This window comes from Rhodamnia argentea, chromosome 10 (assembly GCF_020921035.1).
Source record: "Rhodamnia argentea isolate NSW1041297 chromosome 10, ASM2092103v1, whole genome shotgun sequence".
Taxonomy (NCBI): domain Eukaryota; kingdom Viridiplantae; phylum Streptophyta; class Magnoliopsida; order Myrtales; family Myrtaceae; genus Rhodamnia; species Rhodamnia argentea.
This window is the reverse complement of record NC_063159.1, coordinates 17388265-17490351: the sequence shown is the minus strand read 5'-3', so window position 1 is coordinate 17490351 and position 102087 is coordinate 17388265. Positions and strand designations below refer to the sequence as shown.

Here is a 102087-nt window from a genome sequence, read left to right as displayed (position 1 = left end):
AGAGAAGCACGGCAGAACTTTTGGCATCGATACGGTGCGAGGGAGCCAATTACATGTCCAACATTTTACACACGTGGTCGCACGGTCGCGTGCTCAATGAAGTGTTGGAGAGCTAATCACGTACGAATGAGCGCCATTCTTGCCTTATTGCTTGTCCAATCTCATCGATTCCTCTTCAGATTTATTGCTCTGTCGCGGGAGTCTACTACGAACGCCAATACTATAAGACATGGATATTTTTGTTTAGGGACTGAACCAATCCCTAGTTTTTTTATGTGATAAATGAATAGGAAAAATCAAGATCGAAATTTAGGTGTCATCGGTCGGGAAAAGATTTAGCCCTAGCCCTGAAGCTTAGTATCTCACTTTGATAAGTGGGAGATATCATCCAACTAAGGCAACAAATGTGCATAAATCACGGTCTTCACGAGGGAGATAACCATTATTCATCAAAATCCACGTGCCTATGGTGTTTGTCCACGAATCGATAGCCATGTTGTTTTGCAAAACCCAAACGGTATTTGGTAAAATTTAGCTTCCCTCGGATAGGATAACAAATACCGGGCTTCGCCAGCCACCGCGCACATCCACGGTAGCCAACTATCATTTCCTCCGACCACTGCCGATCTTATCACCGTCTCCGACTACTGAGGATGTAAAGGAGAAGTTATATGTCACGTGGTCATCACTATCAAAGAGCTCGAATTTCGTCCCTCACGTCATCGTTGCGGCTGCTACCTCCCCCAGTCGCTCGGCCACGCCCTTGAGGACTCGAGGCTCGAGGCTCGTCTTCATTGCTGAGACACCGGTTAGGGAGCTGAAGTGGTGAGCTCTTAATATCGTAGGAGATTGCGCTAGGCAAATAAGATTTTTAAAATATTTTTAAAGATTTTTCTTATCATATCTTGGATTGCACCAAATATTTGATGAGATTTTCTACGATCTCGAGAATATTTAGAGGATTTCTTATTCCACCCTTATGCTGATAAATCTAAATCCAAATTTCGACGAACAAACGCACTAATTTCTTCTGGAGACGATTTTGCTGCTCCCTCTCCGAACAAGGATTACAGAGCGATTCAACCACAAAATTGGTATGTCTTTCCTCACTTTTGAATCTCCGAATTACCTACGTTTCGCAATAAATTTGGCTCTCATCGTCAACCCATTTCGATTCGATTCGCGTCCGGTTGTCTTCTTTCATGGAATGCGAACTCCGTCGCCGAGGTTTAGTCGTGAGTTTCTTTTCTTATGTGCCCGTCCTGTTATTTTGAGTGCTTTCAATCGATCCCCCGTGGCATGTCAGAGGACCTTCCCTGCATCTTTTGTGCTGTAAACCCACCATATTATGCTTCTCCCGAAGCAACGTTGATTGGTTTGTTGGACGATCTTAAGGACTTGTTGGTTTTCGGGATGATCATGCTCTGTGTTTTCAATTCTATGTTGCTTGATTTTCGGACATCCCTTCATGCATGTCGGAAGGGTTGATCACGGATTGAAAATCCGACATGCGTTGATCACGTGCTGGACGCCAGCACGGAGGCTTCCGAAAAGTGTGCATCGGTGCTTTCTAGGATTTTACATCCTTGATCGTTAGAACTTGAAGTTTTGTCCTTGACCAGATAGTATGTGAAAGGGATGATAACTTGTCTGGGTTCGTGTTTTCAATCCAGGATACAAAGTTCTCTCGATGAAACCTGAAAAGCTCACCATCAAGCCTCGCGCAGACCCACAGCCGCTCGGCGACATCATCAAGAAGAAACCAGGCATTAGCAGCGGTGGTGTGCCAACGCGTCCTGGCCTCGATTTTAGAATTTTTATGTGAGTGAAATGCTTGGATTGATCTAATCGATTTTTTTTGTTCTTTTTTATTTCGCTGTTAGTCTTTCACATGTATGGTTTTGTGGATGACAGGAAGGATTTCAGGGAGAGTTACAGAGCGGAGTTCGATTCTGCCGTGAGTCTCCTCCATTTTTTTCTCTCCAATAAGAAGATTCTTGTTGTACGGAAGATTTGGGATTAGCCCAGAAAGCAGTATCCCAGTAATCTGTAGCAATAAAAGTTGTTTTAGTTGGTTGCAAAAGAATTGGATTGCAAATCAATCAGGTGCTTGAAATGCTTGAAATGACTTGAAATGACTTGCAGGTCGCAAAAGCTGGTGCTGAGGCATGGGATTCCATGTCCGAAGCTGTAAGATACCCGCTTCTCAATGCATCGTTAGCAACCAAAACTGCTATGAATGCAATGTGATATTGATTCGGCCTCCTATTTATGCAGGAGAAACATCCATACGCCGAAAAAGCCTTGGAGCTGACGGACTTTTTTGATAAAGCTGTCGATTCATACGTAATGATGAGTGCAACAACAGCAGTTGCTGCTCCTACAGAAGGAAAACTCTCCGAAGCCGCTACAACTAGTGGTCCAACGGAGTGAATGAACTTCTTAGAAGTTCTTTGCTCTGCACATTTTGATAAATATATAGTTTGCCTTTCGAGTGACTGGTCTGGTCTTTATGCGATAAGCAAAGATTTGCCGAGCTTCTTGGGAGAAGGAGAAGAAGAAGAAGAAGAAGAAGAAGAAGAAGAAGAAGAAGAGAGGTTATTTAGATTGGGTAACGATAGGGAATGACCGCGTAGCTAAGGCCGAACTAGCCACTACTCTGACTGAGTTTGCTTTGATTAATAAAATCACAAGTTTGATAGGGAGCTTCGGTCGTTTTAACGTCGCCATTTTTCTTTTCTCCTGCATCCTTTCTCCTGAGGTCACTTTATTGCTCTAGAAGAAATTGCAGTGCTATTTCTAAAAAATCTGTCTTTTAAAAAAATATTTTAATGGATACAACCGTAAATGTTGTTCTACTTTTTCTATTATAGAGATCACAAGATACGACATATTCAGATAGAATCATAGAAATATTTATAAGGGCCAAAAAGGTATAAAAAGATAGATTTTTTTTTTTTTTTGCTTATTCTTTCATTTCAATATTTATCAAAGCAATTGTATCCGATACCCTCTAGTTTAAATGTGCTCTGGAAAATGAGAGTTGCATATTCTATTATCTAATCAATGTTATCTTGATCGTTCGCCCAGCCATCATGTCATCCATTATGAAGGTCAAGGAGGACCTCTGTACGCGAACAGCAAGCCGAAATGCCATGTCTCAATGATACAATGGAGGCGATCGGGCAGAGCAATCGTTTTGTCCTGGCTTCTGTAAACGAAGCTAGGGCATTTGTAACCATGATGTCGTGTTTCCTGTCCGCTCTTGGTTATCTGTCCCGCATGCAGATCGGGGGGAATGCTAGTGCCGAGAACCGGGTGGAAATACGCCGCCATCTGGAAGCTATTGGAACAATTTTGTAGGCAACCGACGCTACTTTCCTCTTGCCACTGTTGTTTGGCTAGAACTTTCACCTAGATGGGATGAATAGGTGATTGTAATTGAACTTGGTAAAATAATACAGAAATGAAACAAAATTAAGTTTGATAGGAGCTAGCGAATAGAACTTGCGCAATGCTTCTGCCATATAGTAATAGTTGCGAGTAGGAAAGTAAAAGACAATGCACAACTGTTTATAATGATTCGGCTTTTGGTAAAGCTTCCATCCACTCTTCCATACTAACAGCCTGCTGGTTAGATTCCACTAAGTAATCAAATGAGAGATTACAAAAAGTTGCGATTGCCACAAGCACTTCTGTAGAAGCGAATATTGCCTCTACCAAAGCTATCTCACTCTACACATTTGACTCTGTATAACACTTCTCACAAGATTTCAAATAAACGCTCAAGTAGACAATTTTGAACAAGTGCAGCTCTCTTGAATAAGATGATGATCTATTGATCTCTCGTTACTTCTCTTCGAACTTTGTCCTCCTTATATGCTCCTTGTCTCCAAGCTTCCCGCTGGATAGAACAACACCAAGAATTAATCTCCAAAATTAGCCATTGGTTGATTGATGAAGAAGGATCACATAGCCGTTGGAGTAGAAAGGATCATAGATTTAGGAGGATCTGCTCGCCCATACAATCAAATTGTAGAATCCTTAAATCAAGCTTTTAACAAAGAAAATTATCCACGAGTGTTTTCCAATCAATCAAGCATCTGTTTGGCAACGATTTTGATTCTCTCATTTTGTTCCTCGGAATAAAAAAAGATGAGAAACATGTTTGATAATGTAAATGATTCTAATTCTGATTTTGTTCTCAAGAGCAGTTTTGGAGCAAAATCAAGAATTAAAAAAGAAGAAGTTGATTCTGAAAAAAAGAATTACTTTTGAGCATCACAGAAAAGAACAAAGTCTTAGTTCTTTAAAAGGATTAAGTCTTGGGCTCCACGTGGACTTCTGAACTTTTAAAAAAAAAATTAAAATTAGGTTTGAAAATTTACTAACAACTAATTTTTTTTAAATACATTTTTTAAAATAAATTTAAAAATAAGCTTTACAATTTAACAAAAAATTTAAAAAGGGGCGATTAAAAAAAATAAAATTTAAAAAAATGCAAAAAATGCAAAAAAAAATGTGGGGAAATTACTTTTTTTTTTTATAAAAAATTTAAAATATAAAAATATATAAAAAGACCTTTTAATTTTTCTTTAAAAAGATGAAAACTTTTTTAAAAAAGAATTCTCACCACCTGATTGTTCTTAGGAATAGAAATTTTGTGCGATTACCAAACCAGTTTCTGACAGAAATTTTGTGCGATTACCAAATGCATTCCGATTCTCTAAAAATCATCCAGGAAACAGAATAAAAAAAAGGTACGATTTTAATCAGAACTACTTGTTTGGATTAGAATAAGAGTCCTCATATGAAAAGTTTATGAGAATATCTCAATTAATATAATTTAGAAATGTGATCCAAACAAGAAAATTGACCGTAAGTGATGAAAATTTAATATGATAAAGAACCGATAATAAGATTCAATACACATTGAGGATTAATTGAAGATTGAAATGTATCTCGCCATATGAATCTCCTATGAATCTGCCTCTGCCCATGCATCCAGCTTTTTATCATAATAAAAGCGTTAAAAACATTGAGTACAAAAAGGCGCAGAGATACATTTGTGAAGTATCCTCAAAGTATGTATCAAAGTCTTTTCAATAAAGTATGGTAGTTTTGTTTTCTTCAAAATCAAATATAATTTCTCAACAGTCACAAGCATGAGCATAGTCTCTATCTTTATGCGTGTTTTTTTTTTTTTGTCATAGTGGCCCAATAATCCAATGTAATATATTTGTTTTCAATGCAAGGACATCTTTCATGCCATTCATTTATCCGAAAAGCGAACAAAGTCCGACGAGTCGAGCAATTTAGTGTGAGACTTTAAGATATGAACTCGACGTAAATTACTTACAAAGCATATGCTAAAACAGGTAATGTGGTGTATTGTATTTGGAAAAAGTTTGCATAGTTGGTTACTAACTCTTAGCTAAATAATTCATATAGGATGCACTTGGTAGTTGGGATAAAATTCAGGATAAAATAAAATTTATCCTATCTTGTATTTGGGGCCTACCCATGATAGGATAAAGTGGGATATAAAAGGAATATAGCCCAAATAAGATTATCCCATGGGGGAGGTGGGATAAAGATGGATAAGATTTCTAATGACCTTTATGCATAAGTTATTTTTTTAGTAACAATTTTCTTAAATTGATAAAATTAAAATAGCATTAGACTATCAATATATTTCATTTTTAATATAAAAATTCAAAATAAAATAATTTCATTATTATTTATTTCCAATTTTATTTATGTACTTGAATTTCTTTTTATCTCATAATATAAGTCCATATATAATTTATGTTTATTACATACTTTAGGTATTTTAGTAATTTAGGAATATTAGTATAGTTTACTATTTAGTAAAATGTTATTAGAGAACGATGGAAGAAGAAAAAAGAAATTAAAATTAAAATAATTCAAAAAAGGAAAAAAAATTAAGCGATAAAAATGAATTAGGCATGAGTGTCATGAGAGATTCCTACCATTTTTGTTTGTACCACTTTTAGGTTTATTTAGACCGATATGTTGTTCATACCAAATAATAGACAAAATATGATGTTTTGTCTAAAAGTTTAATCCGTAGATTAATTAATTGATTTGTTGTGGCATAAAAAAAGAAGGGATTATTTGGCAAGAAATCTTGGTTATCTCTGAAGTTTTGACGGAAATATGTTCTCACCTCCATTGGCTTTTGTATGCAATTTAGTCTCGGCATTAAAGCTCTGTGCTCGTTCTTCTAGAGGATTTTAATACATTTCCACTCATAAATATACTATGGAATTTCTCATGGATAGATCGGAGATGTTACAATTAAGTATGGAGATGTAATACAAGTTTGGCATTTGTTTCTTTCTTGTGCATCATACACCATTGCACCTAATACGGCAATTATTCCTACCTAAGAAAACGCGACCTCCTTTCTTCACCATTGTCGACTTTGAACACTAGACCCTTGATAGCTCGACCGTCGGGTTAATGACTACCTTAACCTCTTTAGGGAGCTCTTAAAATAGTTTTCGCAGCCCCAAGCACGGGGCCCAACCAAAAGTTTAGAACTCCCTTGGAGTGTCCATAAACAGTGAGGAGATGAAGGGGCCATGAGAAAGGCATCACCTAATTTTAGCCATGATTAAATATGCACGGAAGCGATGTTCATAACTTGTAATTTATCTATCAAAGATAAGGTCTAAAGAAATTTCTTCCATCTTGGGATCCAAACGGGGCTGTGCAACTGGATTGATTCTACATGGGAATCGGACCGGACCACCCATAAAAGCAAGAATCGGTCCTCTATTCCCAGTTCCAAATTTTTTAAACTTTTGTGCAAGTAAGTTTCGATTTCTTGGTGTTGAGCCTACCCTTTCACCCACTCACCCACCCACTCGGAAATTGATTGAGGCCTATTTTTTGAAAGTTGGAAGTCCTTAAATGAGCTTAACTTCTCTATTGCTTTATATTTCTATTTGTTTTGTACCGATATTTTGCTTTGAACATTTTTGTTGCTCATGTTATTTTGCTATGATTGCTATTTGTTTTCATTTTATATAATTATAAAAACAAAGCAAAAAAAGAAAGAAAGGAAACCGGTTCCCTCGTAGACCGAGATCAATTCTACGAGAAATTGTCACGCACCGAATATCAAACCGCGGTCAAACATCCCACATGGTCAAGAGAAAACTCGCGAACTCGCCAGGATCGGGAACGGACATAATATGCGCGAGATATAAATGCAAGCAGAAGCAAATAGAACAAACCCAGAAAAAATAAACAGAATGACTCCAGAACATAACACAAGCATACATATAACATAATCGGTAGGTTCATGGTTCATACAAACCACCGGAAATAAAACAACTACGACCCAAGGGTACAACGCGGGGATGCAAAAGAAACCTCCCTAGACAAAATCACTCGTCGACACACGAGGATACAAAAGTGGGGGTAAAGACATCTAAACACCTAAGGGTCGGGCGTCCTCATCAGAAGTATCCTCGGCAGGGGGAGCGTGCTCCGGGGAAAAGCTCGTCTCGATAGCACCATCCAACTCCAACTCTGGCTCCTCCTCCGGGTCCGACTCCTCCCTCGGCTCTAGCTCCTCCTCCGGCTCGGACTCCTCCGTAGGCTCATCCATCTTCCGATTATACACCGGATCCACAAGCAGCACTACGATCGGGTCGGGCTCCAAAATCACCATGGGATCGCCGGTGGCACCATCAGGCTCCACAATCCCTCCGTCCATAGCGGGGTGTCCAAGCACGGGGGACCTCGGCTCCGGGATCGGTCCAACTACGAGTCCAATGTCGGGGAGTCTAGAAGGCGAAACTACTTGATGTCTAGGTCCGGCGGCCTCCAAGACATGCTCCGGAATCACCTCCTCCCTCAGGGGGTCCAGACAAAAAGTCTCCGTCCTTATACGTCCACGAAATAAAGGTATATGGAATCCAGTGGTCACTTGTGTCATCAACCCATAATGTACTGGCCCTCCGATAATATGTTTGGTCCAATCCGACTCGATACTCTGTGATGACCGGTTCAAACTGTATCGGTAGCCCAAAAAGCAATAGCATCCTAGCTGTCGGGGTTGGGGGTCTGAAATGTGGGTCCCACGATGGGGTGAAATCGACATTTCAGTAAGTGAGGCCTAACGTAGCCCAAGGCTCTAGTACTTCCAGACAAACAACGACATAAAAACAACCCGGACCGGTATGCAGACGGTAGCCAATTCAAAGAGCAAAGATAAAGCAATCACATATAAGGCAACCAAGAGCATGTCACAATGCACAAGTCTATCTTTGTACCATAGGACTCGAATATCACTTTTCATAATGCAGAATTATGATTTCACTTAATCGGTACAAAGTCTCGAACTCTTAGGAACACGGCTTGTACATATAGATATAGATATTCATGTGTGCACACTGGGGTCTCAGACACTTAAGAATACGCCCCATCAATTCCACGGTCTCGGACACTTAGAAACACGACCGGAATAAGTCTCGGACAATTGGACGAACAATGCATATTATACGGCCTCGGACGCCTCAATTGAACATGACTTTCATAATCCCATATATAGCTCATATACAAGGGCCTTTATGCCATAATATCACAATATCATGATTCAACAATCAATCGAGCCATATATCACATAAAACCACTCTCGAACTCAACTCGAGCTAGAAAGTTCACATTACATATCATGGCCGAACGTACCATCTCAAGGGATTCCAAGACATTCAAATTCATATTAAATCACTTTCCGGCACATGGCAACCCCACCAAACCGTAATTGCTCATAAAATACCACTCATGGCCATTTAAGCTTTCAAAAGTCGCAATTCGACGAATTGAGTCCGGAAAGTACCCAAGCATGGTCGGTCAAGCATCCACATGAAATATACATCATATAATCACCCACTCCATTCATAAAATCACATCAAACACTCAAGATCAGCTCGGCACCTCACATGATCAGAATTTCCAGATTTGATCCCAAATGCGTCGCACACAAAACCAACTCCCGAAGTTCGTGATTTCTCAATCCAATGGTGTCCAATAGTACCCTAGGTCCTTAAGAGAGGTTAGGGATCACTTACCTAGGCCTTGGAAGCAAGTGGAAGGGCTCAAAGACTCACGAACTCTAACTGGCAGAAACTGGTTGTCTGCGCACCTCACGGTCTCGGACGTCTTTAGGGAGCTATAGAGATCATATGAATGTAAGGTCAGTGCGGTTTGAAAGAGGACTCAAAGAAGAAGAAAATGGCAGTGTTTGAGGTCAAAACGACGTCAGATGAGGGAGATATGCCCGTTCGAACTCGGCGGTACGGCGACCGGCGGGAGCAGTGAGCGACCTAACTTCCTCGGCTTCTACAGAACGTATCCAATTGATTTAGGAGACTATCCAGGTATGCACGGGAAGAGGAGAGAGATACGAAGAGAATGACGGTGGTTTTAGGGTCATACGACACCAGATGAAGGAGATATGCCCGCTCGAAGTCGGCGAGACGGGACGGGCGAGAGAGGGCGAGCAAGAGAGAGACCGAGAGAGTGAGAGAGAGCAAGAGAGAAAATGAGAGAGAGAGGAAGAGGTAGTCAGCCAAATGAGGGGGAAAGAAGAAGAAGAAGAAGAAGAGGGAGAAGAGGGAGAGAGTGAGAGAGTTTCTAAAAAAGATCTAGCACAAACTTTCATGGGTGAATAGTGATGGGGGTTGTCATTTAGGTCCACTATTCAAGGTCATTCCTAGTCATTATTTGGGATTTGAAGATTTGGGCCCACTCATCTCCCTTCTTGTCTCACTCAAATTTCAAGGCCACATGTTGGATAAATGGGGGGAAACTTCTAGAGTGGTCGGCCAAAAGAGGTTTAGGGAAATCTTAATCGCGATTAATCCTAATCTAGATAATTAAGCCTTAAATGGACGAGATTAGGGGTCGGTTTAATTCTAAACCTACTTTCTAGTCTTAAGGGATGATCTAAGGTCTAAATCCTCGATGAGATGACGTCCAAAGTTTATTCGTTGGAAATCTTCAATTTCAATCCCCGAATCCAATTCCAAATTCACTTCTGAATACCGTCGTTTTCGATTCCAATTTATCTCGAACTAACAGGCGGCTTATTTGGTACGTACGCGTATCGACCTTGTGATTCTCATCACATTTTAGAATACTCGAGATTTGGTGACTTGATTGTCCTAGGAATGCGTGGGTTCGTCGCTAGTTCCGACCGTCCCGATCGTCATAGTTCGAATTAAGGAAATTTTGGCAAATCGTATATTGGCAAGCGGAATCAGCCGCGACCCAATCATACAACGCTCGCCAGGTGTCCCTTAATGGTTCATAGATCGGTCTTTAACCGCCCAAAACTTTTCCTCGGCAATTCCTAGGGTCTAAGTGCCATTTCTCATTCGAGTTTCCTAGGTCTACGTCGCACTTTCCTCATTAGCCTTTTCCCTTCGGTCGCTTAACCCATGAGTGATCGGTTTAGGGCGGGATATAACCGGAATACATCGTCGGATATTCATTCATTCATAGGTTCTGAATCGGGTCGAAATTTGGGATGTCACAGAAATAGGTAGGTTAACAAACAGAAAACATAGTGCAACATAAAGAAAGCGCGCATTCTTCCGGGAGAATACGCTACTTCTGATCTAATAGTAAAAAAAAAATGAGAACTACAGCTTAGAAATCCGAGTGGCACTTAAAGAAGTTGCAACATTTTCTGACAATAATTGCGATATGGACTTTCTTATAGGTCATTCCAAAGTTGGAGCGACTAAGATTAGTAAGGAGGATCGATTTCCTAATATCGGGGACCGAGAACGGAATCAAACTTAGAATCGATTGTGCAAGAAGGGAAATGTATCGGCAAGCACAATGCTCGACATCTTCATTATTTACCAGGGGTGGCTCAGAATCGCAATAGCATTTAGGAAAAAGGGCATGAGGGTGCGCAATTATTCTAGCTTCGTATAATAAATCCTGCGGCAAGAAACCCTTGTGCAAGCGGAAAAAAAGAAGAAGAAGAAGTATTCTCCTTGGTAAACCGATTTACTATCTTCTCACATCGAGTTTTTGGCTACTAAAGTACTAAAGTTATTACCCACAAACAGCAACTATTCTAGCCAATGTGTAGGATCATACAAGTTTTCGAGTTTCACTGTCTTGTTAATCACCCCCTACCCATTTAGTTCTGCATAATTTTTTGAAATGAATCTCTTTAAAATAAATAAAAATAAAAAATTAGTAAAAGGCTTTTAAAACTCGCTATCCTATTATTGCTCCATTTGCAAGAAGTATAATTGCCGTCATCCCATCCTAAACTTTGAGTTCAAATCTATTTCATTTGACACTAATTAAATTCCGCTCATTAGAAGTGATTCGAATAGATGCAACTTTTTCTTATAGGATAATGAAAATATTTTTCACTTTTTTCCCCTCACGCATACATGTAGGGCTGTATGTATGCTTTTCAATTTCCCTTCCTTCTTTCTTCTTTGCAACTAATTGGTGGTGTTTTAAGGAAGCTATCCCTCGCAGAGGTTCACCTAGGCAAAGCGGCTGGAGCCGACTACTGATGCCACGTGTCGGGAATCAACCGGAAACTTCCTTTCTATCTGCATTCACGCTAGTGGAGCTAGTGTCCCATGATCAGCAAGTTTTAATTAGGGTTAGACGACGCGCGCCCTCTTCTCTCTTCTCGCGGCCTCTTTATATTTCGGCAAGATGAAGCCACCAACAACCAAGACCTCGGGGTAAGGCTAGACCAATTCCCTTCTCCTTTCCAATATCTTTTTCTATTTCGTTTTGTTTTTCGAGCGTCGTTAGTTTAGCGTAATGGTGACGTTATCACAACGTGTAGATGTTGCATTTTGATGATTTGTATGCTCTGTTGTTATTTGAAAGTTGTGAGTCAATCCATTCTGGTCAAGTTTCTCAATGACTCGTGTCTTGTCTCTGCTCTAATTTGTCAAGGGTGCTCTTGCCCCGCAAGACTATTATGAAGATCTAAGGATGTCACATCCCAATTCTCCAAGAAAAAGGGCATGACATGGCCATCCTTTTTAATCAAAGGACAGCCTCATGCTTAGTTCGAACAAAAACTTGATATCGAAATATATACCTCAATATATATTTGATAAAAAGGTCACAAGTTCACAAAAATCAGAGCTCATCTACCAAAATAAAAAGATATACGTACATATCTTTTCACATCTAGCACGAAACTTGCTAACTATATACAATTTATCCAAAAAAAAAATATATCTCCACTATCCCAAAAAGTCCTACAGCTAACGTACGCTCGATCCTACTTGCGGCTCGCCGATGAATGTGAAAGAGAAATGAAATAAACGAGTGAGCAACCACAGCTTAGTGAGAATACAATCTTTTCTAAGAGGATCGAGAAATCACTATGCATTCATCAAAGTAAATCAAATATCAACTCATAGTAAGAACAAACTATCAATAGTCTAATCCATTAATTAATCTCGTTAAACCAACTTTCGATGGTCCATCCATCGAACAATCTATTACTCATCACCAACTATGCTCACGTTTAACGCCATGACAAGGTAACCAAGTGTATCCCTCTTGGTTATGTCTATCGTCTATATCATCCGGCGGTTCGGCTCAATGACGCTCTGACAGGATGCATACTGCCCCCATCTCAGTGGATTCTAATCATAGGGACATGAGCATTAACCACAAGACCAAATCCAAAAAACCACAACAATTCAGTTTCACAAACCGAATTCATAGCTTTCCTCAAAACATATTTCTCAAATAGCTTTTCGGTCTCAACATAAGACAATCATCAACAAGCCATATCAAATAATCAAAGGGGTAGTCATAGCTTGATCATGTTTATGCAAGAACAATGCTCTAAACATCACCTTTCTTTACTTTGTCAAGAAAATCAAACCATAATACACGTGCTCATCTTTTAGGCATAAGGTTTATAAATTATTAGAAGAGAAAGTACAACTCACCTTTTAAAAAAAGCCGAAATCCAACTTATAGTAATTACTCGAACCGCAAAGCTTGAAATCCTAAAAATTAATTGAAAAACAACATTAAAAATTAGAGAAATACTATACTAGCAAAAAACTTGACTAAACGATGTATAAATGTTGATAGCCCGATACCTACAGGCCGAAAAAACTATTGATCGTGCATTAGATAGCCTGCGCGCTAAAGTTCTTTGAGCTATAACTCCCTCTACCAAACTCCGATTAATGCTATATTATAGTCAAAACGAAGCTTATTTGACATACTACAAAAGTCCCAACATGGCCAACCTCATCCGATAACCGGAAACTAAAGAAATCAGCCCTTGAAGTACACTATTCGTGCAATATAGTCTGCACACCAGATTTGAAATACTCACTCTGAGCCAACCATAATATCAAATTGAGATCCGTCTAATCCTATGGCTTCACAACATCTTAAGGTTTTATTCTCATAAAAAAAACGCAGCCAGACGCCCATACAATCGAATACAACTCAAATTCGACCAAAATCCGAATTTTGCCATAACTGTTGAATACAGCCTCATAAAGATGGAACATAGCGTTAAATGCTTACACGTTGTAGCAATTCGCGTCTAAAGCGGCTTCAGATCGTGCGGCGCAAGGAGCCACGGCCAACTCTGTTCCTCATGTGCTAGAGCGTCCGATAGGGGGTTTGAGCAACTCTATTCCGCAGCGCCGGATCGATTGGATACCCTATGGTCCAGAGCGTCCGAATGGGGCTTATTTTCTATTCACGTGAGTGCACTTGGGTTGATTTGATAGATTAATAGATTTTTCTTTTTAACTATTAGTAATTGTTTGTTCATGTATGGTTTTGGTTTTATGGATGATAAGCTATATTTTAGGAAAACCGACGAATGTGAATCTGCGGTGAGTCACTTTGTTTTAGTTAATTACACATATTTTATATACCAAGATTTTGCTATTACAACTTTTTTCAAAACTTTTGTTTTACTTTAAATTGTAAGCTCCATAGGGTTAGCTGTTAGAGACACTTCTCTTTTCACGGTGATCAATTACTTGCATAATGTGAAAGGAATGATAGCCTTATAGACCAAAATTTAGTTAATAAGAGCTAAATTATATCATATAACAATACAAGATAAGGTTATTGCAACAGTCCTTTTATCGAAGATTTTATGGCTTTACTTATTTACAGGTCAAGAAAGTTGCTGCTGAGAAATGGGCTTCCCTCATTGAAGCCGTGAGATAGTGTATCATTAGCTCTGTCAATACACTAAATGCAATTGCAGTGCAATTCTACTTATTCAGCCTTCTATTTATGCGGGAGAAATAGGCATATGAGGTGAAGATGTTGGAGAGGCGTTCTAGATTTGTGAAATATCTCAATGCATCTAGAGAACTCAAGCGGAAGCGGGTACTTTTCTTTCTTATTGATTCATGCTTTTGAAGGAAACGAACTTGCTGTTAACCCGTGTATACGTACACAGTCCATGTTGCTATTTAGTTGCATAAGTTGGGTAATCTTTTGACTTGTGTGCATGAAATAGTTATGCACACTTGAAAAAAGCACCACTCTCGTGTGGTCACTATTATTGTTTCTTTCAAATGTGTTTATGCAACTTTTAGTTGGTAGAATGATTTGAATTAGGTATAAGTGCTATGAGACCGTAACTCTTTAGCGTTCTTGATCTTGAATATGTTGCATAGTTGGTTTTCGATTCTTATCTTCTACACTTTTGTTCTACTTCATGCTTGAAGTTAAATGATGGTCGGTGTAGCATCCTAGAGACTGCAATATCGGTATACTCTTATGAATTATAAGATGCGCGCCTCCCTCCTCCCTCTTTCCCTCTTCTCTCTCGATCGATTGCTCTTCTCTCTTCTCGCGCCTCTTTCTCTTTCGGCAAGATGAAGCCACCAAGGACCAAGACCGCAGGGTAAGGCTAGACCAATTCCCTTCTTCTTTCCAATATCTCTTTCTATTTCATTTCGATTTTCGAGCGTCGTTAGTTTTGCGTAATGGTGACGTTATCGCAGCGTGTAGATGTTGCGTTTTGGTGATTTGTATGCTCTGTTGTTAATTGGGATTTGTGAGTCAATCCATTCCGGTCATGCTTCTCAATGACTCGTGTCTTGTCTCTGCTCTAATTTGTCAAGGGTGCTCTTGCCCCGCAAGACCATTATGAAGATCCAAAGATGTCACACCCCGATTCTCCAAGAAAAAGGGCATGACATGGCTGTCCTTTTTAATCAAAGGATGCAGCCTCATGCCTACCTCAAACAAAAACCTGATATCGAAATATATACCTCAATATATATTTGATAAAAAGGTCACGCGTTCACAAAAATCAGAGCTCATCTACTAAAACAAAAGGATATACATGCATATCTTTTCACATCTAGCACGAAACTCGCTAAATATATACAATTTATCCAAAAATATATATCTCCACTATCCCAAAAAGTCATGCAGCTAGCGTATGCTTAATCCTACTTGCAACTCGCCGATGAACCCGAAAAACAAATGAGATAAAAGAGTGAACAGCCACAACTCAAAGAGATGTACAATTTTCTTTAAACGGATCGAGAAATCACTATGCATTCATCAAAGTAAATCAAATATCAACTCATAGTAATAACAAACTATCAATGGTCTAATCCATTGATTAATCTCGTTAAACCAACTTTTAATGGTCTATCCATCGAATAATCTAGTACTCATCACCAACTATGGCCACGTTTAATGCCATGATAAGGCGACCAAGTCTACCTCTCTTGATTAGGTCTATCACCTATATCAACCGGCGGTTCGGCTTAATGACGTTCTGATAGTGTGCATACTGTCCCATCTCGGTGGGTTCTAATCATAGGGACATGAGCATTAACCAAATCTAAAAAACCACAACAATTTAGCTTCACAAATCGAATTCATAGCCTTCCTCAAAATAGATTTCTTAAACAGCATTTTGGTTTCAACATAAGACATATCAAATAATCAAAGGGGTAGTAATAGCTCAATCATGTTTATGCAAGAACAATACTCTAAACATCACCTTTCGTTACTTTGTCAAAAAAATCAAATCATAATACACGTGCTCATCTTTTAGGCATAAGGTTTATAAATTCTTAGAAGAGAAAGTACAACTCACCTTTTAAAAAAAGCCGAAATCCAACTTATAGTAATTACTCGAATCGCAAAGCTTGAAATCCTAAAAATTAATTGAAAAACAGCATTAAAAATTGAAGAAATACTATGCTAGTGAAAGACTTGATTAAACGACGTATAAACATCGATAGCCCGATACCTACGGGTAAAAAAAACCTGTTGATCGCGATCTGGACAGCCTACGTGCTAAACTTCTTTGAGTCATAACTCCATCTACTTAACTCCGATTAATGTCATATTATAGTCAAAACAAAGCTTATTCAACGTACTACAAAAATCCTAGTATGGCCAACCTCATCCAATAACCGAAAACTAAAGAAATCATCCCTCGAAGTACACTATTTGCACATTACAATCTGCGCACCAGATTTGAAATACTCGTTCCAAGCCAACCATGACATCAAATTGAGATTCGTCGAATCCTATGACTTCACAACATCCTAAAGTTTCATTCTGATGCAATAACGCAACCAAACGACCGTGCAATCGGACACAGCAACGCAGATTCAACCAAAATTTGAATTTTGCCATAATTGTTGAACATAACCTCAAAAAGATGGAATATAGTGTTAAATGCTTACATGGCATAGCAATTCGCTTCTAAAGCGGCTTCGGATCGTGCGGAGTAAGGATTTTCTTTCCTCTCTCTCTCTCTCTCTCATTTTTCCTTCCTTCTTTGGTGTCGTCGAAGACTTTGCTCTTTAAAAGAAGAAGCCCACCATCATTTTTTTCCTTTTATTGACTTTATGACTCTTTTTTTATAGGTGGATCCCACCACCTTGTTGACTTAGTCAAGAAGCAAATATTACAAAGGAGCCGCGACCTGCTCTGTTCCTCTTGTGCTAGAGCATCCGATAGGGGGTTTGAGCAGTTCTATTCCGGAGCGCCGGATCGGTTGGATATCCTATGGTCTAGAGCATCCGAGCTTGGCTTATTTTCTATTCACGTGAGTGCGCTTGGGTTGATTTAACAGATTAATAGATTTCTCTTTTTAACTATTAGTAATTGTTTATTCATGTATGGTTTTGTTTTATGGATGATAGGCTGGATTTTAGGAAAACTAACGAATGTGAATCTACGGGAGAAAAGTACACTACAAGTGCTATAACTTGTATACGACGTTCACTTGAGTACCATAACTTTCAAAACGTTAACTTAAGTGTCATAACTTTCAAAAATTGTTCACTTGAGTGCTACGTCGGAGCAAAATCGTTTACTTGAGTGCTATAGTAACTTTTTTGGCGTGCCACGTCATCTTTCCGGCTACCATATCAGCTTTTCCAACGTCCACATCAACATGACACTCAAGTGAACGATTTTTGAAAGATATAGCACTTAAGTAAACTTTTTGAAAGTTATGGCATTCAAGTAAACGCCATACAAAAGTTATGACACTTCTAGTGTACTTTCCCCGAATCTATGATGAGTCTCTTTGTTTTAGTTAATTACATAGATTTTATGTATCAAGAAGTTGCTGTTATAGCTTTTTTCAAACTTGTTGTTTTACTTTAAATTGTAAGCTCCATAGGGTTAGCTGTTAGAGACACTTCTCTTTTCACGGTGATCAATTACTTGCATAATGTGAAAGGAATGATAGCCTTATAGACCAAAATTTAGTTAATAAGAGCTAAATTATATCATATAACAATACAAGATATGGTTATTGCAACAATCCTCTTACTCAAGATTTTATGGCTTTACTTATTTACAGGTCAAGAAAGCTGCTGCTGAGAAATGGGCTTCCCTCATTGAAGCCGTGAGATAGTGTATCATTAGCTCAGTCAATACACTAAATGCAATTGCAATGCAATTCTACTTATTCAGCCTTCTATTTATGCAAGAGAAATAGGCATATGAGGTGAAGATGTTGGAGAGGCGTTCTAGATTTGTGAAATATCTCAATGCATCTAGAGAACTCAAGCGGAAGCAGGTACTTTTCTTTCTTATTGATTCATGCTTTTGAAGGAAACGAACTTGCTGTTAACCCGTGTATACGTACACAGTCCATGTTGCTATTTAGTTGCATAAGTTGGGTAATCTTTTGACTTGTGTGCATGAAATAGTTATGCACACTTGAAAAAAGCACCACTCTCGTGTGGTCACTACTATTGTTTCTTTCAAATGTGTTTATGCAACTTTTAGTTGGTAGAATGATTTGAATTAGGTATAAGTGCTATGAGACCGTAACTCTTTAGCGTTCTTGATCTTGAATATGTTGCATAGTTGGTTTCTGATTCTTATCTTCTGCACTTTTGTTCTACTTCATGCTTGAAGTTAAATGATGGTCGGTGTGGCATCCTAGAGACTGCAATATCATTATACTCTCGTGGGTGAAAGCAATTAGCCTGCACTTTAGAGACAAAGCTTATGCTTCGAGTTATAAAATTAGGCATCATTTTGCTGCCTTTTGCTTCTATAATCTGGATAAACAACAATCAAAGTACTTTTTCGGCAGTTTCATGCCTTAGTCGCAAGAGTTCCACTACCCGAGGGAGGAGGAGAAGCTCTACTCAAAAGGATTTCGAAATTTAGGTCAAGAGGATCTGTGGTTTTCTGCGTCTTCCACTTCAGTATTTCCATAGATTAATGCCTTTTCTTATTCTTTCCAAATTACCATGCACAGGCTAAGAATGATGCTGTAGGACAAGAACTTCAGAAGCAACTCAAAGCTGCCCGTAGTTGCCCTACTGATTAGGGTGTAAGGGTGTTTGTCTCGTTCACTTATCTATGTTCTAGTTTCGGGTGAAGCTGGCATCTTTTATGATTTTTGACATTGCCAGAGAAGGAATTAATGCTAGTCCAAGAGCTATTCAGCCAGGTGACGATAACTGCTTTCAATTTGAAGAAACCAGATTCTCCTCTCTTTTTTACGTTTTTGTTAAATTTATGCAATAGAGATGATGACCGAGAGAAATAGGCATTCTAATGTTTGACTGGCATAAAGGGATCCTAAGATGTCGTGACTTTGTATCGGCTTAGTTTTGAAGTCCTTGCCCGAAAAAAGCTTCTTAGTGCGCAAGAAGCATCCATATGGGCCCAATGAAGTTGTTCCGGTGAAGGAAAAAGTCTAGTCGATCTTGCAAATACAAGTTCTTAATGGTGCATTAGCAATGAAAAGTTGTGTGTTTTGTTGTTCATCTTCCTTCCCTCCGAAGGTTTCAAAGATTGCTTTCTTACTTTTCGATCCTTCCGGGGATGGTGTTGGTATCACATGGAGCGTGAGCTTTTTTCCCTTGCGGTGTAAATACACAATCAAGAACAATCATCATCAAGAAAGGAATCTCTATAGATGTGAAGTTCAAAAATCAGAATATCTCATGTTTGGCCAACGAGAGGTGGAGTGGTGATCGGGCAAAGCGAGTTTGTGGGTGACAAAGCTCGAGGTGTTTCTTCACCAATATCGGCTTTGAACACTAGACCCTTGATAGCTCAACTGTTGGGTTAATGACTACCTTAACCTCTTTAGGGTGCTCTTAAAAGAGTTTTCGCAGCCCCAAACACGGGCCCCAACCATAAGTTTAGAACTCTCTTGGAGTGTACATAAATAGTGAGGAGACGAAGGGGCCATGGGAACGGCATCACCCAATCTTAGTCATGAGTAAATATGCACGGAAGCGATGTTCATAACTTGTAATTTATCTATCAAAGATACGTTCTAAAGAAATTTCTTCCATCTTGGCATTCAAACGAACCTACTCTGGCTTGATTATGATTTATGATCATATCAATTATGGCTATGCAACTGGATTGATTCTACATGGAAACCGGATTGGACCTCCCATAAAAGCAAGAATCGGTCCTCTGTTCCTGGTTCCAAATTTTTTTGAACTAATTTTGTTCGAGTAAGCTTCAATTTCTTGGTGTTGAACCTACCGTTTCACCCACTCACCCACCCACTCGGAAATTGATTAGAGCCTATATTTAAAAGTTGGAAGTCCTTAAATGAGCTTAACTTCTCTATTGCTTTATATTTCTATTTGTTTAGTATCGATATTTTGCTTTGAACATTTTTGTTGCTCGTGTTATTTTGCTATGATTGCTGTTTTGATTTTATATAAAAAAAAAAACATAGCAAAAAAGCAAAGAAAAGAAAAGAAACCGGTTCCCTCGTAGACTTAGGTCAATTCCAAGAGAAATAGGTAGGTTAATAAACAGAAAACAGAGTGCAACATAAAGAAAGCGCACATTCTTATGAGAGAATGCGCTACATATGATATAACAAGAAAACAAAAATGAGAACTGCATCTTAGAAATCCGAATGCCACTTAAAGAAGTTGCAACATTTTGTGACAATAGCTACGATATGGACTTTCCTATAGGTCATTCCAAAGTTGAAGTGACTAAGATTAGTAGGGAGGACCGATTTCCCAATATCAACGACCGGGAACGGAATCAAACTTAGAATCGATTGTGCAAGAAGGGAAATGTATCGGCAAGCACAATGCTCGGCATCTTCATTCTTTACCAGGGCGGCTCAGTAATTGCAATAGCATTTAGGAAAAAGGGCATGAGGGTGCGCAATTATTCTAGCTCCGTATAATAAATCCCGTGATAAGAAACCCTTGCGCAAGTGGCGAAAAAAAGGGGGAAAAAAAAGAAGTTGTATTCTCCTTGGCACACCGATTTACTTTCTCCTTACATCGAGTTTTTTGCTACTAAAGTTATTACCCACCCACAGCAACTACTCTAGCCAATGTGCATGATTATTCAAGTTTTTGAGTTTCACTGTCTTGTTAATCACCCTCTCTACCCATTTAGTTCTACATAAATTTTCGAAACGAATCTCTTTAAAAATAAAAATAAAAATGAAAATAAAAAATTAGTAAAAGGCTATTAAAAGGCGTCCCTTGTTATTGCTCCATTTGCAAGAAGTATAATTGCCGTCATCCGATCCAAAAACCAGAGTTTTTGGGTCATAGTGGCCCAATTATCCAATGCAACATGCTTCTTTTCACTGCAAGGACATCTTTCGTGCCATTCATTCATCCGAAAATTGAACAAGTCTAACGAGTCGAGGAATTTAGTATGAGACTTTAAGATATGAACCTGACGTAAACTACTTGTAAGCATATGCTAAAACAGGTCATGTAGCGTATTGTATTTGGAAAAAGTTTGCATAGTCGGCTTCTAACTCTTTGCTAAATAATTGGCATAGATATGTACACTGATAGAGGGAAGATTAGGGGCAGCTCGAGTGAATGCCTCGCCGATCTCTTATTTTAATTTGTTTGCTGTGGTGGATTTGCTTTTTGTGTGTGTGTGTGTGTTTTTTTTCTCTGTCCGACGATGCTTCGCGTGTAGGTTAAAACAACTACGGGCTCATGAAGTTTCAGAGCAACGATTTTGGTCGAAAATGAAAATACGAGTGAATGAGGGAAGAATGTGACAGAATCGGTGATGGAAAATACGATTTTGTAACTTTGTGCAACCTGATGTTAGGCCAGTTAAGTAAATATGATTAGATGTAACTGCAAAACTATATCTTTGACAGACAGGTTATCCCTTCGGTTTTATCATGGGGTCTGATAAGTTTTTAACTCCGTGGTCGTACTTAGTCCTTCATTTATTGGAAAAAATGGTGGAGAGGGGCAAACGGCTTTGACGATCCCGTCTAGGCTTTAGCATATTACCATAGAGAGGCCCACATTTACTGTGGATTGTTCAGTTTGAGTCGCACGCACCATCTCTGACCCGGAACTCGAGGGTGGATCACCGCAATCTCACCAAGATTTTAGCAGTTATTATGTCTCTTCATGGGATGTATGGCGCAAGTCCTTCGGAAAATTCACTCACGACGTGAATCGAAATCGTCATTTCTTTAAAAATATGTGACGCTTCTACCATTAGGCTAACGACTCGAGAGGTCCTTCATTTCTTGGTCTGAATGTGAAAACTAAGTCATTCGGACCAAGAAATGAAGGGTTCCCGTGGAAACCCCACTTTGCTGGTTTGATAACACACTTATTATCCGAGTGACATGGATCTCTAAGCCCTAGATGAATTGAAGCTTTAAGAATGATGATTGATTGATTATTGTGACCAAACTCCAAGAATACGTAAAACTCTCAGCTAGCTAGGTCAACCATTCTTTCCTGATAAAGCAAAGTTCGCGTTATCGCCATCTCCTGCCCATTTCTCGTTGTCTGATTCGAATCACGACGCCAGTGATTGGAACGCCAGCAGGCTGTCGTTCAGATCCTTCTCTGCTTCCTCGGACGGCATGAAGTGCTGATTTAAATAGGACGGATACTTGCTTCCTCGCTCCTCGTCGTGGACACAACCGTCTTGGTCTGCACCGAGCTTGGAGAAATCTGAGTCGAGGATCTGGCAGATGTCGTCCACATTGAAATCGATCATGAAGTCCGGCGATTTCTCCTCTGAGTTGAACGACAACGGACCCGTCACTCATATCCGAGTCACAGAGCATTTGCTTCAGCAAGTCATTGCCGTCCGGGGATGGTCCCGCTTCCACATCAGTAGCATCCTGTTGAGCAACTTGCGGCACTGGTTTGGCGACTCCACGAATGCCGCTTTCCAGCATCCTCTATTGTCGCCGAGCGTCAGGCCTAGCATTGTCATGCTAGAAGATGGCGGAAGCCAACAGAGACCCTTTTTCAATTTAGGAAAAAAACATTATGTGGGGATGTCAGATGGCAATAGATTTATTTCATACTTCAAATTCAACCTACAATGGAAACAGATGGGAATTCAAACTTCAATAGCTAAGGATGATTCCTGGACAGGTATTTGACAAGAGTGAACTGAATGCTGCTTTTGACGGAAAAAAGAAGAAGAAGAGAGAACTGGATGCTGCTTTGTTTTGTGTCCTAGCCAAAAAGTAAACATTATCTCTGTGACGCCAAGGTACTCAAAGTCAAAACTCCCTAAATTCAAGTACTTTACAAACTCTGGAATAAGCTGAAAGAAACAAAAGTAGCACTCGTCTTAGAAAATTGCTGTTGTTGTTGACCAAGGCCGCGGCGATACTGCTCGAAGAAAATCCCACCGCAAGACGTAAAACTTCTCGGCTTAATCCCCGACGAGATTAAAGGACACGCGGACGGTCCACCTCCCGCCAAAATAACGAACTCAGGGGAATTTTCTGCTCCCGAGCGCATCGTAGCTCTTCCACGCGCTCACCCGATATTTTATTTTCATTTAAATTCAAAAAAAAAAAAGTCGAGAATAAGATTGGAGAACACAAATTCGAAGAATTTCTCCATATTTCGACATATATCGAATAATAAGACATGAGCATATTTTAAATTTATGTGATAACTATTTAAGGTGATAAAATAAATATAATATCAAGTGTTATCAATCTTGAGAGATATGCTAATCAATTAAAGATGCTAATATTGTCAACAGAAGAAAAAAAAAAGGACGGTATAAATTCACATAAATATGGAGAAATTCTGTGCAGTTATCAAACGCATTTCTATTCCAGAAATAGAAATTTTGAGCAGTTATCAAACGCGTTCTGATTCTCTAAAAGTCATTCACGAACAAAATCAGAAAAAATCATTTTAATCGGAATCAGTTTTCCGGAACAAAATGGTTACCATATGCAACCTAAATAGATAGATGATATGACTGAACTATGCGCTTCGCATCGACGGTTTGTGTTTTGATCGAATATGCCCATCTTCGTCTGTCCGGGCTCTTCTTCTCGACTCTTGAAGCGTTTTGGTGCTTTTAGATGCCGAATCGTTTCTGCATCTATGAGTCTTAGTGGAAGATCGAACGTATTATCATAAGGCATTTCCAATTCTTTTCTTCACGAATCGAAATTGCGGCCCCCGTTATGTGGCGAATCCATTCTAGTTGGGCTTCTCTTACTCGCGTTGCTCAATCGCAGTGACTCGTGTCTTCGCTTCTAAATTTTTGTCAAGGATTCTTAAGCCACACGAGGACGGAGAGAGCAGTCCGGTGGAGAAAGAAGGCGCGAGCAGTTCTATTTCTGTTCCTGCGATGCTAGAGCATCCTATTGAGGCTTTGAGACTCTCTGGTCCAGAACGTCTGATCGGGGCTTTGAGATTCTCTAGTCCCCAAAATCTGATTGGGGCTTATTTTCTGTTCATGTGTGTACACTTGGGTTGATTTAATATATTAGTAGATTATTATTTTTAACTATTAGTCGTCGTTTGTTCTTACATGTATGGTTTTGGTTTTATGGATGATAAACAGGATTTCAGGAAGAGCAAGACTGCGAATCTGCGGTGAGTCACTGTTGTTTTTGTTAATTATGCAGATCTTTTGTTGCGATTATAGCTATTGTCAAACACCTGGAATAAAATTAGACTGTTGTTTCACATTAAATTGTAAGCTCCATAGCGTATAATTCTTATTCCTTGTGAGTTCACATGGAGCAACGGATAACAATTTCTTCGGGGGTTAGCCTATTAGAGACACTTCTCTTTTCACCTTATGTATGAGAGGCATGGAGCTGTTTTGGCTAAGTTGGTGGTCAATTACTTGCTTGGTCTGAAAGGGATAATAGCCCCTATAGACCAGAATTTATTTGATAATAGGTAAATATGGGACTTATAGCCAGGCAGAGATTGTTGAGGAGCCAGGAGGATGTGCCTTTTCCATTAGCATTTCACATTGTTTCATAGGAATGACAATGAAACATGCATGGAGGGCCTAGTGCAGGGGGCAGTCTTTGTATCAAGTATGGGTATCCTCTAATTAAAGGACCGTCATCATGCTCATAGGCAAGACATTTCGAGAAGCAGGATCTATTTTTGAGGCATTGCTCATAGGCATACAGTATATAAAGAGATACTTCCATACAGTATATAAAGACGAACATTACGTGACCAGCATTTCGAGATTCGGGATCTATTTTTGAGGCATTGCTCATAGGCATTAATTGCCATTGTTATGTTGCCAGCATCTCGATAAATAACCCCTATATGCTGATGATATCAAATAACTCCGTTGTACTAAACAGAGGAGCAATTAAGCTTTTACAAGAACATGCATAATTTTTTTGTTGTTAGTAACAAGACATGGTTATTGCACCAGCCTCTAGGGTTACTGAAGTCTTATGGCTTACTTGCTTGCAGGTCAAGAAAGCTAGTGCGGAGAAATGGGCTTCTCTTACTGAGGCCGTAAGATAGTGGCATCATTAGCTCAACTATCAACACACTAAATGCAAATGCACTGATTCATCCTATTGTTTATGCAGAAGAAAGGTGCATATGAAGTGAAGGTGCTGGAGAGAAGTTCGAGATATGAGAAATATCTTGAAGCATTCAGAAAACTGAATCAAGTATGTTTCTTTCTTATTGCTTGGATGATGCATTTGAAGAAAACCCCCTTGCTGTTAACCCATTTCATGGCCTCATGCTAGGATGTCAATGAAGATGAAGCGGAGGCAGCAGCGTCATCCGAAAAATCTACTCCTGAGGTCGATGATGCAAAGGAATGCAGTTCTTAAATAATTATCAGTAGTTTCCTATCTCTATCTGGGGGCTGTTCGTGTATTAGGTTATTCAAGACTTGGCAGTCACAAACCGAATTGTTTTAGGCTCGTTTCAGGTCTATGCGGAGGTTTTTGGATCCGGAAGTCCTCGGAGGCCGAGGATATATAGACAACTTTTAGCTGCAACATTTGTTTAGATACCCCACGATCATGCTATTTGTTCAGCTCTTCCTGCGGATTCGAATCCCTCTCATTGCGGCTTTGTGCTATTTCCCTGCCGTTGTATTACATTATAGCGCCACCCTTTGCTGATGGCAAGGTATTTGCTAGTGCATGTGAATGAATTCCAACACCGGGATCAATATGGGCATAGAATCTGTTCTCTCGGCATCCGGGGTAAAATGGAACAACTCCGAAACTTTCACAGATGCAAATACTTTTACATCAATTCACATAATTCATTTTGTTGTTTTTTTCTTTACAATTCTTGAAGATTTGTTGCTATTTTGATTTTTGGTGGGAACATAAACACGTGGGAAGTTGTTTTGTGCTTTAGATTGAGTCTAAACAAATGCGGGCCTTTCACCTTTCACATTTTGCTTTTTCTAAAATCTTGTGGCACAGGAACTTTCACCTTTTTAAACAAGCATCCTCAAAGCTTAGATTAAGCACAGCCAAGCATCATTATAGCCAGAGCAATGCCACATTAGCCTCCGTTGGATGCTACCTCTGAATCTTCCGCAAGCAGGAATCTAGTGGATAAATCTGTGAAAGCTCTACGAGCGGACCTTTCACTTTCGAGGACTTGGCCCTCTTAATGTGATTCTCACATCCTCCAGCACCTCGATCGGCTGCTTCCCTATATGAGATTCCTTGCGTTCTATATTCCTCCGCGCGAATCCAACATGAGTTACAGGACCAGAAGAAACGCTTATGCCACTTCGCTTTCAACCAATAATGCTGATCTCAGCTTGCTGTAACATGATAAACAAAGGATGTTCTGACGATTAGTACTTAAGATTCAATAAGTTGCCCCATACTAAAAGGGTCGACGTAAAATTGAACAACCATCTTCTAACTCTCAAACTCTAATCAAGGAGCAAGAGAAAAGGCTAATGCACAAGAACCTCCTACATAGATTTAAGGTTTGATTTTGAGGAGGGGGTGGGGGGTTTGTTGCCGCGGGAAAGAGCAAAAAAGCCTTATCCCCATTGAACTAAAAAGAGCTTTCTGACACTTTTTGGCGTGGTTTGATTGATTCTGTTATACGATAAACTGCGCCTTTTGGCTTCAAATCTGAAATACCGATGATACTTCTCCGGCCAAAAAGGACAATAAATTTTCCCCCCGTCATTTTGCATGATTAATGTGGCCGAGGGAGAGAGCTCTTCCAGCGACATACCCTGGCTATTTTGCCATGGGAATACGCAGTTAACTTCTACCTCCATTTGACTTTTTCCTTTAAGACACAGAAATATAGCCATTGCAAAGCGTTGGAGAGCCCTTGATTTCTTACCAAAAGCACGTAAAATAAGGCCCTTTCATGGTGCTCAATGGACAGGAAATGGTCGGGCGCGGCAAAACATAATCTTTTTCTTACCAAAAGGAGACACCATCTCATTTTTCCTCAGACATGCCGGAGGGGAAGTCGTTGGAAACGGCAAATTTGAAAAAGATATGATGCGTTTTGGATGAACCTAAGCATGTCGACTCAATTACTATTATCGAGTCCTCTCTTCTTCTTCTTTTTTCAACGTTTCAAAAAGAAAATAAAAAAAGTCGACAACAGCAGCACTCTCGTTCCATTGGTTGCTAGAGCAAAATGAGTCATGGAGCAGGCGCCTCCCAAGGAGTAAACCGGTCCACAAGCCTAAAAAGTCCGCACAGAAATTATTTTTCTCGAAAAAGCACCGACCACTAAACTAAGTAAATTTTGTCATGTTTAAAGTATTGAAAGATATTTTGCTGTCCTTCTAAATTTGGGAATAATTTGTTCTTCACAAGTTCAAGGGAAACCCCAATATGTCCGGATTCCACTGGTTAATCATGAATTGATCTTGATTTGCGCCAAAAGATGTAAAAAGAAAAAGAAAAGGAGAGAATACCCATTCATGAGCAAGCAGTTCAGAGGATATCTATGAAGACTAAGCAAGCAAACCATAGATGTAGTAGAACCGCAATACCAACTCCTATCTTCCAGTCAGCCAAAGCACTCACATTATAGCATAGGCCAACCAAACTAACACAAGCCCCTTCATCGAGGCGCCATTTAGGCAAGCTTGAACCAAACCAAGAGGAGGCTGAAAATACGAGTCGCCATAGAAATTTACCTACATATGATCGAAAACTCTTCTGAGAAGTTCATTCCTCCATTTGACCACCAGTTGTAGCTGCTTCTGGGACAGCAGCAGCACCTGGTGTTGCTTCCGGGACACTTTCTTCCATAGAAGCAGCAGCTGCTGGTGTCGCTTCCGGGACACTTTCTTCCATAGAAGCAGCAGCTGCTGGTGTCGCTTCCGCGACATTTTCTTCCATAGAAGCAGCAGCTGCTGGTGTCGCTTCCGCGACATTTTCTTCCATAGGAGCAGCAGCTGCTGGTGTCGATTCCGGGACATTTTCTTCCATAGGAGCAGCAGCTGCTGGTGTCACTTCCGGGACATTTTCTTCCATAGGAGCAGCAGTGGCTGGCGTCGCTTCCGGGACATTTTCTTCCGTTGGAGAAATGGCAATTGTAGCTTCTGAGGCTTTACGCTTTTCCGCCGAATCCTTCAGATGTTTCAATCCCTTCTCAACATCATACAACCTGCTATTGAGTAGATTAATTCCTTCAAGACGTGCTTTGAAGCTGATGGTAAAATCGTTGTCGAATTCCTCGAGCTTTTCCTTCAATGCCAACAGCTTCATCTTCTCCTCTTCTTCCTGTTTTAACCGCTGCTTCTCCAGTTCCCTAATGCTCAAAACAAGACCGCCAGATCCAGGAACATCCTTATAAAGTGGCTCATCAAGCTGAGGACAGCGAGATCTGTATTCTGCGAATTTCCGGTCGGTTTCCTTCAAGGCCTTCTTGTAGCCATCTAGAAGGTTCACCATCATATAGAGCTCACATTCAAGTCGATATATTTCCATCTTCTTTTTCACTATCTCTTCGTTACTTGTCTTCTGCAAATGCTCGATCAAAGCATCCCGTTGTTGCAGCTGGCTGAGGAATATTTGGTGATTCATGCCAGACTCAGCATATGCTTGCTCTTTTGCCTCGTGCGCCATCCTTGCCTTTTCCACCCATTGTTGCACTTGCTCGATGCACATACTGAAGTCCAGCGATTTACTATCCCACGGACCATCAGTCCTCATCCGCTTGTTTCCCCCATTCAGCTGGTGATGCATCCTGTCATTGTCAGGATCGATTTCTCTCTTGTTCACATTGCCAAAGATAGACGAAGAACTGGGACCCATGTGACTGTCAGCTCTTGAGGCTAAGAACTCTCCACATGAATCATCACGAAGTTGCATCCCGGTGTTAAAAGGAATTTGAGCAGATTCCAAAACATGCAGAAGATTTGATGAAGGCAACCTCTCCAAATCACCAAACTTTGGCGACATATTGAATCCTCCAGGCTCTTGTGGCTCCTCCTCATTGGTTTCTTCTTCCTCTTCCTCTTCCTCTTCCTCTAGTTCTTCATCTTCTTGTTCCTCACCTACTGCTCCTCCTTCTCCTTCCACTCCTTTCAGATCCACATCAAACCTCATTTCGCTAGCTTCAGTAACTCTGCACCTCTGCAAAAAGTGCTCACCTGAACTATTTTTCCCATCCAAAAGCCACTGGCCACCTTGTTCTTCTTCCTCCTCTTTACACTCCTGAGAATCCATGACATCATCATATCCATCTTCCTCTTTATTGTCATTTTCCTTTTCGACACCCTTGTCCTCCGCCAGACCAACTTCAGTTTTGTCCTCCATTTCAGCTTCAACTTTCTCTTCAAACCCAAGACTAAGTTGAGCATTCTCCTCATTCTCAACATCAAACTTTTCATTCTGCGAAAGTCCCAATTCAATGCTAGTACCTTCCTTCTCCTCCTCATCAGCTTTGTTATCAGCATTCTCTTGTCCGAGGCTCAACTCCAAGCTCTGCTCTTCCGGTTCAGCCATCTTCACATCACCGCCACCTGCATCCTCCTCCACATCCTGCACTTCAACTTCCTCTGCCGACAACAATTCCTCGCGCTGAGACCTAATCAAACACTGCAAGTGCGACGCATAGTAACAATTCTCCAAACCAGGGGCCTGCATCAACTCCTTCTCCACCATAAACCACATCATGCCCGCCCAATCCACCTTCTCGAAACTCCCCTCTCTAATCAACTTGTCCCAACTCATTATCTCATCGGGCATCATCCATGTATCATCATCATGCAAAAGCATCCAATTTGACACTAAATCCAAAACGAAACCAACAGACTCTTCAGTTTCGGAACCCTCACCTGCTCCCTCTGAACCGGCCACGACCCTCTTAGCCGGCAGCTTCAGCGCTCGCGCCAGGTCGGCCCGGCTGACCCGAATCTTGACCCCATTGACGTAGCTGCACCTCTCGCTCTTGCTGAAACTGGCGACCAGCTGCGCGATCAAGTTGCCGCGCAGGGCCCTATCAAAGTCCAGGTGGACAAACTCCCAAAGCCCGAGCCGGTGCAGGAGATCCTCGCGACGCGAGAAGTCGAGAGCCTTGACGGAGGCGAAAGGGATGGGCTTGAAGGTCTTGACGAGCAATTTGAGCTTCTGCTGCGACTTCCTCTCCATGGCCCGCCGTTTCGATTCGGCTTTCTTGTTTTTGCGGCCGCGGCGAGAGAAGGTGGAGGTGGCGGCAGGGGCGGGGGCGGGGGCCATAAAGCTCAGGTCTTGGGCTCGTGGGGACGGAGCGGGAACTGGGTCGGGGTCGTCTTGGTTAGAGTCGTCGTCCGGGACGAGGATCTGGGAGTCTCCGTCGGACTTGGAAGGGTCCGGCTCGAGGGTTAGGGTTTGAGTCTCGGACGATTCTGGGTGATGGGTTGGGCCAATTGGGGTAGGGTCTTGATCTGGCGGGTGAAGAGGGGACGACGGAGAGCTCATGGTGGTGCTAGGAGATTCAGAGCGTCCACAGAGAGAGAGAGAGAGAGAGAGAGAGAGAAAGCGCTGTACAGTGGTTCACTCGCTGCTGTCGGATGGCCGGACGCGACACGTTCCTCGTTCTGAATCGAAACTGGAAGAGCGGGTACCGGATGATGATCGGGCCATCCACCGAAGACGACCCCGTTTCTAATTTTAATACCTTTCTTTACAATGAAATTCAAAGAAAAATCTTGTAGATGTGGTATTTTGTTAAAGGCAGTGATTAACTGATTATGATTTGAAAAACTGAATATTTCTATTTGGGCATAATTACTCCGAAAAAAGAAAGGTAACATTTCGTATTCGGGGCTACAATAATATGATCGCGGTAAAATAAAAGTTCACAACATTTCGACTATTGGACAAAATTGAAAATCATTGGCGTTCTAAGTCATTTTTATGTTACATATATAATAACTTGACTTTAATTTTCGGTGAAAAAGAACGCTCTTTTTTTACGGACTCAAATTAACTACATATTTTGACTTTTCACTCGTTTTATCCATTTTCTTTTTATATTCTCTTTTGCAACTAATTGATGGTATTTTATGGACGTTTTTATTATTTAATCTCGACTTTTATCTTTATTGGACCATTGGCATATTTTAATATAGGAAACTACCCATGATTTCCATGGATATAAATTAGGAGATATGTTATAGTATCATACCTCGTTTGAGGTGAATTTAAGATGTGAAGTTTGCAGGGAAACGGAAGCCAAAAACCGAATGCAATAAAAGCATACGAGCTCCGAACCATGGAAATGAGAAATTTCGTTGGTTCTATTTCACTGTGATGACATCGTTTCTTCAAAATTTTCAGCTCAAGCTATTCCTTCGTGGCAACTCTGTTTTCGTGTCTGAGACTCTGAGGTCGGACTTCCAGGTTTTCACTCCTTTTGGGCTGCTTCGCTTGCTCTGTGCAACCCCCTTGCGATCAGTGGTTTTGTTGGCTTACACCCGCTGATGTCGGCTTTCTATCCGTGTGGCTGTGGTGCGACAGATTCTTTTGCTGATGCGAAAGCTTGAGGACTCCCGCGCTGGGGTGAGAGACTACGTGCGCATTCGAATCAAAATCCTGACTTGATCCACGCCACGACCATCTCCTTCCGACCCACCGTTGGAATAGCTGAATTCTGCTCCCGAGGCAACGAGTCGGAGGGAGACAACTCGCGCTCGTTTAGCCTGTTAAAACCAAGCACTCCGTCGCTTGTCCACGCGACAACGTAACTGGGGTTTGTCCTACATCATGCAATTCAATCACCTGGCTCCTCGCCCGCCAGGTTGTTGATGAAATTTCTCGCCGATAGGGACCCACGAGTGTTTTCCATTTTGATTACCTGGAGGAGTTGCAATGGTTCCGGGGAGGGAACTATGTCGAGTATTTCTTGAAGGGAGACACCTGTGCAGCATGTATGCTCGATTTTATAGTGCAAAAGTGGACTTGAAAAAGCTCCGGCCTATGATTCTGAAGAGGATTGAAGATAGGGCCAAGCATTATCCAGTCCCGGGAATGGTTCCTGTTGCGCAAGAAGTGTTGAAGGCCAGGACTTTGCTCATCCAGGGCGTATCGACACTTCTCAGGTTCTTCCCAGTTGCAGCTTGCAAGTAAGTTTGACAGATTGAATCTTAATTATTCCATCGAGATAGCATCTCAAGGAGACCGAAAAGTATTTAGCCTTGATTCATGATGTGCATTGGATATTGTTGTCTGACTTGACTGTGTGGAACTGGCTAATTCTCATTGAACCAAAATACACCACTTTTTGAAAGCTTGGTTAATGGTAAAGATTCTATTGAGCTGTTTTGGGTTTATAAATCGTGATCGTGGTATTGGGTGATGGGACCGAGTAGTTGGGATTTGATATGGGATTGACCAACAGACTTAGTGCCAATCAATGGCAAAGTTCATCTGGCTGCAGATGCTTTTGCACTTAAAGTGGTTCTAGTGCCTTTGTATTTGGACATTACATAGCAGGATAAGTCTTGAGGTTGTGGAAAACACTAGCTTTCTCTGGCATTGGTGGGTATGGAAAGAGTTTTGGTAGAGCTATGTGGATCAAGAATGTTTTAGGTTTGAGTATTGTTTAAAGGTTGCCCCTGAGGCATTTGATTAACATGAAAGGATATTTTAGATTTTTAAAGTACGAATTGCCCAATCCGTAGAACTGTTACTGCTTTTAAAATTGTAGTATTTCCTTAGTTAGCAACTTAACCAATGCCCTTGGGGCACTCATTAACAAATTTTCTTGATTTTAAGTTGCATTTGCTGGCCTGTGAAAGAACTTGCGTGCATGGAACTGTGATGATTCGGCAACTCTTGAAAGACTGATTTGGTGGCTTCTTCCTTTTTACCCACATTTTCCCTTGTTTTACTGCTAATTTAAGCATTCTTCTCTTGATAATTACTAATATATGCTAAGTAAAAGAAACATTGGCTATAAGATTCTTTCTATTGAGCCAGATCACCAATTGTCACATCAATACCTAGTCTAATTTAGGGGCCGCAATATGGGGATATATTTGTCTTACATAAATAGGCCAAAATGGTCAGATATTGAGTTATGGGGCCTGAGTGGGATAAAATTACCATTCATGTCGGAATAAATGGAAATGTTACTAAATCAAAGTCTTTTTCCTAATTTTATGTATCAGTTATCTCCTGGATCTTCCTCATCCTCAATCTGACAAAAGTACAGAAAAACGAAAGAATTTCTTCCAAGAAAAATTTGGATTATAATGTTGCTTGAAATCAGGTTTGCTTTTGCTTAATTCTGATAGTATTTGAGATTGTGAGATTAGAATGCTCTACGTTGTCATTCATGTTCAATTGTCTCGGCTGTCCTACCTTCGTGCGCATCCAAGTCACAATGTTTTGTAGCCCATGTTTACTGTTATTGCCATCACCCAAAGACTGTTCATGAGGTATACTTTGGCTTGGCCTTATTATTTTCATGGAGTGTCATCATTAACCACGCTGCAATCTCTCTCTACGCGATGCTTTTACACCGTGGCATTGGGGGCCATGATCTTCACTCTAGATCCTATTGGCAATCGTCCAATCGTAGTGTACTGCATCAATTTGAACATTGGAAGGCTTATGCTTGGGTGTGTTCAAGTGAGAAGAAACCAGCTAGAAGTTTTGATATAGGAGTGTCCTGTCGAGAGAACATGTGAAAAGAAAGAAACCCTTTGATTATTGGCATATATCTTTATTTGTTCTTAGATTGAGGTCTGAGTTTCGAATGGTTGGACTAATTTCTTATGACCTGCAGTTGTATCATATCTGATACAACTTAATGGTTAAAGTAGAAGAATGAAGGGGGTAAGGAAGCTGCTATCTTTTCAAGCTGTCTTTGAGCCACAGAAGGAATGCCCTTACTTTGAATCTGTGATGCTTTTGCAGGTTTTGTTCGGAAGTATATGTAGGTGAAAAGGGACACCTAATTCAAACATGCTGTGGTTATAGGCGTCGTGGCAAAAATCGAGTTCACGAATGGATCAATGGTGGAATAAAAGATATTCTTGTACCAGTTGATGCCTTTCATCTTAAAACAATGTTCCAAGATGTCATAAAGCACCATCAGCGGTTTGATTATGATCGTATACCTGCTGTTGTTGAGCTATGCTATCAGGCTGGAGCTGATTTGTGTGATGAGAATCTGCATTGCATGCCCGAATCTGATGATGCTCAGATTGATAGCAATGAGGCTGAGGTTATCTCGGCTGATGATCTGATGTTGATAGCAAATGGGACTTTGAGGGCATGGGAGACACTTAGGTCTGGCGCGCAGAAATTATTATCAGCTTACCCAGTAAAAGTCTGCAAGTACTGTTCAGATGTCCATGTTGGACCGTCTGGCCACAAGGCTCGGTTATGTGGGGTTTTCAAGTACCAGAGTTGGCGTGGTGGTCACTTCTGGAAGAAGGCTCAGGTAGATGATCTGGTGCCTTTGAATATTGTTTGGTTCCCTCGACCTCAAGATCCTCATGTGCTGGTGGATGAAGGACGGAATTTCTATGGTCATGCACCTGCTGTGGTGAGTTTGTGTGTGCAGGCTGGTGCCGTTACTCCAGTCAAGTACCATTGTATGATGAAAATCCAAGGTCAAACTGCACCTATTTCAACCGAGCCTTGAAGCACAATATGGATTTGATTACAGTTCGGATGCTCTCATCTTGCATAGGTTTATACCTGCAGCTGCAGATGCTCGAGGCAAGCACACTTTTTCTCTTGCTGCTAGTCATAACTGAAAATCTTCCGCGGCATGTACCCCTTCATAGTTTCGCATCATTCCTCTTGGTAAAGGACTGACTATTTAGTTGAATATCCCCCAATGGATTGAGAAATGAAGAACAACCATTTTAGACAATCCAAGTTAATGGCAGAGAAGGGAGAAAATCTCCATTTTACAGGGAAATAACCAATGATTCCATTGCTCCCTGTCTCACTTTTCTGTTGATCTGGCAGCATAATGGTTCACCCCTTACTATATCACAAGTCCATGGATAACAATTGACATGCCATTTTGACTTATTAGTCTGTTGCTTTTCCAGTTTCTCTCATTGATCAGGCAAGCTCAAATGAGGCAATGGGTAAGGAGAGAATTAGAAGAAAGGGGACAAAATTTATTCCTTTTCATATCTGTTTCTGATGTTGGTATAGTATGATTAGACAGAAATGGATGGATATGCTTCTCTGTCATTGTACTGTATGGAGATTGGAAATGGCTTCCTGATTGCCACTCACTAGAATAATAAATGATACGGATGATTTGCATACAATGTGGAGTTAAATGCATAAAATAAAGACAAGGCAAATTGTAAGTGGAACTTTCGATTATCAAGATGGAGTTCCCCAAGCATATCGGATGTAGGATATGTAATTTGGATACCGTAATTTTGATAGTTCATAATCCAACACGTAAATGAGTTTGAAGTACGTTGCACATACTTGGTATTTTTCGTGGTAATCAGAACTTCGATTGCAACATCAATCATTTGGTTGAGTTTGCTCAGCAAATTTGGAAGTGCAGGTTAATTTGATCGAATGATAGTTTGAGACGGATTATGGTGATTTGGCTGTTACAACTGGCGATAGTCGAAGAATGGAGCATCATTAGCTGCCATAGTAGTTTATGAAAGCTCTGTAATACAGCATAATCACCAATTGCATGACCGACATGCATCCTTTCGGCATAATATATAAGTAAAATCATCTTCTAGTCACATGTATATGATCAAAGTCGTTCACTCTCTCTAGCATGAATCTTCCACTTCCATATTTCAGAAATTATTGAAGTAAGTCAGATTGAATTTTTGGAAACTTATCGTTCTAAGTTTGGCAAAGTTGGAGACATACTTGCAAGATGTCTTGCAGATTTGTCTGCACTTTCTCCAATTACAATATTGTTTTCTACTTATTCTGGTCCAGCATAGGAATTGCCGATGTGATTTTCAGGAATGCAATTGCACTGGTCAATTTGGATAACCCAAATTATATCACGACTATCTGGTGGTGTGTAGCTTTCTCAGATTGTTCCTTGCGGGTCAATTTGGATAACCCAGAAAATGAGCTTATTTTCCACACAGAAATTTCTTGTGCTGGACGTCATTTCCATTCACACGCAAAGTGATTTGAAAAAAATCACCTTTGGACTATTCAATATTAATATTTGCAGTTTCAGATTTAAATGCTCGACAGACACGTGACGAACCTGCTGATTTGCAAATGATATTGGACACATACTAACTTCTTGTGGACAAACATCGCTTACTGGCATTAGAGAACCGATAAGAGCTTGCGCTTCAATGCTCAGACCCTGCTGATTCTGCATCTGATGGTTATTCAATGCAATATATGTTTAATGACAACTGGTGGTTTACTTTGCTGTCCAAAACACGTGGTTGCTGAGAATTTTTTTGTACAAGCCAATTTGCTCAAACTCTGAATCCGATCTCTGCATGAATACATTATTTCAAGGATAGTACTTTGTCTAATCCTCACTTGACAAGTATATACCCTTCATTCAAGATGTTATTCTTGCATGTTGACTTCAACCACTCCACATCCTGGTTGCATAATATGAACATTCAAAGTCTTTCTTTAATCGTCTCCGTCTAGAAAAGCCAAGTTGAAGCTTGGAAAAAAGGACAAATTTTTAAGTCCAATATAAGATCCAAATCCTCGTATTAATTAAGCTGTTGGACAAGGCTTCATCCCCGGGAATGGCGAAGACAAGAGTTCTTCAGTTTTTGCTTCCAGTCATCTTGCTTTCGCTCATCAGCCACGTTCAGACGCGTAAGATCGAGGAAAACTCAGCCTCCGATATTATCTTTGAGGCAGTTCAACATATAAAGCAGCCAGTGCTGTTCTTGAGCCGTTTGGTTTCATCGGATGACTGCGATCTGACGTATGGGTTTCTGCCATGCACTACCACCGTATGGGGGAATGTGTTCCTGATTCTGGTGTATGGTTACCTGATGTTCCTAGCGGCGAAGCTGTTGTCCAATGGAAGCGAGATTTTGTTGCAAATTCTTGGTCCTGGCATTATTGGGGGTCTCTTTCTGCCAATACTTAGCTCACTTCCTGATGCCACAATTATCCTGGGTAAGATTGGTTTCTAACTTTGGTAGTCCCTTTTTGTCAGAATTGTAACCTATGTTAAGATTCTCTCTCATCCATGTTTTCGATGCAAAAAGGTCATTCTAGCATCAACATCCTTACTCCGAAACAGTACCAGTCAGGTAAATGTGGGTAAAAGTGAGATCTCTAAATCTTTGAATTGGTAATTGTCACAAGAATGATTTGATCTTCTATTGAGGTTAACAAAGCAATCTTCTTCTGTTAATTACGATGCAATCTAGCAGTTTTGCCATGAAATCGTTTTTGTGAGAATTACTGTTTCTGCCATGAAATGGAAAGTCTTGATGCAATTTAGGAAGGTTCTACTGTTGGCTTGTGGAAAGGAGACAGCAAGGACATACATAGTTGTTCCTTACAAATTCTTAGCGTAATGTCTTGATTTTCTGCTGCATATGCAGACTGTAAAGACATCTTTTTTTTCCACATGAGATTGTTATTGCTATATAAATGAGGCAGCATAATCCCACGAATGACTAATATATGCTCTGGAACATTGGCTTGGTTTAATTGATTACCCTTGACGTCTGTGGTCGTCCAACTTGATTGGCTTCATCAGCTAGTCCTGAAATCATTCCTTTCAGCCTGTTAATTTGTATAATTAACGGCTTATGCCAGTGTAATACCCTTTCATTTGTAGCATCTGGTATCTCTGGGAGCACAGAAGAAGCTCAAAGCCAGGTCTCTGTTGGGATGGGCTTGCTCGCTGGATCGACGGTAATGCTTCTGACTGTTCTGTGGGGCACTTGCATTATCGTTGGAAAATGCGATATCGAGAACTCAACCACCGTGGATAAAAAGGATACCAAATTATTCAGCTTAGCTGGTACCTTCTGAACTCTATTTGAATGCTCCATGATCATACCTATGGGTTATGGATGCCCACTGAATAAAGGATATGAAGGTTGAAAGCTCTGCATCTCTTCCTATTTGCAAAATTCTGCTTCATGGCATAGTTATCAAACCATATGACACTTCAGAGATGAATATGCAGATAATGAGGGCTCATCAAAAGACCTTCTTTCAATGTTTCAATGGAAACAATTGCATGATTTTTATATCTGCATGTCACATCTGAAGCAACAATCTTTCCCCCATCCAAACATCTTCATAGCTTTCCTATTTTGTACTGGGTATTGCACAGAAATTTTGACTGCAACAAGTTGAAAATGACCCTTGTTATAGGTTGTCTATTTAGATGCACCTCGCATTATGTATCAAATAATGGTGACTGTCGCAGGATCTGGGGTGAGCACCGACATCTGGACAAGCTATGCAGCAAGAATCATGATGATCTCTATAATACCATTCATAATAGTCCAACTGCCAGAAATTTTTGGCGCGAGCTCTCTAAGCCGAGCTGCAGTTCTAGTTTCTTTCATTGTTTCCATATGTTTGTTGCTGTCTTACAGCCTCTACCAGGTAATCCCACTTTCATTCAGCAAAACATCAATGCTCACAAGACTAATCTCCCAGTTCAAGCCACAACTATAAATTTCGTACAACATAAGCGGATGTGTCCTGAATCGTGGCCCTTTGGACGACAAAATATAATGTAGATTTTCCAGCCAAGAATACAGAAAAGAAGAATCGCATATGCAATGCATAAGCGCGTAATATCAGGACTCCTGCAGCAATTGAGAGCGCGCACACTTGGAAAGCTAGTTACCGAAGAAGGCAAACCCAATACAGTTGTCCTAGAAAAGTTAGTTGCTTCCTTTTTCCCTCTACTTTCATCATTTCATTCTCACTTTGTGAGCCTCGCGACTCACCTTCAAAGTGGCATGTTCTTCACCAATTACTGGGAGACCTGAAGTTACGACTAGGGAAGCCCGAAAAATCGCATATATGGAGATGGCATTACTAAATTAAACTTTCTTGTACGTAAAAAAGTCGGTAAATGCCGGTGGTTAATGGATAAATAACTATAAGCTGACTTACGGCAAGAAACGAAAAGCTGTGTCAAGTTCAGTGAAACTCAAATAGTCATGAAGAGAACAGATGTGCTTCTACTCTACTTAAAAACAATGTCAAACTTGACCTAACTTTCTACCGATGTGATATTGCAGGTTATTCAAGAAACTTGATGTGGACTCTAATGGATACCTATCCCCAGCAGAGCTACGAGCCCTAATTGTCGGAATCCAGATTGAAGAGGTAGAGATAGACATGGATGACGCGGTTGATAAAGTGATAGAGGATTTCGACAGTTCTCGAGATTCAAAACTTGAGTCTACTGAGTTCATTGAAGGGATCTCTAAATGGCTCAGGAGGGCTAGACGCGCTGCAGCAGGAGCACATGCGGATGACGATATATCCCTGACATCAAGGCTTCTGAGCAATTTTGACGAGGTATTACAATTATTACAGCCAGTGTTTATCTCAAAAATGTTGTAACGAAAATTGACCGTGCAGCGGACGGAGCAACAGCTTGATCAGTTGGTAGACCAGGAAGACGAGCTGGCGGTAGATGATGTGGCAAACGTGAAGTGGAATACTGCCAAAGCGATACTAATGCTGCTTCTTGGAACAGCTATTGCCGCCGTCACTGCAGATCCCCTCGTGGATGCAGTTGACAACTTTTCAACCGCCACAAGTATTCCTTCTTTCTTCGTGTCGTTTGTGATCCTTCCGTTCGCCTGCTCCAGTGAGATCGTCTCGTGCCTCATGTTTTCCAGCCGGAAGAAAAAGAGAACCATGTCTTTAACGTACTCAGAGGTATGTTTTCCGGCATCTATGATTCTCTACTATCCTCAATAGACATTGCCACAAATGAAGAAGGTGACTTCCGCAAATGTAGTACTTACGAGAGATTTATGGTGCAGATATATGGATCAGTGACCATGGGCAATGTCCTGTCCCTGGCGGTTTTCTTGGGCTTGGTTTATGTGCGCCAATTGACATGGGACTTCTTCTCCGAAGTATTGGTGACGGTAATTGTATGCATTTTGATGGGTGCGATCGCTAGTTTCCGCACTACCTTCCCTCTTTGGATGAGTTTCTTGGCCTATGCACTTTACCCCCTCTCGTTGTTACTGGTGTATGTTCTTGACTATGTTCTTGGATTGTCATGAGTATGTTCACCCTGCAATTTACTCTGTAATAAAACTGAGGCTATATAGACCCTCACGGCTTGTTTAGCATTTGTTTTGTAAACACTGAGGCTCGTCATTTAAATCAATTTCCATGTCTTTGGACATTGCTTAACTTTCAGTGTTGAAATAAACCACCATTGCTTTGAAGTAGTTCTCCTGGGGAAGGTTTGTGCCATTTAACTATCCGAAATCAGTGCGCAGTCAATTACGATTCATCCCAATTCATTTCAACGAGGGCTCTCATGCTTCGATCTGATTCGACAGACAAGATCTTTTTCATTGCCTTCAGCTTCAGATGTCCTCTGCTATCTGATTTACTGTAACTTACAGTCATGCTCTAGACAGTTGCTGTCGTCAATCTAACCGAGGTTGATTCGATATACTTCTCCAATAAATTCAATTTCTGAGGTAGTACTTACCACAAGACAATCCGTTAACCTCGTGCTAATGACGATAATGTACCGACAGCTGCGCCAACATGGTAGGAGGAAAAATATTAGCAGTTTGCTTGTACCAAATTTTTCGTATTCTACTGAAGGGTATCATTATTAGTTGTAAAAATTTCCTGCAATTTAGGATCTTGATTTCTGCAGAGGCAATATGTTTCATTCGACGGGTCAATGGTTCATTAGCGTGCCTCACATTGCCACCACCTAATATTCCGTTCATAGTTTCAATTCAAACCTTAGGCTACCAAACACCACATCTTCTCGGATCACATCAGCACTGTCAAGCAATTCAACAGCGACTCTCTCCTATAGGTAGAATATATGGCAACACATAAAAGTAACTAACAAGAACGAAAAGTTCTCGCAAAAATTTTCTATTACCTATAGTTGTTGCATCATTGTCTCTCCATATCTTCAATGTCATCATCTTCTTGGCCGCGAGATTGAACTCTTGGCGACAATCTGTCCCTACTAAGCATCCTTCTGAATGAACTAAATCGCGAGCTTGACGAACTGCTGTCTTTGTTCGCCCCTTGTGCGGCATCCGGCATCCCTTCAATACTTGCAAAAATAGAGCCGATGCTCTCAAGCGATGGGGCCGTCGCTGCAGCTGTCCAAGCAGGAGGCTCGTGATGCTCGGCCTTCATCCATGGCCTGGCCTCAGTGCGGCAAACGGGGCACGTGGACTGCGAGCGCAGCCACTTATCGATGCACTCTGCATGGAAAATGTGCTTGCAATTGGGTAACTCCCTCGCCGTCTCTCCATCCTCCAACATGCTCAAACAAACCACGCACTCGACCAAGGCATCATCCCGGCAGTGGCTTCGCTTGAATATAAAGAAAGGCAGCGAGGAAATGACAGTCAGGTCGAGGCCAGTCTTGGGTGGCTCGCCGCCGGACTGCACATGGGCGACCCTGAGGGCTAGAGCATGCATGGCAGCGCCGCGCCGGGCACGGTTGCGAAGGACGTATCTCGCGTACAAGTGGAGGAGGGTGACTAGCACGACAACAACGGACAAAGACACAATGGCGGCGATCAGGATCTTGCTGTTGAAATCATAGGTCGTTTTGTGAGGAAACAAGGGTGGAAGGTGATCATTGTGATCATCATCCATACTAGTCTGTGGATATATACACGCTTAAAGCAAGATCTAATTGCTTTGGCTATGAGAGACCTCTCTAATGTGATCTGCACTATATGTAATTGTTGAATGGTGGGGAGGTTTTTGAGTAGATTAAGGAACTTGTGTGTGGACACCCGAAACAAGAACCAAAGAAAAGAGGAGTTTAATCTCCATGTAGTTTCAAGGGTTGACTGTTGAATGTTGACTTGCCGCCCACCACTTTCCTTCATTTTCTCCATAATATTTTCATACCTTGGCCAAGTTTGTTTCCGTTACGTTACCACCTGGTTTGTCTGAAGTTAGGATGATGCAGAAAGTCAACTGGCGTTAGCTTGTGAGCTTGATATTTGCGACGAAAGGGTAACTTCGCAAGCGCGTTCAAGTTTCCAAATAGGCTGCAGGATTTTTGCATTCGTGATCTGCATTCAGGGGTTGAAATTTGAGGCTTAAATGGGCGGATCGTTCCTCATTTTAGCACAAGTGCAAGATGTCTGCCTAAGATGTTGAGATTAGAAGTTGACATCCCTTGAAAATGCTTTTGCCACATCTTGTATTAAGATCATAAAACAAATGACGCCATGGGAGTCGGTTTTCTCTTTGTGCATCGCAGAATAAGTAAACAGTACGGATGCCACAGCATTCGACCATAACACCAAATGTAGAGATGAGCTATGATAAGCGAATAAAAGTGAAAAGTGAAGTATGAACTTTGAAACTAGAGGATAACAGAAAGTATAATTAAGGAGGAATTTAAAGAAAAGATAGTTCAATCCAAGCAAATATCTGCCACTAATCCAGCCTTCATATCATATAATAATTCGAGAGTTACATCTTTCAAGTCTAGCAAATTTCAAACAACTTCTGAACAAAATAGAAGCAAGAAAACAAATAACAAACCACAATCTACAGTTATAAGCACACTTTTATCCCTTCAGAACAAGTCTATCATTATAAAATTTCAACAACCGATCACTAGATTCAGTGATGAGCACCCACTCCATTTGCAACCACTTGCGGTGCGCATTTAGGTTCGACGTCCTCATTACCATCGCCGTGTAGATACATCAACATCAATATGTTAAAAGGGAACTTTCAAATCTATATCCGGATCGAACTTGGAAAAGTAAAATATTTAAAACTTGACCTAAATCTAAATCGGGAGAGAAGAGCATTCTAATCACGGAGAAGTTGTGGAGCCACATCACGAACATCCTCAATGACCGTCGACTAGACAGATGACCGATCTAATCTCTACACTCACTCAAGATCAGCTACAAAAATTTATTCGCGTAAACTATATGAAAGCTTCAAAGAGGAAAGAGGAAAACAAACAAGGAAAATGGAGAGGGAGGGAGGGAGTGAGAGAGAAAGATCCCTCTCTCTCCCTCAAGGTTAGATGGGCAGCTGTTTTTCTAAGGGAAGGGGGTGTTGAAGTTTGTTAGTAAAACAAATAAAAGTGCCTTTTCTTATATCCCACGTAGGAGAGATGGGAGAGTGCAACTCACTTTATAAGTTCGAAGGTTATTGTAGTATTCCGAAAAAGAAAAACAAGTAAGTGGGCTAGACTCCATTACACTTGTGTGTGGATGTGCGATTACTAAGCGCATCTCACACGCTTGCATGGTCGCGGATAATTATTGACACTAATTAGCAATCATTTTTATTTTTTATTTTCGAAATATAATAAAAATAAGCTGTTGATTCCTAACTAAACAAGACGAATGTTCGTGTGGGAGTTGCAATTGTTTTTTATTACATTTATCTTTGAATTTTAATTAATTATTTATGTCCAAGAGTTACAATTTTTCAAACAAGATAGTTTTCAGACAATGAAGAATTGTGCCCGAATAAACTGTTTTTTTGTACAACGAAGAGTTATGTCCTAATTAACAGTTCCTTAAACACGAAGAGGCGTGTCCGAAGTTAAGTGTACTTTCAATACGAATAGTTGTGTTCGAATAACAATTTTTGAGACATGAAAAGTTGTCTTTCTTTGACTGTTAAACATTGAGCAATTCTATTCATTTTCTTTTTACTACTTTTCAAATTTTCATTTTCTCATAAAGATACACAACCATCGTTTCAAATTGTTTCCTTGAGATATATTTATCAGAATCGCTATTTGTTATTCTCATCGAGATTTTGTTATATTCTGGAGAATATTTATTGGTAATTATTAACAACGTTGTGGGGCAAATAAATATTTAAAGAGAGTGTTATTATGTCTCAAATTCTAATTCTGTTTTTCATTCCCAATAGATCATAATTTCCAACAAGGGGAAAGGTCGCCTGGTCGTCGGACAAAGGGCGACACTTCTTGGGATTCTCGATCCAGCCTCCCACTTGGAATCGGGTATCTATTGACCGTAAGAGAGTACAGACATCAAGGAGGCCAACATTGTTGGTTTGTTCAGGAAAGGAATCTCATGAACCGTTACGATTGATTTTCGCTTATCCAAGGCCCACGAGGACTACTCAATTATAAGGTGAAGAGTAGAGGTCGCAAATTGGGTTATGTAGCCATATTTCAAATCATATTTGTAAAGTAAAATATGAGCTGCCTAAAATGTGAAATATGGGTTGAAATGAGCCTAATAAAGCAAATGCCAATTAATAATGGGTTTGCAAGGAGCCCAACTTTAACCCATTTAATCAAAAAGCAATACCCCGTGCCAATGCTCGGGTCCCGAGCGACCATACATGAATACCTAACTCCCACGCGAAAGTCACTGAAACTTAGTCCGGATCCATTGAGATTGGGCATATTCCTTTGTGGTTGGGTCTAGCTCTAGAAAGGCTCAGCCCAGGTCCTTAGGACCCGGACCTCGTTATTTTCCGGTTCTAAAGCCCCTTTATTTTTGTCCATCGCTTGCCCACATCTCCATGTTGGTCATGTGCCACGCTAAGCCCTAGCCCGGAACTTGACACAAGCATCGACTCAGCAAGCCAGTCCGTGGAGTCACCCATTATTCAAAGGCAATAATTTAAGAAGAAAAGTTGCTAAGAATTGAAGCTCGGGAGTTGAGCATGAGTCACTAAAATTATGTTGCATGATGAACAAGGACGTTCATCTAATCGATGATGCTTTAGTCTTTTTTAACTTTGTTTCATCAATGAGCTTGCTAAAGGCAATGTGGAACCACAAATTACTCACAAATCGGCTTAACGAGACCATTAAGTTAGGGGTGTTCTTGATTAGCCATTTCAGTCCACTTATTAATCATATTTAATAAAGATATGATTCGGTTGTCAACCACACTTAATAAAGATATGATTCGATTTCTAATACATCAGTTACGTATTGCATGAGAAAAACGGTACATTGAGAAACCGCACAATTTCCATTACTTACCTAACAATTGCCCTAAGGATACCTTTGACAAAATCCTTAAATTAGAGAAATTTTTCCATTAATGTAGCGATGAAGGTTGTAAATAGTGCCCCCTCTTAGATCGGACATATATATAGGGAATTTTTTTGGGGGTAAAAACGAGTAGTAATTTTCTTTTCTTCTTTTTGGGGCCTAAAATAAGGTAAAAATGAGTAAGAGCACGGGCCGTACGGCCTTTGTTTTCTTGCTTTATGTTTGGGCCTCAAGGCCTTTGCTTCTTGAACAGTAAGAGCGGAAAAAGGTGTGAAGCAACTATTACTCATCATTTACGACCGATACTTACTTCATTTGCACAATTATTTCTATTAAGGATATAACTTTTTATTCACTGAAAAAATGAAAACAAAAATGCTAATCTGTTCACCTTCTAATCATAGCCAACACCAACTGATCGAGAAACGTCCAATCACAATAAAGAATGCAACGGAATCAAGAGCACGCATGGCAACACTTCTGCTCTAGAAATCAAATTATGATTAGAAGTTGATTTTTCTATTTCTACTTCTAAAGAGAAGTAATTTTTTTTCTTTTTACTTTTCCAAGTGGCTTCAAGATTACTTCTGGAGTAAAAAAAAGAAAAAACTCAAGAAGTAGAAAAGTTGCGTAGTCGAATGGATTTCTCTTGGCGTTATCAAACCATGCAATGTTTCGATTTTTTTTTATTTTTGGAGAGTGGTTGATGAATACTGGAAATTAAATTCTGGACATACTCCCCTTTCTTCTTCTTCTTCTTCTTCTTTTCGAAAATATGTCTCGAAACTCGCTACTTCACACCATGCCATATGCTAATGCTTCCGAAGTGTGGTTTACATTTCGTCCTCCATCGCCAACTCATCGTTAACATAACCACCAAGCAGCAGCTGCGGCTGTGGCGCGGTCTCGAAGCTGGACTGAAGGGCACCCCTCTGATGCGAGAGCGCCTCCTCCTCGTGGTGCTCTTGGTGTTCTTGCTGCGAGTCCATGAAGAATGTCAACTCGCTCCCTCCTGCTCTGTTCCAACCCATCATTCTTTGATAGTCGGACTCGTCGAATCCCAAGAGATCGGCACGCGCTGCGTGGCTCACCATCGGCATCTCTCCTTGCACTGATGACGCGGAGTGATGATGAGCATGGATCGGACCAGATCCCCGTTCTTGATACGAGTGAAGGGAGAGGCCAAGATCTTCGTCATGGAAGTTGACGGACAACGTTGCGGAGCTCACCGGGAAGAAGGAATCCAAGAAGGAAGAGGAGGAGCCGTTACTGTTATTAGGGATCGTTGTTAGCGTTTCATGGGGGTTCGGGTGGGGCGGGACAGGGTGGAAGGGAGGCAGGCCAGCGAGCCTGTCGATGGCAGGCTTGGCCTTGTGGATGAGCCAGTCGACTGCCTTGCTGGGGCGATCGAAGCCAAGGCGGTCCTGGACGTCATAGAACTGGATGGCGGTGTAGGCCGAGAGGCGGACTCGGCGGTCTCGGGTGCCCTTGGCCGTGTACACCTTGCTGTGGCGGTCCTTCCGCCCCACCCTCGAGCGGAGGACGTGGCCACTGCCCCGGACTTGGACTGGCTCTCCTCTAGCGACGGTCTTCATTGCTTCCATCCGACGCTGCCTAGGGGTTGAAGAGGTTATGTTTGGGCGCTCTGTCCGTTATAAAGTAAGTCATGTCCTGGACAATAAACGATTGAACTAAAAGAAAAGCTAAATATATTGAGATTGATTTATTAAATTACTCTTGCCCACCAAAAAAAAATTATTAAATTAGTTCGGACGTCATATATTGAGTTGAATTCAACAGCATAACAATCGGTCAAATCAAATCCTCGTAATCTCAAATTACACCTAATACGATTAAGATTTAGATGATCGAGATTTAATCGTACCGTAGTCATTGAATTGGTAAATTGTTAAGAGTTCTTTCTCCTTTATTTCTATTCCTTTTCTGAGTTGGAGACTGTGAAACACAACCTGTGGTTCACGGTACGGCGGCTCAAAGTGGTCAACCCTTGGTTTGCCCCTTTTTTTCTGATTTTTCAAATAAACTTTTCCCTACCTATGTTTAGTATTCGGCGTGAATAAAGTTTCGTAACTAACTATATAAATTTCTAGAATTATCTAAAGGGACTCGCGGAATTTCATATAACGTAAGAGCACGATATCGAAAATCTTCCATTTAACCTTGCTTAGTAGTTTCCACCGAACATCCTAATCGATTTTTGGCTAACTAAAGGATTAGAGAACTATATGCCTGCAATTGGCAGCTCTCGCTCGCATTAATTGCTAGTCATACGCTAAGATTAAGCCCAAGGCCAACCCTAGTTCAATGCACTATAACCAGTTTATATTAACATCATGTATTGAATTAGGACTAGATGAATTTGACACGGAAGCATGCCTCCAAAGAGAAAAGTGGACTTCCACTCTCTAAAATCATGACATGCTTTCCCTCAAGGTTAAATATGTTGAAAAGCTCTTCAAAAGCCGCGCCTCTCATTCTCTGTCTCTCACAAATGTTGGAATGGATGATGATCCACTGGCCAAATCCCAGTGACAAAGTCACGTGGGAAAATGTCAAATCTCGAGGGAGAGAATTAGTGGGGATAATAATGATTTTGATGACATTTTTCCATTTCGGGCGGAGTTCCATCTGCAAAGTTGGGAAACCCTAAGCTATACGAGCACTTGAAGGTTTGAGGTCACTTCAGAGGCGGACATGCACCAGGAATCGTTTGGTGCAAATTGGCTAAACACACTTGTGCACGCGAAATGCCAGTTAAATGTGGGTACCAACCAAGTCATGGAAGGCAAGACCCAATAAGGTGTCCAACTTTCCATCATATATATGTTCATTACAAGGAGAAAAAGAGGGGGGGGGTCCCCAGTTAATTTTTCTTATTCTACTCTATGTACAAGGATCCATTATAAAATCTCAAAACGATCGAATGATCCTCATATTTTATGTAAAATTCAAAAGAAAAAAAAAATAACACCCTTTGCCCTCAGTTAGCCCTCGCTCTCTCTCCCCTTGGCCTCCACCACCACCCGTCGCTCCCTCAACCGCCGCCATTGCTGATTGCTCATCTTCTTTCGCGCGCGCGCTCTCTCTCTCCCCCTTCAGCCTCCACTGGCACCACCTCTCTGAGAACTCATGTGATGGCATGCAAACGCAGTGGAGGTTCACGACCTCAAGCTCGTAGGTGATAGCACAATGAGGGAAGCAACACCGTGATGGAAGTGATGTCGGCGAGAAGGAGGAGGTGGCCGTGAAAAAGGGGAAACGAAAAGATATGAAATAATGTGAAAAAGCACATCGTCATTGTTCACTTTAAGTTGACTGATGCGTCATTCATTAAGCAAGCGAATTGACTTAACGATTTATCCACTCGAATTGAGAAGATCCTTAACCTCTTTCTGACGGACACGATGTTTGCAATGTGACCCGAGACGTGTAATGAAACTGCATAAGCTTTTTATCGAGCTCGTGATCGAAGAAACAGAAACAGTAATGCCCACTGACTGAGTTCTCTTCATAAATCTGTGAGCCAGATTGTTTTAAAGCAGAGGTTTTTTTGTTTTTTTCAGCAGGAGACAGATTCAGTAGTTCCCTCCACGTCAAAATTAAGCTGAAATTTTTGTTTTAAGCCTTGCCTCGTTTCACTAAGCGATATTGATATGCGGAAAGGTTGACTTCTGAAGTAGATGTAGATGGAAGACTTTCGGCCCAGGCAATCAATGGGTCTAATTAACTACTAAGTACCTTTTTCGATGGGGTTAGGTTCTGGTTTTCAATGGGTTTTGATTAGATATAGCTTATGCCAAATTAATTGGAAGCGTGAGCTGCAACCTACAACTAGATTGATGGGAATGCCTTATGTTCTTCTCTGCTTTTGGCGACGGGAAGAAAATAAGGGTTCGCAATCACGTTGTTCGCGATGAAAGTTGTGGCCGTGGCGTCGCTTGAAGAGAGGTGACTCGCTACGAATAGGATCGCAATCTCTCGCAACTGGTAAATTTACATCTTTGATTCGTTCATTTTGATGATATTTTCACGTCGCACCGTTAAGGTTTCAACTATCCAACTTTCTCTAACTCGCTAATTACCCCAAAGAAATGCTAAACCCAAATCATCAATCCCTATGGCAAAAAAGCAATCCCAAATAATCGCTTTCTTCCGGCAACCGCATCCATAAGAGGTTAAATGAGTGGTCAAGAGCTTGATTTGGATCGCTGGATTTAACCTTTGAGACATCGCCCGCCACTCTGTTGATGGAGCTTGGGATCATACACGTAAATCGGATGATCTGCATGCATCGATGGAAAGCAGTGGAGCGAAAAAATTTGCATACCCCGTGTAATGAGAAAAAGTAATAATGCCAATACCACACCTATAGCTCCAGATGTTGAGGACCAGCTTCGGTGTCGTATAAGCATTGAACATTTCGCTTAGGGAAATGCTTCATTAACGATACTTGTCGAAATGGTACAATCTCAATTATAAATATACACGTCATCACTACATGTTTTCCATAAAACACTCATTGATTGAGAAATCATGTGGTCAGAAATAACTAACAAGTCTGTCGGATCGTCGTGTCTGCAGCTTCCATTACATCCTCTCAAAGAGTATAATAGAGAATGAGAGTATTAGATTCTCTCTATAATCTTATCTCGCATCTACTTAATGAAAGACCGCCTACATAACCAATGTAGAATCTTGATTGAAGATCTTAATGTACTCCCAAAAATGAAGATAACACAATCATTAGACCAATCAATATTTGGCTGAAGGAAGGAAGAAAAAAAAAATAATTAATTTGAAAAAATAAATTAAAATATCATTTAAAATTGCCATATCAGCGCCATGTCAGCGTTAGCCGGTTAAAGTTGGCCCGATGAACTGAAATTGACACAAATGCAACAGTTTTAAGATTGAATTGGCAAAAAATAATTTAAGACTGAATTGATAAAATTGTAATAAATTTAAAACTTTTTTGGTGATTTTTTTCCGAGTCGCATTGCCACATAATCCATGTGCTGGTCGGGTGATTTTCGGTTGGCGAGACCCATTTTGGATTTGCTCGCTAAAACTCACTCGTTACAATATCAATCATTCAAGCGGATCTGGGATGAATATTAGAAGAATGTGACGAGGAGATGAGCACTAAGAAGAAAAGAAAAGGAGAAAAGACGACCAAAAAAAAAAAATTAGAGAAAAGGTTTAACTTTCTTATTACCCATAGTCCACGCAAGATACCAACCGTACCATGTAGGATGGTCGGTGTTGATTAGACCTTCACATTAGAATTTCCCTATTTAAATTGGCCAGATAAATTGTATTAAAAAATCATGAAAATATTTAAAACTAAATTGACCAAATAAAAAAAATTGGATTGAATCTAATAGTCATGCAACAAGTTTAAAATTTATTGGGTAATTTTCATCTCCGAGACGTAACAAAAGTTGATAAGTTAGTAAAAGATAATTCTAAACTACAAACTGTGAATGCAAATGTAGACTTGACATACCAATTTAATGCTTGCTCGAACGATGTCATGCAACAGAAAATTTATGCATAAAATTCGAAAAGTACATTTTCAAATCCAAAGAGGTGGAAACACTTTTCAAAATTATTCATCTCGAATATTTTAACATTTATTTTTTTATTTTCATTTATGTTTTTATTTTCTTTTCTTTTATTCTTCTTCTATCAGCCGCCAGGCCTCGGCAATTGACCACAAACATGGGCAAGTGAGGCTCGAGCTCACCGATAGCTCGCTAGCCTTGTCGGTGGCCGCCGCTTGCCGGTCGTGGTGAAGGGAGAAAGAAAAAGTAAGTGAGAGAAAAAAAATAAACAAATAAAACGTAATTAAAATTTTCAATTTTTTTTAGCACAACATAAAGTATTGAGATTGAAATCATTTTTCAAATGCACCAAAAAACGTATTCCCCATAGAAATGCACCCTCAAAAGTAAACATGAAAAAGGAAATCCTCTCTTCGCAACTTGCCTAATCGCATGTACCTTAATGCAAATGCTTGTGCAGTTGGAGAGTTACATGAGTAGAGATCAAAGAACTTTGCCTGCTCTTCTTCACCTACATATTTAGGTTTTCGCCTACTTTTTATTGACATCGGACACTAAGGTAGTGAATGAATACATAATTACAAGGTGGTCCTTGGCCTTGACGTTTCGAGCAAAGCTCATATTGCAATTGTAAACTATTGCTGTTCGATGAGGGAACATCAAGAAAGTACATTTCGATTTTTTCAATTAATAGCCTACAAGTATAGAAATGGGTAAATTGTTGGGCCTCCTACATCATCCTTGAGCCTCAAAAGGGATCGAGCAACACGGCCCATCAAGCTATGTAAGGGCTACTACCGTTGGGCCACAATTGTCCTCCACGCTCTCGAACCCTACAAACAAATTTTACCCATTTGTATTTAAGCACATTCAATCGTCATCCATATTTTCAACGGGGAATTCTAAATCGCGTTGCAATGAACCCTACAAAAAAAATGCCGGCGTTACGGACATCTTTCGAATACCGATCCATCCAATCTAACATTTGTCACCTGCGGATTGAGCTCTACATAAGCCTAAAGATGGTTAAGAGAGTAGATTAAATACAAGTCGAGCAAAGAGAGAACGAGTAAATTTAGCGGCGTGACGACTTCAAAGATTGAAAAAAAAAAAGAAAACAAAAGGGAAAGTCAAAACCTAATGTCAAGGTAAGTACCCATTATTTATTGCCAATGTTTATTTACATAAGGAAAGCAGAATCTCATGGTACGTAATAGCTACAGCTTTACAACACATTGTCAAAAGAGAGCAATTTCGATTTCAGAGCTTGGCTCGTATTGCACCGATTCCATTCTTTATTAATAAACGCAATGCGTACGGATGTAAAACAAATTATTAAACGCGATGCTTACGGGCGTAAAACGTATTATAAGGTATTAAATTTAAAGCAAAGGCTAATGGAATCTTCTTCTTCTTTTTCGCGCAATCAAGCTTACTTGATTCTTTTTTTTTAATATTGAATTATATCTACCTAATTAATGACTAGCGATCTTTTGCCCCAAGTATGATTTTGACTCATTGCCAACAAAAAAAGGAAAAAAAATCTATATAAAAAGAAAATGGAATTAGTTAGAAGGAGAAGTAAATGTATGGGAAACAAATGTATGAAATCTATTTGCTTTTGATGAATACAAGAACAATTATTCGCAGTATGATGTAAAGGCGAATGGGCATCATCCAAGTAGTCCTTAGACGACCGCACGACCACGTTTCAGGATCCTTCCGACTATCGAAAGCCCATCCTCAACAATTTGGCGGAGCGGGCAGCGGCGGCGGCTCGCAGCAAATCGACGTCATCCAACGCCCTCCTCTTCTTCGGACACGGGGAGGGCAAACGCAGCATCGATGGGCCACTACTCGCTCTAGCCGAACTCGAGCGAGTCAATGCGGAGCCGCTGACGAAGAGGTGGGTGATGTCGGCGAGCGGCTTCCGTGCCGTCCCCTCACCGCCGCTCTTCTTGAGACGCGGCCCAATGGCGGACGGTTTCAGGTCAATCTGGCTGGCGGAGGAGACCAGAGGGATATTCTCTTTGTTGTCGTGGGCACGAAGAGGAGCGGCCGCCATTTCGGGGACTCCGAAGAATTGGCGCGACAACAACGAAGGTCAGAGAGAGAGAGAGGGGAGAGAGGGGTTGGGTTGAAGTTTGGAAGAGAGGGGAGCGAGGTATTTGTAATTGTTGGGTGTTGGTTTTCAAATTGTGGAGGGCGTTTTCTTTTTGGGTGGAGGTCGAATTTTTGGGTTTTGGAAGAGAGGAGGGAGGGAGGTGAATACTCAGTTGAATTTTCGCAGCTTCATTTTTGGCTTCTTACTGCTTGCGGTTTTGGCTTCTGACGTTTTGATTTGGGCGGGAGTGGAAGGAGCGAAATTGGAATGATTAAAAAGGGAGGTCTCCTGTTTGGCTTTGGCTCCTCCTCTCTCGAGTTAAAATTTTTTGGGCTCCATCCAGTAGCGGGTTGCACATGGACAGTAGCCACGTCAGCAAATCTTTGAATTCCCTATATTGTTTGGACAAAGCCAAAACTGTTTTCTTTGACAAAAAGTCTCCAAGACCTCGTAATTAACCCCCCCAAAAAAAACATAGTGATATACGGGACCTCTCTTAAACTTCCCTAAACTATGTGTTTTTTTTTTTTTTTTATTACAGACAATATATCCCGATTGATTGCTGAGCAGGTTGATCTGGATTAGGAGTGATCGATTCTAGGATGGATGGTTCACACCTTAAAATGGAGAATTGTCCGCTAGGGATCGGTTTCAAAAATGAGAATCGTGAACCGCTCCGCTCATTTTGTGGACCCACCCGAGAACCGAACTATCGGTTCGGTCCGGTTCTCAGATGGTTCGATGGAACCGGTCCTATCGAGCACCGAGCACCAACATCACTTGCTGATTTCGTCACACATAGGATGAACCGGTTCAACAGATTTACAACACCCACCCCTCAACAACAGCCAAAACACTGATATGATCTCATAATCATGTGCAGGATGGAATAATGGGATCGAAGACCCACGAGTGAGTAACAAAGGAAAAGATTATAGAACTGGAGACGACATGTGTCATGAAAGATAGTTTGAAGTCTCCATACACAAATGCAGAATCAAATTTACGTAGTTCTTTTGCCACAGCCATTCTTTCTCCCACCAACAACCCTCATTCAAGAACACGGGAGTAAACATATATCGGGTCCTGGCCTGGATATAATTGGAGAGAAAAACACATTTATATAAAGATATGTATATTACTAATAAGTCTGGTCTGGTTGGTCCGGGTGGGTGGATCCCACCTTGAACCGGGAATCAAACTGGTACTTGCCGGTTCCAGCAAATTGGAACCGCATATTAGACTGGAACTCGGTGGGAACCACCCAAAATGAACTGGTTGGGTACGGTCCAGTCCAATCCAGTTAGGGTGGATCTCGATTTTTTTGCGCACCCCTAGTCTGCGTAACCCGCATAGCAATGACACCAACACACGACACATTGACACGTGATTTCTCAAACAATTGAGAATTCCGACATGTTGGGATAAGTTGTATATTAAATGTATACATTCACATAAACATGAATAATTATAATTTTTTATGATAAAAATATAGAGATGAGAGTGTGAGACCATGAGAGCGACGCCGTCCGCGAGAGAGCCGAGAGGGAGAGACAATGAGAGCGAGCTGTGCGAGCCGAGAGGATGAGGGGATGCAATTATGGTTTGGACAAAGTGGCGATTAGGTGGAGTTTTTTTTTTTTTTTTCAGATTTGTAGGTTTTCATAAATCTACATTTTTATCTCTAAAAAATTAAAAACTTTCAAGATTAATCTAACATGTCGGAAGCCGAATACCAGTGTCCGGCGCGTTGACCATGTGTTGGAATTCCGACACGAGTTGACCTGCGTGTGCGACACGAATAGGGAGACTCTCGGAGAATGTTGGTGCTACATGATGTGTAACACATACAAATTATGTGCTCCTGAAGATTGGCCTATATTTAAAAAAAAAAAAATTGGTGATGAACACGCAAGCAAAATTAGTGTAATCCTACGATGAAAAGGCTCAAATGACATGGTAAATTAAATGCATGTCGCTCAATGAGAAAATCTCTCCAGCCCAATGTGATCGTTTGATCACTACATCCTACGTGTAACACACCCTTTGCGAGGCTGCTGCCGATGAATCATTGAATTGGAATGGATTGCAAAAGGAGCATCACTTTTGAGAAGGATAATTAACATAAATCTATTGCAATTATATCAATTTAGACTTAAATATTTTTTTTAAAAATTCAATTATAAACTTTTTGCGTTTATTCCATTCAATCCACTAGGCCAGCCAACGCTAACGTGCGCCTCGCCTAGTGGCCGGTGAGTTCCGATGGCCCTCGTTGGCCACGAACAAAAAGCAAACAAAGGAAGGAAAAAAATTCGAGAAAAAACCAGAAAATGGAAATATTATTATAAATTGCCATGTTAGGACCGCCAACACCATGTCAACTTCGGCCTCCCAAATGGACTAAACTAGCACAAATACAAAATGTTTAGGATTCGATTGGGCCAAGAAAAAAAAAGTTTATGACTGAACTAGCAAAATTGAAATAATTTTATGATTGTTTTGGCAATTTTCCCCTTCTCAGAATGCCTTGAAAGAAAATTAAATTAAATTAAACATCCCATTTGTCTCAGATAAACATTATTTAAAACGTTGTTTTTCAATACTTGGTTAGGCGTACGGTTCTGTTGACTCATCAACCATTGAGGCAGCATTCGTTGTTTAATTGCTTTGAGTGCGGCGAATATGTGCGTAATTGTTTATTTGAAGGGTGTGTGAGAATCTATTTGAGAGGATTCCTGGCTTATCGAACTCCTACAATGTTGATTGAGTAGCACTTGCGATTATGTGTTCAGCAACTCTTAACTTATCCTTGAATGAACTTAGAATACTCGGATTATAACTACATGGCGTGCCAATAATGAGGTAAATATAATGTATGGAGACGCATATTCTATCGAGCAATTTGGTGTAAAATACCCTTTAGGAATAGGTATTGGTTGCCGAGTGAATTTTACTTGCGAATAACTTTTTCCAGCATAACTCTTTTTTTTTTTTTTCAGAAGGACACGACAAGTGTCAAAGTTTGTGCACGGCGCTTACTTTAATGTCAAATTCTTTTTTTGGATCACTTAAGTGTCCAATCGGAGAAAAAATGATCACTTAAGTGCCAGCGGCGAGAGATTCCGACTAAAAATTATACATCGAAATTTGTTGGAATGGTGATTTTAAAAAAACTCAAAATTTGCTAACTTATTTCACGTGATTTTTTTAAATTTTTTTTAAGTTTAGGACTGATTTTTTTTTTTTTGCAAAAATTGCCATGTGGACTTATTTTTTAATAAAATTTCCACGTGGACTGATTGAAAAAAAAATGCCACGTGGAGTCCATGTGGACTTTTAAATGACGTGTCACTAAAATATTTTAAATGCAACTGCCACGTATAATTTTTAGCTGAATCTCTCGCTGTTTGCATTTAAGTGGTCGTTTTTTCTTCAACTAGGCACTTAAGTGAGCTGGTGAAAATTTTTGGTACCAAAGTGAACGCCGTACACTTGAGGTGTGCTTTTGCCCTTTTTTTTTCTATTAAAAAGTTGAACAACTTCAATGGGAGCATGATGAACGGAGGGATAGAAAGATAAATATATCCACACCATGCAGACGTACCCCAATAACACTTCTTTGATCAGAGAAAGCGTTGAGCCTTAGCGTTGTTGAATGAGATGTATTTTTAGCGAAAAGAGTATTTTTTTTTTCCCCTTTCCATATTTCTCTTTGTTGATAAGGATATGGTAGTATCGGGGCCGAATCATATAGCCGGCATCCTTTGTATTTGAGTTCGATCAAGGGAGACTGGTGAGGAATCGTGTGCCAACTCGTAAGACAGAAATGCATGGAAACTCTATTTGCTTTAGGACAATCGATCATGTCAATCATGTGCGGAATATGTCTAAACTTCTGTTAGAGATGGTTTCCATGGTTACAAGCGCGCTACAAAAACGACATCCAAAGGCAAATATTCCAGCCATCCTTCTGGCGAGAACTCATGCCGACAGAATCTGGATCAATGCATATACTTCGCCAACGTTAGGATTGAGGTGGCAGCACAAGATGAAAAGCATTTGCTCCTGGAGAGTATCCTAACGCAAATCATTGAAGTGGGTCACATTGATTCAGAAGCATCCAAAACTGTGGACGACCTTTCGTTTTTGTTTTCTCGGGTGTCCTAGGATGACCCTTCAACAGTCTGTAAGGAAAAAGTTTCACAAGATCAAGTTCCATTGCAAGAGCCGCCCACCATTCATAGGCCCTCATAAACCCTAGGATTTTTTTTTTTATAAAATAAACGGATTGATAATATCGTAAGGCCAATAGCAGCTAAATGAGTAGACACACACTTCCATCAAAGTGATCACTTCATAATGTCGATTGGAGGAAGCTCTCCTCTCATGCCTAGAAAAGGAAAATCCTAGTTAGGCTCCGTTTGTTTTGCAAAAAAATGAGTGATTTTTGAAATATTTTTCTATAGACGATCATATATATCGCTTGAAATAATTAGTCAATGAAAGATATTTTCACTACCGATAACAATTTGTGTTTAAATATTTATGTAAACGATGAGAATATATATATTTTCATTTATTTTTGCAAACTTCGCTCATTCTTCGTGCCCTTGATAAACCTCATTGAATTGGAATGCTCTAATCTTAACTCATATTGGCCAGCTTCAAAGCTTTAATCTCTGGGTTGCACCACCATCTAATAAGACAAACGAAATGACAATCACCCATTTTGACTTCCACTTCCCTTAATTTTCTATTGGAAAAGGTACCATGAAACATCAAAACAAATTAGAGGATTAGCTGCTATATATAGATGATCCATTCAAGCTCTAGATACAGAAACCGGTTTTTGAAGAAACTAGGGGTCATAGATCATCGGATTCCTCACCTCTTCAACATACCAAACGTTCGAGCAAAAAAAAAAAAAAAAACCAAATGGCCAGCCCAAGGTTTTGGTTTTGTTTTCTTCTAGTTTTGCTTGCATCGCTTGCCAAATCGGAAGGTACTCGACCTCTCGAGCCATATCATCGAGCGAGGACCAATTCGAGTCGAACATTGAGTGAATTGCTCGAAAAATCAATAGCACTGAAGGCGAATTCGCGAGGGGAAGACCCGATGCACAGTCCAAACGTATTGAAAAGACAAAGCCCCGGTGGACCCGACCCGCAACACCATTGATTCCAACAATTGTACTCTCTTGATGTAATGGAGTTCTTAATGAGGTGATGGTTGGGGAAGCATATAGTTTGCGAAGCTTTCAGAGGAGAGTCAATAGGTTTATCAATTTGTCGGAGGAAATACTAATTAGTCTCCTCGCATTTTGCATCTATTCATTTTATCCTCTCTTTCTAACTAACACTTGGAGTTGGGGCTCAGGGAAAAACTCAACGAGTGAAAAGATCCAATTGCACTTAATGACAATCTTATCCTCATATTTCAAACCTTAATTTCTCAAAATCCCACTATCTACAAGCCTAATCTCTCTTCACACACCTGCCATCGTATTGCCTTCGACTGCCATTCTCTCATGGACAACCCTGGATTGAGGGAAAAAGACACAAATGAACTATAACATTTGGTTCAATGTGCAATATTATTTCTGAACTATTGAAAAATGCATAATTTAGTCATTCTATTTGCTCAAAAGACGAATTAGACATTATTTGATGGCTTTGTCTATTATATACTGCCTTGAGGTATTAAAAACAATGAGTCAACGGGTCCTGTTTTTTTTCATCCATCTACATTAGAAAAGGAAAAAGAAAGTAGGGTGTTAACATGGCCATCGTTATTTGATGTCGTATATTATTATATCTAGATTTGGGATGAATATCTCATTGGGATCATCCACATGTAAGTTCTCTTTATTGTCCACCGTTTACACTTAACGTATAGAAAGTCATATTGATAGATTCCTTTAACTTGAATTCACTGAAGGACAATATTAAATATATTTATAGTCTAGAGATTAAATTGAACATTCACTAATAATTTGGCAATTACATTAAATAAAAAGTCTAAGAATGACATTACATATTGGACTAAAGTTCATGAATTATTTTTGACAATATCGCCAAATCGAGAAAGTCCATGATACCAAATTCTAATCACAGCAGAACCTTAGATCGAGAAAGCCCGTGACCTCGACGACTCTCTCTCTCTCTCTCTCTCTCTCTCTCTCTCTTCTCATATTCGTAGCCAATGAAAATGATGACTGATGTTAAGTAGGAATTAGACCGATCAAAATGGGTCCAAAACCCTTTTAGCAACTCACTCGGATTTAAACGAGTCATAACAAACTTAGTAGGCTAGGACAATGAGTTTACAAAATAAAGAGGTCAAAATAAGTAAGTTGTAAATGATTCACAATGAACCCATTTATAACCCAGTTAAGACAACCCATTTAAGAGGTTTATACCTTTTCTTTTACTTTCTTTTTTCTAAAAAGCAAGGGAGGTTCGTGGCCCTCGCCCAATGGCCGCATGGGCAAGGGCTTTACAGCCCATGCCCGTGGTCGGCAAGTGTTAACCGGCGACCCTCGCTGGTCTTAGAAGAAAAAATTTTAAAAAATTAGATTTTTCGAAAGAAAGAAAAATAAAAATTTAGATACAAAAATTAAAAAATCTAATTCTTTTAAAAGAAATAAAAATGAGATATTAATTTTTTAAAATTATAAAAAAAATAAGAAAATTATATTTTGTAAAAAAAAATGTCCACAATAGTCTAGTATTATAGTAATAGTTTTTATGAGAAATAAGTTTTCTTAGATTGGATTAAATGGAGAAGAGTTTTGGTAACATGGGTTGGATCGGGTATAGGACTAGTTGAGTATGAATCAAGAAATTTGCAATACGCATAAATGGGTCATAAACGAGTTAATGAGACAATTTGGACCGGACCAATTTATGACCCAACCCACCCGTTTGACAGGTCTAGTGGGAATTATTGTCCAGTATCAAAGCTCGGGATGCAAAATAATGAATTTTACAAATACAGGATACAAAATTCAAATGGTGTGAATGTAGCGGATTTTTGTAATTTCTAAATTTGGTAATGATGTGAAGAGTTATCCTTCATGGAAAACTGTAATGTAATTATGTGAGCTTAATTACTAAAAGAGAAATAATTAGGTGATGGTTTTTAATATGCATTGAGATTAATAGGCTATTCTAGATCACAAAAAATGAATAATAAATAATTAAAAATTATTATAAGGTCCACTCCTTCAAAAATTTGTGACTCATAATACATGTTATTCTTACAATCACCAAAAAACTGTTATGCTAACAAAACTCTTACTGAAATATTGTGAAAGAAGTTCAGTTGTGTTATGTGGTGTGAACGAAAATCTCTACACGTGCATCACTTTTTTGGCTGAAAAAGACAAGACTTTGCTAATGGATTAAACTTAATATTGCTCCTCAATTATAGTCATATGTATTGCATATTACTAGTACATATTTTCTTCTTAAAATACAGTTATATGGGCACTCAATCTATTGTTTAAGGGAAAATGATATCAAAAGTACTTAACTTTGGAAGGATGCTCATTTTAGTACCAAAATTTGTTGAGTGGTCTTTTGTGTGTCACATTGATGGAAAAACGATCACTTAAGTGTCTCCCGCAACAAATTTTGGTAATGCATCCTGAGTGAATTTTCTAATAAAAAGTTTATTCTATGTGGCTTTTCTTATAAAATAAAAGTCCAACGTGGAGCTGACTTGGTCCTTCTTGACAGGACAACGCCAAGAAAATATTGCGTGCGGACATGGTAAAGTTGACGTGGCCCAGATCACCATTCATTGTGCAACACGTGGCGTGTGGGCCCGTCCTCTAACTCTCTCTGTCCATCTTTCATTTGACGGGATCTCTCTCCTCTGCGTAAATAACCCAATAGTGATTCGCAATCGATAACATCTTCATCGTCTAAGTGTAAATGAGATAATAGGGAATCTCGGGTAACTAGTCTGTCATTCTCTGTCACTCTACAGACAGTGAAGGTGCGGGAAAGTGGGAGAGCTTGGAGGGGAAAAAACATTAGGGTTCGGTGCCAGAGAGATAATCGCTAGTAAAAGCACAAAAGAGGGTCGCATTAAGCTGCTCTGGCTGGAAACTAATACTCATAAACTTATGAATTGCAATTTGCAGGTTTTGTTATCCTGAAACCCTAATGCTCTTCTTCCGACATAAAAGAATCAACTGCAACACAATCTGACGATTGAGCATCACAAGCTGAGAAGATACCCACAAAATTAAAAAAGAAGCAAAAAAAGTTCTCAAATTAATCATCAACCAGCAACAAGAAAATCGAATAGCTTGTGGAAAAAGAGGAAAATTCTGCAAGTGGACATGAAAGGTCGAAGCTTCGAAATGGGCATCCGTATTTGAAGTGTTATCGAAACTTGAAATTCCGAGCCCCCGACAGCAGTAATATTCACTTCCGTCTTCATTTGGTCGGCAGGATCTTGAGCCGCTTTTCCTACTTCTACTCTCCATCGCAAGTTTCAAATGGTAATTTTGACCCAAAATCCTCGAACGTGAGTTTAGGGCTGAAGAAGAGAGTCAATTTGTCCCTAATGTGTTAATTTAGGGAAAACAAGAGTTAGACGATATCGTTTGGATCAAATAATGCTAAGTACTTTAGAATGTTACTAAAGTCAATCTCGATGAAGGGCTTATATCTTATTCAGTATTCAATATAAAATGTGTATCTCACTACTTCTTAAACGTCAACTATATACTATTTGTTTTGATTACTTAGGATCAATATAGAATTATCTTGTCTTGAGTTGGCGAATTTGTAATTGCCTATTTCAGATGTACACCTTGTAGTATTCTAAGCTGTAAGGATCTCCTATTAGTTTACGAGAAATTTCCAACTTTCACCTCTTATTCTAATGGAAGCTAAGAAGACCATTGGAGAACACATTGGCGAGTTTTTCTTAATTAGCTAAAATATGAAGTATTTTCTTTTACATCACAGTAGGATTTTGAGTTTAGGCTAGTTATGCACCAAGAGTCTTGTCATGTCGGGAATCGCGTCACCTTGTATGACTGGTATTTGAAAATTTCTCGTCGGAACTTGATACATTTGAATTTGCACTCCGTTTGTTTCGCGAAAAACAACTTTCAAGAGAATATTTTTCGGATTTTTTGGCATTTGGTTCGCGGAAAATAAGCTTGTCAAGAAAATACATTTTCTGCCCATGGAAAAAACTTCTTCAAAAGTAGGGAAAATGTTTTCATCTTTTTCTTTTTTTTTCTTTTTTCCCTCTGCTGCTTGCTGGCCTTGGGCGAGTTTGAGCCTCAACGGATCCGGTGAGGCCGGCGAGCTCGAGTCTTGCCAACCTCAAGCGAAGAGCTAGCGAGGCTCGAAGTCGCTGGCCTTGGGTGAGAAACTGTGGCCACCGATCGGTAGAGAAAGAAAACAATAAAATCGAATAAAATAAAATAAAAATAAAAATATTTTTTAGTCAAAAAATAAAAAAATAATTAAAAAATTGAATTTTTTGTAATTTTTTTTAGGAAAATTAATTCCTTACCAAACGATGGAAAATTTTTTTTTCCAGTTTATTTTTAAGTCTCAGTCAAACATTGGAAAATATTGTCATTTTTCGAAAGCAATCACATTTTTCGTGAGACAAATGAAGCCTTTGATCAGCTAAGTTTCACGTGAGGTCTAAGTGATTTGCGGACTCAAAAGTGCATACCATTTCTCTACTTTGCGCATGTTTTATAAAATGTTCAAGTGAATTGGTGGGCTTAGACCACAAGCCATCAAGCCCAATCTATCTCAAACACAACTTGACTGGAATAACATGCCTTTGCAAAGTTCAGAACCACATCTTTTTTTTGTTCTCTTCTTATAATAGGAATATTTAAAGGATTCAAAAGGTTAATACTACCTGTCGCAGCATGATCTTGTTCAGTGGACTACAACTCTGAGCTCCCTCAAACTCCCCAAATAATTACCCTCATGCTTACTCTCATCGCCTAAACGACGAGCCTTAAAAGTTCTGAAAAACCCTAAGAAAACTTTAAACTCAGACGAACTAAATAATAAAAAAAACAAATGCCACTACAAGAAACCCCAGCAGAGCTTTTCTCTTGACAACCATATAAAATGACAGATTTATTCGTCATGGCCCGGGTTCTATCATCTCTTCCAAAGGGCACAGAAAGCGACCTTTGGATAACTCTTGAGGATGGTCGAAAAGAAAGTGTGTTGCATTGCATGTGGCGAGTCAACAAGATTGCTGTTCGTATAGATTATAGTTTCGACACCGGCCAAGATTGTCCAATGAGGCTCGATGCTGATTAAGACGGACTGCATATCGGATCGGATATATATGTACATGGCACTGAGCCGCTTGGCTTCAAACAAGAGTTTTCAGGATTAGGGCAAATATCAAGCCTTAGTAAGAAGAGTTTTCTAATTATCAAAAGAAGAGGGTTGAAAATCTTGTGGTGATATTAAATTGTTTTAGACATTTTATTTGTTCATGCTCTATTCAGAAGCTTTTTAAATCCAGGAGATGCGTTACAAGTGCAAAGAAAGGGTTTTCATCTTTTTTTTGCCAAAGTCAAGGATATTAGTAGATTACTAACGAGATGAAAATCAAAGGATACTTTCTTTGTATGTATTTGTCCATCAGAGGTTATTATTTACCAACTTTGTCCTTCATGAAATATCCTTTTTATTACTCTCTCATTTGCTTAGCGTATAGAGTAACGGTATAAATTAAGAGATTCATCTTCACCACACATATTAGCACATAGGATTGACGTTGGTGGTCGGAGGCATCATGGGAACTTTAAAATTAGAGAATAGATATTCAAAATCACATCAATTGCATGCAAGCTGCTATATGTGAAAGCCACTTATAGAAGCTGTTAGTATCGACGAAATACCTTTCAACGTATGGTTCGATGAGTTAATTGACAAAGGTTGTAAAATGTCTTTTATTGATTCTTGTATAGAAATTATAAAATGCCAAGAAAATTAAATTTACCGAGACTAGAGACTATTGTATCTAGCCATGTAAGGGGAAATTTTTCAATCGGTTCCGAACATATTTGTACGGATGCTAAATCAGTCTTAAACTTTTCGATTTTGCTAATTGAGTCCTAAACCTTTCCGCGATATTTCAATATAGTCATTCTGATCAATTTCCGTTTGAAATTCCTGAGGTGACTGAATTGACATCCGCTTGATATTTTTAGGATAGATTGGGTAATTTTCCAGCCATATAAACATACTGGAAACGTAAAGATGTACAAGAAGATAAAATTGAATAACCGGTCTTCTTTGATTGATTGGCGATCCTATACAAAGAGAACAATGCAGGCATTTATACCTACTATGGACAGTTAAAAACATCTAAAAAGAAATTAAACACGCTCCACATGACACCTACAATTCAACAAATCCTATTTACAAACGATCACAACCACTTACTCCACCACTCGACAGATATGCCTCTTCTGTTTCTTCACATTTACCAGTACCAGTTACTTTTTGGATTTGCGGGTCCACTACTTGATTGATGGTTGCATCGAATTTCACTTTTTATGAATACATCTCTCTTGGTCCTTTGTCAGTCGAGTAGACATTTGACGCCAAATCTTGGTTGTTTTCACCCAGATCCTCTATCGGCTAAAACCAGTTTTATTGTCGATCAATGAATTTGCTGACTATTGACTGAAAGCTTTCGACACTTTAGCCAATTTTTCCTCTGTCACGTCTTGCTCGATCTCGAAAAAATTACCAAAAAAAGTCTCAAATATGTTGAAATTGTGCTAATTCAGCTCGAAATCTTTTTTTTAGACAATTCAGTCATAAACCATTTGCATATATGCCAATTCAATCCATCCGACTTACTTTTTGACCAAAAAAAAACGTTTAATCCTGAATTGACACAATTGCAATAAGAGTGATGACTTTTTTGATAATTTTCCCTAGAGCCGTCAAAATGGGTCACAAACCCATATATGACCCATATTAATATATTATAGGTCATATATGGGCAGCTTGTTTTTACTTAAAGGACCCATAATTTAACCCACTATTTCAAAGCCCACAAAATAGGTCATAAATGGGTCACTAAAGTGACCCATATTTTAACCCACATTTTTACTCGCTCCTTCCTCTCCTTTGCCCTGGACAAACGCCTCTCAGGACGCAGCTTGGCTTACAGCATCAACATCTTCACCCGAATCACCACCTCCACCGTCTGCGCTTGGCCCCGCCGCCATCCGCCCTGCTCTCTCCAAGCTCTCCCATGGCCTTGCTCTTGCTAGCCACCCCTCCCTTTGAATCGTTTGATCATCGGAGCAGCACAAGCTCCCTCTAGATCTCATGGACTCGATCCACTTCCTTTGCATCGTTTGACCTGCAATTTACCTGCTTTTGATGGCGGAGAGCGCGAGGAGGTGGATGGTGGCAGCAAAGGCGGCGATCGGAGCATGAGCCCTGCGATTTGCCGACTTTTGATCCTGTTAAGGGCCGCCATCGTCGCGGTTGAGGAAGCGGCCGTCGAGGTCCGAACCCACCCTTGCCTTCTCAAGCTTAGTCCAATTAGGGGCCGCTGTCGAGGTTGAGGTTGGGGCTCGCCGGGGAGCTCTAAGTCGCTGGGACGCCATCGGTTGCCGGGCTGCCAGCCATCGCTGAAGCCCTGCAACCGGCGGACAGAGGAGGGAGGAGGAGTTGTAGATGGAGGAGGAACAAAGACCAAAGAAAAAAATAAAAATAAAAAAAATAAAAACAAAATAAAAACAAAAATAATTTTTTTAAATAAAATAAAAAAATAAAAAAATTCAATATATTTATATTATATAAAAGTGTTTTAGCAATATATTTTTTCATCAAATTATAAAAAATAAGAATTATATGATTTAGTTAATTTTAGAAATGTTTAAGAAATACGAATCGGGTATAAGTCGAATCGGGTATGGGTCTGTGATGGTATGTCTTTTCGACAAAGTTTTACCACACTCTTTAGCTCTTTCACAAACGATGCTCTCCTGGAATCGTGCACACCCGTTTGATTCTAAGGGTTTTTGACGAGGGTGTGAGTTTCAATTGAATTTACGCGTATTCGAAATTGATTTTGGACATTTTTTGGTCACAAACTCATAGGGGTTTGCTTTCAAGATGTTGGACCTACTGGATCCATTTGCAAGGCCTTGTGAGTAGTGAAATTCTTATGATTTTTAAGTTCTTTTTCAATTTATAGACTTTTACATTTCTAATTTTATTTACTATTTTTTCTATTGTTTATTTTTTTTTAATTTGATGTGAAGGTTTTATTTGAATAATATATGCTTAAAGTGGGTTAAATGGGTGCGTATTAATTTTCCTAGAATGTTAAAAGTGTTTTGATAACATAAGTCGGGTATGAGTTGGGTTGGGTTGGGTCGAGTCGAGTCGGGTCGGGTCGGGTATGGATCATTGATTTTGCATTAGATGAATATGGGTCAAAACGGGTTAAATGGGTCAATATGGGTCGGACCATATTCGACCCGACCCACCCATTTGACACCTCTAATTTTTCCCACTCGATCTCTCCTAGTCCAAGTCAATAATTAAACATTTGGACATATTTTTTTGTCATCAACACAGGCTAAAGGCCTGAACTTCTAATTTATGAGACTTGTAGGGAGTTCCATGATCTTCCAAGTAACCAGGCCTCAGCGTTCGTGGCTTTAGATCATCGACACAGAGATTTGGGCATTTTGTGTCATTGATATTTTAGGAGTGTTGTTTTTCAATAGCTGGCGAATATATATGAACGAGGGAGCAGGATCAACACCTAGCTACGTCTGAGAGAACGGGAGGCGTATCCCTCATGGCACCGTCCCTTAAATATACAAGTTCTATCATATTGACAAGTGCCACTATGCCCAATTCTCCACCTATATATGACTTTGACAAATATAGTTCTCGCAGTTACCATTGCCCTTTACCGGTCCGTTGTTGTGTAGGAAAAATCGTCAAAAAAATCTTCAACCTTTTACATTTTTACTAATTCAGTCCTAAACATTTTCACATTTTGCTGATTCAGTCTATTGGTCGAAAATCGTTGATGGATGTCGATCGTCTTGCATAGCACCGTCATCGCCGACGGGAATAATTTTTAATAATATTTATTTTTTTGAAAATGTGATCCTGTGAGATAGTGAGGTCTATCAAACTTGAGTATCATAACTCATGTCTATAACTTCTTATTGATTGTCTATTGGAATCCAGCCAGTTAGCGTGGGAGAATGGACGTAAGTTTACACTAAATCGAACCGCTATAAATTTTATGTGCAATTCTCTTTATCTCTCAGCTCTAGTTTATTACATTCGATAGAATCTTGCGCACTAGTGGATATCATCCTGTCACTGATAATATCTGTTATCCAGACTCTGCTCTCACTCGCTTTCTATAATAGTCAACTTGACTGTATGTTACCCCTGAAATACTAATGGGTCCAGAATGGGAGATGGAAAATCGATCTCCAAGGTGGCCGTAGCCCCTCCAACGCCCTAGAGAGGAGCCTTGGGAGCTTTGCTTTAATATTATCTCTTAATATATATCCAAGTAATTACCGCCATCTATACTTTTGACGAGACAGATTCTTTTCGGTGTTTTGGATAAAACCAAATGCTGCGACTCCCGCACTATCACAGCTCGCCACTTCCCTCCGTGAGTAGATTTCCTCCTAAACAAGTTGTTTATCCACGCGTAGAAGCCAATGACTTTGTCCATCGGCGTCGCCTTTCTCCTGATTTCATTGATCAATCTATATGCTGCGTGTCTAAGTGATCCAACCCGGATTAGCCACGGAAAAGACGAAAAAATCCAAAACCCTTGATTTTTGCCCTCTTGAACGGCGACTTATTTTAATGAAGCTCGAACCACGATTCGTGCCGCCGCCAAGAGCAACATTAAAAGCTGTCGCCAATAATAATTCGTAAACCCTACCGACAGATCGAACTTTTGAGCAGGACCACCTGAGCTGACTCATGAATGCTCCCCATTTAATCATTTTATAGTACCAACACCATCTTCCTAAACCGGACCATTTCTTCCTTAACATCATAATAATTCCAATCGACTGGTTTAACCCGACCAACATAAGGGAGCCGAGGTGGATTCTAACTTGTACCTTGTGCACAAAAACGCAAAAAGTGACGATGTCTTTCGATAATTTGATTCTTTTCCTCTGCTTTTCTCTTTGGTTGGGTGAATGTGACGAGGAAAAGAAGTCCGTTATATATTGAATCAACCACCAGAACTATCAATAGGGTTTTGCATCATGGACTCCCACTACGTACGTGTTTAATGCACAAACTTTGGACCACGAGGCTCAGTTGTATATGCTCGATAGAGTGGAAAAGAAGAGAAAATCTTGACTTTTTGATTAAGTGTAGAGAGGAAAAAGTAAAAATGCAGATATGTATGTGTGCGTGCGTGCGTGCGTGTAAAATCGTGACTCGTCTTAATAGTATCGACCAAATTTGGAATCTAGCAACCAATGCTCCAGAATAAAACAATAGGCCAAGAGAGGATTCTAAAGTCAAAATACCGTCAAAAGAGTTCCCTAAGCGATAAGCTTTGGTGTCTTTTTATTCCCATATCTAAATTCAATTAAAAGTTTATGGAGTTAGGGGTGCATGAACTCCTGTCGTGACTCGCTGACTCGATTCTCTACCATGTGATTTTTCTAGCCACTCTTTAGCAATCGTGGCTGCATCATTACTTAATTAGTGAGTGAAAAGTTGGATATGTAACTACTACATTACACGATAAGATGATGCTTTTTATCCAAAAGTAAACTCTATGGTAAAAAGCAAGGATAGCAAGTGGAAGATCGCTAATTAAACGGTGGATATGGTTGACCCAAAAAAAAAAAAAAGGGCAGTGGATATGGTATGTAGGCTTGTAATCTTTTCCTACACAAGTCACTTTTCACACTATTGATCTTGATGATTAGTCAACTTTGAGAAACTTAATTGTCCATGTTAAAGGAAGTGGAGTCGAGGTGTGTAATTAAAAAGTAGATTACAAAGACTGTTTCGACCACTTTCTTTACAAGATAGGAAAGAGTTTCTTCACATATAATGTCAAATGGTCCATGCTGGAGTTGACGTGGACAAGAGATGAATAATCATAATCCACTAGAATCTCCTTTGAGATTATCCAACTTCAAATATTTGGTGATAGCCAACCGAAGCTCTCTTGTTCAATTTCCTTTTGCTTTTCTCAATTTCTTTGGGAGTCTCAAAAAAGGGGAAAAAAACTCTTCAAAAATCCTAAATACATCATGTTGTGTTGATATAGTCATAAAACTTTTGACGATTTGTCGATTTTGGATTAAAATAGCTGACGTGGACGTCGGCTGTCCTACATGGCACACATGGCGTTAAATTGGATAATTTATACAATTATTTTAAAATTTTCTGAAATTTTTATTGTTTACTTTGTTGTTTTCTTCTTTTCTTTTCTTTTTCTATTTTTTTCCTTTATTTTTTTTCTTTCTTTATTTTTCCCATCGTCAGTGATTTTCGCTAGAATTGCTTGGAAGGACTAAATTTGGCTAATCATCAAAAGGTTTGCTACTGACTTGACAAATCGTTAAAAGAATTAGAACTAGCACAATTGAAAGATTTAGGACTTAATTGTCCGCCATACAATATGTTCAAGATTGTTTAGGTAATTATCCACAAAGAATGTCAGTTGCAGAGAAAAGAGAAATAAGAATAAACACCTTTTGGGGAATTAAATTCCCATCGGGTTAAGGAAGTCTTATATTTAACGACCCATGTGGATAGAGACGCCGCCGACATTCCCATGCGGTCAAAGAAACCTTTCCGTCTCATTATCAATGGAAACTTTAAAAAGATTGACATGGAAAACGGCAAATCCTTGTGGTGGCTGCCGTATGTGCTGATGTTTATTTGCTTCTTATATTCATTTCTTTAACTTCTTGTCCGTGTATGCATGTCACTAGAGAGAGAGAGAGGCTCCTATCCTAGTAGAAGATACCAAAGCTTTATCGAATGAAGCCATGACTAACGTGCAAGATAGTGACCAGCTGATCCATGGAAAATTTACCACGTAAAGGTCGAAAAACATAATTTATTCTATTACATACCTCTCGAATTCTATCTGTCTACGTGGAACTAGGCGATTTTAGAAAGCAAAGCTCTCGGCCACACGAATAAGAACGATGGCTCGACCAGTTAAATTGTAACTCAAACTCATTGTGCCCCTTGAACATCACATTTTGTCAATTTTCATTCACCCCACGAACCCTACAGGAGGGCTTCATTTTGCCCTAATATCAAACCCGGACTAGCGGTAATCAGGCGATAGTGTCGTGCTTCATACGATAAAGGCATTACTTTTCAAGCTGCATGAGAAGGATTTAAGGTGCAAATTCTTCACGTTTGAACCGGTGTGCAGTGTTCTGCAATGAGGATACAATATGGATAACCGAAATATATAAATGGAAGTTTCAAATGAGGAAGCTCCATGCATGTTGAAAAATTTGAAAACAATCATTTCGATTGAGATCCAAAGTATGAGCAGCAGATTGTTTTTGTTCAACCAAAACGCGAAAACTTATGAGTGGCACTTGTTTCTACTTATGATGAGCATCGAACAAATCATTGCGCAAAAGTTATTGAGTAGATTCAATCTGTAAAAGAAGTTTTGTATGAGCTCCATTACGTTCAATCTGTATTTGGACCTTGTTTGGATACTAGCCTTTTTTTTTTTTTTCACTCCCATATGGGTAAATAAAGAATCTACTTTCGTAGACCATTCGCACCCCCCCCCCCTCTCTTTTCTCAATGAAAATGCCAAGCATATCTGTGGGCCTTGTCTGCAAATTTACATATGAGTTGTGGGTGTGTTTCTGTTTCTCTTATTTGCTCGTTAAGTACGTTTAATCAGTTTGATTGTACGTAAGTTCTCGATTTAGAACCTGGAACCTATCATGTTAAAACCGATTTTTCGATTTTTGGAACATAAAGCCTATCATGTTTTCTAGAAACGTAACCTATCTACTTGTTTTGGTCCGATTCAAGAGTCTACCCAAGAATCGGTTTTTTTCTTCATTTTTTAGAGCAAAATAATATGAGCAACAAAACGGTTCAAAGTAAAATATTAATGAGTGCCAGCGAGCAAAGGTGAGTCAAGAAAGAGCAAAGGTTGCGAGGCTTGCACGAGGGAAAATTATGGAAAAAGTCCTAAACCTATTGAAATTATGTCAATTCAATCCGAAACTTTTCTTTTTGCCAATTAAATTTAAGATTTTTTGCATTTGTGCCAATGCGGTTTATCCGGCCAACTTTGGCCTATCGGCATTAACGTAGACGACAATCAATGCTGATGTGGCAATTCTTAATAATGTTTTAGTATTTTTTAAATTTTTTATTTTTTCCTTTTTCTTTTTTTTCCTTCCTCTTCCTCTTCCTCCTCCAGTAGGTAGTCGTATCAACTATTGGCAAGAATAGAGGGCCAACAAGGTGAGTCCTCACCCTTGCCAGCCCTCTCTTCTTCTTCTTCCTCGGCTAGAGAAAGAAGAATAAGAAAAATAAAATAAAAATAAACAATTTCAAAAAATAATAAAATATTATTAAAAATTGCCACGTCAATTCCCGCCGACGTCCGTCTACGTCAACGCCGGTTGGCCAAAGTTGGTCCGATGAATTGAATTGGCACGAATGTAAAAATTTTAAAATTGAATTGGCAAAAAAAAAAGGTTGAAAATTGAATTAGCACATGTGCAATAAGTTTAGAACTTTCTTGGTAATTTTCCCCTTGCACGAGTAAGGGCGAGCCACGAACGGATGAAGAGGAGAGAGAGAGAGAGAGAGAGAGAGAGAGAGAGAGAGAGAGAGAGAGAGAGAGAGAGAGAGAGAGAGAGAGAGAGAGAGAGAGAGAGAGAGTATTGAAATTTTTAAGTGAGGTCATAGAGGGCACCGAAAAAGAGAGAGATAAAGAAAAAGATGTCAAAAGAAAATGTAGAGTTTTTAGGCTTGATGAAATCTATTTCAAATTTGATCCGGTCGGTCCGATTTTTGAGTGGTTCTTCACTCGAAATCCATAACTAGACTGGTTCCAAAAAAATGAACTGAGAATCGGGAATGGTTCCAAGGGGATCTGAAATTTGATCAGTTTTCAAAGCATCAGGTTCTCCAATTTAGTCGCACGGCCCGATCGTCCATGGCAATGCCAACAACATCTATGGGTTGTTTGTGCCAAGTATATCTGTGAGAGAGAAGAGGGGGCGCTGAGGTTCATGGTGGCCTTGCATGTTGAGGCATTAGTGACGAGTGGCTTTGCTGCCGGTCATGAGCGACGGCGTACGCATTTAATACGAGGAATGAGCAAAGGGAGAGAGGTCGTAATGAGGGCTAGTTTTTTTTTTTTTTTTCTCGTTTCGTTGGGCCCAATAAGCAACTAAATCCATATGTATGGATAACAAAAAGATATCTTGAATAATTGCCACCTAGACGGACAAAAGCCATAGGGTGGTGCCTGGTCAACAACCAAACTTTATATCCAATCAAAAGAAAATTGATCGTACGAGATTATATAGCTGTCTGATCATGAACATGATTAAAAAGCCCCATGAATTGGCTTTGGCGCTAGCCAAATAATAAAGAAAATGGTCCGGCTGGTCCTATAAATAGGAGGCTTATCCTCCGGCACATTTGACTCGAATCGCTTCTTTGTCACTGGCCAGTCTTTTACTCAATCCAACCCGCCACTCCCTTTGATTTTCCTTCGCTGACCAACGATGAACGCAGCAAAGAGAACTACTTTATGCCTATGTCTGATATTCTTCCTGTCTTTCCCTGTGGCGTTCCTCGGAAGCACGGATGGACGTGTTCTCCGCGGCTCGCCCGTACCAAACGCGAGAAGCCACCAGCTCTTGCGTGGATTGGGGTTCACCGAATTGGCGAGCCGAGCTCAGGCGATGGACCGGAGAAGCATGGCGACCACAGATAGGCTCCCTCCCGAAGGACCAGACCCTCAACACCATGTCTAGCTGGAGACCGAAACTGCAATCCCATGTGAAGTTCACGGATTTAACTATCTGTTTCTTTCAGCTACTATGCTCGCTGAGCAATCTGATGTACTTTTTATGCTGCGTCAATGTTTCTATGTTTTTAAAGCTGCCGTTTTTCTATTCTCTCTTTTTCTTCTTTTCGATTGCGAATGGTATTAGCATGATATAGACACAACAAATCGCATGTGATCGATAATGGGAAGACGCATAGAGTAGACTCATCTTGGACAGTTCGTTCTTTTCTTCCTTGATTTCACGGCCGATCACATGCGTTACAGATCCTTTTAAGGCAGTTCAAATCTTTGATACGGCCCAGAAAACTGCATGTTTGCATGGCTTGGGTCATGAAGACACGTGGGTACGTACTTTACCTTCGCTTATCAGTTCTAAGATAAGATTGTTGAATTCAGATTCAAGGAATTTTGAAAAGAGCAGCATGTTCATGCCCGCGCGCTCCAGAGTGTCTATCACCGCCCAATCAAAAGAAGGGAGGGAAGACAAAAGCAGATTTTCCTAGAACACATGGACGAGTCACGAGCCAAAGTGATAACTATGATTATATTTCGCTATTTCATTGTTTCGGGTAATTAATACTTTCGAAAATTTAAACCGACATAGAATTTGGAGTTCTCACAAGCTCATGTCAAATTGATTTCGATGTCTTTTGCCGACACAACATATAGAATTCATAGAATGCGGGCAACTCGAGCAAATCTGCGAAGAATGTCAAAATAAAAGTACTTCCGTCTCATACGTCACTTCGAATTAGATCAAGGCTCTTATCATAAAAATTTAGATTTCTTTACTCAGAGAATTTCATAGGAATGAGGTCACACATATTTTACGAGCATCCATATGCTATGTGAGCTAAGAATGCCTACACATCGCAAAGTAGGAACTGCCCAAATCTTGCGTCCTAGCTCGTCGGACGATCGACTTTATTGCGGTCACCGGAATGCTATTTCGAGTGTGAGTTAAGCCCTCGAGGAAGTGAACAAGTAATTTCGATGCGAAAACCTACAAGCTTTCTAGATGTGCTGGTGTCGCAAAGGCATCGCATTGCCTAAAATGGTTAAAGGGGGGATTGATACGACATTGTGCGAGTTTGAAATGCTTCGGTCTCTTAGATCATACTGTCCCCTCATGCATGTGATCTCCATTTTTTGGGCTTACGGACATGTGATCGTTAAAAGGTATGGGTTATCTATCTTGTCAATCTTGCTTTATTCATTCTTTTTTGCTTCTCGTGTCCAAAGTCGCACGGGCTAGGCATGGGTAGATTTCTTAGCAAAAGGTAAGGGACGCAAGAAAGAGAGATTTAAGAGAATCTTTAGATCGGGCATTACTAACATAACAGCTTTTGAGCGATTATGAAAATAATAATATATTGTGAGCCATAAATTCTTAAAAGAATACACCTCACAATAATGTTTAATTAATTGTTACTTATTTTTTTTGGCCCAAAACAAACCGTTGTCTTATAATTATCCATAGACCGATCAAACTGGTAAGTTCCGTCGAGTTTGAGTCGGGTCATAAATGGTTCAGCCCAAATTAACCAATTAACCCATTTATGATCCATTTATGCTTAGTGCAAATTTATTGACACATACCCGACCCTACCCATATTACTAAAACGCTTTTATATTTAATCCAATCTTCTTATAAATTTTTGCAAAAATTATACTACTAAATCATTGTGGACAATTTTTAATAGTTTTTATAATTTACAAAAATCTGATTTTTATTTTATTTTTTACAATTTAAAAAACTATGAATTTTTCTATTTTTATTTCTTTTAAAAAGTGTGATTTTTTTTTTTTTTTTTCAGTTTAAAAATCTTCTTTTTTTTTTTAATTTCTTCTAAGATCGATGAGCCATCCTTTCCAGTTGTAGGCGAGGGTCGCAGCCCTCACCGATCTTTGGTGAGGGTGGTGGCCCTTGCAGGCTATGGTGGGGGTCGTGCCCCTTGCCCAGGTGGCCATTGGGTGAGGGTCGGCCGGTGCCGGCTTTGTAGGGAAAAAAAGTAAAAAAAGTAAAAGAAAGAAAAAATAAAAGAAAAACGTAGAGACTTCTTAAATGTGTTGTAAATGGGTTCACAATGAACTCATATACAAGTCACATTTTTTGGCGTCTTTATTTTGTAGATCCGTTATGATGGCCTGCTAAGTTTGTTATAACCCATTTAAATGCTTGTGGTTTATTAAATGGGTTTTGGATCCATTTTGACATGTCCAATCATCCAAAAACTGTTTTAGTAAAGTGATATGTGGACCAGCGTAAGTTTGAAACACAAAATGCATTTGAAGGTGTAGGAAATGCATTTTCCCTCTCACCTACTCACAATGGTTTCTTATTGCTCTGGGCGCACATAGTAACATTTTTGCTCTAGAAATTAACTTTTAGTTAGAAGTTAATTTTTCTATTTCTCCTTCTAAGTAGAAATTGATTTTTCTACTTCTAGAGAGAAGTAAATTTTTTTTTTACTTCTTCAAGTGACTTCAAAACTACTTTTAGAGCAAAAAAAATACTCCCGAATTACAAAAACAAAGTTGCGTAGCCAATTTTACTCTATGAATGTTGTCATGCATGCCCGTTATTGCTTGGCCAATGGAATAAGGACGAAGATACTCTTTTCTCGACCTTTACCATGTCTATGTGCCCCCATAACTTAATGGCCTCATGATCGTTGTCGAGATCTAGTCCGGATATCGATGAACATATCGAATATGGATGCTTACCATCCTACATGGTACAGCCGTCCCCGATGTGTTGCCGGTTGCCATGACCGGGCGAGGGTCGACGACTCACAGCCACTAACAAGATATGTATCTAGACAGGATATCTAGAGGCACCCTATTCATATTAGCAAATCGTCAAAAGCTTTAAGATTAAATTGGCTAAATTAAAATATTTAAGACCGAGTTTACATTCTTACGATAAGTTTTTGACCTTTTTTGGTTATTATCCTGGCATTGTGGTTAAGATATCGACGAATTGATAATATGTGGAACCGAACTAGACACATCGAGATATCCGATTGAGATGTCTTGTCGGTGTTAGTAGTGATGGTTGGAGGTCAACGCACCGGGTACACTGCCCTTTTTTAGGCTGCGTTTATTTCTTGAAAAATGAGTGATTTAGATACCAGTTTTCTATAAACGATAGCATGCATCATTTGGATTAATTAGTTAAGGAAAAATATTTTCAATACCGACAATAATTTGTATCTAAACATTTGCACGATAAAAGTATTTTTTTATCTATTTTGTTTTGTAAGCAATATAAATAATCATTTTTTGAAAAATATTTTCCAAACTACTCATTTTTTGTGAAACAAACGGTGATAAGAAAAAATAAACCGAAACAACAAGGCAGAGACAAATTGAAACTTCGTGAAACACGAGGAGATTGAGATACAGTTTGATACTGCTTTAATTATACGAGACCAATTGAACTCAAAAGTTCAAGTGCACTTGTTTCGCTTTATCTTGGGTAATTGCGTAGGATAAGAAAGGCCAATCGAGATAAAAAAAAAAAACCAATAATGAGCAACGTAGGACAAATCAAATCACAGAAAACCGTCCTCATTCGAAGGTTTTTCCCCCTTAATATTTTTGCCACTTGGCTCTTTAAGAAGGTGCTCCTTTCCATGACTTTCACCAAAAGGAAAATATGGCAACCCTGGCCGAGGTTTATTACGTGGAGCCACGCATTTTAGTGAGTAATCTAAAAGAAAGAAGACAAGCATATGTCGATCTTATCTGAATCCGCGGCCGCCAAGATGTTCCTACCTTCCATACCCATCAAAAAGAAAAAGATAAAAAAAAAAAAAAAAACCTCCCTTCGAAACAAAAGCTTGTGAGATAAAAAGAAAAAAAAAACACAAAAAACCTAAAACTGTATCTACTGTGACACTTACCTTAAACTTTTTTTTTTTGTGTGGCATCAAAAACCGCAAGCTATACTCATTGCAACACATTTATCCTAGGCCTTTTCTTATAACATGAAAACCTCAAATTTGTATATATATGGTACTTTTATCATCAATCAAGGTTTAGTAAGATCATTTTCCAGTCAAAACAACGTCGTTTTTATTTCATTTAAGTCACGAGGGCACCATGCCGACACCGTGCAGGCAAATTCTTAATGGTGCTCATTAATAGAATCTTGATGGAGGGTACAATGTGTCATACAGGTACATGTTTAGGATTTTTGGTGTCACAGGGAAAAAACTTATGATAAATTTGTCACAATATGTATAATTTGAAGTTTTTTTTGTGGCTTTTTTCTTGAAATTTTTTTTTTCGGTCTTGGAAAATTGTTGACATGATATATGAAAGGAAGCTGCTAGTTTAACAGTTTGACAAGATCGTCGGTTATTTCTAACCACACGATCTCTCAATAATGAGTGTTTTATGCAAAACACACGGTGATGGTGTGTAGATCTACGGTTGAGATTGTATTATCCCCGACAACTTTGTCGGTAGATGTAAGTATACGGGACATGCTAAAACTTCTTGTCTCGAGTTGGCAGCACATTTTTCATTAAAATTAGGAAAATAAAATTACTATATACAGTCATTAACGTATGCTTCATAAGTAACAGGCGTCTTTTGATGATAACATTCGTCAATCCTTGAACCAATGCAATTTTCATTTTTTATGTATGCATCGGCTACCTAGAGAGCTCATAATGCCGTAAAAATGATGCGAAAGCTAGTGAATCTTTGCAATTAAATAAACTCGAGGGAATGAAATTACCAGGTGAATAAATGCGGAATAATAAAGTACACTAATTATTCACGTTGTGGAAGAGACAGCTGCAAATAATTTACTAATCAATCATAGAATTACAAAGTTACAATCACTCACGCGTAAATATTCTCCAATCCCACGTTACAGCCAAACTCAGTATTTAGCCGGGCAGCACCCAGTTCCCCTCAACAACAGTCCATATTCTCCAGCAAAGTCCTCTGACCAGCAGCTCTACGAGTGCTCTTCTCCTCTTCTTCTTCTCCTTCTTCTTCTTCTTCTTCAGACTAAAAGACAGTATTCCATAAACTTTGTGTAATAGTGAAGAAAGTGAGCCCCCAATTCAGGAAATTGGCCAAGCCAAAAGGAAAACTTCCTTTTATTATTTCTCCCTTATTTTTCTCACAATAAAGGCGACCACGATCTGGACTTTCCAATTCAATTTCAGGTCAGTTTTTTTTTTTTTTTTCAAAAATGCAAACTCGAGACATAATATAACACATAATATACCCTGCAAATTTCATGAACATGTCAAATTCAAGTTTTTAGCCCGGGCTGATGGCCCCAAAGAGCAACTTCCACGTATTGATCGGATTTGGACGAGAGACCTTTAGCGCTAAGCAATAAATTCCTTCACGCCCTAATCAACTGCGCCAACCTTGAAAAGCGACGAAACAGTTGATGGAGAATTGTATGTTCTCTAGATCTCACCGAATGTATTGGAAACGTACGCACACAAACAACTTGTTTCACTCTTGCTATTGACATGACATGGGTAAGAGCTTACTAAACAAAAGAAAATGTTGCATCCCTATAATCAAAGTAATTTTTCTTATATGATAAGACGGTGTAAGTAACCATTTCTCTCTTTCCGTGCTTCACAAGATCATTTTTGTTAGAGTATTTAAATTTTTAACTACGATTTCAACTACAAGTTTTTTTTTTTTAAACAATTGGTAGTGGTTCAAACAAAATTCTAACAAAATTGATTATCTCTTTTGTTTAACGGTGGTTTCTTGGTGAATTTACAATTAGACTCTTCCTCGACGTTTTCTTGATAGGCTACATACCTTAGAGGCATATCCATCAACATGACTTCAATATCCTTTGTTAAGATATGCAAGATATATATATAAAAAAAAATATCCAACATCTTGTCACAGGGAGGTCATAAGAGGAAGTCCGAATCCGAGCTCATGTATATACCCAATTAATATTACGTCATTCGTAATGTTAATTTACTAAGTTACTAATGAGTTACTAATGAGGTAGATATACGCAATTAACTTCGTACCGAAAGAACATCCCCACGCGAGCCTCTGAATTTGCGTTAGTTCCCAGCACGTTCGCGGCTATGGAGTTGGTTGACAAATAATTAATCAAAGGTCGATGGCATTTTTTTTTTTCCCATCTTTTAGTTGTATAACGAGGAGGGAGATTTGAAGTGGGGACAATCGAATGAACAGTGCACGACATGACACGTTGTGGCCCTGCGTATCTTTTGACGAGGATTTTCAGATGCGCTCGAAAGACTTCATAAATTCTGCTTCTTCTTCTTTTTTCCAGACACTCCGTAGATTCTCCACCAAAAACCTAAATACAGAGAGACAAAGAGGAAGGTCAATTAGTCGCATATCCAGACATAGCAGTGAAAAAACCTATGCTTTTTAGATGTCAACTCTCTCTATAATGCGCAAGGAGTGGAGGCTCATCTGCCCCAACATTCTCTAGTGTGCGCATGTGCAACGTGCAATCCATGATTGGACTAACAAGAAAAAGTCCTGATGATCTAGTGTGACAAACAGTGAATTCACTTCCCGGACCCGTCTTCTTCTCTTAGCAAAGACTTCTGCTGCAAATTCCATCGCGCCAGTCGCGAACAAGAGCTTGCCGGCCTCCACCATATTTGCATGCTACCCGGTAGGTCCGCCCTGTCTACCCTGCGCCGTATCTCTGATTCAATGCTGTGGGGGCCCGCCCTGGATATGAGGTTGTAGACCTCCATCTTCTCTGATTCGAAGGTCCATGACCTTGAATTCGAGTCGAGGACCTCTGTCAACATGATAGAGCAATTATGATCTGAAAGTCGATCGGAAGCAAGTGTTCGGATCTATTATGACATAGCCATGACTGTCACAATCAATTATATTGAATTCCTTATACCAATTAGGTTAAAAATGTAACTGGAGTTTAAACTCCTCGGCTAAACGATCATCTAGCGTGTTATCAACATTTTGTAAAAACTTTGAACTGAACGGTAACATTCCCTTTTTAGGGTATTCTAGCATTTGACATCCAATGCTATACTTCTAATTTCTAACTACCGGATATAAGTTTCCTTCATTCTTGATTGGAGGGAATATCCTCCTTCACTCTTTGATCATTAAATTACAACATCATATCTTTCACATATAAACTTGACTTTATGAAACTCAAACTCGATGCCTTTCACTGCCCCATCCCCTTCCTGTTGCCGTTGTGCGTCATCCTCAGTGCTCGACCCCAATGTCATTGATCGTCGTGTTGTTCGTTGCATCACTTCTCTCTCTCTCTCTCTCTCTCTCAAGGAGGAAAGTTTCTTGGTTACACACAACTGGATACTCGAACTTGATTGGGCATTCAACTCGAGCCAAGCTTTACTTAACATAAGATAAGTTTGAGTTCCACCGGATCGATGGTGTTTAACCGGCTTATGAGACTTGCGGGGTGTTCTATGGACTTTTACTTAGTCGGGTTTCCACGCTCGTGCTCTTAGATTATCCACACCAAGGAATTGCACTCGACCAAACTCGACTAGCAAGCGATGATCTTAGTCTAAGCTCGAACTTAATCATGAAGCCCTTATTGGCAACATCGTGTTTCTAAATTATGAGGCATTACAATGTGTGAATGTTACTAAAACATATAAAACTTCACCTGCTTGATTAAGCTCGCGACTAAGCAAGTCAAACGTAAGTGTTTTCAACCGCAAACTCGTCAAACAAAGTAGTAGACTTGAACTCGAGGATAATCCAGTCGAGCCGGTCGAGCATATGAACCAAGCTCAAAGTAGCTCTTCCATAGTATAGCTTGAATCATTACTTCATCCTCCACTTTTGTCGTTGAATCCAATCATTGATCGACTCTAGCGACAAAGAAGAATGTGCAAGCTGAAAAGGCTAAAGTTGGGAGATTACCAATGAAGCTAATGACTAATGGGGGACAGGGGCATGCAAAAAGCACCACGAAGAAGAAGACAAGTCATGGATTATACAGCGATACTCTGCGTCGGATAAATCTGTCTTGGCTTGGTAATTTTAACTTTGTCCGTCCCACTAGCCAAACGCCCAATGGGTCTTCTTCACCGAGTCTTTTAAATAGGGTGGTCGGGAAGTCATTGCAGTATCGTGCTCCTAAATCACCCCTCGCCTCTCTCTGTCGAACAAACATCGAACCTTTTCAGATCATCATGCCTTACCCGATCGCAACGACCACGACAATGTTGAGATCACTGCTGTTCTTGGTCGTGTGCTGGGCTCTCTTTACGGGCTTTGACGGTCGTGTTCTTCATGCAGCATTACCAGCTCCAACAGGGAGCCAGATGAACATTCTGAACAGTGGTCACCGCAACACCTTTTATGTTGCAGATGGTGATCACGGGCTTTACGGCAGTACGAGGAGGTCGATCCTCCTTGATAGGGCTGCACCCGGAGGACCTGATCCAATCCACCATTGACACTAGCCATCAGCCTTGCATGGCTTCTTTTGGCCCTTGGGAAGAAGATCCCACTATTGCAATGCATGGAACAAAGAAGTAATTATAATGAGTGTTTCGTGTGGCAAGGATAACTTATAGGTCAACAGATTTGCTCCCTTCAGTTCAATTAGTTCAGTTATCTCGGAGGCGTGCAGTCCAAGAATGAATGTTTAAGATTCCTTAAACAGATCGACCGCACGCATGTCGGGTTTCTAATAACATCAGTGAGAACTATTTCTCACCAAATACTAGGCGAATGCCAAAAGCTCTCATGTGAAATGTGTGATCTATTAAGAATTATCAAGAGAGAGAGAGTGTGTGTGTATATGTGTGTATATTTGGTCATGATATTGTCGGTGTTCATATTTTTAAATAATCTCTGTTCATGTGATCCATATTGTTACTTACGGATCGGAATACATGTGTTTAACTCTTACAATCGCAAGAAGTTACTGCACAGGGCCTAGCAATATTTTTCCCACGTTCTTAATCACCTATTATACTTAACTAACTTGCCACTACGTTTTGACCAATTTTTTTTTTTTCCTTCCTAATAAAAGCCTTGCAATAATCTTTTTATGACTAAATGTCTTTCACAACCTCGCCCAAGTTGGCCTTCGCGTAGGCTCGGACCACCAGATCCATGATCAAGTTTAATTATTAAATAAGAGCAGTTAAAATTAATTGGTTTGTTGATTATCGATCTAAGTCCAAAAATCCTATATATATATATAGTCATTTTATTGCACCCCACAATATGATGCTGGAAATTTTCCAAAACGCAAGGCATTTGGGGAACCCTCTCTTCTATCGACGGTCAAGAGAATACTCATGTACTTGTTTATATTGTTACTAGTAGTCCTGAGATATTGACCAACTCCCTAGTATTATTTACCAATCTTTTTTGGATAGCCTAATAGCAATTTACTTACCACAAGCAATGAAAATTTGATGCATATGAGAATCTACTAAATCTTTGGGACCGTTATTGCATGGACATTTTTATATGCTAGTACTATTGTTTACGACAATAAATAGAGTCTCATCAATGACATATTGGAGAAGTTCCTAATCGGAAAGGAACACAGTCATTAATAAAAACATTCCATACTTTCACAGATTTTTTAGGGACATTCGCCAGATCGATTATTGAAGGCTAATGACTGTTATGAACACGGAGACTAAAAAAGCATACTAACACATTGAAAAGCTTACCAAGTAAACCCGTAGAAGTAGTACAACCGTTACTAAAGCGGGTGAGAATATTTCACAAACTCCTTCAAACATTTACCGCTGGTCTAGTTAATGACGACAGTCGTTCACCATAAGAATCGAATCGAATCGTACCGACCTATTGAAAAAGTTACCTCACTAGAACTACCAAACAATTATTATAGATCAGAGAACTTTACTTAAAATCTACCTTAGCTATTTACTGCATGGAAAATTACCAAAAAAATTCCTAAACCTATTACAATTTTGTCAATTCAATTTAAATTTTTTTTTTTTTGCCAATTCAATTCTAAACCTTTTGCAATTGGCCTCATTGAATGAATTGACACAATTACAAATAGTTTAATACTGAATTGGTAAAAAAAAAATTAAAAATGAATTAACTTAACATTGGGATTTTTGTGATATGCATGACATTACTCAAATCAAGCCGTCCAAATGAAAATAAACGAATTGATTTGAGCCACGTCATGTGTTGAAAGAAGGGGGAAAAATGTGAGCAGGAATTTTTTTTTTGGGTTTAAAAAATTTTGAATCCCAAACGTGGCTTAAATCAGGCCGTTCATTTTCATTTGGATGGCCTAATTTGAGTAATATCACGCATATCATGGAAATCCCAATGGTAGGCGATCTGGATTCCAATTGTTTTGGACTTTTGCGGTAGTTCTCCCTTTATTTCGCGAACTTCTATAGATTGAGAAAGCAATTTACGTGGGCCGAATCCTTTGTGGGCTTGCACCAAAGATGGGCTAAAACTCGGCCCGAGCTCTCTCAGTCTCGCTGGAGGCCTCGTCCGTGGAGTATCCACAACCAACCGACATACCAGCGCGTGAGATGCACACCACGTCACCCCGCTCTACCAACAATATACGCTCGACGCCTCCGCAAGCGTATCCACAACGCGCCTTTCTTCTCCGGCCGCGACAGGGACTCTCGAATCCCGCCCCGCCACTCGCATCCATTCTCGCTCTGCACCCCACGCGCCGGAGCACCGGCTTGCCATTGGAAGGTGAGATCCACGCTCCATACATCCGCACTGACTCGACGCCCCCCCTCCGTCCGGAGCGTGTTGATGTAATGCTAAGCGCACTCACGACTCTCTTTTATTGAGGGGCGCAACCGCCAGACGCGGGTTTGACTTGATTGCAGAGCACGGGCGCACGGGCGCCGTCCACCTGTAAGATAAGGATAGAGATTGGAGAGTCTAGAGAGAGAAAGTGCTCTGCCCCCGAACTAGCAAGAGAGAGAGAAAGTCGAAAGATCCTCTCCGAGACCGAGAGGGAGAGAGAGAAAGCGAGCGAGCGAGTCGAAGATCCGATCGAAGCTGAAGCGAGGGAGCGGTTCCGTAGCCCTGATTCGGTTGTTGGTGTGGTTTCTCCGGTAAGCCCTAATCGTCTCTCTTTCTTCGAGTTACGAGCGCGGGCCGAAACCTAGTCGTCTGTGGAATTCGCGATCTGGGGAGGTTCTGTGGGGGTGGAATTAGGGTTTTGGAGGTTGCTCTTCCCGGGTGGAATGTCCTGAGTCGGAACGATTTGGGGATTTGTATCTAACTCGGTTGTATTTTGTGAGGGTTTATTAGTTTGATTAGGGTTTCTGGAGTTACATGTATGGCTTCGGGGCCTATAGTTGGAGGTGATGATGGAGCGAGGGAGAAGCAGAGGTATGCAGAGAGCAAAGTCTACACGAGGAAATCATTCAAGGGACTGAAAAAGGACGCCGCTGCGAACAATACCAATACCGACGCCAACGCCAACACCAACACCAACGCCGACGCCGACGCCGACGCCACGAACGCTCCTGCCGTGAACCCGGCCAACGATCTTGAGAACCATGACGATGGAAACAGTGCAAAGCACGTCCCTTCTCAAACTATTGCTTCCGAGGATGATAACTCCGCACAACAACCGCCTAGTTCCCGTGTGGATGTGGCCTCAGAAAATTCCGGTGCCAACCGTCAAGAACCTGCAGAGCCAAGTCCCCGAGAACCTCCGTCCGGTAATGGTTCCATGGTGACGACTGGTCTTGATGGTAAAGTTAAGATTAATTTATCTTCGCGGTCGAAGCAAGAAATCCGCGATCTACGGAGGAAGCTTCAGAGCGAGCTTGATACGGTGAGGAACTTGGTGAAGAAGATTGAGGACAAAGAGGGACATAGTATTGGCTTCAGTAACTCACGTCTGTTGGTGAATGATGCAGTTGATAATGGTCCAAGAATGGTTCACTCAGAGGTGGGCTCGGTTGGAGTTACTCCTCGTGAGAATCGGGCTTTGAATCAGCTGAGCATATCTGTTTTCGAGAATAGTCAGGGGATGACCGATAGTTTGGAGAAGGAGAAGAGGACACCAAAAGCTAACCAGTTCTACAGGAACTCTGAGTTCTTGCTTGCCAAGGATAAGTTTCCACCTGCTGAGAGCAACAAGAAGTCAAAAACGAATGGGAAGAAGAAAGGAGGGGAGGTAAGAAGTGGGTTAGGGATGGGAACGAAGTTTTTCAAGAGTTGCAGCTCTTTGCTCGACAAGTTGATGAAACATGAATATGGATGGGTGTTTAACACTCCAGTTGATGTAAAGGGCCTTGGTTTGCATGATTATTATAGCATCATAAAGCATCCAATGGACTTGGGCACTGTGAAGACAAGGCTGAACCGGAACTGGTACAAGTCCCCAAAAGAATTTGCCGAGGATGTTAGACTTACATTCGATAATGCCATGACTTATAACCCTGCAGGGCAAGATGTTCATGTCATGGCTGAGATTCTGTTCAAGATATTTGAGGATAGATGGGCCATTATAGAGTCAGATTACAATCGTGAAATACGGTTTGCATTAGACTATGACATGGGTCTTCTTCCTACGCCTACATCAAGAAAGGCATTTCCTCGCCCCCCTCCACTAGATATGAGAAGGATATTAGATAGGTCTGAATCTATGGCGCATCCGTCTGATATGAGGCTGAAACCATTTAGTGTTACTCCTTCCGGTAGGACACCTGCACCTAAAAAGCCCAAGGCGAAGGATCCTCATAAAAGAGACATGACATATGATGAGAAGCAGAAACTTAGTACAAATCTCCAGAACTTGCCTTCTGACAAGCTGGATAACATAGTGCAGATCATCAAGAAGAGGAATTCGTCTCTTTTTCAACATGATGATGAAATTGAGGTGGACATTGACAGTGTTGACACTGAGACTTTGTGGGAGCTTGATAGGTTTGTCACAAACTATAAGAAGAGTTTAAGCAAGAATAAAAGGAAAGCGGAACTTGCCATGCAAGCCAGGGCAGAAGCACAGCAGAATGTTCCTGATAGGGTATGTGACCTCCGTCTGTCTCCCTCTCTCTCTCTCTCTCTCTCTCTCTCTCTCTCTCTCTCTCTCTCTTCTAATTCACACATTGGTTGAGTCATTTCAGGATCAGGCCACTGTTGTGGTAGAGGCACCAAAAGAAACTGACACAGGTATTGTTTAGGAGAGTAGTATTAACTACTGTTAAATTTGTCAAATCACGTTAAGTTGCAAATTTCTATTGTTTGCAGGTCAGAAGATTGTTTCGTCCTCGCTGCCTGTTCAATCAGAAGGACATGGACCTAACTCAAGTCATTCAAGCAGTTCAAACTCCTCTAGCAGTGATTCTGGTTCATCCTCAAGTGGTAATGACAATGTTTTGACTTGATTTGCTGCTAAGAACTCATTTGCTTCCAAAAATATCAAGGATAGTGCCAGTAACATGTTATCGATCTTGTTCTTTCTCTTTTTCAGATTCAGATAGTGACAGTTCCTCAGCTTCAGGATCTGAAGCAGGGCATTCACCAAGGACCTGAATATGTTTGTTCAGGTGTGAAGTTAGCCTTTCAGAATAGTAGTGGCATTACTTGCTTGCATCTCTCATTGTTCATCTTTGTTGTTACGTGTTGTTTGTAGTGTATTTACATTGTTGTGGAACCTTTGTTGGCACTGCATTTCGTTATGCAGCAGAAATCTCGTCTATTCTTATGATATAACATGTCTGCCAACAAGAAAGTAGGTTGCCCTGATATTAGTGGACCATATAACATGCCTTTCTATGTATGCTCCACCCATACTAGTTTCTGCATAATTTACGGCCCTTCTTGTTGTTTGTTCTTTTCGTGCATTAAATGAACTGCAGATGTAGTAGGTGAACTAAGGCTAACATATTGGCGCCCCCATTGTCAATTCGGAAGGACTATTTTCTCTGCAGGCCTTGAAATTAGTGGCTGTTATGACATGAGAAATGTCGGTAGCTGGATATCTATTGAACTTCTTTACCATGAAGCAATCAAAAGAATGCTTTGTTGTCAAATAAAAAAGAATTGTGTTGTTAGCAAAGATGCCAATTATCCTGTTTCTTTTTCTCCTAAGGCTGTTCGAATATGTTAATCCATGAAATCACATTGGATCGGCATCACATAGTCAGTTGTGAAAAATGTCTTTTAACTGTTCGCTAATTGACCCAATGAGAATACAAGTATTTGCATGCATAAAGAAGAATAACTTGGGCATTTCCTCTCCAGACCCCCTGACATAAGTTAGTAAGTAAGCTGCATGCTAGAAGAAGTGAAGAAATGATACCCAAATCTTTGGAATATGTTGGTATCCTAGTTCCTGTTTCAGGAAGTTGCTGTAGTCAACTGCTTTCTCTAAAATTATCCGAGTTGACTTTGTACTTATAAAGTCTAGTTGACTTTGTGGAAGTACTACATGTTTGTTAAGGACCTTTCTCTCTGTCTTCCCCCTTATATCGTTCGTTACCTATGATGGTGTGCTAGACGAATTTATTTAATATACAGAAGAGTGGTGATTTTGCAAATATGTTAAATGACTGAGGAGTCTGTAACTGATATCGTTTTTTGTCATGTGACAGATCGTAGGAACTTAGATAGCCGCAATTTACTGGGCAACAAGACATGATGCTTGGGGCATATGGAAACCATCCAATCTGCAAAGGGTAGTGAGATTGTTGCTTGCTTTTGGCCTTGTGGTCAACAATTTGTACAATATAGGATAGGCTATGGTGACCTTAGATAGGTTTTTCTTTTTGTGGTAGTACGTGTACATTGCTAACTGTTGTCACTGGGTCTCGCTTGACCGTGCGACATGTTTGAAGCTTCCGCTCCTCTAGATTCAGGATTCTTTTGTGTACACAGAAAATTGTAACCCTAGTTCCTGAAGTAACGATTGCTTCATGATTATCTCTCTTAGTAAGATTGCTGCGTGGAATAACTTTGAGGGTTAGATAACAGTCGTCACGCCAGTGGAATTGGAATACTTTCGCAAACTTTCTGCGCCTGCCGGTTCGATTGGTGTTGTAAATCCCCTTTTGGCCTGCTTACAGAGTGTCTTGTGCTTGCAAATGTTTTTTATGCCCCCTTCTCTTGTTGCAGAAATATATCTGCTGTTCAGGTGATGCCAGAAATTGTGTGTCCTTATTACTTTCACCGATGTGGAATCGAAGGTCAGAGGTCAAGAAGATCCATCGGGCTTTTCCAGTTGTTTCGGCCGAAGGATTCCTGCTGTGTGTCTGATATTTGTCTCCAGAGTTGGTCCTATTACGTGTTTTAGAATCGGTGGCCGTCTTCTATCTAGAGCTATCAATCTCAGGAACTGATTTTTCCTTTGTCAATTCTTAGATAAGAATAATCAGTGAGAGAAGTCCAGTAATTTGGCCACAAGGAGCAGCTTTTACCCTCTGGGTGAAACTACTTAATTGTGCGATCGTAGCTCTTGATTGGCTTTTGTTTAAAACTTTAAGAGAGCTGTGAACATTCATCTGATCGATATCTAAAGACACAGACTGAATGATCAGCTAGATCATGATAAATGCAATGACCCTTCCATAGTGAGGTGACTTCTCTGAGGCGTGTATTCCTCATATTCGGATTATAGCCTTATGGCTCGTTTCTTGGCTGCTTGTGACTCTGCGCCACCATCGGCGTTTGTCCTAATTGACAAAAGCTTGATAGGAGAAATCTGATGCTCTAGGATTCCATGCATTGTGGAATTGCAATCATCGACATTCTGAGGTGGTCATTTCTCAATGCAGTTGTCCCCTTCTTAGGGCCAAATGGAAAAAAAGGTAGCTAACCATTCTGATATTGGATTTGACCTAGCAACTGCCCATATTGTTTTCTTCCTTCTTGTGTCCTGGAAGGCCTCCTTCCTCATAAATCACTCTGTCTCACAACCTCGTCGTCTCAAGACAATGCATAGGTTGATGTTTGAAAGTTGGAAACTTGATTTTTTGGTGTCAATTCAGTCCTAAACCTTTTATTGATACTAATTAAGTCCTAAACATTTTGCATTTGTGCCAATTCAGTCCTAAATCTTTTATATTTATGCTAATTGAGTTAATTCGGCCAATTTTAGCCAAAAATCGCTGACGTGGACATCGATTGTCCTACATGGCATGGCCGGCGCTAACTTGTACATTTTTCTAATATTATTCTCATATTTTAAATAATTTTTTAAGCATTTTTTTTGTTTTTTTTAAATATTTAAAATATCAAAAAAAATATTTAAAAAATTCACGTTAGCGCCAGCCGTACCACGTAGGATAATTGAAGTCCACGCCAGTGATTTCCGATCTAAATTGACAGAATTGACTCAATTGGCATAAATGCAAAATATTTATGACTAAATTGGCACTAATATAAAAGGTTTAGGGCTGAATTGGCATTAATAAAAGGTTTGGGATTTAATTGGCACTAAAAAAAGGTTTAGGATTGAGTTTGTACTAATACAATAGGTTTAAGATTTTTACAGCACTTTTCCCTTTTTTTCCCTTGTTGAGTTTGTTCCAAGAGCTCAAGATAAAACAGTGCGTGATGAGTAAAACAGTTCCTAAGTCCCAGACTCCCCATTCTATGTTTTGCAATGGTTCGGGAATCCGAATCAATGACGAATCGCATGGCTCATGGCCTCTCTATCCACGAAGTTCTCCACTTGGAATGTAGATAGGGAAAGGTGAGTGAAAATTTTCAGCTGACGTCAAAGTACGAGGATTTTGCCAGTGGATATACCAACGAACAAGAGATTAATAATTCAACACGTAGAGATAAGAATAGTTTGCGATCACCATTTTTTTTTTCCGCTCATGATTGGAATTCTTCAAAGGAAGTCCCCTTATTGTACCATCAACTATCTGGTCACAGCTCACAAACGCCGCTCTGTAAGAACTTAGGACAGATTTGCCGGACCTAGCTCTCTGTAGTCAATCAGGCACTTAGCTTGCCTGGGTTCGCGAGATTCATCTCCGGCTACGGCAACGTCCAATTGTCGGGGGGGTTATGGGATCAAGACTCATCATCGGATGAATCGCAGGCCTCATGATCCTCCAGCTGCCACGAGCCGTCCTGCTGCTGAACCATCCCTCTGTTCTTCATCATCCACCACATTTCCGGCACCAGATACTTATCCTTGAGGAACGGCGTGTGCTTGTTCACCAGCGCCACGTCCCTCTTCACTGCTAGCTTGAACGGTGCTTTTATGCCCTGCGTCCCCGCCACCCCGTGCAAATAGCTCTCCAGCGAATGCCAACTCGGAATGCCCCCGTCGTGCTTCAAGTACTTGGAAAGTTGATTGTTGATCAGCAGCTCTTGTCCGAGGTTGGCATAGTACCCTTTCGCTGGGTACTTCCAGACTATGTCGGGCAGGTTGGCGATACGCAGGATGCGCAGGCTTGGGATGGAGTCGGCGATCTTGCAGAATCTGAAATTTCCCACGCGGGGGCTCGCAAAGACGAAGGCAGTCACGGGGAAGGGTTGCTTTGATTGGGTGCCACACGGCTGGTTGTAGCCGTTCCAGGCTATGTCGACAGCGTTGAGCGATGCAATCGAAGCTCCTAGGCTGTGGCCCGTGACAGTAATGCTGATTTCCTCGTCCTTGTATTGGTCAACCAGCCGCTGCACCTCTGTCAGGACCTGGAATTTTGGACGAAGAAAACATCAGAAACGCAGTAGAGAAAGCATGAGCTGCATGAGGTATGATGAGTTTTGCACCAAATTCTCTCTTCAGTATGCTCAGACAAGGACGACATTTACCTGTTCCCTGGCACTAGATACATTGAACTTCGAGCGAGGATCCTCTGAGGTATAGACGGAGAGGAACCCGCTGTGCACTTTAGGAATAAAAGTATTAACATCGTCTTCGGCTGCATCTGCAGCTGTGTCTGTATCGGAGTCTGTGTCCCCCAGTATCTTTGTTGCAGGCGTCAGCAGAAAATCGAAATCGTTAGCCCATTCCAGGGGCTGAATAGTACCTCTCCACGCAACCATTATATCTCTCCGTCCAAGCGCGGCCTTACCTTCGTCAGTCGACACCGCAACATACCCCATCCAGTTCGACTCCTTGCTCCAGGCTTCCCTGGACAGGGACCTCAGGAGATAACATCCGGGGACCTTGAGTGAAGACGTCGCATAGAAGTACTTGGTGGCAGTGTACTTGAAAGGGTTCCCATTTGTCAGGCCGACCTTCTCGAACAGATCTTTCGTGCAGTAATGGCTGTTGCCGGCATTCTTGGACTTGATCTCGTAGTTGAAGTTGTCATAAGTCGCTTGGGCCCGCTCACCGTAGTGGAGGAGGTAACGCCTCAGGTCGAGGTCGAGAGGGTCCAGGAGGTTCTTCCAGTTATTCTGCCCACTTAACTCCCTCCATCTCTCTGGTATTTTCTTAAACATTTGGACTGAATGCAATCAATCCTCCTCCAACACTTAGTCCAAATGCTTTTGAACTTGATCCAACAATTGATGGTTCAAAGTCAAGCATTGACAATTTGTATGACGATCTGATGGGGTGTGAAAATCCTGGTAGGTTGGCTGAGACATGAACTTTGGTCGACCTAACAATATGAGGATTGTTGTCGTTCACACTATTTTGGTGGGTTTAGTTGGAGCTTGGTGCTATCGCCATCATATGTTTTGCATGACTACACCAAAAAGATACAATTCCAGACGTAGAGCTTGCAGTTCATGTTGATTTGTCGTAACTGTGTATATAACTTGTATCAGTTCGTTCTCAACAGTATAAATCTTTACGGCACAAATTCAAAAGGGAATCATAATAAAAACGCATTGATTCCTATCAACATTTAAGTTTAAGTAGGTTTGAGATGGGAACTAAGTTCAGCAAGAGTTGCAGCTCTTTGCTAGGCAAATTGATGAAACATGAATATGGATGGGTGTTAAAAACACTCCAGTTGATGTAAAGGCCCTCAGTTTGCCTGATTATTATAGCATCATAAAGCATCCAATGGACTTGGGCACTGTGAAGACAAGGCTGAACCGGAACTGGTACAAGTCGCCGAAATAATTTGCAGGGGATGTTAGACTTGCATTCTGTAATGGCATGACTTATAACCCTGAAGGGTAAAATGTTCATAGCATGGCTGAGATTCTGTCCAAGATATTTGAGGACAGATGGGCCAATTATAGAGGCAGATTACAATCCTGAAATACAGTTTGCATTAGACTGCGACATGGGTGTTCCTACACCTACATCAAGAAAGGCATTTCCTCGCCCCGCTCTGCTAGATATGGGAAATGTATTAGATAGATCTGAATCTATGATGCGTCCTTCTGATATGAGTTCGAAACTGTTTAGTGTTACTCCTTCCAGTATGACACCTGCACCTAAAAAGCCCAAGCTAAAGGATCCTCATAAATGGGATATGATTCATGATGAGAAGCAGAAAAGCAGAAACTTAGTACATATCTCCAAAATTTGCCTTCCGACAAGCTGGATAACATAGTGCAGATCATCAAGAAGAGAAATTCGTCTCTTTTTCAGCACGATAAGGAAATTGAGGTGGACATTGACAGTGTTGACACTGAAACTTTGTGGGAGCTTGATAGGTTTTGTCCAAAAATATCAAGGATTGTCACAGTAACATGTTATCGATAGTAAGTTGTTCATTCTCTTTTTCAGATTCAAATAGTGACAGTTCCCCAGCTTCAGGATCTGAAGCAGGGCATTCACCAAGGACCTGAATGTGTTTGCTCTGGTACCAAGTTTGACTACCAGAATTAAAGCAGTGGCATTATTTGCTCGCATCTCCCGTTGGTCATCTTTATTTGGTGAAATGATCCGTTACGTATTGTGTTGTGTAGCGTAGTGTATTTACATAGTTGTGGAACCTATTTCGGTGCTGCATTTCGTCATGCAGCAGAAATCTCGCCAATTCTTATGATATAACATGTCTGCCAACAAGACAGTAGGTGCCCGTGATAATTAGTGGACCACATAGATGCCGATTATCATGCTTCTCTTTCTCCTAAGGCTGTCTGAATATGTTAATCCATGAAATCACATCGGATCGGCATCACATAGTCAGAGTTGCTTGTGAAAAATATGTCTTTTAACTGTTCGCTAATTGACCCGACAAGAATACTTGTATTTGCAATGCATAAAGAAGACAGAGATAAACAACTTGGAAATTTCTTGCCAGGACTCCCTGACACAAGTTAGTGAGTAAGCTGCATGCTAGGTAAGAATAATCAGTCAGAGAAGTCCAGTAATTTGGCCACAATGTGCAGCTTTTGCCCTCTGAGTGATGCACTACTTAATCGTGTGATCGCAGCTCTTGGTTGGCTTTTGCTTAAACTTGGATAGAACTGTGAACATTCATCTCCTCAATATCTGAAGATAAAGACTAAATGATCATCTCGATCATGATAAATGCAATGATCCTCGCATGTCGAGGTGACTTCTCTGAGGCGCATATTCCTCATATTGGCGTTACATCATCACTGCTCATTTCCTAGTTGCTTCTGACCCTCCCTATGCCACCACCATTCTAGTTTGTCCTAATTGACACAAGCTCGACATGAGAAATCTGATGCTCCAGGATTCCATGCCTAGTGGAACGGACGATGGTCGTGAATAGAAATCATTGATATTTTTGAGGTGGTCATATCTCAATTCAGTTGTCCCTTTCTTAGTACCAAAGGCTGCTGTATAAGAAATTAGGATAGATGTCCCGGACCTATCTCTCTGCAGTCGGTCAAGCACTTAGCTTGTCAGGGTTCGAGAGATTCATCTCCGGCTACTGCAACGTCTAATGGTCGGAGAGTCATAGGATCAAGACTCATCATCAGATGAATCGCAATTCTTCTCATGATCCTCCAGCTGCCACGAGCCCTCCTCCAGCTGAACCATCCCTCTGTTCTTCATTATCCACCACGCTTCCGGCACCAGATACTTCTCCCTAAGGAACGACGTGTGCTTGTTCACCAGCGCCACGTCCCTCTTCACTGCTAGCTTGAACGGTGCTTTTATGCCCTGCATCCCCGCCACCCCGTGCAAATACCCCTCCAACGAATGCCAACTCTTAACATTCCCGGGGTACTTCATGTACTTGGACAGTTGATTGTTGATCAGCAACTCTTGTCCGAGGTCAGAGTAGTACCCTTTAGATGGTAACTTTGGCACTATGTCGGGCAAGTTGGCAATGCGCAGGAGGTGCAGGCTCGGGATGGAGTTGGCAATATTACAGAATTTGAAATTTCCCACACGGGGGCTGGCATAGACGAAGGCAGTCACGGGGCAGGGTTGCTTTGATTGGGTGCCACACGGCTTGTTGTAGCCGTTCCAGGCTATGTCAATAGCGTTGAGCGATGCAAGCGATGCTCCTAGGCTGTGGCCCGTGATAGTTATGCTGATTTCCTCTTCCTTGTATTGGTCAACCAGCCGCTGCACTTCCGTCAGGACCTAGAATTGTGGATGAAGAAAACATGAGAAACACCACGAATGCGAGAGCAACGCCTAGAGACCCAGTAGAAAAAATATGAGCTGCATGAGGTAATGAGTTTACCTGTTCCCTGGCACAAGATTTATTGAACTCCGAGCGAGGATCCTCTGAGGTATAGACGGAGAGGAACCCGCTGTGCACTTTAGGAATTATATTATCAACATCGTCTGCAGCTGCATCTGCATCTGCAGCTGCGTCTGCGTCGGAGTCTGTGTCCCCCAGTATCTTTGTAGCAGGTGTCAATGGAAAATCGAAATCGCTAGCCCATTCCAGGATCTGAATAGTACCTCTCCACGCGACTAATATATCCCGCCGTCCGAGTGCGGCCTTGCCCTTGTCAGTCGCCACCGCGACGTACCCCATCCAGTTTGACTCCTTGTTCCAGGCTTCCCTGGACAGGGACCTCAGGATAAAACATTCAGGGACCTTGATCGAGGATGTCGCGTAGAAGTACTTGGTGGCGGTGTACTCGAAAGGGTTGGCGATGGACAGTCCGACCTTCGAGAACAGATCTTTTGGGCAGTAGCGGCTGTCGCCGGCGTACTTGGACCTGACCTCGTCGTTGAAGGTGTCGTAAGTGGCTTGGGCCCGCTCGCCGTAGTGGATGAGGTAACGCCTGAGGTCGAGATCGAGAGGGTCCAGGAGGTTCTTCCAGTTTTTCTGCCCACTCAACTCCCTCCATCTCTCTGGTATTTTCTTAAACATTTGGACTTGAATCAAATCAATCCTCCTCCCACACTTTAACTCAATCCCAAAAGCTGTTGAACTCGTTCCAAAAATTGACGGGTTCAATGACAAGTGCCGGCTAATTTAAATGAGGATCTGATGGGGCGTGCAAATCCTGGTAGGTTTGCTGAAACGATGAACGTTGGTCAACCTAGGAATATGCGGATAGTTGTCGTTCACAGGATTATGGCGGGTTTCGTTTGGAGCTTGGTGTTATCGCCATCTTTTGTTTTGCATGACTACATCAACGAGACGATACACAAATTTCTCGTGGCTTCCCCTTACTGTTTTGTCCCCGCGCAACTATTAAGTCCAGATCTAGAGCTTGCAGTTCGTGTGTTGATGTCTTGTAACAGGGTGTAAGTTACCTCTGTCAGTTCGTTCTCCATTCCTATCTTCCACGTGTTTTTAACCAAGTACCGTGCTCGTACCATCGTAAGTAATCGAAGTCTAGAATTGAAAGCACTATCCTGAAGCAATGCCTGTATTCTACTCCAAAAAATACAGAAAGCACCCAGCTCTGCTGATTGAGATGTGCCTTTGAACATCAATCCCCTGCCACTAGAAATCTTTCTGCCTTAGAAATTGGCAGAGAGAGAGAGAGAGAGAGAGAGAGATTTTAGCTGCTGCAGGTGAATGCTATGAACACCACTCAACCATTCCAAAATCACAAGCATCTGTCAAACTTCATTTGAACGCTTCAAGAGTGTCCTAGAAAGCAAGGATTGAAAAGAGAAGGAAAAGGGAAAATGTTTGTCTTCTGCACACACACGTAGGTACATGCTTTTTTTTTTTTTTTTTTACTGCAATTGAGATGGGCTTCTTATGTTGATGATGAGTTTTCTCACTGCTCAGGTCCCTGAGCATCGTGCTCGGGTCGCTTGCCACCATAGCCCAAGTCATACACCACGGCGTTCTCAGGCTTGCCTCTGCGGTGGTCCTTGCCCAAAACCATGTCCTTGGTCGACTGCGCAATCTCAACCAGCGTCTCTCCAATGGCTCCCAGTATCCCTCCCAATTTCCCCTGCTTCCCCTGGTTTCGCATTCTGTCGACCTCCGCCTCCACGATGGCTCGGTTTTCCTTGTCCTGGTACTCCGCCGGTTCCTGCAAGATCTCGTCCATCGTCTTGGTTCCTCTCTGCTCGCTCGCCCACGTGCCCTCCACAAATCACATAGATCATTCATAATGAGATCGCAGTGATGATATTGACCTAAGTAATAACAAATATATCCAAAGTAGAATCAAAGAGGCACATCTCGCCGTGAATGTTTCCTCGTGTCTTGCAGCATAAACGTGCAATATGTCGCAGAAAGATCTTGATATTAATTTTGAAAGTCAGGTTTCAGTTATTTTGACCACGCTTCTACAAATCTAAACACGTGTGAACTCATTTGAAAACATGAACAATAATCAAAGTTCACTATAACCTATTGAAAATGGACGAAGTGTCAGTAACTTTGGATCGGTCACAGACTGTAGAATTCATCTACATTAACTGCGGCGTAATGAAGCGGAAACAAACAGTCGAGTAGAACCTGAAGTCTGATGCGATTTAATCGACGAGGGAAATAAAAAGTAGTGTGTGCTTGAAGAAAGAGGCAGGTCATAGATCATTCAACACCTATATACCTATCGTTCCATATACCTGCCGTTCTCGCTCCATCTGCTCCGTCTTCGCAGCCGTTGCCTCCTTCGCTCTATCGCCAACCGCCGCCGTGGCATCCTTGGCGGCCACCAAGGGCTTTGCGGCGACCTCCGCCGCCTTGTGCCCTGCCTCCACCGTATAGTCCTTGGCCTTCGCGACCGTTTCCTTGACGGCCTCGTAGCCTTCCCTCGCGCCCTGAACCACCTTCTCCTTCACTTTCCCTCCCGTGTCGCCATGGCCATGGCCATCGCCACCTCTCTTGTCCGCCATCTTGGAAGGGCTGTCGTGCTCTGTTTTGGGGGCGGTGGTTTCGGTTGGTGCGTCTTTGCCGCCGACGATGGTGATGGCGGGGTCCTTGGCTTTCTCGGCGAGGGACTCGTAGTGGCTGGTCATCTTGGGGACTAAGTCTCTCTCCACGTCGTTGTTGTTGTTGTCGATGTGGTCTCTTCGGTGGATTTGTTCGGAGGCCATTTGGTTTTAGCAGGGACAAGCGAGCCCCCTGTTTTGGGTCCGATCCTGCTTCGGTTCTGGATAGCGCTCGTCTGTCTGTGGGAAGCAGAAGGTGGCGATGGAGGTTTCGAAGGTGGACGTGTGTGCGAAGATGGAGGGGGGAGTTTTTGTCTTGGAGCTATGGGGTTTCGACACGTGTGATGAACTCGGACACGTCATCATGCTCCAAGCTTTATTTGATAAGAAGAACTTTAGATGAGTCGCGGTGGAACTTACCTCCAAATACATATCAAAGGAAATCTGGGGAAAAAAAAAAATTAATGTCCTCAATTGCGAAGGCTATCATAAAAAGGTTAAAAAAAATAAAAAATTAGAAAAAGTTGGGCTTTCTTTAGAATTTTCATTGTTACTAAACCACTTTGCGATCCTTCCGATTTCCGTTGAAATTAAAATTTTCATATCGGTATATGTTTCTTGTAGGCTGTGGCTAAGATGTATCAATATTTTAGAGGCGGTCTCGGAGAAATTCTTCGAGAACACCAGGAAGGGAACCAAACTATTTGGAAGTATTTATGGGCCAATGTTTATTGAAAGGGAAAAAAATGCCATGGGATTATATCAATTATCATGCCACTAGAGATACCATCCATCGTGGATGAGTACAAGTAGGCAGAATCAATAAATTTCTTCTGGACCCAAGGGATTTTAGTAAATTGTTAGGCAGAGGGGGTGAAAAAAAAAAGTTATTTCGAAGGGATGTGGGTAAGTTTATCTTTTACTAAAATTGTAAAAAAAAAAAGATAAGAAATAATCTTAAATCAAAAGTGAGACCCGCAAAGGATAATGTAGTGAATTCAATGTGACAAGGACGGGCCAAAAATTAAAGTTGTAAGCTTGTTGCTTTGTTGCATTAAGCTATTGGCACTCCTGTAATATCATTAACTGTCTACAATATGCTTCATCGACCATAGTTTAAAAAAAAAAAAGGTTTGCATAAGAGGCGAAGTCGAGAGAAGTGTAAATTTCGCGATATCCTGTTGGGAGAACATTCCAATGTTGAATTTTCGTTAGCCTTTCTCTCAATTTTCTCATGATATCATAGCACAAAGCCATCGTAAGTCCGTCAATCAAAGGGCACATCCATTTTCCGGGGACTGGGCCAATCTTCTGCCCCCTCAAAACATCAAAACAGCATACCAGTAAAGGTGATGTCAGAACCCTTTCATCGTTCGATCTAATTCGAACAGTTTTACGAACCGCAAAATAATGGAGCTTCAGCTAAACAGAACCGCATAGAGGATCTCGTTCCAGGTGTCGGGCAACCCTGGGAGGCACCAGTGGAGGCAATCCGAGCCCTTGTGCCCTCCACTGTGCACCGACGGGTGACCGTCCTTTCGGTACTGCGAAAGGGTCGTGATGTCGAGCAAATAGACTGGCTTCTTGATCTCGCTCAAGACTTTGTTCACCGTGGCCCAAGCCGTCGGAAGCCCCGCGGGGTACTTGGTACCAAAGTACGGTTGCGTTTGGCCGGAGCAAGTCAGCGACGGTTCATTCCAGTCCTTCCCTCTAATAGCACGGTAAAAAGACAGCCACAAAAATGAGGAAGCTAGCGTTGAATTTGTCTCAATGTCCAAAATGTCGCACTGGGCAAGAAACCTACTCAAAGATATAACATCAATTCGGACATGACAAAGAAGATGGTACTATGCTTACTCATAGTGGTCCGGAGAAATTCCTTGGTAGAAGACCTTTGTCCTCGAAGGATCGACATTAAGGTCCACCCTTCGAGCCCACGTGGTCATGCCTTTGTAATATGCCTCCAGTCGGTTCATGTCCTTGTACAACTTGTCGCCTTCTTGGATGTAATCCCAACTACATTGTAAATATATTATATCCTACCTACTGTGTACTTCAAAATTGTATCAAATTGAAAACTGTCCAAATTCGAAGCTCAAAACAAGATGAATCTCACGGCTGAGCTCTTCCGGTGTAGGGCCACCAATGCCAGGAGTTGAAGACCAACACGTCCATCCCTCGCCAGGCATTGCCAGCGTTGATCGAGTCGAGCTTCAGGACCCGTCCTGCTTGCTCTTGCACGAGATCCACAAGGAATTGCGTCCAGTACAGAGATATTTCCACATCATATTCCTGCTCGCAAGATGCAAGTTTTTGAATATATTTCCATACAGGATATGATCTGCTGATTTTATAGGGTAAGGTAAAATATATATTCGTCCTCTTTAATGGAAATGGTGGGTGTGTATTTGGGGACAAACCAAATACGTGAGCGAAGACAGGTTTCCCTTGGTGATGAGTGAAGTCTTGGCATCGGGCATCTGGGCATGAATCATGCAAGACAGAGACTCCCACATGTTCGCGCTCAGTGAGTCACCCACAAACATAATCTTCTTCCCCCTCCATCCCTTCAAGAGATTCACTGCACTGAACCTGCACAGCAGAAATCGTTCGGCATTTACATTTACATTTACATCCACACCCACAACCCTTCTCATTACTAACATAGAAAGGACACATTTTTATGCACTCTGAGGAACGACAAGGCAGACTTTTGCAGAGAGAGAGAGAGAGAGAGAGAGAGAGGCTAAAGATAAAAGCTTGGACCTTGGCAAGTTACAAGAGAAGGGCTGCCATCTGTACTTGAGATACTCTTTATCAGGCCTCCCGTACTTGATGCAGTCGAATTGTTGATTTATGTAGGGACAGCCTGAGGAGTCATAGAGAGGGTATGAAGCATCATAAACCCATTTTCCTTGGAAGACATTGCAGCCTCCAGCAAGTAATTTCCTTGCAGTGGTGAAGTTGGCGGCGACGAGACTCTGGTCAGAAAAACTCGGGAAATGTTCTGCTTTTGCATGGTAGAGGGAAAAACAGAGGAGAAGGGCTTTGAACAGGAAAGCCATCAGGGTTTTGTTGAAAAACAACCCTTGATCTGTTCAAAGAATATGTGGTCTAGGAATGTTGAGAAAAGTTTCGTCTCAAACAAGCGCTTATGTAAGTCATGGTATGCGCGACAGTGGTAACGACTGATGAAATGGAGGATTTCCTTCCTTTCCTTCTTCAAATCTTTGGCCGGACTCCTCTCAGTAATAGGCATGTGGGTTTGGATCCAATCCCATGTTTTTGGAAAGCAATATCGCTCTTGATTCTAAAATGATGAAGACATTTCCCCACTAAGGCGAGAGATCTAGGGATCAAGAAATGCTGCATTTGAACTTCTTTTACCATCCGACCAACAAAAAAAAAAAGACTTCTTTCAACATTAGCCATGTGGGTTTGGATCCAATCCCTTGTTTTCGGAAAACAATACCGGTAATCATGATGGCTTGATTCTAAACTAATGAAGACATTTCCCCTCCAAGGTGAGAGAAATGCTGCGGGCTGCATTTGAACTCCTTTTACCAGTTCAACCAAAAAGAAAAAAACTCTTTTTACCAGGCTGTGCCCAATACTCATAAAACCCTCAACTTTAGCACTTGTTCATATTATATCAAAAACTTTTTTGTCACATAAAAAATCTTCAATTTTTACTTTTGTCCTAATTCTACCTCCCTAATACAAAAAAAAAAAAAAAAAACTCAACTTTAGTTTTTGTCCCAATTCTACCAACCTATATCCAAAAAAATCTCTAACTTTTGCATTTGTCTTAGTTATAACTAAAACTCTTTTTATCTTGTAGAAAACCGACAAACTTTTACTTTTATCATAATTCTACCACCTTTAGTCTTCTATTCGTAATCACTGTTAGTTAATCCTACATGGCATTTTCACGTCGTTAATTAATTTCATGTCGGCTTTAACTCAGCAAAGTTGATATGAAAAAAAAACACCACAACTTATCTTTTGTTATTTGTTTTTCCTATACATTGTCGGGAGATATAGAGACTGAAGACAACGCATTTTGAATTCTCCCCGACACTCAATAACTTGAAAAACAACCCAAAAAAAGACTAAACACGGATATCTAGTTATTTGTATAAATGATCTTAAAGCTTATTGTCCCTAAAACCTGCTATTTTCGAAATTTGAAGATTTACTGGTAAATTCGACGAGATAAACTAACGGTGATTATGGACGAAAGGTTGACGGTGTTAGAATTAGGTCAAAAGTAAAAGTTAAGGGTACTTTATGAGATATTTTTTTTTTTTTTGGATAAAATCGGGACAAACAGTTCAGAATTTTTTTGGGTATCAAACCAATAGAATTGGGACAAAAGTAAAAATTAAAGGTCTTTTAAGAGACAAAAAAAATTGGATATAATTGAGACAGAGGGTAAAGTTGGGTGTTTCTTATGAGATAAAAAAATTTGGATATAATTGGAATAAAGACTAGAGTTGAGGGTTTTTTCGTGTATTAGGCCTACCAGGCTGATGATGACTGTAATAGTATATTTCTTTCTTCTTTTTCCCTTTTTTCTTTTTTCCTTTTCTTCTGTTCCAAATAACTTTTCTGAAATGACATTAGATGATGATAGTAAAGTAATCAAGACAAATTCTCATTCATGTCACAGATGCCTTCGCTTGTCCTAATTGAGATACCATCTGATGTTTACTTGCTTACAACTCTCTTTGGAATTGATTGCTAATAAAA

The 102087-nt window shown here is 40.6% G+C and overlaps 10 protein-coding genes across 13 annotated transcripts; 4 read left to right on the top strand and 6 right to left on the bottom strand.

Moving 5' to 3' along the window:
* The first annotated feature begins 1690 nt into the window (after nucleotides 1-1690).
* On the top strand, nucleotides 1691-2433 carry LOC115729599 (HMG1/2-like protein). Its single transcript, XM_030660214.1, has 4 exons — nucleotides 1691-1821; nucleotides 1915-1957; nucleotides 2146-2190; nucleotides 2278-2433. The coding sequence occupies exons 1-4, from the start codon at nucleotides 1691-1693 to the stop codon at nucleotides 2431-2433; spliced, it is 375 nt and encodes a 124-aa protein (XP_030516074.1).
* A 25282-nt stretch (nucleotides 2434-27715) lies between these two features.
* On the bottom strand, nucleotides 27716-31003 carry LOC115730938. 2 transcript variants are annotated; one of them, XM_048271055.1, is made up of 2 exons: nucleotides 28139-31003; nucleotides 27716-28003 (listed from the first exon to the last, which is right to left on the bottom strand). In XM_048271055.1, exons 1-2 carry the CDS (start codon nucleotides 30698-30700, stop codon nucleotides 27962-27964), a joined length of 2604 nt encoding a protein of 867 aa, XP_048127012.1. In that variant the 5' UTR covers nucleotides 30701-31003; the 3' UTR covers nucleotides 27716-27961. The 2 variants fall into 2 exon arrangements, with proteins under 2 accessions (XP_048127012.1, XP_048127011.1); XM_048271054.1 differs by having other exon boundaries at nucleotides 27716-31003.
* A 588-nt stretch (nucleotides 31004-31591) lies between these two features.
* LOC115733489 (APO protein 4, mitochondrial) lies at nucleotides 31592-35520 on the top strand. Of its 3 annotated transcripts, none has more exons than XM_030664152.2 (3): nucleotides 31592-31624; nucleotides 31742-32346; nucleotides 34145-35041. In XM_030664152.2, the coding sequence occupies exons 2-3, from the start codon at nucleotides 32093-32095 to the stop codon at nucleotides 34875-34877; spliced, it is 987 nt and encodes a 328-aa protein (XP_030520012.1). In that variant the 5' UTR covers nucleotides 31592-31624; nucleotides 31742-32092; the 3' UTR covers nucleotides 34878-35041. The 3 variants fall into 3 exon arrangements, 2 of the variants coding, with proteins under 2 accessions (XP_030520012.1, XP_030520004.1); XR_007196648.1 differs by lacking the exon at nucleotides 31592-31624 and adding an exon at nucleotides 35296-35520 and having other exon boundaries at nucleotides 31637-32346; nucleotides 34145-34954; XM_030664144.2 differs by lacking the exon at nucleotides 31592-31624 and having other exon boundaries at nucleotides 31638-32346.
* A 485-nt stretch (nucleotides 35521-36005) lies between these two features.
* Nucleotides 36006-40586, top strand: LOC115732116 (sodium/calcium exchanger NCL2-like). The gene is made up of 7 exons (XM_030662781.2): nucleotides 36006-37348; nucleotides 38022-38207; nucleotides 38622-38803; nucleotides 38941-39086; nucleotides 39451-39733; nucleotides 39797-40099; nucleotides 40207-40586. Exons 1-7 carry the CDS (start codon nucleotides 36967-36969, stop codon nucleotides 40453-40455), a joined length of 1731 nt encoding a protein of 576 aa, XP_030518641.1. The 5' UTR covers nucleotides 36006-36966; the 3' UTR covers nucleotides 40456-40586.
* A 688-nt stretch (nucleotides 40587-41274) lies between these two features.
* On the bottom strand, nucleotides 41275-42126 carry LOC115732295 (RING-H2 finger protein ATL40-like). The gene has a single exon (XM_030662936.2). The coding sequence runs from the start codon at nucleotides 42038-42040 to the stop codon at nucleotides 41321-41323; it is 720 nt and encodes a 239-aa protein (XP_030518796.1). The 5' UTR covers nucleotides 42041-42126; the 3' UTR covers nucleotides 41275-41320.
* Nucleotides 42127-46235: 4109 nt separating this feature from the next.
* On the bottom strand, nucleotides 46236-47041 carry LOC115732361 (transcription factor TCP4). The gene has a single exon (XM_030662998.2). It carries the CDS (start codon nucleotides 47015-47017, stop codon nucleotides 46247-46249), a length of 771 nt encoding a protein of 256 aa, XP_030518858.2. The 5' UTR covers nucleotides 47018-47041; the 3' UTR covers nucleotides 46236-46246.
* Nucleotides 47042-84030: 36989 nt separating this feature from the next.
* Nucleotides 84031-88115, top strand: LOC115730754 (transcription factor GTE4-like). The gene is made up of 5 exons (XM_030661364.2): nucleotides 84031-86208; nucleotides 86309-86354; nucleotides 86433-86546; nucleotides 86656-86731; nucleotides 87779-88115. Exons 1-4 carry the CDS (start codon nucleotides 84508-84510, stop codon nucleotides 86715-86717), a joined length of 1923 nt encoding a protein of 640 aa, XP_030517224.1. The 5' UTR covers nucleotides 84031-84507; the 3' UTR covers nucleotides 86718-86731; nucleotides 87779-88115.
* A 1937-nt stretch (nucleotides 88116-90052) lies between these two features.
* Nucleotides 90053-91590, bottom strand: LOC115732905 (phospholipase A1-II 1-like). The gene is made up of 2 exons (XM_030663593.2): nucleotides 90954-91590; nucleotides 90053-90833 (listed from the first exon to the last, which is right to left on the bottom strand). The coding sequence occupies exons 1-2, from the start codon at nucleotides 91587-91589 to the stop codon at nucleotides 90207-90209; spliced, it is 1263 nt and encodes a 420-aa protein (XP_030519453.1). The 5' UTR covers nucleotide 91590; the 3' UTR covers nucleotides 90053-90206.
* A 2232-nt stretch (nucleotides 91591-93822) lies between these two features.
* On the bottom strand, nucleotides 93823-95433 carry LOC115732315 (phospholipase A1-II 1-like). Its single transcript, XM_030662953.2, has 2 exons — nucleotides 94721-95433; nucleotides 93823-94617 (listed from the first exon to the last, which is right to left on the bottom strand). Exons 1-2 carry the CDS (start codon nucleotides 95360-95362, stop codon nucleotides 93988-93990), a joined length of 1272 nt encoding a protein of 423 aa, XP_030518813.1. The 5' UTR covers nucleotides 95363-95433; the 3' UTR covers nucleotides 93823-93987.
* A 587-nt stretch (nucleotides 95434-96020) lies between these two features.
* Nucleotides 96021-97558, bottom strand: LOC115731974 (seed biotin-containing protein SBP65-like). The gene is made up of 2 exons (XM_030662640.2): nucleotides 97030-97558; nucleotides 96021-96542 (listed from the first exon to the last, which is right to left on the bottom strand). The coding sequence occupies exons 1-2, from the start codon at nucleotides 97498-97500 to the stop codon at nucleotides 96228-96230; spliced, it is 786 nt and encodes a 261-aa protein (XP_030518500.2). The 5' UTR covers nucleotides 97501-97558; the 3' UTR covers nucleotides 96021-96227.
* Between the last annotated feature and the right edge of the window lie 4529 nt (nucleotides 97559-102087).

What these genes read in the sequence shown, in the direction of transcription:
- LOC115729599 (XM_030660214.1), top strand. Translation starts at nt 1,691, where the DNA reads ATGAAACCTGAAAAGCTCACCATCAAGCCTCGCGCAGACCCACAGCCG. An exon ending in CTCGATTTTAGAATTTTTAT is followed by an intron (nt 1,822 to 1,914) that starts GTGAGTGAAATG and finishes TGTGGATGACAG; the next exon opens with GAAGGATTTCAGGGAGAGTT. An exon ending in GAGCGGAGTTCGATTCTGCC is followed by an intron (nt 1,958 to 2,145) that starts GTGAGTCTCCTC and finishes AATGACTTGCAG; the next exon opens with GTCGCAAAAGCTGGTGCTGA.
- LOC115730938 (XM_048271054.1), bottom strand. Translation starts at nt 30,700, where the DNA reads ATGAGCTCTCCGTCGTCCCCTCTTCACCCGCCAGATCAAGACCCTACC.
- LOC115733489 (XM_030664152.2), top strand. Translation starts at nt 32,093, where the DNA reads ATGGTTCCGGGGAGGGAACTATGTCGAGTATTTCTTGAAGGGAGACAC. An exon ending in TTCCCAGTTGCAGCTTGCAA is followed by an intron (nt 32,347 to 34,144) that starts GTAAGTTTGACA and finishes ATGCTTTTGCAG; the next exon opens with GTTTTGTTCGGAAGTATATG.
- LOC115732116 (XM_030662781.2), top strand. Translation starts at nt 36,967, where the DNA reads ATGGCGAAGACAAGAGTTCTTCAGTTTTTGCTTCCAGTCATCTTGCTT. An exon ending in TGATGCCACAATTATCCTGG is followed by an intron (nt 37,349 to 38,021) that starts GTAAGATTGGTT and finishes TTTCATTTGTAG; the next exon opens with CATCTGGTATCTCTGGGAGC. An exon ending in CAAATTATTCAGCTTAGCTG is followed by an intron (nt 38,208 to 38,621) that starts GTACCTTCTGAA and finishes TGACTGTCGCAG; the next exon opens with GATCTGGGGTGAGCACCGAC.
- LOC115732295 (XM_030662936.2), bottom strand. Translation starts at nt 42,040, where the DNA reads ATGGATGATGATCACAATGATCACCTTCCACCCTTGTTTCCTCACAAA.
- LOC115732361 (XM_030662998.2), bottom strand. Translation starts at nt 47,017, where the DNA reads ATGGAAGCAATGAAGACCGTCGCTAGAGGAGAGCCAGTCCAAGTCCGG.
- LOC115730754 (XM_030661364.2), top strand. Translation starts at nt 84,508, where the DNA reads ATGGCTTCGGGGCCTATAGTTGGAGGTGATGATGGAGCGAGGGAGAAG. An exon ending in AGCAGAATGTTCCTGATAGG is followed by an intron (nt 86,209 to 86,308) that starts GTATGTGACCTC and finishes GAGTCATTTCAG; the next exon opens with GATCAGGCCACTGTTGTGGT. An exon ending in TTCTGGTTCATCCTCAAGTG is followed by an intron (nt 86,547 to 86,655) that starts GTAATGACAATG and finishes TCTCTTTTTCAG; the next exon opens with ATTCAGATAGTGACAGTTCC.
- LOC115732905 (XM_030663593.2), bottom strand. Translation starts at nt 91,589, where the DNA reads ATGTTTAAGAAAATACCAGAGAGATGGAGGGAGTTAAGTGGGCAGAAT. An exon ending in TATCTAGTGCCAGGGAACAG is followed by an intron (nt 90,834 to 90,953) that starts GTAAATGTCGTC and finishes CCAAAATTCCAG; the next exon opens with GTCCTGACAGAGGTGCAGCG.
- LOC115732315 (XM_030662953.2), bottom strand. Translation starts at nt 95,362, where the DNA reads ATGTTTAAGAAAATACCAGAGAGATGGAGGGAGTTGAGTGGGCAGAAA. An exon ending in AATCTTGTGCCAGGGAACAG is followed by an intron (nt 94,618 to 94,720) that starts GTAAACTCATTA and finishes CCACAATTCTAG; the next exon opens with GTCCTGACGGAAGTGCAGCG.
- LOC115731974 (XM_030662640.2), bottom strand. Translation starts at nt 97,500, where the DNA reads ATGGCCTCCGAACAAATCCACCGAAGAGACCACATCGACAACAACAAC. An exon ending in AGATGGAGCGAGAACGGCAG is followed by an intron (nt 96,543 to 97,029) that starts GTATATGGAACG and finishes TGATTTGTGGAG; the next exon opens with GGCACGTGGGCGAGCGAGCA.